Source organism: Aquarana catesbeiana, linkage group LG04 (genome assembly GCF_042186555.1).
Source record: "Aquarana catesbeiana isolate 2022-GZ linkage group LG04, ASM4218655v1, whole genome shotgun sequence".
Lineage (NCBI taxonomy): Eukaryota > Metazoa > Chordata > Amphibia > Anura > Ranidae > Aquarana > Aquarana catesbeiana.
In genome coordinates, this window is record NC_133327.1 from 575,351,798 (window position 1) to 575,495,976 (window position 144,179).

Below are 144,179 nucleotides of genomic sequence, written 5' to 3' on the forward strand. Positions count from 1 at the left end.
CCACATGTGTGAGACTTTTCCACAGCATGGCCACATACAGAGGACCAACATGCAGGGAGCACCGTCAGGTGTTCTAGGGGCATAAGTTTCAAATCTAATTTGACTACCTGTTACACTTTTGTGAGGCACTGTAGTGGCATGGATGAGCATGAATGGGGATGGATGAACCATGGATGGGGATGCCTGAGCATGAATGAGTATGGCCGGGTACGGCTGAATACAGATGGGTACGGCTGAGTATGGCTGGGTATAGATGGGATGGCTGGGTGTGGCTGAGCATGGCTGGGTATAACTGAGTGCGGCTGGGTACGGCTGAGTATGGCTGGCTACGGCTGAGTAAGGATGGGTATGGCTAATTATGGATGGTGGTGGATGGGATGGCTGAGCATGGATGGATGGATGAGTATTGCTGAGGGTGGATGGATGGATGAGTATGCTGAGTATGGATGGCCGAGCATGGATGGATGGATGAGTATGCTGAGTATGGATGGCAGAGCATGGATGGATGGATGAGTATGCTCAATATGGATGGCTGAGCATGGATTGATTGATGAGTATGATGGGTATGCTGAGTATGGATGGCTGAGTATGCTGAGCATGGATGGATAAGTATGCTGAGTATGGATGAGTATGCTCAGTATGGATGGCTGAGCATGGATGGATGAGTATGCTGAGTATGGATGGGTGAGCATGGATGGATGGATGAGTATGCTGCGTATGGAAGAGGATGGATGGATGGGTATGCTGAGCATGGATGGCTGAGTATGGATGGGTGAGCATGGGTGGATGGATGGGTATGCTGAGTAAAGATGGGTATGCTGAGTATTGATGGCTGAGTATGGATGGCTGAGGATGGATGAGTATGCTGAGTATGGATGGGTGAACATGGATGGATGAGTATAGATGAGGATGGATGAGTATGCTGAGTATGGATGGGTATGCTGAGCATGGATGGGTGAGCATGGATGGATGAGTATGCTGAGCATGGATGGGTATGCTGAGTATGAATGGCTGAGCATGGATGGATAGATGAGTATGCTGAGTATGGATGGATGAGTATGGATGGGTGAGCATGGATGGATGGATGAGTATGCTGAGTATGGATGGGTGAGCATGGATGGATAAGTTTGCTGAGCATGGATGGCTGAGTATGGATGGATGGCTGGAATGGGCACATATCAGCGCTGTGGGCACTACATATCCAGCCCACAGCGCTGCTGCCACTGATCCCTCCCCCTCTCCACTCGTACTGTACCGGCCTGTACAGAGAGGGGAGAGAGGAACCGGATGTGACGCCGGTTTGCTTACAAGTGATCGCTCCTTCGACGGAGCGATCACGTGGTAAACGGCCGCTATCAGCGGCCGGACCGGCGGTCATGGATGTTCTCGAGTGCACGAGAGCGGATTCTGGGAGGACGTCATAGTACGCCCTCCCAGAGTTATCCAACCCGCTGCAGCCATCATTCGGCTATAGCCCGGTCGGCAATTGGTTAAACAAAGGTATCACACCTGGGTGGCTAAACCGTGATGTAAAAAGTCTTATTGAAGAGAAAAAAATTGCCTTTAAAAAATCTAAAGAGGAGGGGGCATTGTCAGCGTTCCAACACTACAAGGAATGCAATAAGAAGTGTAAGAACGAAATTAGGGTGGCTAAAAAAAGAATACAAGAGACACATAGCAGAGGAGAGTAAAAAAAAAATCACAATAATTTTTTAAGATATATTAGTAAAATAGCGAGATTAGAGCACATTGCCACAATGATGGAAGGATGGTTACAGGTGACACAGAGAAGGCAACTGTACTGAATGCTTTCTTTCCCTCAGTTTTTACACAGAAAAAGGAGGGGTATACCGACCGCGACTGTATTGTTAGTAACACGTTGGCCGGAGTCAAGAAAAGACTAGATAAGCTTACCACAAATAAATCACCAGGACCAGATGGCTTACACCCGAGAGTCCTCAAGGAACTCAGTTGGGTTATAGCTAGACCATTGTTCCTAATCTTTGCAGACAGCATACTGACCAGCTGATTGGAGAAATGCCAATGTGATACCAATATTCAAAAAAGGGCAGATACATTTTTCTACAGGCCAGTCAGCCTAACATTAATAGTAGATAAATTATTGGAGGGAATGAAAACTACATCCAAGAATTTGCTGAAGAAAACCGTATCATTAGTAGTAATCAGCATTGGTTTACAAAGGGTCGTTCCTGCCAGATCAATCTGTTAACATTCTACAAAGAAGTGAGCTGCCATTTAGATAGGGGGAGGCCTGTGGATGTGGTGTACCTGGATTTTGCAAAAGCATTCGACACAGTTCCCCATAAGTGCTTCATCTACAAGCTGAGGTCTGCAGGCTTGGATCATAAGGTTTGTTCTTGGATAGAAAACTGGTTACAGGGGCGCGTCCAAAGAGTTTTGATAAATAATGTGTACTCAGACTGGTCTGGGGTGGCAAGTGGGGTACCCCAAAGCTCTGTCTTGTGACCAATTCAATTCAATTTATTTATAGATCATGGGATACATAGCTCAATCTCAGTTTTTGCAAATGACACAAAAATAAGCTAGGCTATAACTTCACATCAGGATATAGAAATTATACAGAAAGACCTGAACAAAATAATGGCGTGGGCAACTACATGGCAGATGAGGTTTAATGTGGAGAAATGTAGGGTAATGCACTTGGGGGCTAAAAACATAAATGCAAGCTACTCAGTGTAATGGAAATTTGTAAGTTCTGTATATAATTGTATTCTATTTTGTATGTATTGCACACTGCCCTCACTGTGCACACAGCACTAATAATGTTTTCAGTACATGTTTACATTCTTTCGAGTCCTGATTAGAATTAGCCTGCCTATGTAATGCCCCTTGTTACCATTAACGTACAATTGTAATATTAATGTGATACCTACGTAATCATATGTATAAAAACCTTCAATTGCGTCATAATAAAGCAGAACAGTTATTTAGAAAGATGCTGAGTGTATCTTTTGTGTCTGTTCCCTACTGCAGTAGTTATTATTAATTTGGAACCACTAATCAATATGAGGATAGGAGTTGCCTATCATCAATTTAACCGAGTCAGCATGGCGAGCCAGCCAGGAGGGGTTTCCAGGTGACCGTGAGTATCCGAAACGAGGAGCTTGAGACGATCCGGGAATTTCTGATAATCAGCCGGCTGAGGTAAGCCTTTTGCTTACATTTGAGTTATCAGACTTCCTTGATCGGTAAGGCATTTTTGGGACAAAGGGTACCTATTTTACTCCCCTTAATCGAACTGTATTGATTGGTGGTTATATGTTATGTTGTCCCTGTCTATTGTCCATTGGAGTATTATAGATAAGAAAGGGTAGAATAGTGCTGTTCACAGGTATATGTAGTACATCTGCTAGATAAAGTAGTTTAGAGGCAAGAGGGTATAGGCACACGTAGAGAAGACTGGCCAGTCATTATGGGCATTGAATTAAGTAAGGGAATGAAGGCTAAGAGACCCTCAAAAATGCCCAGCGCAAGAGGAGCGCTATATATGAACCGAAGGTGCGGTTCCGCCTATACTGAGCCCCTAGATTAATGGTTAAAGTGGACAGGGATCCACAATGGGTAACTGGGTTACCAAGGTCCACAGGGACTAAGAATCATGCAGAGTAAACAGCTAGAGAAACAGCTATCTATGTGAGCAGGATGGATCAAGGGTGACATTAACACTAGACAGAAAGGGACATTTTCATGTTAAGTTGTGGGATGAATTTGGGGTCAGGTACTACAGCTAGTAAAATCAGAAACAGAGAAATGAGAATTAAAACAGAATACTTTATATGTTGTCAGAGAGGGAAGATGGGATGAGCACTGTGGATGCCCGTCTGATCATAGAAGCTAGATATAAAGGATATCTGAACAAAATAAGGAAAGCAGAATTTAGGCAGGGAAATATTAATGAGAGTTAAAAGAAAGTGAGAGAATGATATGCATGTGTTGTGTACAAACGGGAAAAATGTAAGCGATTTTAGAGAGATATTGGTGTATGTGTGTGCGAATGCTGGGACCTTTAGTTCTATTGCTTGTGTGTGTCATGTATGCAGATGTGACCCCCTCCTTTGTGCTCTCATAAAAGAATGTGGCTGGGATGAGAGGTCAGTGATAAGCTGGAAGAACACCATGCCAATTCCAGTTTTTTAGACAATACATTTATAACAAAATGTGCCGGGTTAACGAATCTAATGGTAAATAATGTGATCACAATTATTTTTTTAATCTGTTTTACCAGACATGGTAAAATGAAGGTTACACAAATTGAATATCCTTTGATAGTGGAAACAGTGCATTTAAAAAAGGGAAATTAAGTACAATTAAGTAATAATGAGTATTCATTTCTAATATGAGTTTAACAATTTTGTAATTTTACATTTATTCAATAAGCCCTTATTGAGAGAAAATAGATTAAGATGCGGTTGTTATTTGGAATAAAGCTGCCATAATATTTAACAAAGCCACGATGGATGGGATACATAAGGAGTTTTTCTACAAAAATTAAATTTTAAGGTTTTTGATAATAACTTGATGGTGCGGTCCATGATGTGAGAGTAATAATAAATAAAATTTAAATATAACAGACCCATCACATCAAGTCCACACACCCTGTTAGGATAGATGCCACCCGCAGCCAGTTGTTTTATAGTTTTTGATGCTTTCTGGTCCATCATATAGATTGTTGGTCCTTTTGTTTTATTTATTTTTATTTTTGAAATCCAAAGCAGAATGTGTGGATTGTGAAATGATGTGCCCCTTTTCCTTGTAAGTGCCGTGGTATAAGCAGAAGAATATTTTGGATTTATGGACATCTCTGCATGACCGCAGGGTATTGTTATCATGTATTATAATATTTCCAGGAAAAAGTTGTCTTTTGAAACATGAAACTGGAGTTCTTACACAAACAGCGTGATAGAAAACAAGCCATTGTAATATATTTATGCAAGCTGGACCCAGTAATGAAGGCTTCATCCCGATATATCAGAGCTGCAGCTTTTATGCAAAGGTGCTATTAGACAAAGTTAGATATTGTTTTGGTCAAACATTTAATTTTTAATGGTCCGACATTCTGCGCAGCAAATATACAGCTAACTAAATGTTTGTCTGATGAAAGGTTTAAAATATGAGTTTGTTTATGTACAAATCTAACAATAAAAAATGCGTACATTTGAATCCAGCCACCTGGAGACAAAGGAAGACACATGTTAAATTGATGACGTAGGAATCAGCTGCTGTGAGCCCAGTGCGGGACACACTCCATAAAGACCCAGATATTAAATTTTTTGTAGATTTGAGTATGCAGTTTATCACCCAGAAGGATACTCTGTATTCAAAGTCATTGGATCCTTTTTTTCCCAGCTCAGGAAGCAGAGCTCCATGTTTTAGCAAAGCCTGTGAGCTATAAAAAGAGTGTATATTTATATAGATAGTCGAGATATAGAGAGCTTTTGGTTCCATTTGAAGGGCCAGAAGTTTGTTTTTACTTCGGCAGGTAAACCAATCAATCATGCCAAGTTAATTTGATTGGCTGTTTTAAGCCTTCCAGGTTCTTGCTGAGGTAGCCATATTAAAACTCACACATGGAAGCAGACCAAGCGACTCTAAGGATGCTGCATTTACAGTCCTGGACACTTGATGGTTCTGTGCAATTCAGATTCCACCCTAGTTCTGGCCCAGTATAGCTGGGATTAATAATTCAACTTTAAGGACCCCAGAACGAGAAGAACAAACGGTCCACAGGGGGCAACTTCTTATGAAACAGGACTTTGGAAAAGGTGATCATTTATGTCTGCCAGTCACTCTTTTCCCTCCAGCTTGACACATGGACCATGTCATCAGTCACAAGCAGTTATGGCTGCCTTAGTAAATGAGCGTGGGATAGAGCCAGGGTTCTCCACAGTTGTTTTTATAACATACCACTTCTTGTTTTACCTGTTACTAAAGGTGTTACCAAAACCTGAACATCCCTTCCAGAGATTACAAAAAAGATATATCCAGATGCCCAAGTCAGGATCTTACGAGTATGCATTTTGTCTGTATGGACATGTTTAACCAAGTCATCAGTCACTAGGGGGAGAACCTCTGGGGGAATCAAGGGGGGAGAAAGATCTGGGGGACAGACTGAGCAATAGCATGCAATGTCAAGCTGCTACCAAAGCTGGCAGAATATTAGCATGCATAAAAAGGGGATATACTCCAGAGTAAAAACTATAATGCCCTGTACACACGGTCGGACTTTCCGACGGAAAATGTGTGATCGGAGCTTGTTGTCGGAAATTCCGACCGTGTGTGGGCTCCATTAGACTTTTCCCATTGGAATTTCCGACACACAAAGTTTGAGAGCTGGCTATAAAATTTTCCGACAACAAAATCCGTTGTCAGAAAATCCCGATTGTGTGTACACAATTCCGACGCACAAAGTGCCACGCATGCTCAGAATCAAGCAGAAGAGCAGCACTGGCTACTGAATTTCATTTTTCTCGGCTCGTCGTACGTGTTGTACGTCGCCGCGTTCTTGACATTCGGAATTTCCGACCAACTTTGTGTGACCGTGTGTATGCAAGACAAGTTTCCGTCGGAAAAAATCCCATGGATTTTGTTGTCGGAAAATCCTATTGTGTGTACAGGGCATTATCCTGCCACTTTTTAAAACTGGTCCGGCCACATCTGGAGTATTCCGTCCAGTTCTGGTCACCAGTCCTCATAAGGGATGAGCTGGAGACAGTCCAAAGAAGGGCAACGAAATTGATAAGGGGATTGGAGGACCTCAATTATGAGGAATGACTACAAGCACTAAATTTATTCTCGTTGGAGAAGAGACGCTTGAGAGGGGACATGATAGCGATTTACAAATACCTCAATGGTGATCCCAGCGTAGGAAAAAAACGATTCAGTCTCAGGGAGTGTAAGAGGACACGGGGCCACACAATGAGATTGGAGGAGAAGCAGTTTAACCTTAAGCTGCGCAGGGGGGTTTTCACAGTCAGAGGGATAAGGCTGTGGAACTCTCTTCCACAATTGGTGGTGTCAGCGGGGAGTATTTATATTTTTAAAAGACTCTTGGATGCGCATCTTAAAGAACACAACATACAGGGATATGGGAAATAAATATTGACACTGACACATGTACACCTACACAGAACCTTGACAGGTCTATGTCAAGTGCTCCCCACCCAACAACAAAGGTTCTGAAATGGCTAAGGGTGAAGGGCCCACTCTCCTGAATCCAGCCATTGATGGCTAAGGAAGTCTGCCTGTCAGCCAGCATTTTACTCCTAAGAAGTGCAGTGCAGTCAGTACCGGAACATGCTATTCTGCTCAAGTCAGGATCAAGTCCACCTCTCTCTGCGCTGTGCGAATTCTGATGCCTCCTTGATGGTTAATTAGGCCTTGGCGATGTCTGACTGAACCCTCGCCAGGAACCCCACTCAAAGTTGAGAAGTTCAGTGCTGAAGGGACAAGTGAATTATCCTTAGTTACAGAATGGATTGCCCCTGTGACCAGGTTCCGTGGACTCTCAATAACCAAAGGAGCCCTCCATCCAGATATACTCTTTTGTGAGTATATACCAAGTTATTGGAAGAAATAGCTTTCCTGACTCCAGTGCCAGATTGGAAATCCACCACACCAGGGAGAGTTGGGCTCTGGAGGACAGGCATATGGGGGACATAATTCCAGAGATCAGTTCTGCTTGTCCCACACAGCCAGAATGCTGAGTTGCAGCAGCCTGTAGTGTAACTGGGCAGAATGCATGGCTTCAAGAGGCTACCATCAGGCTCTGCTCCCTATTGCAATAGCAAATAGAGAGGTCTACTAGAATGCAGGGTCAATTCTTAAGAGCAGAGGGATCAGATCATCTCCAAGGGAAAAATGACTCAAGTGTGGATTGTTCCAAAATTAGACCCAAGTATTTCCAGGCCATGAGTCACATCCAATGCAGACTTCTGAAAGTGGAGGATCCACCCAAAGCGCTGCAGCGTCTACAATATTCATTGTATGCTGGCAGCAAGTGCCTAAACGGAGCAATCATTTAACAGCAAGACATCCAGGTAGCCCACAATGAGGACACTGTGAGAGTAAAGCAGAGAAAGTATAGGGACCAGCATCTTCATGAGGACCTAAGGAGTTTTGGAGAGGCAGAAAGGCAGAGTGACAAACTGAAAGGTTGCCCACCACAAAACATAAAAAAGGGCTAGTGCTGGGGAAAAATTGGGATGTGCAAATAGGCATGCTTGATGTCCATGGATGGTAGGAAATCCCCTTGTTAAAGAAGGCAATAATCGGCTGGCCTGGCCATCTTAATGCGGAGCTTTGAACCCAGGAAAAATGTTCAGGTCCAGGATAGGATAAATGCTGCCCTTGTCATTCAGAACCCTTAATAGCTTGCAATAGACACCCTGAAATCTCATCAGGAACAGGGACAATGACACACAAGGTAAGCAATTGCTGCAGGAAGAGAGTAAAACTCCAGTATGTACCCGCTAGAGATTACATCCTGGACCTAAAGGCCTGCAATGTCCAGGACCCAAGCGGGTGCAAAGGCCAACTGACCTCCCTCCCACTTGAACAAGTGGGGTTCCTAGTCACTAAGTAGGTCGTCTTGTAGCCAGACTTAGCTGGCTGGGAATTCAAAAGCTTGCAGCGAAACTGGGTGCCAGACTTGGAGGAAGTTTGGGAGGGATAAAAGGAACTCTTCTGAAAGCTGGAGGAGAAGAACTTATGGGCATGTGCCTTCACCTTCCTTTTTGCTACGCAAATGTGTGCTCTTGCTGCTGGTTACCTCCTTGATAAAGGAGTCAAGATGTTCACTGAAAACACATTCCGAAAAAGACTTCCACTCCAGCTCCGAAGACCAGTACTTGAGCCACAAGACCCTACACATCTGATTAGACAAAAGGCCTAGCCTGGATGGAGTTCACAAGACTGTCCATGTAATGTAAATGAAAGAGATAAGTCCATATATGTCTATATATATATAATATACACCATATACTGTATCTCACAAAAGTGAGTACACCCCTCACATTTTTGTAAATATTTTATTATATCTTTTCATGTGACAACACTAAAGAAATGACACTTTGCTACAATGTAAAGTAGTGAGTGTACAGCTTGTATAACTATGTAAATTTGCTGTCCTCTCAAAACAACTCAACACACAGCCATTAATGTTTAAACCGCCTGAAACAAAAGTAAGTACACCCCTAAGTGAAAATGTCCAAATTGGGCCCAAAGTTTCAATATTTAGTGTGGCCACCATTATTTTCCAACACTGCCTTAACCTTCTTGGGCATGGAGTTCACCAGAGCTTCACAGGTTGCCACTGGAGTCCTCTTCCACTCCTCCATGAAGACGTCACGGAGCTGGTGGATGTTAGAGACCTTGCGCTCCTCCACCTTCCGTTTGAGGATGCCCCACAGACGCTCAATAGTGTTTAGGACTGGAGACATGCTTGGCCAGTCCATCACCTTTACCCTCAGCTTCTTTAGCAGGGCAGTGGTCGTCTTGGAGGTGTCTTTGGGGTCGTTATCAGGTTGGAATACTGCCCTGTGGCCCAGTCTTCGAAGGGAGGGGATCATGCTCTGCTTCAGTATGTCACAGTACATGTTGGCATTCATGGTTCCCTCAGTGGACTGTAGCTTCCCAGTGCTGGGAGCACTCATGCAGCCCCAGACCATGACACTCCCACCACCATGCTCGACTGTAGGCAAGACACACTTGTCTTTGTTCTCCTCACCTGGTTGCCACGACACATGATTGACACCATCTGAACCAAATATGTTTAACTTGGTTTCATCAGACCACAGGACATGGTTCCAGTAATCCATGTCCTTTGTCTGCTTGTCTTCAGCAAACTGTTTGCGGGTTTACTTGTGCATCATCTTTAGAAGAGGCTTTCAACTGGGACAGCCATGCAGACCAATTTGATGCTGAGTGCGGCATATGGTCTGAGCACTGACAGGCTGACTCCCCCACACACCCCTTCAACCTTTGCAGCAATACTGGCAGCACTCATACGTCTATTTTCCAAAGACAACCTCTGGATATGATGCTGAGCACGTGCACTCAACTTCTTTGGTCGACCGTGGTGAGGCTTGTTTTGTTAAACCACAGTATGGTCTTGGCCACCATGCTGCAGCTCATTTTCAGGCTCTTGGCAATCTTCTTATAGCCTAGGCCAGTGATGGTGAACCTTGGCACCCCAGATGTGTTGGGACTACTATTCCCGTGATGCTCATGCACTCTGCAGTGTAGTTGAGCATCATGAGAAATGTAGTTCCAAAACATCTGGGGTGCCAAGGTGCCATCATTGGCCTAAGCCATCTTTATGTAGAGCAACAATTCTTTTTTTCAGATCCTCAGAGAGTTCTTTGCCATGAGGTGCCATGTTTAACTTCCAGTGACCAGTATGAGAGAGTGAGAGCGATAACACCAAATTTAACACACCTGCTCCCCATTCACACATGAGACCTTGTAACACTAATGAGTCACATGACACCGGGGAGGGAAAATGGCTAATTGGGCCCAATTTGGACATTTTCACTTAGGGGTGTACTCACTTGTGTTGTCAGCGGTTTAGACATTAATGGCTGTATGTTGAGTTATTTTGAGGGGACAGCAAATGTACACTATTATACAAGCTGTACACTCAATAATTTACATTGTAGCAAAGTGTCATTTCTTCAGTGTTGTCACATGAAAAGTTATAATAAAATATTTACAAAAATGTGAGGGGTGTACTCACTTTTGTGAGATACTGTATTTATATAGCATGATCACAAGAACAAAAATGTATATATTGCTGTTTATTTTTATGTTAAAACTTTTTTTCCACCTAGTTATCCTGCTTTCTTGATTTGAACAACAGAATACCTCCCCCACTCTTCTCAGTCATGTAACATAAGAGGGATGTGTTATGTAGTCCAGAGAAGCGATTTTGTACTTGGCCTGAAAAAGAAAATGAATGCAGTCACCGCATCTAAAGGCTGCCCAATTGCAATATATACATTTTTCTTTTTGGGTTTAAATACACTTTTAAGTGGAAACTTCCATTTTGATTTCTGTAGAACAGACAGATTAAATCATCTCTGCAGTGATCTCTGAGTAGGAGGCTGCTATATATAACTTGTTCACATGCAAAGCATCATGATTTATTCAGATTTCCTTATTTTTCTGCACTTTATATAAATAATTAGGACATAAAGGTTGCTAGATATTATCTGCAATGCCATAGCAAATTTGGTAAACGTAAAGGTATAAATCCTCCAACCATATAGTGTCACATCCCTCTCTCTTGTCACATTTTCCATTGTGAGCCTGAGCATCAGATGTGGGTGTCATTCGTCATATGAAACTACTCACGTGCATTACACCATTGTGAGCTGACACAAATGCCAGTTATACACAGTCCTTTTTTGAAGGGGACACTAGAATTTTACTCAGAAGTGGTCAGGGTGTGGGCTGTTATTTAATGGATGAGGTCTGGGAAATTATAAGAATTGCTGTGGACTTCAAGGGTTAGTCCACCTAAAATTGGTACTTTATGTCTTGTTTGCTGTCAGGCTTCTTTCATGTTTTGAATTTTCGCTACAAAAAATTGAAATTAATCTGCTATAGTTGAAAGAGTTCCAAGATCTGTACCAGTCCACCAAAGAGTTTAGGTGTTTCCTTCTATTGCGGCCTGTTCCAACACTTGTATTTTCCATAATAGTATACTATGTATAAATTAAAAATATCTAAGAAGGGGAATGAGTATATCATGTACTTGGCAGTCGAGTCTGAAATGAGGAAGGCCTCTCTTACACCTCTGATTCAGGGCCACGGGTAGGGTGAACTTGAGGCCAGGAGTGCAGAGTGCAGAGCAGGTGTCCATGCCAGGCAGGAGAAGTTGTCAGTAGTCATCAGTGAAACAGACGGGCTGGTAGACAGTTGGTGGGTGGCAACAGTGGGTAGGTTGAGGCATACACTGGTAGCAGACTGTAGAACAGCAGGATGGGAAGCAAGTACTGAAGACCACAAGAAGATTAACAGAGTCAGGCAGGCCAGGTCATACACTGGCAGGACAGATCAGGTACAGAGGAGCAGGCAAGAGCATAGTCAGGGTACAAGCCAGGTCAGGAAACAATCAGTGCAACAGAAGCATATGGAGCAGGCAGAAGCGGTGGTCAAGGACAAGCCGGGGTTGGTGTAGGCGGAGCTCAGAGAATAGTCAGACAAGCCAGGTCAGCAACTGGAATCAGGATCACAGGGTCACAAGATACAGGGGAGGCTGGAGACAAACTGATCCTGAGCACTGACACAGTTTAAATAGGCCATTTGGTTCCAACATCTGTCACAAGTACACGTGAGCATGCCGATGCGCACCAATGTGTGTGTGCATGCACATAAGCATTAGCCAAGTTCCTACATCAATGACTTTCCTGACATTGTATTTTCTTTATGGCTACAGCAGGTGTGCAGACCTAGGAACATACAGTAAGTGCAGTTAAGCTATGAGAGATAAAGTATGTTATCAGATGGTTGGAGGGAGGCTAGAACTTTATTAACCTTTTTTTTTGGCTATCAGTGTCCTCAATGGAGACTCTTGCGCTCTTCTTACTCTTCTTAACACAGTGACAATGCTGTTGCCAAGACAGTGGTAAAAAAATGGGTGTGTGGGTTCTATGTGTCCCATGGAGCTTAAAGTGGTGGAAAGCTTAACCAATGGGCTTGGTATCAAAAATTTTAGATAAATCTTCATTTCTCCTTCGTTCATTGATGGACACAGCGCCTCCTTAATCTTGACCATTGGGTTATATCCCCTCTGCAGGACTAGGACTAGGCAGAACATAAAACTTGGCTACACCCCATGGGCCGTCCTTAGTCAGTATATAACCCCCTCCCTGCTCTAGGTATTCAGTTTTTTTTTTCTGTCTAGTCAGGAGTAACGACCTAGCTCCTTGCTGGGATCTTTTTGGTCCTAGCAATTTTTTTTTTTTTTATTCCTTCCATGCTTCTCCTGGGAGATCTACAATCAACTGCTGGGCTGGGTGATGGGCTGGATAATCTAGATCCATTGGTCTCCCCAGTCCAGCCAGCAAACGTGTGCAGACTTCAGCTATGCGCTAGGTCAGCTGCGACATAGCTTCAACAGACAGAGGCTGGCCCGCGAGTTAAACGTCTCACAGGGTCACATACGACCAGGCTCTGGTCTGAGTTGCAGCGGTGCCTTGGCCGACAGCCCTCACTTTGGTGGCGAGAAGTTCTGTCTGGAGTGTCACCTGCACCATGGATCGGTAAGTACAGTTCCCCCTCTCCCCCCTTTGTGCGGTTGGGGGTGGACGCGGGTACCTTCCAAGGATGGTCGGACCTGCCTGCAGGATCTCTTCTCCCGCCCTAAAGTCCCTTAGTTGAGCTGGGCTTCTCCCCTCCCCCCACAGATTGGGGGAGTCCCAGGGCAGGCAGCAGAGACCTTGGGGAGTCTCCCCTCCCATTCCTCTTCTGTAGGCATCTTGAGCTGGTGTGTGTCCTGCCCTGGTGGTATGGGGGGGTTCAAGGGCAGAGGGAGACTCCTAGGTGCATGCCCTACTGTGTGTGCAGTGTGAGGTATTGTGCAGTTTGGGGGTCCCAGTGCAGAGAGCACAGTGGTGCAGAGTGCACAGCGGAGTCCCCTTAAGTGTTCACTCTGTGTGGTAGAGTACAGTACCTTTGGAGGGGGGGTCCCCTTGCAGAGGGTGCAGCGATGATGAGGGCACAGAGAGGATCCTGGCAGCATGCCTCAGCATATCAAACGGCCGGCAGCCATGTTTGGGAGGTCCGATGACATCGCGACTTCCATTTTCCCTTGGTTTGGCTGGCCACCGGCGGGCGGCCATGTTTGTGTAGCCAATGATGTCACAGCAGCCATTTTCCTTAGTCTAGTGAGACACTGGAGATGGCTGGAACATCGTGGAGATGCTGGGGCTCCTCCTCTTCCTGTCCTGGGATATATGAAGTAGATGGCGTCCATAGTGTTGCTGGGTCCAAATTGCAGTGCTCCTCCGGCTGGTAGGATTGAGTCTTTTTGGGGGTCCCTGTATATCTCTCTCTCTGGTGATAGGTACTCTGAGCATTGGGGGATCCTTTAGTGCCAAAAACCTTTTTGTACTGCTGGGTCTTCTTTTTCTCTATGGAGCCTCAGGGTCACCTCTCCCCCACTGACCCCCACATGGTTGCGCTGACGGCAGTCCTAAAGTCATTGGTATCCTGGGTAGAAGTAGCGTATAGGCAAAGACCCAGGAGGAAGCGTCCCCCGCCTTCTCCTTCTCAGTCTTTCTTATCTGATTCTGAGCCTGATGCTGCCGGGGACACGGCCCGCCCAGGGGAGCTTAATATCACGCCCCCTGACCCGTCCGATAGTGATCCTCCACTGTCACAGCAGCAAGTGAAAAAGCACTGGTGGACGCACTTCTTGCGGTGCGTGAGACTTTAAAAATGTAGGATGGGGCTGATGGGGCCACGGATGTGGCTGTGTCCTTCAGTACGCATAAATCACCTTGCACACCAGTGGTGTTTCCTTATCTGCCTTATTTTGATAGGTTTACCTATAAGGTATGTGATCAACCAAAGTCACCTTTTGTGATCCCCAAACGTTTCTCAGTATACTACCCCTTTTGAGGAATTACTTTTAAAAAAAGTGGACTACCCCACCAGTGGTGGACCCTCCTGTCTCCAGGTTGAATAAAGCAACCATAATCCCAGTAGAGGAATCCCTGCCCTTTAAGGACCCGGCTGACAGGAAAGCGGAGGCTGTGGCATGCAGCATGTTTACTGTGGCTGGTTCGGCAATGCGACCTGTCCTGGCCTCGGCCCTGGTGTCTCAGACTTTAACCGAATGGGCCAAGATTTGCACCAAGGTCTGGGGAATGAATGGTTCCTGCTGCTTATGTTGATCTGGTGGATCAGTTGGTCCGAGGGCTGCAGTTTTTATATGTGATGCATCTTTGGATGTGACTCCCCTGCTGTCCAAACTTTCAGTTTCAGCGGTAGTTATTATACGCGTGCAGTGGCTTAAGAACTGGTCTGCAGACCAAGCCTTTAAGAAAGCTTTTCTAGTCCCGCAGACAAGACCCCTTCAGCATGAAGGTTTGCCCTCACTCATAATTGGGGTGGGGGACATCTTCGCTGGTTTCCAGCTTCGTGGATCTCCTTTGTGAACATCCAGAATACAGTGGATACAAAAAATCTACACACCCCTGTTAAAATATCAGGTTTCTGTGCTGTAAAAAAATGAGACAAAGATAAATCATTTCAGCTTTTTCCACCTTTAATGTGACCTATAAACTGTACAAATCAATTGAAAAACAAACTGAAATCTTTTAGGAAGGGGAAGTAAAAATAAAAAACTAAAATAATGTGGTTGCATAAGTGTGCACACCCTCTTATAAAAGCTTATACCTGGGAATGTAGCTGTGTTCCATAATTAAGCAATCACATTCAAACTCATGTTAAATAGGAGTCAGTACACACCTGCCATCATTTAAAGTGCTTCTTATTAACCCTAAAGTTCATCAGTTCTAGTAGGTCTTTCCTGATATTTTCTTAGTCACTTCCTACAGCAAAAGCCATGGTCCGCAAAGAGCTTCCAAAGCATCAGAGGGATCTCGTTGTTAAAAGGTATTGGTCAGGAGACGGGTACAAAAGAATTCCCAAGGCATTAGATTTACCATGGAACATAGTGAAAGAAAGTCATTATCAAGTGGAGAAAATATGGCACAACAGTGACATTACCAAGAACTGGACGTCCTGCCAAAATTAATGAAAAGACGAGAAGAAAACTGGTCAGGGAGGCTGCCAAGAGGCCTACAGCAACATTAAAGGAGCTGCAGGAATATCTGTCAAGTACTGGCTGTGTGGTACATGTGACAACAATCTCCCGTATTCTTCATAAGTCTGGGCTATGGAGTAGAGTGGCAAGACGGAAGCCTTTTTTTACGAAGAAAAACATTCAAGCCCGGCTAAATTTTTCAATAACACATCTGAAGTATCCCAAAAACATGTGGGAAAATGTGTTATGGTCTGTTGAAACCAAGGTTGAACTTTTTGGCCATAATTCCAAAACATGTTTGGCATAAAAACAACACTGTACATCACCAAAAGAACACCATACTCACCGCGAAGAATGGTGGTGGCAGCATAATACTTTTGGGCCGTTTTTCTTCAGCTGGAACAAGGGCCTTAGTCAAGGTAGAGAGAATTATGAACAATTCCAAATACAGTCAATATTGGCACAAAACCTTCAGGCTTCTGCTAGAAAGCTGAACACGAAGAGGAACTTCATCTTTCAGCATTACAATGACCCATACATCCAAATAAACAAAGGAATGGCTTCACCAGAGGATGATTCAAGTTTTGGAATGGCCCAGACCTGAATCCGATTGAAAATTGGTGGGGTGATCTGAAGAGTTCTGTGCACAGGGGATGCCCTCGCAATCTGACAGATTTGGAGTGTTTTTGCAAAGAAGAGTGGGCAAATGGAAAAAGTTCTGAAATGATTTATCTTTGTTTTTTTACATCACAGAAACCTGAAATTTTAACAGGGGTGTGTAGATTTTTTATATCCACTGTAGTTCCTGAAAAGGTTCAGGTGATGTCCGAACTACCCAAAGTCTCCTCTATCCTCATCCAGGAAATTGAATTACCTGGGTCGGATTCTGGATTTAATACTGACCAAGGTCCTCTTCTTTTCTCCTCAAACTTCTGCTCCTTCAGCAGGTTTAGTTCAACAGGAAATTACTGAGACCCTTGGCAATCTCACGGGTTCCTCTGGTAGACGCTGCAGTCATCCTAGTGCCACTGCAGGGCCAACACCTTCCTCTTCTGCGTGCGTGCGAAGGACCGAGGGCAAAAGTCTTCTGGTCATTCTGGTGGCTGGGAGCTACCTCTCAGAGAGGACCAGTTGTTCCAAGGGCTGATTTACCATCCTGCTTTACAGTTGCTGATTTTAATGGTCTAGCCATTGAAAGCCAGGTACTGAGAGATAGAGCTTTGTCAGGATCAGTGATCCCTACTACGTTGAAGGTGAGGAAGTCGACTTCTAGTAAGATATACCATTGTACGTGGAAAGCATACATTTCTTGGTGTGAGTCGAATGGCGCTCATCCTCGCTCCTGTTCTATAGGTCGGATGTTGGCCTTCCTGCAACGGGGCGTTGAGCAGAGGTTGGCCTTGAGTACCATCAAGGGCCAGGTGCCTGCCTTAGCAATCTTCTTTCAGTGACCCCTAGCTACTCACTCTTTGGTTCATACCTCCATTCAAGGAGTCCGGCATGTGACTCCGCCTGTACGGTCTCTTTAGCCGCCATGGGATTTAAACTTAGTACTATCGGTTCTCCAGAAACCTCCATTTGAGAATATTCGGGAGATTCCCTTACCTACGTTGCCCCAGAAGGTGGCATTCTTGGTGGCTATTACATCTGCCCATAGGGTGTCGGAGTTGGCAGCATTATCCTGTCGCACTCCCTATTTGGTGGCCCACAGAGACAAGGTGGTTCTTCGTCCCTGTTCATTCTTCTTACCTAAAGTGGTCGCGGACTTCCATTTGAATGAGGACATTGTGTTGACTTCCTTGTGTCCCAAGCTGGCTCATCCGGAGGAATTTGCTTTGCATACCTTGGATGTGGTTCATGCGATTCGGGTGTATCTGGCAGCCACGGAATCCTTTTCGTAGGTCAGACTCGCTTTTTGGGGTTACACAAGGACCAAGGAAAGGGCTGGCCGCTTCTTCGGCTACCATCTCCAGATAGATCAGACAGACAGTGACTCAGGACTATTCATTTAAAGTTGGGTTCCTCCTTTCCCAGTCATGGCGCATTCTACTCAGACGCTTAGTACTTCTTGGGCCTTCTGTCATCAAGCGTCAGTATCACAGGTTTGCAAGGCAGTCACTTGGTCGTCGGTGCATACCTTCACTAAATTCAATAAAGTCGATATTTTGGCATCTGCGGATGCATAATTTGGCAGCAAGGTTTTGCAGGCTGCTGTTTAACCACTTCCATACAGGGCATTTTCACCCCCTTCCTGCCCAAGCCAATTTTCAGCTTTCAGCGCTGTCGCACTTTGAATAACAATTGCCCAGTCATACAACACTGTACCCAAATGAAATTTTATCTTTTTTTCCTTACTAATAGAGCTTTTTTTGGTGGTATTTGATCGCCTCTGCGGTTTTTATTTCTTGCGCTATAAACAAAACAAAAGTGACAAGTTGTTTTTGTTAAAACAAATTTTTTCCTCAGTTTAGGCCGATACTTATTCTTTTACATATTTTTGGTAAAAAATATTGCAATAAGCATACATTTATTGGTTTGCGCAAAAGTTATAGCGTCTACAAAATAAGGGGATAGATTTATAGCATTTTTATTTATTTTTTTTTTTACTAGTAATGGCTGCGATCTGCGATTTTTATCATGACTGCGATATTGCGGCAGACACATCGGAAACTTTTGACACATTTTTGGGCCATTCACATTTATACAGCGATCCGTGCTATAAAAATGCATCGTTTACTGTATAAATGTGACTTGCAATGAAGGGGTTAACCAGGAGGGGGCGCTGCAGGGGTTAATTATGTTCCTAGGGAGTGATTGTAACTGTAGGGGGAGGGGACTCACAAGGGGAGGAGACCGATCGGTGTTCCTCTGTACAAGGAACACACCATCGGTCTCCTCCCACCTGACAGGACGTGGATCTGTGTGTTTACACACACAGATCCACGGTCCTGCTCAGTTACCGGGCAATCGCGGGTGCCTGGCAGACATCGCGGCCGCCGGGCACACGCACCGGGACCCGAGTGACACGGCGGGCGCGGGCGCCGCTCGCGGCGGGCACGCACACCCTGGGGGGCCTGGAAGGCCGTCATGTCATATGACGGCGGCCCAGGATAACAGCTGCACCGTCCCGCCGTCATATGACGGTGGGCGGGCAGCAAGTGGTTAAAGAGGGGAGTTCCCTCTTGAGGGGTGTTTTTTTTCTTCAAATTTATTTTTTTGTCAGATGGGGCTTCTGTGACCCGGTTAAGGCTTCTGTGTCCTGGTTAGGGCTCTTGTGTTTAACCTTGGGTTATTTTCCCTACCCCTCATTTTTCGTTGGCACTGCTTTTGGACGTCCCAATGGTCGAGATTAAGGAGGCAGTGTGTCCGTCGATGAACAAAGGAGAAAATGGGATTTTTGTACTCGCAGTAAAATCCATTTCTCAGAGTTCATCGACGGACACAGCACCCACCTCTCTATGGAGTTTTTGATACTTCTATTACTGCTTGCTACTAAACTGAATACCTAGAGCAGGGAGGGGGTTATATACTGACTGAGGATGGCCCATGGGGCGTAGCCAAGTTTTATGTTCTGCCTAGTCCTACTCCTGCAGAGGTGATACAACCTAACAGTCGAGATTAAGGAGGTGCTGCGTCTGTCGGTGAACTTGAAGAAATTGATTTTACGGTACAAAAATCCCATTTTTTCTCTACTCCTTCCCAAACAAAAAAAAGTGGCCCAAACTAGTGTGTTAATGTGTTAAATGGCTCTGGCTTAGTGTGTTAAATGGCTTTGGCAAAGTTGTGAATGTAAAAAAAATTCAAGCTCTTGCAATGAATCCAATCAAACTGTCTGCTAGCGTGCCTCCCTGGTGAGTCGGTACTTTGTATCTTGACAATGACTGAGCATGCTGAACTTTTTGAGCTGGCTGTATGTCATGTCTTCCTTTTTAATGCAATTTCAATAAAATAATCATTTTATGCTGAAAGTGCTGCCACGCTTTTCTTCATTATTCTGCATCTTTTGGCTCTGGACCAAGCCTGGCACCTGGCTTGCTTTATAGCAGTGGAGACCTGATGATTTGCCTGGAGCGGTACAATCCCTTTGTTTCACTAGCGAGTCGGTACTATGTATCTTGGCTTCAAGAAGACCTATCATGATTTTCCATGCATTTTCATTGTGTACACACAGGAAGTTGTTACTGGTGACACTACTGGACAATTCTTTTGTCAATGAAGTCTAGGCTGAAAGAAAGCCTTCACAGCTTGACTAGCTTCACAGGTTGCAAGCCTGCATTGAAAAGTATGGAGACCACCATTGTTAACACATTCACTAAAAATACCCATTTCCAGCCTTTCATTCTAATCCAAAAATCTTTAGTATTTTCTAAGCAGGTTTTTATGCCTCTCTATTCCCCCAAAAGGCTTAACAACTTCCACTTTTTGTCCACACCACAGGCAGCACCAAAGTCAAAATCTCAGGTAAAGGTTGCAGCAAAAACCTTACTGCAACACAGGCTTGAGCACTACATTCATACTGAAGCACATTAATATGAATTGACTAGGTTGAGTAGGTGCATTGCACGGTTTCATAGATGCAGCATTATATAGGCATATAAAGGTGGACCTAGGTGTATGATGATTAGCATCATTTAAAGTAGGTTAGCATAGTGCCATGTAGGTCCTGCCCTGAGAGTCTTCCTTGTCATGGAGGCAGACTTGGACTGCTTTCACACTGAGACGCCTTACAGGCGCTACATCGCTAAAATAGCGCCTGCATAGCGCCTGTAAAAAGCCTCTCCTGTCTCTCCAGTGTGAAAGCCCGAGTGCTTTCACACTGGAGCAGTGCGCTTGCAGGATGGTAAAAAAATGGCCTGCAAGCAGCATCTGTGCAGTGCTGTAGGAGCGGTGTATACATTGCTCCTAAAGCGCCCCTGCCCATTGAAATCAATGGGGCAGCGCCGGCAAAGCGCCACTGCGGGTGGTTTTAACCCTTTTTTGGCTGCTAGCGGGGGGTTAAAGCGCCCCGCTATCGGTCAAATAGCACTGGTAAAATGACGGTATAGCGGCGCTTTACCTCTAATGCCGCCGATGTCTCGGTGTGAAAGCACCCTTATAGTCTGTTGCCCAAACCTAACTTTTGGAGAATCTGTTGTAAAGATTCTTACCTGGAGATTCTACATTTAACAAACACTTCCTGTTACAGGATAACAATGCTAAACCGCTACCTAGCAAAAAAGCAGCAGCATTCCTGTCCTGAGCCCTATTTAATTTGGCAATTGGGCTGCCTATTAGGTCTATCAGATAGACAAACCAATGACCAACTAAAGGAGTTGGCATGACAGGCTGACAACACTGGTAAAAATTGTGAGGCAGTGGCTTAGTGTTGTCTGCCTGCAATGGGAAGTACTGTATATAGTGAGCCACGATGCCAGACATACTAAAATCTAGATTTAGAGTTTACATACACTTTAGGCAACACAGTTAGGCCACCTCCTTGCCTTCAGCGTGAGACTGGATAGTGAAGGAGATGCAGCAGACTGTTATCCTTCTGTTCTCTACTCCTGTCAGCATGTTCCTTGTCAGGACTTGAGAACTGTGGCACACCTCCTTTGCTTCTAGTGTTACCCCTCCCTCTCCATATCGTACTGTATAAGGAAATACAAGAGGCTGATACCAAGTCATATTTAGATGCTTACAACTTGTCTGAAGTTCATCTTTAAAGGAAACCTGAGGGGAAGAAATTAAGTTTGCTTTCCTGGCTTGAAAATTATAGTTGTTTAGCTATTGTGTTGATCCAAATGCTTCCACTGTGAGAGAGTGACCTAGAACAAGTATGCAGACTAATAGTTTTGACTTTACTCCAATTGATTTCGGTATGCTTTTTCTAGGTCAGTGACAGTGTCTCAGAAAGTATTAAGGCCAGAGTAAGCCAGTTAACTAGTATTTTTAGAGGTTAAGCTCTGGAATCCCCTTCATTTACTCAGCGTGTTGCAATAATCAAAAATGGGAGCAGTTTATTCTTCAGATTAATTTATTGGTGTACTAAAAAAGTAATGTATGACAATTCATCATTAATACAATAATAACCAAATTAAAACAAACACAAACTAAAATATATGAAAGCATCTTGTTCTCAAAAAATGAGAAACATATAACCGACCGTTGCTATTAATATACAATATGAATGTGACACAGAAACAGAGCTGAGAACTTTATCAGAATGAACAAAATCATAAATAATTGTCAATGGTATCTATATGAAAACACAAGAGACCTGAGCAGAAGTCTGGGTTTTCTTTACACGAAATATGCTTAACAATTATCATCCATGGCCTTTAAAGACTTCCGTGAAAGCACAATGGCTGAATGAATAAATGCTAAGTCCAAGACCTAGTTGTGGCCCTTAGAATATATGGCAATGGGGTGTGTTGTGTGGCCTATAAAAGACCACATATGTTGGCAGCTCAACTTGGACAGATTGGGGTGGAGACTTTCTCAGGGTTTATTTATATTAGAATGGAACTGATGCTTTTCTACCAAAGACCTGATGTAGCTCAGATCAATGCAAGTTATCCTGGGTTCATGTCATGAAATTAAAGGTAACCTTTCACAATGAAAATATTGAAACTCCACAGTTCTGATTTAAAGTCAAAATCTAAACCCAAGAACCAAAACATTAATGACTGCAGTGTGCCTACTCTGATCTGTGTTAACTGGCTTTTGTTCACTTCAAGACGGTTTCCCATACAAGTCTATGTGAATGCAAAACCCACTTGAAGCAGGTCGCATGCAGGTCAGGAAGAAGTAAACTGTAGGTCGAATGTACTGGTCAACGAATTCTGAATGATCTCAAAAGCTATTCAAACTTTTGTCAAACTGATGCCATTGACTCGGGCCATGATACTGTTGGAACAATCATTTTTGATGGAGTGCTAAAGCACCAGCAATCTAAGCAAGCATGAGATGCACTAACCCACCTGCCTGCACTGTAGACATATAACAGTAAGATCCCTTTCACACTAGTAGACCGATCGGGTCCGCCTGTCAGTTTTTCAGACCCGATCAGACCCTCCAGTCTCTTCTATGGAGCAGCAGGTGTCAACAGAAATGTATCCATTGACACTTGCCGACATGTGATCCGATCTGCTAAAAACAGATGGATGGGGGTCCATTCCCCATCCATCTGGTAGATTGGATTGGATGGCAATCCATTTACATCTGACCACCCATAGAGGAGAGCAGGCAGTATCTGTGTCCGCTCTGCATAAGCAGCGCAGGCACTGAGCAGCCATCCACTTGCTCAGACAGATTCCCCGCTGAGCAGGTGGACTCCAAGGGAACCTATCCCATGTGGAAGAGTCCAAGAGGCTGTTATTTTCTTTTAATCCTTGCTAATTATATGCCAACCACTGTAGTCTCCTGTCTGTTCACATATGCCTTCACATGTACTGGTGTAAGGACTACTGGGCTCTCTTCTGCCTACCAAATGCTGCCATTTTAACCAAACAGCTACAGTGTAAAAATGTAGAGATGGAAAACAAAGGAAAATCTAGTTATCTCAAAAAACAAAAAAAAAACACAATAATGAACACATATCCAAGTCTAACACATTTACATTCATTACCATTAAAGAAGAATCATAAACCAAAATCAAGAGACAATTAACGGACATCAACAATTTTTCTGTCACTTAGAGCTGACATGACTGTTGTACAGTAGACAATTTAGATGACAAATGAGTAGTTAGACCCCAATAGCATCGCTAATAAAATTTTGTGTATAACTATATCTGATCCATTTTAATTGGGATGTTACAACAAGTCTTCCCTATCTAATATAAAGAAAAGGAATTTGAACACAGGTCACTTTATAGAAACTTTTCCAGTTTGGAAAGCATTACATGTAAGACCCCATTTATCAGGGACACTGGCAATACATGCATATTGCTTAGCAAGTATAATGTAATCCACTCAGTGGTACAACAAGAGAATTCACTTGAAACAGCAAATGTTACTTTCCATGCTAAAGTATAAATATATTACAGAATCCGATGCAATAACAGTTCACAACAGTACATTCCAATCATGGCAGACGTAGTTTTGGTTATATGATATAAAAGAAGGTAACAAGCTCCATGGGACAATTTACCAAAATTGCTATTTTAGTTATGAATTGATACTGGTGAAGGAATTGTCCTCTGGGTTTTAATAACTCTTCTGTACTCCAGCAGCCAGATCTTCCTGATCCCCAGCTCCACCTCACTTGTCCTGATGCTTTTTCTGTCTTATAAAATAAGGGAACGTAGTACCCTACTGCTTTGACCTTGGTAGGTGGGTGGAGATGAGAACTCTTTTCAAGAAATCTCTCGAATTATAGCTCCCAAGGTATACATTGAAAAAGTGAGCATAGTACCCTACTGCAATGATCTTGGTAGGTTGATGGAGATTTCAGAAATCTTTCCGCTATAGTTCCCAAGGTGTATATAGAGAACACGAGCATGATACCTTACTGCAATGATCTTGGTAGGTTGATGGAGATTTCAGAAATCTTTCCACTATAGTTCCCAAGGTATATATAGAAAAAATTAGCATGGTACCCTACTGCAATGATCTTGGTAGGTTGATGGAGATTTCAGAAATCTCTCCACTATAGTTCCCAAGGTGTACAGTATATAGAAAACATGAGAATGGTACCCTATTGCAATGATCTTGGTAGGTTGGTGGAGATGGAAACTCATTTTCAGAAATCTCACCACTATAGATCCCAAGCGACATATACAGTATGTATTAGGCTTAAAAGCAATAAATACATTAGCAAGAGTTTAGAAGCTTGTTTTATCTCACCAAATCTCTAAAACTATATTAGTGTTTCAAAGTTGAAACCATTTCAGAAACATGGACTCAACATTCAAAAGTAAGTTAAATCAGTTAGACAGGTTGAACAACAAATTCAGGATCTTTTTTTTGAATGACTAAACACTATAGAATACTTCCTGAAACCTCATTCTACACACACCAGGCACTGCTATTGCAGGGGTACAAGTAAACTACCATCAAGAGCTTACTGCTGGCTTCCTGTTCCCTAATGCAGGTATAATGTCCCTGATCTACCTCTGCCTGACAATTTTTTCCCACAATATCCTTAATATTTCCAAGTTTAGACTATGGAGTTTATTTACTAAAACTGGAGAGTGCATAATCTTGTACAGTTGTGCATGGTAGGCAATCAGCTTCTAACCTCAGCTTGTTCAATTAAGCTTTGCCATAAAAAACTGGAAGCCGATTGGTTTCTGTGCAGAGCTGCACCAGATTTTGAACTCTCTAGATTTAGTAAATCAACCTCTTTGTTTAAATTCTTGTTGAAATGTCTCTGATCACAGGTATAACAGCTTCTAATCATACAGACATGCAAAGTGCTACTGACAGTGAACTGTACTCTTCTTTTCTCCCCTGCCACTCTTTTCAGTCCCCAGAAGTAGGGAAAGGCAGCTTTTTATAAGCTCCGATTTGCTCCAGCCAGTGGTGTGGACTTTTCCTGTCCCCTTGTCACAGCCCTAGGCCACATGCTCCTCCATACCTGGCAATACTGGGCATTTTCTTTGCTCCCATTGGCTTAAAGGGCAAACTGCAGGTTGGCTTTAAAACCAATACCAGTGCACTATGCACAGTCACTGCTAAGTGCTATCCGGTCAACTGTGCCAATGTTATACCCAGATGGTGTGCTTTAGATATGACTGCAGTCTCTTGTCACATGATTCGGTGCTCTCCAATATAAAAGCCACAAAAAGGTCCATGAGAGCACTTATGTTCAGGTATAACTTTGGTGGCTGTGTATTGGCTTAGCATGAACTAGTGAATACCAGTATCCATAATCAAGAATTGTGATGTTTTATTGAAAAAAGTCATTCATTAGTATTAGTAACATTAGTATGCCTTCATGGCTTAGAACTGCTTACCTCCACATGCTGTCTCCACAGGGAGACCTGTCACAGCCTTGACGGTTGTTCCTTCCCCAGCACCGTGCATGACATCTCCACAGATTGGCTCTCCATCAGCCCCTGGATGTCCCTGCCCAGTCCAGCTGTCAGATATCAAGGCTGGAGTTTGCTATTGCTGAGACACATCCCGGATCTCTTCATACTGTGGACAAGTAAGCAGTTCTAAGCCAGGAAGGTTGACACTATTGTTTGCAAGCCTTTTAACTTATGGTTATGACTTTTTTCAATAAAACATCACAATTCTTGATTATGGATACTGGTATTCACTAGTTCATACTAAGCCAATATACAGCCACCAAAGATATACCTGGACCTAAGCGCTCTCGTGGAACTTTTTGCTGCTTTTTCAGTTCTTCTCCCCAGGGGTATGTCCTAGCAGCTAAGGTCCACAGGACTGTTACTTTTGTTTTTTCAGTAATTTTTGTCCCTTTCAGCAGGCGCCTGATCTTTTTTGCGGCTAATCTGTGCTCTCCAATATACCTCTCCTGCTTGAGGATTTTATTCACACTGATATTACCCTGTATTGCAACCAAAGCTTTGCTTTCATATAGAGCATGTATTCATATATACTGTACATTGCAGCATCCAACAAGCTGCATTATTTGGATATGCTGCCCTGCGTGTCCTGTTCAAGTCAAAATATAAATGAATGATTGCAGGTGCCAATGAAGAGCACAGTTCTGTATGCATTATGGTGTGAGTGTATCCTCAACATATAAAGGTGAGAAGCAATACAGAAAAGGTGTTAATACGTTAATCACACTAGCCTGTTCTTGGGTTTGAGGACAGTTAAGAGATCATTGATTTAGTTAACAGGGAAGCTATGTAAATTTCAGCATGAAGATTGGAGTCACTCCACTGGTAGGCTGTGCTCTTTCCGTCCAAATAGAATTAGTTCTGGAGGGAACCCTAATGTTTATCCCAGATATGTACCTAGCTGTTAGACAATGCATGTGGGTGTACTGGGCAGAGAAGGGGCACATCGATGAGGCACAGAGCATAACCACCTGCCTTTGAAGTCCATTCCATGGATTGTTTCTATTCCATCCACTTTCAGCTAAATATCAAGTAAATATTAAACGCACAAATAGGGATTTTGTTCCAATCCCTTACACTAAATATCTAATTTTTTTAATGTGTGAGGTGCCCTCCAAACTGAACTACAAAAACTGTCCACTCTATAAAGGTTGTCATTCACAGCACATTGTATAGGGGATGTACAAGGCTTTGGCCCTTTCGGATGGGATGGACTCTGTCATCTCTCCACTGATCCCCGCTGAGCAGGCAGATGACAGGTCTGTGTACGCTCCGCTATGCAGAACAGACACGGACACAGCCCGCTGTTCTTTATGGGGTGGTTAGATGGAAATGGACTGCCTGTCTGTTTCCAATCGACTGTCATCCGATCCGCCTGATAGATGGGGAACAGATCCCCATCTGTCTGTTTTTAGCAGCCTGGATCGGATCTGATGTCCGCTGATATTCACCGCTCCATAGAGAACAATGGGTGGTCTGATCTGGTCTGCCTGAAAAACAGACATGCATACCTGAGACAAAAGAGAAAAAAACAACACTATGTACGACTACGCATACAGACAAGATGGCAGTCGGTCCTTATGAAAGGGTCCAAACAATCTTCATTGTCTATCACATGACAGGGACAAATTCTGTAAATTAATTTATAGCGATACCTCTGCATGCACAGTGGAGGACAATTGGGAAATTTGAAAAATAGCCAATAAAAGATCCTTTCCATGCTGGTGTTCTGATGTTATCTGCTGCTGCACCAACACTTTGTTCAGTTATCACGCACACATATAAGAATTGCAGATATTGATTGAGTTTCATTCCAAGTGCATGAGTATACTCCTAACCTCAGTAATCTAAGCCCATCTTCAACAAAAGTTGTTTACAAGTGATAATTCATACAGCTCATTTAGCCAAGACCTAGATACAATGACACAGTCATTACATTTATTATATTTGCACACTGGCAAATAATATAAAAGGCTCTGAGAAAATGTGTATAAACGTGGCACAAGCAATAAGTATAAGAATTTTGAAAATAAAATATAGGCAGGAAAAACAATAGAAAAAGCTATTAATTGCTGAATATTGCAGCAACTATCTGGGTTACTCTGTCATTCCCTGTATTTACAATGGATTTTACAATAAAAAACAGTTTGGTGTCCTCCTTCAGAGTAAGTGTGATATCATATCATTACAATGCAGTAGAGACAAGAAAAGTCTTATAGAGCTGTGAAGAACTTGTAGTTCTTTAACAACTGGATATAGGATGCTGAAAGCTCCGGTACATGCCACCATTGACAATAAGGCATGTTGATCCTCATTTACCCACATGACCTTATTGTGCTATGCCTCCTGGAGAAACAGGATTTTCTTCTCTCTATGACCACAGCACACATCATTTGTACTGCCCTGCATATTCTTTCCTGCAGTGAAATCCATGTTTTAATTCAGAAAAAGAACCTAATGTAGGAAACGTGGGTATTTATCTAATTTGAATACAGAGAATAGAACTGCTACACAGTAAAGATACAGGGATATGGAGGGAGACATATGACATAGACTATATCTGCCAAATAATCAATAAAAAAATGGCACCCTTTAAATTGTCATTTTAAAATTTTTAAGAAAAGAAATAAAAACAATCCCGATCTAAGAAAAAGGAGGAGCTTTGCGTGCATGGGCAAACTAGGAAGCCCGTATGGGAGAAATAGCCAATCTAGCAAATTTTTCCCTGAATCCACAGTTTCCTGAACAATGGCAGTTCAACTTTGCATCGAACAAGTGCATTATTGATGGATGACCATTCAATTTAATGGTACTATGGATTTGACATGCTTTGTTGTAGATTCTCAAAAAAGCTTTCAAGTTCAGAATCAACGCTTATACACATGGTTTCCATAAGATCAGAACCTTGCTGATTCACCATATTGTCATGTGACGTGCTCTGACTTGTTGAATCAAAATAATTTGTTTGAGGTAAACTGGTCACAGTCATCCCTGGCAACAATTCATTGGTTCTACTTGGTGCCATGTGACCGCCATCTCTTCTAATTATATCTTTGAAGGAAAGAGCATACGAGTTACTTCCAAAAGATGCAGAAGGATAACTGGGTTGGGAGACATCCTGAATACACACGGAATCTGTAGAAGGAGTATTAAACCTGTGTTGATTTAGGGAACTGTTTGTTTGCAGCATGGTATTATACTCCACATGGCTGGTGGAAACTTGCTGAAGTTTTCCTACATGGCCACCCTTCTGTGCTTGGAGAAATGTGGTTGTTGGCATGGTGTTGTAGGAGAAATCCTGAAAATTGTTTGAGATTGATGGTTGGCCTTCCGTCACTGACCAAAAGGTAGGATAATTAGCTGACGCACCTATTTGTATAGGCTGGGTTCTGGTTTCTGTTGATGGAGGCATGGCGAAAGGAAACAGAGAGGCACTTTTCTGTGTCATGGGCTCTACTGAAGGTTGTGCACAACTTTGAACATTAAAGAAAGGTTCTGTAAGATAAAAAGGAGAGTCTCTTCTAATATTCATAGATCACTCAGTGAAGCTATAATGACTGATAGCAGGGTAAAATCAAAATCACAAAGTTATGGGAATTATTTTTACCTGTTTTAATAGTTCGCTGTCTGTCACTGGATCTTGACATGGTTGCCAACAAGCTTTCTGCTTTGTCCATTTGTTGAGGTTTTTGAGACTCTACCAAAGAAACACACCACCAGTTAGTAATGTTACTATTACCATTCCTTACTAGTAAATATTATCAAGGATGACGTTGACAAGACACATTGGAGGTTTTAAGAAAGAGTGTCATAAAGTCTGTGTCACTCTTCTAAACTGAGAAATCTGAGCAGATCCTGTTGCTAATCAACAAAGTAGGAGCTAGCCCCTTTGTTAATCAGGTGCAATCTGCTCCATTATCTATGCTGTGTCTGGTGCATAATGTAGTGAGGAACCTTGCTTTTGCTGGGGCAAACAGCTGGACATATGAGAAGGGAAAGACACCACTATATTTTTCCCATTCCGAAACTTCAGGGTTGTTCGGATGCCTACTGTCCACTAGCATGGCTCTGAAGCACACAACAGAAATTCCTCCCAATGACACCAATGATAGGGCACAATTCCTCCCTCTGACACCAAGACTAGGGCATTGTTTTTTTTCCACTGAAATTGGGACCTTTTCTACTCCCAGTGGCCATAGTTCGGCCCCCTAAAAGTCTCAGGCTGGGTTCACACTATTGTGAATTGGATGCAGATTTCTCCGCATTCAATTCGCATGTCAGGAGATTGTGACCATCTCTCATTAGAGCCGGTTCACACATCTCTGGAGTGGCTCCGGAAGCGAATTGCACAGGAGTCCTGTGTGTCTTCTGGTCCATTTCAGGTCTGAATTCAGCCAAAAATTCAGACTGAAATTGGACCTGAAACAGTGAACAGGGACGCACCGGACCCCTGCTGTGAGCCGTTCCATACGGCAGTGTGAACCCAGCCTTAAAGTGTTACTAAACCCACAACAGTAAAATCTGTCTGTATATGCAGAATAGCATGCTTGTTATACTCACTGTGGAACTTAAAGTGCTTGTTAACCCACTTCTGCTAAATCCTGTAATCCCCTCTGTACCATAATAATAAGTTTCCCTGTGTAATGTAAAAAATCTGCTGATCTGTACCTATATAAGCTCGGCTCCTGGCGCTCAGCTGATTGTCAGCTATCTTCCCTCTCTGGCTCACAGAGCCAGTGGGCAGGGCCGTGCACTCCCCCTGATGTCAGCCGGGGAGGAGGGGGGGAGAGAGGAGAAAGAGAGCCGACAGTCAGCTGAGCGCTGGGAGCCGCGCTTACATAGGTACAGATCGGCAGATTTTTTACATTACATGGACACAGGGACACTTAGGCCCCTTTCACACTGGGGTGTCGGTGCCATCGGCGGTAAAGTGCCGCTATTTTTACCGTTGTTTTTGCGGGGGTTTTCGGCCGCTAGCGGGGCACTTTTAACCCCTGCTAGCGGCCGAAAGAGGGTTAAAATGACCCACAATGCGCCACTGCAGCGGCGCTTTGCCAGCGGTTCAGAAGTAGCGCTCATTCAGTTCCATGGGCAAGAGCGGTGTATACACCACTCCTTCACGGCTCCAAAGATGCTGCTTGCAGGAGTTTTTTTAACGTCCTGCCAGCGCATTGCCTTGGGCTTTCACACTGAGACTGCAGTGGAGCCGTTTTACAGGCGCTATTTTTAGCACCTAAAGCGCCTGAAAAACGTCTCAGTGTGAAAAGGGGTCTTATTATAATCGTACAGAGGGGATTACAGGATTTAGTAGAAGTTATGAGAGGGGGGGCATGCACTGGTACGAGCAGACAAGCAGGGAGGGAAGGGCAGAGGAGGACAGAGGACACACAGGAGAGCAGGGCTGCAGATGACGGAGGCACTTACTCTGACCACGTTGTCAGGGCTCAGCAGCCCTGATAATCGTGGTCAGTTTACAGGGGGTAGGGTATAGCCAGGCAGGATCAGTTAGGTATTTCATGTGATATGGGGGGCCAAATAACACAGCACAAGCACTTTGCTGTATAACATGCTTAAGGGAACAGGATCTTTTTTTTTTTTTTTTGGGGGGGGGTTAACAAACACTTTAAGGGGTTAATCCTCTCTATTGTGTAAAAAGGCTCTTTTATCCTATAGATCCTCCCCCTCCGGCAGGGTTTCTCCGGGCAAGGCCAGATAAGACAGAGTCAGAGTGGTCCCCCTGCACATGCTCAGTTTGGTCTCTATTGCTGGAGAGAACATTGCTGAGCTAGTCAGGTCACATGGTATTGACATCACACAATTGAGCCTGTATACAGATCCTAAATGACAGCCCAGTCCCTCCCTCCTCCTCCATGCCCAGTAACAAAAAAGAACACAGTGGGTGGGATGTTACATCTTAATTCATGGAAGATCCGCCTCTCATAACAGCACATGGACACAGGCTATAGTGGAAATCTCCTCCTACCTGAACTATCAGCACTGGCGTTTATCACGTGACCATGGTATACAGATCAGCCAAAAAGGTATATAGTGGCAGTATTTTAATGTGAAAAGAAGATTTATAAGCTGTGGGCACTGGGGGTGGGGGGAATTAACTATTTTCATATTACTGGGTTTAGTAACACTTTAAGGACAGTAAACTGGCCCTTTTGTTTTGAAAGTGTGGAGACCCCTTGGCTTTTAATTGATTGTCTTTTTTTCAATTTGTGATAAAAGCCAATCAAAAAAAAAAATACATTATAAAGCTAATGCTAATAATATCCTCATTTTGTTTAGATGATGTCTAATAGTTCAAACCATTTACTATTAAAATATACAGTTTATGAAAAGAAAAACAAAGTTATATTGTTACTCACCCCAGAACATACGTAACATCTCTTCGCTTTTTTTAAACTTCTTTGCATATTGGTCTACATAGGTTGTAAAAAAAAAAAAAAAAATGTTACAATTATTTAATATATTCAACATGCTGTAATACAAACTATACTAACTGATTTACCAAATATGTAATACTTTTTTTTTTTATTTCCGCTACTTACACATTACTATGTCCTTTTACAATTCACAACATTCTGACATGGTGACATTAAAGATAACCTGAACTCTAAAAGCTATGCCCATAAATAACAAGCAGAAGGTAAAGGACTAGTCACCGGTATTGGCTGTGGCCTCCCTGCAGCTACCAAGTCATGGTAGAGGCAGGGCTTTGCTTCTTTGTATCAAAATCAACCCCTTGATGAGTGTTAAAGGCCGATTTCACTTTTCCACTTAAATTCCAGCTTGTACCAATATACCATTAATGCGCCTCTTTTGTAGAAAAGAAAAAGCTTCCTATATTCTATATGTCTTAGGACAGGCACACCTCAGCCTCTAGTTTTTTGTTTAAAAAACTCCTCCATTACTTCCTAGTATCCATCGCTTAGTTTGGGAAAACCGTTAAGAAATAGGGAGGAGTTCAGCAGCTGACCTCAGTAACACTACACCTGCCCTCCCCCTTCAGGAGATTGCTCCCACCCACCTCTGTACTCACATACAATCAATGTCAATGAACACCATTCTCACTGAATACACAGCCATCGATTGCAAAATGCCCCATGAGCTACTTTGCCACATGCAGAGCAGCCTATTGAAATCAATGGGCTGCCGTATGCGTGCTGTGGGAAAAACAGGCCAAAAAACGTGTGCTTTCACTACGCTAGGTGTGAATGGGGTCTGAAAGTGAAATTGGTGTGTTTACACAAGAACAATAAGGTTTCCATTCACATCTGGGCATTTCCAAACGCATAGCAAACTGAACAGAAAAGGCATGGTTTGCCGCGCAATTCAGAAACATGCATCATGCTTGCGTTGCCATCAAATGTTAATGGCACCTCAAGCGCGGGTAGCAGTTGTGAATTTGCAGTGCGACAAACACACTAAAAAACGCTCTAAAAACATTCTGGAGCATCTTTGGGGCATTTGTTGCACATAGGGCGGCCCATTAAAGTGAACCTGCTACACGAAGATGTGAATGGGGCCCGGCAGAGTGCTTCTATCCACTCCCTCCTATGTACTTGTATAAAGATGACCATACCACTATGCAATCTGATTGTAAAATCTCTGTACAATTTCCTTTAGATTTACCAAAACTATGGATAAGGATGACACACCTTACCAATCCATTAAATTTGTATAAAATTAGGTAGGGCCTTGCACTACATAGCTGATGGTGGATCTAAAAGAAGATTGTACAGTGTATATACAGTATCTTACAAAAGTGAGTACACCCCTCACATTTTTGTAAATATTTTATTATATCTTTTCATGTGACAACACTGAAGAAATTACACTTTGCTACAATGTAAAGTAGTGAGTGTACAGCTTGTATAACAGTGTAGATTTGCTGTCCCCCCAAAATAACTCAACACACAGCCATTAATGTCTAAACCGCTGGCAACAGTACATCCGTAAGTGAAAATGTCCAAATTGGGCCTAAAGTGTCAATATTTTGTGTGGCCACCATTATTTTCCAGCACTACCCTAACCCTCTTGGGCATGGAGTTCACCAAAGCTTCACAGGTTGCCACTGTAGTCCTCTTTCACTCCTCCATGACAACATCACAGAGCTGGTGGACGTTAGAGACCTTGCTCTCCTCCACCTTCCGTTTGAGGATGCCCAATAAATGCTTAATAGGGTTTAGATCTGGAGACATGCTTGGCCAGTCCATCACCTTTACCCTCAGCTTCTTTAGCAAGGCAGTGGTCTTCTTGGAGGTGTGTTTGGTGTCATTATCATGTTGGAATACTGCTCTGCGGTCCAGTCTCCGAAGGGAAGGGATCATGGTCTGCTTCAGTATGTCACAGTACATGTTGGCATTCATGGTTCCCTCAATGAACTGTAGCTCCTCAGTGCCAGCAGCACTCATGCAGCCCCAGACCATGACACTCCCGCCACCATGTTTGACTGTAGGCAAGACACACTTGTCTTTGTACTCCTCACCTGGTTGCTGCCATACACGCTTGACACCATCCGAACCAAATAAGTTTATCTTGGTCTCATCAGACTATAGGATATAGTTCCAGTAATCCATGTCCTTAGTCTGCTTGTCTTCAGCAAAATGCAGGCTTTCTTGTGCATCATCTTTAGAAGAGGCTTCCTTCTGGGACGGCAGCCCAATTTGATGCAGTGTGCGGCGTATGGTCTGAGCACTGACAGGCTGACCCCCCCACCCCTTTAACCTCTGCAGCCATGCTGGCAGCACTCATACGTCTATTTCCCAAAGACAACCTCTGGATATGATGCTGAGCATATGCACTCAACTTCTTTGGTCGACCAATGGTGAGGCCTGTTCTGAGTGGAACCTGTTCCTGTTAAACCTCTGTATGGTCTTGGCCACCATCCTGCAGCTCAGTTTCAGGGTCTTGGCAATCTTCTTATAGCCTAGGCCATCTTTATGTAGAGCAAACATTATTTTTTTCAGATCCTCAGAGAGTTCCTTGCCATGAGGTGCCATGTTGAACTTCCAGTAACCAGTATGAGAGAGTGAGAGCGATAACACCAAATTTAACACACCTGCTCCCCATTCACACCTGAGACCTTGTAACACTAACAAGTCACATGACATCAGGGAGAGAAAATGGCTAATTGGGCCCAATTTGGACATTTTCACTTGGGAGTGTACCTACTATTGTTGCCAGCAGTTTAAACATTAATGGCTGTGTGTTGAGTTATTTTGAGGGGACAGAAAATTTACACTGTTATACAAGCTGTACACTCACTACTTTACATTGTAGCAAAGTGTCATTTCTTCAGTGTTGTCACATGAAAAGATATAATAAAATAAAATGTTAGGGGTGTACTCACTTTTGTGAGATACTGTATATATTATTGAGGTGGTATTTTAATGAGGGAGGTATGGTCCAGACAGGTAAGCATGCCCTATTCTGTGATACATAAGAAAGTGAATGATGGTATGAAACTTCCTGGATGACATGATCTACATACAGGAAGTGATGGAAGCAGAATGCATTGCTTTAAATTTCAAAAAGAAAGGTGAAAATTCAAAGCTGCCATGGATACGGTAAGTGAGAGATGAGCACATTGGGATGGCTGGGGCAGAAGGGAAATTAGAAAAGGTTTCTATTTAATATGAAAAGTGAAATTCTGCTTGAAAAGGTGAACTTGGCCTTTAATCTATTAACTGGTGGGAGAATATTCAAGAAGTAGCAGGGGAAGTGCGGAAAGTGTAGATCCTTAGAATGAATAAATCAGAAGCAGGTTCAAGCAGATCCTTGCATGGCAGGTCCGGAGGTACAGAGCAAGCAGTACAGTAGTGACATCACCAAATGTCACTCCAAATCTTGTGAGACCAGCAGCCACAGAAAGATACACAGCTATAAAGCTATAGGCATGTAGATGTTCCATATAACATAGCAAATGTTCACTTTTTGAGTTAAGGTTTAGTATATCCATACAAAGCTTGCAATTTGACCTACATGCTCTTCTTAGGAATGGTTCTTCATGGTTACCAGTCTATGCCATGTTCCGTTTGCACCAGACATGGATCTTTGTCATCTTGTGCCATTTTAGTATTTCTGACATGCCTTCAGTCCTTTGTGAACAGTATTTAAAAGGGAAGCCAGTAACTGGTCTTCATAGGCCTTCATTAAAGAGGAAGTAAACTTCCTCTGCAGACAAGTACTTATAGGTAAGCCTGTAATAAGGCTTACCTATAGGTAGTGTAAATATCTCCTAAATGTGTACCGTTTAGGAGATATTTACATTACATTACATGCAGCCAGTGATACCACTGGCGCATGCGCTCTGAAGGAACAGCCACGGGTGCCGTTCCTTCCAATCCCTGTGCTGTGAACAGCAGCTCCCGCGCGCATGTGTGGGAGTAAAGTCATCGCAGCTCCAGCCAATCACAGCGCCAGAGCCCACGAACCCGGAAGAAACTCTGGGGAAAATGTCAGCCATCTCAGCGGTGTGTGGTCGCCGTTCTAAGGTAAGTATTTTACAATTAGCTAGTATGCGATGTATACTAGCTCATTATGCCTTTGTCTTACAGGTTTTTTTTTCTTTTTTTTTTTTTCAAAAGAGTTTACAACTTCTTTAATGGGCTCCTGTTTGGTAGCATTGGTTGCACATTAATAATATCCAATGATCAAAGTGGTTTAATATTAGAAAAGGGACTGGTAAAGGCATTCTGGGACCAGATCTTATGGGAACCCATGCCACAAGCCCTATCTTTCTGACTCCCTACACACCAAAGCTCAGCATTTTGTAGAGAAACTCATAGTGATATAACTATGGAGATGCACATGACTTTTTCAGCCCTATGAGTAACTCCAAGATGTTCCCAGAAGTTGGGAAAATGAGATGCTGGCTTTAGCATAGAATCTAAAAAAGTATATTAATTCTGCTTTAAATTTTTCAGGAGACAAGTTCTCACCTTTTTCACAAGGTATGTATCTGAAATCCATAGGTTCACTGACTTCTTGGTCAGATGGTCTTTTCAGCTGCATTTTCACTGTTGTAACTTCAGTGATAGGAAAGGGGAATGGAGGAGTCCTGAAAACAATGGCTACTTGACGGTGCACATCAGCTTGTCCAAAGATCCCTTTGTTTTCCCAGTTGTCAGTAAAAAAACGGACCTCTATGTCATCTACATAAAACAAAAAAAATATATATTGAGATCCACGACTGCCTAGAAGAAGCATAGTTAGTCAAGTGAAATGGTTGTAGGACATCTTTTTGTATAGCCCTTTTATCATGTTTTAGTTCACAATATAGCTGTGTGTTCCATGGTTTTATCTGGACTCTGTATGGAAGAACCATGCCATCTGTAATTCATTAGTTATGTTCAATAATGGTAAAATTCAATAAAAAGATTGCCAGTTCACAGAAAGCCTAGGGCCAGTGCCCATCTTCAAGGGGAGTGGTGCTGCTTTCTGATATTTAGCTGTTACCTGATAATAATGGCAAAATGATGTAATGGAGAAGTTATAAGGAAAGCTTGCTATACAGAATAAGATCTGGAAATTGGGATAATACATAGGTCAGACCTAAACACTTAATTTAAAGTACTCTAGATGTAAACCCTAGCTGAATGGTTAACTAAAGCATATCATACAAAACTGCCATTTCTTTTTTTAGCAAAGCGGGTGGATTGTTTGCCGCCACCCCCCCCTTCAAACAAAATATATCACCTGCTGCCACTGGGTTAGGGGGAATAGTTCTGTGGTCCTAGCACAATTCCTGCCCTTGGGTGACAACGCTGCTCCTACACAGATACAGTACAGTGGGTACTCAGGGCTTGTTCACACGTGACTACATTTCTAGCGCTTAACAAACACTCCTATAGCCTTAGTATTGGCGTAAGACTCGCGTTAATGAGCTTTAGCATGGGCATTAGACTGGCATTTTACAAGCGTTAATGACGAGTTAAAAATGCTCCCCAAACGCCCTACGGGCAGTTTGTAAGAGTTTGTTGAGCATTAAGGCGCATTAAAACTGCTCCACAAAAGGCATCACAGTTAACAAACCAATCTTAATGCCTCACAACTGCACCGCAACTGCCTGCCAGAGCGTTTGCGAGGCGTTACCATAGACTTGAATGGGAGGCGTTGAAAGGCTTCAAATAAATGCCTATTGACTTGACACAAGGCTTGAATTTTAAAGCAAAGCTAACGCTTCATGTTTTCATAGTTGAACCTTGCTTTGTGCACTGGTCCAAATCATTTGGTGGTGAGGGTGGGGGACTGTGGTGTGGGGTTGTATTTTAGCTGTTGGGCTTGGCCCCTCAGTTCTAGTGAAGGGAACTCTTAAGACGTCAGCATACCAAGACATTTTCATTGGTAACACTTTGGGGATGGTCCCTTCCTGTTCCAACATGACTGCGCACCAGTACACAAAGCAAGGTCCATAAAGACATGGATGAACAAGTTTGGGGTGAAGGAACTTGACTGGCCTGCAAAGAGTCCTGACCTCAACCTAAAGGAACACCTTTGGGATGAATTAGAGTGAAGACTGTGAGCCAGGCCTTCTCATCCAACATCAGTGCCTGACCTCACTAATGCACCTCTGAAAGAATGGTCAAACATTCCCATAGACACACTCCTAAACCTTGTGGACAACCTTCCCAGAAGAGTTGAAGCTGTTATAGCTGCAAACAGTGGGCCAACTTAATATTGAACCCTATGGACTAAGACTGCCATTAAAGTTCATGTGCGTGTAAAGGCAGGTGTACCAATACTTTTGACAATATAGTGCATATACACTGCTACGGCTATTTTCTGTTTTTTTTTTCTTTTGAAATTTTGCACCCTTAAGCATTTTGCGTCCACACTGTGCCACTGCTGGGGCCACAGACAAAAGCTCTACTACCCCTATATTAGAAAATTAAATGTTATCATCAAAAGGTTTTAAATGTCAATTAAATAATAAGAAAAAAGCCAAATTAGGGGGTTTGGGTCTATTTTAGACATAGCTGGGGTTTAACATTTGTTTCTTATAAACACCTAACACAATGGGGTTGATTTACTAAAGGTAAAAAGACTGTGAACTTTGCAGTTGCTCCAGAGCTTAGTAAATGAGTGCATGTGATTGGGTATTCTTTGCAAAGTGAAACTGTAACTCATTTACTAATCTCTGGAGCAACTGCACTTGCAAAGTGCACAGTCTACTTGCCTTTAGTACATCAACCCCAATGCATTTATTGCCTGGAGTAGAAGTAAAATTTGTACCTTTCTGAACTTTGTCACATAGCAGGAATATCTCATCACCTCCAGCTGCACTCCCACAATTTTTATTCACACGACAGATCCGTAGTTCGGCAGTATTGGGAGCTCCTAAAATGATAAAATAGTCAAACTATGAAGAAACACTAAGATTCTACTTATCTTTGGTACCACAAAACATGGAAGGGAAATATATATATATAAACACACACACATACTATGTACACATACACAAAGTCCTTAAAGCAGAACTTAACTTTCTCAATCAACATTGACTATTTTTAAACCTTATGCTTCTAGCATTAAAATAAATGAGAAAGTATACCATTTTATTTTTTTTAACTTTTTTTTTTTTTTTTTTTTTACATTTCTTCAGTTACTTCCTGTTTTCCAGGCCTATGCGAATGTCATACATCTCACGAGTCTTCAGGAGAGGAGGAGGGGTTTTCTCAGCAAACCGTTCTGCCAACATGCCTGAGCTAAGAGCAGATGGACTCCAGGAAGTAAATGTTACATGAATCATCTTCCCTTATATAAGATGACCACAACCAGGAATGCTGAGGGGGGGTAGTTTTTCAAAACAATTTCTCAGCAAAATAAAGCATGGAGACATGGATGGATGAGTGAGTTTGCTTTGAATATTGAAAATAAATTAAAGAGGGAGTCCACCTAAAAAAAAAAAATATTAAAAGCCAGCAGCTACAAATACTGCAGCTGCTGACTTTAAATAAATGGACACTTACCTGTCCTGGAGCCCAGCGATGTCGGCAGCCGAAGCCGATCAATCGCTCGGCTCTCGGCTGCTGCCGCCTCCATTCTCTGTGAGGGAATCAGGAAGTGAAGCGTTGCGGCTACGGGAGGGGGCGTGACTCCCGCGGTAATCTATTCCAGGAAGTGGGTGCAAATACTTGTAGTAGACAGGTATCTGCACCTCCCTCCCCCCTGAAAGGTGCCACTTGTGGCACCGGAGGGGGGGGAGGAATCAGATGAGCGGAAGTTCCACTTTTGGGTGGACCTCCGCTTTAAATAGCAATTTTGGTGCTCAGATGCAGTGTAGTTCTGCTTTTATTATTTTTAAGGGACCGAATATATATCAATACATACATTAATTCTCCAGCCACTGCACTACCGGTTTGGCATTACCAGGGCTGTGCTGGGGACGCCCCACACAGTTGTCCGCCTGCGTTCTAGCAACAAGGGACGGTGTGAGGCACTGGGGATGAACAGCATCTTTGGCGGCTAGAACACTCATGGCCGGGCTAGAAGGCAGATGGCTTGGACCCACAGTGTCAATGCTTGTTATGATGCACACAGCTTTTTGCACCATAACAGCCAATGATGCTGTGCAGTCAAGAGGCTGAACATACACAGGACTGAACATGTACTGAGGATGGATTGTCTGGTATGGACCCTACAACCCTAGTGTTTCCCCCACCAGGCTGCTACTAGTTGTGTGTAAGCAGTGGTCCAATGTGCCCCTCGTAAAGTCTCAGTTAGAGCTGTACAATTAGCAGGGAACATGAGTTTTGCTGATTGCCCAGGTCTATTTGTTATTCAGCTGGGGGTGTGTTGGACCTAAGCACAGTGGCTGACATAGAAAGCACAGGTCCTCCGCCAATGGCTGAGAGCACTGACTGGAGTGTTCTGGTGGGTGGGCTGTCCCCCTGTCAGAACACAGCTGTCAGTTTTTTTTTTTTCGTTCAACCTGCTGGGTTCCAGGTAAAATAATGGAATTAACCACTTGCCGACCAGCCACCGCAGTTGTACTGCGGCAGAATGACACGGCTGGGCGAAACGACGTTATGTTACGTCGCTTCGCCCTGTGGCCACTAGGGGTGCGCGCCCCCCGCTTGCCCCCCGAGCTGATGCGAGTGCCCGGCGGTCACAATCACCGACAGGCTCCCGCGATCGCTGCTGACACACAGACAGAGAACTGGGATCTCCCCTACACAGTCCCCTCCCCCCTTCAGTTAGAACACACACTAGGGAACACAATTAACCCCTTGATCGCCCCCTAGTGTTAACCCCTTCCCTGCCAGTGACATTTTTGCAGTAATCAATGCATTTTTATAGCACTGATCGCTGCATAAATGGCAATGGTCCCAAAAATGTGTCAAAATTGTCCAAAGTGTCTGCCATAATGTCGCAGTCCCGATAAAAATCACAGATCGCCACCATTACTAGTAAAAAAACTATCCCCTATTTTGTAGACGCTATAACTTTTGCGCTAACCAAACAATATACGCTTATTGCGATTTTTTTTTTGCAAAAATATGTAGAAGAATACATATCGGCCTAAACTGAGGAAAAAAATTGTTTTTTTTATATATTATTGGGGGATATTTATTATAGCAAAAAGTAAAAAATATTGCGGTTTTTTTTTCAAAATTGTTGCTCCTTTTTTGTTTATAGCGCAAAAAATAAAAACTGCAGAGGTGATCAAATACCACCAAAAGAAAGCTCTATTTGTGGGGTAAAAAAGGACATCAATTTTGTTTGGGTGCAATGTTGTATGACCGCGCAATTGTCAGTTAAAACGACGCAGTGCCGAATCGCAAAAAGTGCTCTGGTCAGGAAGGGGGTAAAATCTTCCGGGGCTGAAGCGGTTAAACATTCCCACTAAAAGTAAAATCAGTTAATAGCAGGCTTTAAGGAAAGGCAATAAAGGCAAAATATATGGGGATGTAGATACTTTGTCTTTCCTTTAGGACCTCATTAACCTATACGTTATTCATTTTATTGGTAAAATCAGGCAATTAACATCCAATACGTGAATTAAAAGGTGTAGACTGAGGGAGGCACAATTAGCGTAGCTAAGCCAGACCTAACTGGTTCCCACACCTGGTTATAAGGAAGCATGAAACTTACGGTTGTCATAAATTGGGTTGGAGACAACAGGTGTCAGAGCTCTGGTGTATTTCCCTTGTTCATCAGCAAGAAAGACTTGGAAGCACAGTCGTACAACATTGAGGTCATAGTCTTCAATTGTAAGCAGCTGTTCTTCTCGTACTGCAGGGAAACAGAGGTTATGAACATGTGTCATAGATGTACTACAAAAATATAATGTAATTCTTTCCCAATTCAGCTGAAAGGCAAAGAGGGGAGCCACCGCACATACTTTGCAAGGACTCACACACTGTGGTTCCAGGCCAGTTCCTAAGGACTGGTTCTGTTCTGCAGTGGGTCCTAAGATATGAACCTAGCTGCTCGGTAGGGTGCATCATGTGCTAGACCTCCCTTATCCATGAAACCTCTGTCATTGGCCACCACCATTCCCTCACTAGAGCTGGCTGCTCCACCTTCCTGATACTTTATGCTCTTCACCAGCCAGAGGGTTAACGTGAAGATTTACACTTCAGTCCCCAAAAAGTATTCACTGTAGAATTCACTCTCTCTCTTTTCAAAGAGGTACAAAATACAATGAACATTTTAGGCACCTGCCTACAGGGACACCCATGGCTCGAGTTTTGGACAATTCAGTATGAATCTGCCCTAATTCAAGTCATTCATGGCAGCCTTAAATCTTCTTTCTATCTAGTCATAACGCTATACCCAATAACTCTATTCAGTTACCATTTCTGGTAACAACTGAACTCAGTACTCCAGCTTTGCAAGCCAACAACACTGGTTTTCTATTTGCTTACAGTTTAATTGTGTCTGGATCACAGTGTGTAATTCAAAATCTAGGTTAGGTCTGTGATAACATTGGCAAGCCTCTCTAATGCAGTTTTTCATGTGTTTAGCTTTCTGAATATAACATAATTTATACTAGGGCTGCGGAAATGAACGATTAATTCCTCGATAAATCATTAATTTTTTGATCGATCAAAATTTGTTTGATCGGTACTCTCCTCTCTGCCAGCTTCCGGGTCTTCAGGGAGTTCCGTTGGAAATCCGGTGACGTCACGGACATCGACGTCATCGGACTCCTCCTCCCTTCCCCAAGTGCCTCCGTCTGCTAACGAAGGCCTGACAAACCAGAGCTGGTTTGTCAGGACCTGAGGCAGGTATCCTACCTGGAGAAACAGTTGAAGTCACGATCCGTGGCTCTACATTCTGCAGGGAGATCGCTCTAGAGCTCCGGGTGGAGTGTGGACAAGGAGATGAAGGTTCAAGTCCAGGAGGTGGAGGAGAGGTGAGCAAGGTCTAACGTTGTATGGTGCTGAAAATGATTCAGGGATCTTATCCATGCACAGTTATCTTAATGCAGCAAATTTTGACCCTTCAATAATCCCATGGTCATCTTAAAGTGTATCTAAAGGCCAAATAGTTGGATCCTCTTGGTGGGGAAATCAACAAAGAAAAAGGAGGAGATGGCTAAATACTTTAAACAGGAGACAGAATCTTTTTTAGGTTTATTAGTGATGGATGGAAAAAATACCATGGCATCACTAACATGAAAACCGGGTACAAAACTTGTGCGGCGGTGCAGCGGCAGTAAACATTTAGATTCCAGTTACAGTAGCAGAACTGTATTGAAGTTGATTGAAGTTCAATAAAACACAACTACCCAATGAAACTAACTAGTGTCGGGTGATTGTATATAGTGTATACCACATTTACCACTGACTAATGCAGAGTTGCAATGCAAGGAGATCAGCTAAAAGTAGTTGGATCTGTATATGCGTTATAATTAATCGAAATTAGTCGATTAATCGATTAAAAAAAGAAATCGATTAATCGAACACGAAAATTTCATTTCATTTTCAGTAACAGCCCTAATTTATACAATTACCCTCCTCGTAATAAACCATCTTCCAAATAAAATGAATACTTGCCGTGGGGTCCACTACTTCTAATGAAATAGCTCCACCTTCATGGTCTCAGATACCTTCAGGTCTGATAACTTGGCATTTTACATACGCACCCACACACACACACACAGATATAGGCAGGCACAAACATAAATACGCTTTATATAAATACTATATTATCAATGCCCTTAACCATAAGCCAACTGGGCATATTGGTCCTTTATATACCCACAAGTATACAACAAGGCTGGTGGAAAATGTACAGAAGGGAAAACAATACTGAGTCATTCATGACAATAACAGGACTTACTGAAGTCTCTGTGAATAGCACTAGGTGGCAGTTCTCATAGGTAGAACTGAGAAAAGCACCTTTTCCATTGAGGTTTTATAATCATCTATGATTGTACCTCCCACATGGTATCAGGTTTGGAGTTATTTGTGCTGTACCGATATTGGCTACAACTGAAGGTTGATAGAAAATGGGTACTAAAGATTTTAAATATTATAATGCTCATAGTCAGGAGCTGCAATATCAGTTTCAGGTTGGTTTCTGTGCTGCAGTTTTTCAGTTCTCCGTGAGCTAATATATTCCATTCCATGCTCCCACTTCCTAATTTAAGGCTGGAACAGTGATATAACTGGATAATGCAAATTGATGCATACATAAATAAAAGGTAAAATCGGAGTAAGCCAAGCCGATTGTTGTTTAACCCTTTCACCGCCGTAGCCAGTTTTTAGATTTTGCTCACACATAGCATGGAATACATGAACAAATGGTGGTATTGGGACGCCGGCCTTTACACACACATGAACTTTAATGACATCCCAGTCTTAGTCCGTAGGGTTCTAAATTGAGTTGGCCCACCCTTTGCAGCTATAACAGCTTCAACTCTTCTGGGAAGGTTGTCCACAAGGTTTAGGAGTTTGTCTATGGGAATGTTTGACCTTTCTTCCAGAAGCACATTTGTGAGGTCAGGCACTGATGTTGGATGAGAAGGCCTGGCTTGCAGTCTCCACTCTAATTCATTCCAAAGGTGTTCTATCAGGTTGAGGTCAGGACTCTGTGCAGGCCAGTCAAGTTCCTCCACCCCAAACTCGTTCATCCATCCATGTCTTTATGGATATGGATGTCTTTATTGCTTTGTGCACTGGTGCACAGTCATGTTGCAACAGGGAGGGGCCATCCCCAAACTGTTCCCACAAAGTTGGGAGCATGAAATCGTCCAAAATGTCTTGGTGTGTTGACGCCTAAAGATTTCCCTTCACTGGAACTAACGGGTCAAGCCCAACCCCTGAAAAACAACCCCACACCATAATCCCCCCTCCACCAATTGATTTGGACTAGTGGCCTTTCCCCCACTCTCCATTTTGGAGGATCCTATTGTGTTCTTAAAGCTGCCGGCGGGAAGGAGAGGAGGGAAGCTGGCAGCACTGCGGATGTAGAGGGGGCAAACAGGGGGCCTGGGCAGCAGGGGGGAAATGGATGGTGCACAGGGAGGGTAATTGTTGTGGCGGTGGGGGCAATTACTGGAACTGATCGCATGCATGGATCTCTCTACAGCAATTGAAAGCCAATGGGAGGGAGACAAGAAGCCAGCTTTCACCTGAAGCAGAGATAGCCATACATGAGTTTGGTTTTAGTAATTGTCCCCCCGCCGAAGCGATCACCCTCCTTGCCCTCATCCAATTCACCCTGCTACTTGAACCCCCATGCTGGCCCAGGCCCCGTACAGTTAGACCAGTGGTACCCCTTATCCACGGCCCTGCTGGAGGCAGTACACTTTTATACACTTATAGAAACTCAAAGCAACATGTAAAATTTGTCTGATCTACTAATACTTTCCAAGAAACAGTACAACTGAGCTAAAGTCAGAAGGTGCAATCCATATACCTTCCGATACTCGACGGTCAAACCAAAAAAAGTTTTTTCAAAAGTCATTTAGCGGAATCAGCATACGTATTAATAACCCGCACTCCATATGCCACACCCCATCTTTGTTGCCAGCACGTATAGAAAGTTGTGCTGCTTATCAGGTTATTGTACTGAATGACAACCATATGTACAGATACATTTGTATTCTTCTTTTTAGTCTTCAGAATTTTGTCCTGCAGAATAGTATGCCAGGAAACAGCCAGCCTCATGGTGGGTAAACTGATACATAATATTTGAGATAAAACCTAAGAAATTGTTTTAATTAAATACACTGCTCTCTGTGCTTGGATAGTTTGGATCAAATGTGCAAAACATATGCATCTGGATGTAAAAATAGTTCCCATAATCCCAAAATAAAATCACTTGTAGAACCCAAAGTCTGTAGGACCATGGGGTTTCTGAATGCAGATTAGAGGATCAAGCTATGGAGGTTAAGCTGGCCAGACGCTGACAGATTTTTTTATGTTTAGCCTGCAGTGTGGACGGATGAATCTGCAGTGCTGGCTACTGTATTCTGACATCCGGTGTTAGCTGCATGCATTTTCCACCTGGCTCCTTCAATCCTGTATGGGAGGGTACCGACAGGCCCAACCACAAAGTCAATTTAAGACAGTTCCTATTGAATGGGCTGAAAATTGCTCAGTGTATGGTCAGCTATAGTGTGGTTTTCACTTTTCCTTCTCAGTGCTTTAATGGCTTTAATGGCCAAGCTGAATTCTCATTCGGCAAATGCTATTTGCCTGGCTATTATATTGACCCATTTAGCTCAAAACTTTGAGTTAATAATCTAAAACAAGTATGCAGATAAGCTAACATATTTTTCTCAGGGAATGTTTATATTAAAGTGGTTGTAAACCATTTACAACCACTTTAACCTACAGGTAAGCCTAGATTAAGGCTTACCTGTAGGTGCTTGAAATATCTCCCAGACCTGCACGGTCTAGGAGATATTTGCAAATCGTGTAAGAGGATTTCTTCTGCGTATGCGCCGGAGTTAGAAAGGGCACGCTGTGCCGTTTCTAGCTCGAGTCAAGCCGTTAAAGGCGGCTTCCGCACGCATGCATGGGGGTGACGTCACGCGACTCCGGCCAGTCACAGAGCTGAAGTTCGTGGCCCTGGAAGGAAGAGGGGTGAAGAATGGACGCTCGCTACTAGCGAGGAAGACAGGGACATCGCGGGCTTCTCCTGCAGGTAAGTGTCACATAATGGGCAACTATGCGATGCATAGTTGCCCATTATGCTTTACTTTTGCAGGGAAACAAAGAGGAAGTAACACCCATCAGGGTTTACTTCCTCTTTAATACAGCTCAGTTAAAGTGTTACTAAATCCAGGACCCTGCATTTACTATATCTGGTCTCCCACAGTACACAGAACATGGAAATGCAATTATTTTAGTAAATATAAACTGCTAAATACCTTGTCTCATCAGCCATATATTGCAATCTTATGACTCCTATCAGTGTCTGGTTAAAGCTTGTAGGAGGAGTTTTCATTTTACTCTGTCCTATGAGGCTGTAGGACCCCTGAGCCTCTGTCTGGACAGTGCTGATTGGCCCTGTGCTGATCACATGCACCCTCCCAAGAAAAAAAACCTCTCTAGCAATACACACCAAACTGAGCGTGTGCAGAGTGACACCTAAGACTCTGTCTTATCAGGAGATGGATTGGGGACAGTGGAAGAAGGGGCGGATCAAACACAATGAGGAGGATTAACCCTTTAACCCCTTAAGTTCCACAGTGAGTATAACAAGCATGCTTTACTGCATATACAGACTGATTTTACTGTTGTGCGTTTAGTAACAATTTAACAGCTAGAAATATGTGTTACTACCAAGGGGATTTGTTTTCAAACCTGCCATTACTTAAGTACATCATGACACCCTAATATACAAAATCATGCTAACTGAGAGTTCTGGGAACACCTACTCCTTGTTTTGTGATATTGTGAGGAATTCTCAACGCCACCCATCAGTTTCTCGTTAGTCTAAATGTGTAAACTCTTAATTATGCATACCCTTGGTCGTTCAGCAATTATTCATGCCTCTTCCCCTTCCCCAATTCAGTCTATATAAAGCATTGCAGGAAGCTATACATCTCAGAAAGGGATATGTCATTGCTCATCTGGTAGGAATTAACTGGTAAGAATCTACAGCCCCGTCCTGTGAAAGACCTGCTCATTATAGCAATGGGAAAACTATGAAAACATTGATTAACTGCAAATTGTGTTAACTTATTAAGTGTAGCACAGTGGCATTGTTTGCTCATTTTCATTGGGAGCTCACTGAATAATTGAAAGTGTATCTGTGTCTTGGGGAGATTTTCTTTCACTTCCTTTCCCACAGACACAACGGAAAGTGAGAGGAAATCTCTTCAAAGTAAATACAAATCCCCCCTAGACAGTTGTCACCAGAACAACTGTCCCCATTGAAAAGATGTGTTCCTGTTTTGGTGACAACTCATAATTTTGGATTTCCCACTACTTCCACAGAATGGCCACCAGTAGGGATGAGCTTGGGTTTGATCTAAACCTGGAAGAAAAAGGGTCAGTGCTGAGTCAATGAGCTTCATACAAGAGATTCCCCACCCTGAATTCGCAAAGATTGAAATCATTGACTTAAAGCAGAACTTCACCCAAAAGGGGAAGTTCCACTTGTTTGCATCTCCCCCCCTCCACTGCCACATTTGGTACTTTCTTGGGGGGAGCGGGGGGTGGGTACCTAGAAGTTCACCCCCTCCTCCCTCCGCAGCCTTCTCAGACACATCACAAGCCCCAGAAGACTGCTGAACGGCTAACAAAAAGCATTCTTTTGGTGGTATTTGATCATTACTGTGTTTTTTATTTTTTGCTAAACAAACGAAAAAAGACCGAAAATTTTGAAAATGTGTTTTTATTTTTTTCATAGTTTGTTATAACATTTTGCAAACAGGTAATTTTTCTCCTACACTGATGTGCACTGATAGTCACTGATGGGCACTGATAGGCTGCACTGATGGGCTGGGCAATCACAGAGCGCACCGCCCACATGTCGCGGGGGTACGCAGAAGCGTGATGACAGGAGAATGTCAATAGATGCTCTCCCGACAAATTAAGCTAGGGTCGTAGCTGTTATTCGGCTACAGCGTGGGTGGCAACAGGTTGAGATGTCAGTGCCTGGACACGACTCCAATTGAAGAATCAGCTGGGGTGAGGATCCCTGGACAGATAAATGTCCTTATTTCAAAAATCAGCAGCTCCATTTGTAGCTGCTGACTTTTCATTTTTTGGGGGGAGACTGGAGCTCCTCTTTAATATGTCCATATGGCCATATTAGGTTAATGACATTGACCTGATATGATCATGTACGCATATTAGGTCAATGATGATACAAGCATCCCTGCCCCTTTGCATACGTCAGCTGCAGGGTAGGGAATCTTCCGGCCACAGCACACTGACCGGGCAATTCAGACCAACTTAGGTTTGCACTGGACCCCAAGCTCATCACTAGCCACCAGGATTATTACAGAGGATAAATCTACATAGCAGGGACATAGAGAGCAATAAAAATGTGAGCAGTGTTCTGACCATTTCTTATGCTGTTGAAAACTAAAAAAGACATTTTGGCTATACGTAAACTTTAATTTGTTGACTACAGTTGCTTTTTAAAAAGCTTCCCAGGTGTTTGGCGTAGGGGGGTTATTTACGAAAGGCAAATCCACTTTGCACTTTAAGTGCACTTGAAATTGCACTTGGAAGTGCAGTCACTCTAAATCTAAGGGGTAGATCTGAAATTAGGGGAAGCTCTGCTGATTTTATCATCCAATCATGTGCAATCTAAAATGCTGTTTTTTACATTCCTTGCATGTCCCCCTCGGATCTACAGCGACTTTACTTCCACGTGCACTTTCAGTGCACTTTCATGTGCACTTGCAGTGCAAAGTGGATTTGCCTTTAGTAAATAACCCCCCCTGTGTATAAATCTCGTATATGACATTGTACTTTGTGAAACTTGATCATACATATCTTTGCTTTTATATTTCCGACCAATTTGCTTAAAAAGAGCATGATTCTATTTATATACATTCAACTCCTCTACTTTTACACAAAAGCCACTTGAACCTTTGTAGCCTAATAACTTAAAGCCGTAGGTGTATTTGAACAGAATAGTTTCAGTTAGTTGTTTACCTCGGAGTAATTCAGTACCACTGCAGCAAGAGTAGATACTGTGGTTTGCAACAAAGGTAATCTTACCACAGTGTTATGTGTAGGCATTACGCTGTAGGTTGGTGCGGCCCACTAAATGTTCCTCCTTCAGAACTGCTGGCCCCAACAACTACTGTAGTATTTCAAATTCGATTCTATATGTAAGCCAATAAGGTTAAAGAGCTTATGTTATAATAATTTCCTGTGCACCCACAAATGCATTGAGAAGCATTGCTCACACTTGTGTGTGGCGTGGTGGTAAGTGTGTTGGAGTTGGAGAAAAGGAAATATGGCTTATTATAAAGCAATACATTTCCACTTCTGCATCTTAAAAAATGAATTATGCATTAACATTACTGCACTGTTTTAATAATAATAATAATACATAATATTAGAACAGTGTGCAAACTGCAGTAACCCCAAGCAGCTAATCAGAATATACTGTATATTGCACACAGTGGTGGAACAACTAGAGTCTCAAAGGTCACACTTGTGACCAGCCCCTGGTGTTCCGCCACTGTGGGGGGCCCCAAGATGGCAGGAAGGTGGCCCACTGAACAACATGTGAAAGGGTCCTGCTGTGGGAACGTAATAAAGAACCCCGTGTTGGGAGTAAAGGGCCTCAGGACCAAAAGAAAGGGCCCCAGGGCCAACTGAAAGTGTCCCTAAAGGTTCTAGTTATGCCTCTGATTTCACAAAAAGATACACCAAATGCCACTCCACACTGGATGCCCATACACAGTCTAGTCTTTGCAAGTAGAATCTCCAGTTTCAAGATCTCTTGCAGAGATCAGCAAGGACTGGTTCATATAGTGCAGCCCTTCTAAACCAGGGGTCTGTTGAAACCTTTGGGTTTCCATGAGAGGTCACTAGGAGTTGTGCAAGAGATGATGATATTTAGGGGACCAGTTCAGATTGATCTCCCTACTGGCAGTGCCTGCATAGTTTGGACAACAATGTCACTTGGCAGGACTAACGGTGCAGGACTAGTGGAGATTCTCCTCTCGTCTCTCGTCAGTAAATACTGACACCAATTATCTTTTTAGCTGTCTGTCCCACTGATCACTAATGGAAAGGATATTTTCCCATGGAAAATATCAATGGAACGGGACATTCTTTTTACTAACTACCAGGGTAAGGGGCATTCTTTCTCCAACTGACCACTAACGTAAGAGAGCACTTCTCTACTGACTATCAATTTATGGGGCCCTTCTTCTACAGATCATCGGTGTAATAGATATTTTTCCTCCAACAGACCACCATTGTAACAGCACTTGTCTCCATCTGATCACCTTTGTTTGTGGAGCCCTTCTTCCACTGACCCTCAAAGTAAGGGGACACCACACTGCTACCATTGGGTAAAACAAAAATTGGATAGACTACAGGGCAGCAGCCTTATAGGAAGAAAAACAATAGAAAAAAACAAAACAACATATAAGGAGGGTAAACCCAACTCTCCCAAGTGGACAGAAACAAAGGTAGAAAATGATGGTGGACAGATCTCTTTGTTGAAGTATCCAAGACATATAAGAAATCAGGGGCTGACTCCACCTATGTGCAAATCTATCACTCTAGTCCCTTGACTTCTGAATGTTCTGAATGGGAGAGGAAAGTACATTTATATCCCGTAAAAAAGTGTTTTGTACGAAACTCACTGTCAACCACTGAAAGGAAAATCAAATAAATAAGATCATGAACATCTGAAAATAGATACCCTTGTAACACAGTTGTAGTGAAACAGGAAGTTTCAAGTTTAAAAAGAAAGGTACGGAAGTATTTCAAGCCTGCAATCAATTGAAATTACTTTGCATTTCTACAGAAATTAACATTCCATTAATACTAGCAAATATAAACTGTGCAGGTGGTAGAAATTCAGCGTAAAACTGCATGGGAGAACACGTGCCCAGATCATGTGGCGGAAGAACCATACTGGAAATGGTTTATAAGTGAAATGGCACATTAGACAGACAATATTTTTCTAAATGTATACTATTTCCTTTAGTAAATCAACTACAATAAGAAAAATTGTTCATCAGAGCATTTAATAGCACTGTGGATTTGTCAACGATTTCAAATTTAAGATGCACTACAATGAGTGTTTTTTCCAGAATGAAAACCACATTCACAGCAAGGGCTCATTTCCACACTTAGCTGTAAAGGCAGCAGCCAGGGACGTACACATACTGCAGCCGTTGTGCATTGCTTCGCAGGTGCAATAGGAATTATAACCCCTGTCGTGCTTGGTGGGAACTACTGCCTGCCAAACATGACCCATTCAAATGAATAGGCCCATGCTGCAACTGCCCTGCAACCTTGCACAATTGTACACACTTGCAGTGTGGTAGTCTGGTATTATGGGGTTATAACAGGCTGTGAGGAATCGATGCAATGCAAACAAATTTCTACTGGTGTATGACCAACTTTACACCTTGTGTGGCAGCAGGAAGATTCTCAAAGCGATGACCAAGACATTTTATTAGGGCTGTGCCATCAAGCTGAAAAAAAGATGGGCTTTAAAAATCTCATGGTCAACTTGTATAGAAAACTTCCAGCCATGTTAATAACCCGGTCACACTTCTCATGTTATCCTGCATAACATGGCACCCTTCTAGTTAGGTTGCTAAGATGTTAGGAAAATCTAGTTTTTGGCTCCTCTGTAATCAGAGGAGCAGCTGTAGATTGCTTTTGACTGTTCTGGATATCAAAGGCTGCAGGTTTGATTGCTGTCCCCTGATTTCTAGAGGCTTCTGAAACATAGGAGGTTGGGCAAGGCAAATGGGCAACCTGAATATTTATTGTGCTTCAGCCAATTCCTGTGAAGGTGGGCCCAGTAGGTGGCTGGAGATCACATAAATAGACTGAGGCCTGGAGCAGCCAGGTTATTTCCTGCTGGAGAAATCGCCAATTGAAAGGGCTTTGCCCCTCTGAGCAGTCTGCTGGAGTTCGCTTCATTTTTACTGAGTTCCCAACTGTTGCATAGCTGAGGGCCCTACTTCTAAACTCTTTCTTTGATGCTAATAAAAGGAATTTCACCTAACGATCTGGTCTGGAGAGCTCACTAAAGAGTACCCGGAAGAAGTTGGAAAGGGTCTGACTGTCATGTCACATTGTGTGCATTAACCTCTCCCTCGCTGAAGAGTGTCCAGTGGATACTGGAAAGAGGGATCCGGTGATCTTGTGACAGTGTGAGTACTGACCTGAGCTCAGAGTCCTAGCGACTGTGTGCTGTTTCATTTGTGCTGAAGAAACTTCTAAAAAGGGACTAATTTCTGTCATCTGCATTTGCTCTTGCACAGAGACTGTGCAGGGAGGTTTAGCAAAGTGGGGGGGGGGTCCTCCTGCAAATCTTTAGTATATCAGGAGCATCCCATGTCACCCTACACCCCATCAAGTTGTTTCACAAAAGAATCCTAAAAAGACATCCCCTAGACCAGTGATGGCGAACCTTGACAGCCCAAATGCTTTGGAACTACATTTCCCATGATGCTCAACTACACTGCAGAGTGCATGAGAATCATGGGAAATTTAGTTCCAAAACATCTGGGGTGCCAAGGTTTGCCATCACTGCCCTAGACCGATTACTGAGCCAGAGTGAGTGGACTGTTGTTTTGTGCCTGGCTGCCCCGGCACTAATCTAGGGACCAATTTATTTACAGCAGCTCTCACGGGAGTAGCGCTACACAGCTATATCTCACTCACTGAAAATCAACAGTGTTGGGATACACAACCCCAAAAAAGAAAAAGACTAAAACAAGCCCAGTACATCATGGAAAGTGTTCACTTGTTTCTGCTTAATGTCTTTGGTGTAGTGGTTAATCATATATCAGTCATTCTTAGTACACTTACAAATCTGCACTTTCACTTCCTTTTAGACATAAACAGTGGTTAACAAACACCCATTACACTGTCTTTTTTAGTGGAAATATGTTTCCTTGCAAAAAAAAAAACACTTATTTTACTGAGAATCTAAATTGTGTACCTGCACTAAAAACCAATGTCATCACTTCCTATCCTGCAAGCAGTGGCCACATCCACGGGGATGTGGCCACTGCTAGTGAAATCTGTCTAGATACAAAGGAGTCAAATGCTTTAGTTGATGCTTCTAAATCATCCTTTCTCAACCAGGGTTCCTCAAGGCTTCCTCCAGAAGCTGCTAGGGGTTCCTTGAGCAATAAAGATTTGTGATTTCAAGATAAGTAGCCATTGACACCTGTTATCTTTTTAGTTATCTGTAAGGAAGGATGGACCATCAGTGTAATAGGGTCCTTCTCTCACTGACCATCCCAATGACCACCAGTGTAATGTGGTCCTTCTCTCGCTGACGCTCTCACTGGCCACCAGTGTAATGGGAGGCCCTTCTCTCCCAATGCCTCTAGAGTAATGAGACACTTGTCTGACTGACTCTCCCATTGGTTGGCATCGTAAGAAAAATATTTGCCAAATACCCCCAGATTCTTGTGTTTATTTTTATATCTCCTTTCTTTTTCTATAACTCAACTGCTTGAGCTGTGAACTATAGATATAGTATTTATTAGCAGGAGCTCCCTGATACCTGGAAATTATTAAAAAGGTTCCTCTAAATAAAAATAACATTTTGTATCGGCCTTGGAAGTCAAAATTCTAAATCATCAGACTCTGGTTAAGGTAAGATGTATAAACTTCGTAGAGTATGGGAGCCATGAGTCTCGGCTTATCTCCCATGCAATTTTGATCAGCGACTTTTGGAATTGTAACAACAGTCTCTACATTTCCTGAGGACCTCGACCAGCCACTAACCTCCCTGGTAGGTTCTTTTTGCCCCCTTATTTTTGATCCTTTACTTTCTTACTTTTTTTTCCCTCTCTGCTTTCTCTCACCATTTCATTTACTGGTTAAAGCCTATTGAGTACACTGCACATGTGATCCATGTTGCACCATATGCTCCGCAAGCACTATGTTTACTGTTAACATGTCAACACTGGTTCACAGCTAACTTGCTATTATGTCTCTCTATACTGTTACTCACTATCTCTTCTTCTTACACATATGCCAGATGAATAACAATATTTGCCTCGCTCATTCCTTTACCTCTGTACTTATTTTTTGAATAAAATAACTAAATAAAAATCATTTGATCTTGAATTGTAGAATAGAATAAAAGCGTACACACAGGACTCAGTCTAAAATGTCTGTATTATATTCAACAATAAATGTATAATGGTGCTTTAAACAGTGAAATCTACTTGGATGATATATATGACCGGAGAGCCCAATACCAGCTTCAGTGTAGAAAGAAGCACTCTGCACCACCATGATCAAGTCAAGCAGCTTACCAGATAGTGTGGACCCTCAAATTATAGAGCGGTCAAAGGAGGCTTTAATGAGGGTAATTCCAGAGCTCCTAATCACTCCAATGAAGAGAGAGATGGTAACTTCTATTCAGATCATCAAAGGCTTCATCTACAGTGCTTTGAAAAAGTATTCATACTCCTTGAAATTTTCCACATTTTGTCATGTTACAACCAAAAACGTAAATGTATTTTATTGGCATTTTATGTGATAGACCAACACAAAGTGGCACATAATTGTGATGTGGAAGGAAAATGATAAATGGTTTTCAATTTTTTTTACAAATAAATATCTGAGAAGTTTGGCGTGCATTTTTATTCAGTCCCCTTTACTCTGATACCCCTAACTAAAATCTAGTGGAGCCAATTGCCTTCAGAAGTCACCTAATTAGTAAATAGAGTCCACCTGTGTGTAATTTAATCTAAATATAAATACAGCTATTGTGTGAAGCCCTCAGAGGTTTGTTAGAGAACCTTAGTGAACAAACAGCATCATGAAGGTCAAGGAACACACCGGACAGGTCAAGGATAAAGTTGTGGAGAGGTTTACAGCAGGGTTAGGATATAAAAAAAAAGATCCCAAGCTTTGAACATCTCATGGAGCACTGTTCAATCCATCATCTGAAAATGGAAAGAGTATGGCACAACTGCAAGCTTACCAAGACATGGCCGTTCACCTAAACTGACGGGCCGGGCAAGGAGAGCATTAATTAGAGAAGCAGCCAAGAGGCCCATGGTAACTCTGGAGGAGCTGCAGAGATCCACAACTCAGGTGGGAGAATCTGTCCACAGAACAACTATTTAGTCCTGCACTCCACAAATCTGGCCTTTATGGAAGAGTGTTAAGAAGAAAGCCATTGTTGAAAGAAAGCCATAAGAAGTTCCATTTGCAGTTTGCAAGAAGCTACGTGGGGCACAAAGCAAACATGCGGAAGAAGGTGCTTTGGTCAGATAAGACAAAAATTGAGCTTTTTTGCCTAAAAGCAAAACGCTATGTGTGGTGAAAAAAATAACACTGCACATCACCCTAAATGCACCATCCCCACCGTGAAACATGGTGGTGGCTGCATCATGTTGTGGGGATGCTTTTCTTCAGCAAGGACAGGGAAGCTGGTCAGAGTTGATGGGAAGATGGATGGAGAGAAATACAGGGCAGACTTAGAAGAAAACCTGTTAGAGTCTGCAAAAGATTGAGACTGGGGCGGAGGTTCACCTTCCAGCAGGACAACAACCCTAAATATACAGCCAGAGCTACAATGGAATGGTTTATATCAAAGCATATTCATGGGTTAGAATGGCCCAGTCAAAGTCCAGACCTAAATCTAATTAAAAATCTGTGGCAAGACTTGAAAATTGCTGTTCACAGACGCTCTTCATCCAATCTGACAGAGCTTGAGCTTTTTTGCAAAGAAGAATGGGCAAAAATGTCATTCTCTACATGTGAAAAGCTGGTAGAGACATACCCAAAAAGACTTGCAGCTGTAATTGCAGCGAAAGGTGGTTCTACAAAATATTGACTCGGGGGGCTGACTACAAATGCACACCACACTTTTCAGAAATGTATTTGTAAAAAGTTTGAAAACCATTTATAATTTTCCATCCTCTTCACAATTATGTGCCACTTTGTGTTGGTCTATCACATAAAATCCCAATAAAATACATTTACATTTTTGGTTGTAACATGACAAAATGTGGAAAATTTTAAGGGGTATGAATACTTTTTCAAGGCACTGTATCACCCAAATGGCAAGAGCATCCGCACATAAGCACCATACTCAACCTGAAAACAAAGCTTATGCTTGTTAGCACAGCATGCTATGTGATATACAATAGGTCTCTATCGAACAGCTTGTCACATTTTCACCCAGTCAGAAGCACATTTTCCCAGAGTGAAGAATATATGATCCAATCAACCCAGGACCTTAAGGTTCATAAGGTCTGAATATAGAAGTCTCTATCTGATGTCTGTATATCACTCCTGGGTGAAATGAGAAACAGCCATTATTTTGATCTATGCATTTGACAATATTCGAGAAAAACAGTGGGCATTGGAGGACCTGGCTTTGTTCCCCACGGACCTGGCAGACTAGTTGTTACTAGCATCCCATACGTTTATCACACAGTATCTTTTAAAGGATCTAAGGCCCTGATGAGGTGGGGTAACCTGCGAAACGCGTTGACCAATACAATGGATTCAAAGGCTTAAAGAGAGGCTGTTGCATGCGTGAATATGTTTTTAACATATGTATTTTAACTTTTGTGATATTGAATAAAACCTTAAGAATTTTTTATATATTTTGTGAGTTGGTGATTAATATACCCTAGAATGTACATCTAAAGCCCCATTCAGTTTCCTGTTTGTTATACAAGTATATAAGGGGGACAGTACCTTCTAGGGTAGATTCAGTTTAACACTCTGTCCCCACACTCCACATTTTATTGCACAACATAACTGAACCAGAACTTGCAGCAGGCTTGCAGAATGTTTGCAAAGAAAGTTGATCTGGACTCATAAAATGCGGACTTGCTCCAATTGTGCAACAAACTTGTGAAGCACGGCAAGTCTAGCAATAGCTTAGCAAGTCATTTTCAAATTGCAGCACAATTGCTTGCTATCTGGGATTGTTGGTATTTTTTACTGGGCACAGAAAAAGTAAGAGAATCTATTGTTTTCCTTAACTTAGCTCAGTTGTGTACCACCATCCCAGTGAACTAAATGACACCTGTTCCATTAAATTAATCAAATGCCCCACCCACCTAAACTGCCACCATCCATTCAGTAGAATGTCTTTTCAGCAATTCCAACTAGAACACGTTCAGGCCTGGCAACCAGGACCCCGCTTGGGTAAAGCAGCTGGCAAGGTTTGCCGCCAACAGAGCGTTCTATAATTTGCAAAGAATCCCTTTCCTAAAAGCTCTTGTGCAAAGAGAAGCCACTTGTGAAGAACTGTGAGCAGCCACTAGGGAAGCTTGGTACTTGAGAGAAACTGGACCTTATGGGAGGCATATCTGGCTATTCCTTTTGCACTGTTAAGGTTGAAAACCCATAAGCTAAACCTGGGGCACCTATACTTGTAAAACTACCCTTAGAGCCTGGAAATATTTGTATATTCTGGTCTTCTGCATTTGCATGTATATACTCAACATAAAAAAACTGACGCTAGGTCCACTTTAAAGAACAAATCCACTGGTGTTATCTGCACAACCTTAACATTATTCCTGAAGAGGAAGTCATTTCATAATTCAATTTACATGAACTGGGCTGTTAACTGACCAGTGTAGTTATAGTGAGAAGGAAATGGCACTACCAGGGTATTTGTACTTACAGGGCATAAGGTCAAATCCTAATACAGTGTTTTTCAATGGGCTGTAATAGGATGCATGCATAATGTTAACTTGTTGTTTTACATGACATTGAGTGTCAGTTGAATGTCAGAGATGTACAGAGTATACACTGAACATGACAAATACCTATTCTTGACTCCTTTTTACAGCATTGGAATGCATTTCCCTTGGGGAAACCTGTGTTTATAAAGCCAATGGAACCACATCAAAACACGTATAATTTCTTATGTAAAATGCTCTGCAATTTGCGCTCAGGGCTTATTCAGATTTGTGTGCTACAAAAGTGCAGTAAAATGCGTGTTTACTGCACAACTCCACCATGCACAGTAATGTGCACAACACACTGCCATTCATTTTGATTAGCACCCAAATGCACTGCTGCAGTAACAAGTAACAAATCTGCTCTGCCGTGCACCACAACATACACTAAATTACCAAAAGTATTGGGACGCCGGCCTTTACACACACATGAACTTTAATGACATCCCAGTCTTAGTCCGTAAGGTTCAATATTAAGTTGGCCCACCCTTTGCAGTTTTAACAGCTTCAACTCTTCTGGGAAGGCTGTCCTCAAGGTTTAGGAGTGTGTCTATGGGAATGTTTGACCATTCTTCCAGAAGCGCATTTGTGAGTTCAGGTACTGATGTTGGATGAGAAGGCCTGGCTCACAGTCCCCGCTCTAATTCATCCCAAAGGTGTTCTATCAGGTTGAGGACAGAACCTTGCTTTTTGCACTGGTCCAAATAATTTGGTGGAGGGGGATTATGGTGCGGGGTTGTTTTTCAGGGGTTGGGCTTGGCCCCTTAGTTCCAGTGAAGGAAACTCTTAAGGCGCCAGCATACCAAGACATTTTGGACAATTTAATGCTCCCAACTTTGTAAGAACAGTTTTGGAATGGCTCCTTCCTGTTCCAACATGACTGTGCACAGTGAACAAACAAGGTCCATAAGGACGTGGATTAACGAGTTTGGGGCGGAGGAACTTAACTGGCCTGCAGTCCTGACCTCAACCCAACAGAACACCTTTGGGATGAAGTAGAGTGAAGACTGGGAGGCCAGGCCCTCTCGCCAAACATCAGTGCCTAACCTCACAAATGCGCTTCTGGAAGAATGGACAAACATTCCCATAGTCACACTCCTAAACCTTGTGGACAGCCTTCCCAGAAGAGTTGAAGCTGTTATAGCTGCAAAGGGTGGGAACTCAATATTGAACCCTACAGACTAAGACTGGGATTCCATTAAAGTTCATGTGTAAAGGCAGGCATCCCAATACTTTTAGTAATATAGTCTATGTACCATGGGAAACGTCATATTCGATAAAAAAAACAAGTTTAGGTAGGATTTTGTGTGCAGCAAAGTGCCCTGCCAAACCATTCAGAATGATTGGGCTGCTTTAACGCCCTTTAGTGCATAGAATGTATGGGGTTAACTCAAGTGTGTTAACACAACACATAATTTGAAGGGGTCTCAAAAGCATGGCAATGCACATTAAACTGCACATTGATTGATGCAGGTTAAATAACGAGCCCTTTAAGGATGTATTATTGACTAAAGAGCTTTAACCTTTATTAATGTCAGGAGAGTATTTTTACACCTTTGCCTACACAATGCCTTCAAAAGATTACCATTGTGATGAGGAAGGCAATGACCGTGTTCATGGTTATTAGTACTCCTACACCACCAACTTAAGGTTCTGACATATTTAAAACAAATTTTGCTAGATAGTTGTCTCTGTGCTCTGTTTTCAAAATAGTATTCTTGTATATGGGTTACAGGCAGGATGTTCCTACGCAGACAGAAACACTTCCACCACGATAACAGTAACTTGTGATTGGCCCTTTAGATTTTCTAAGTAAGACAACTGGTTTATTTTTAGAATTTGTATACAACATATTATCATGACTTGTACAGAGTACAGAGTAAAAGTGTAGCGGAGTGCCCATTTGCTTACCATGCTCAGATGCAAGCATCAGGTCCCTTTGACTCCATGTTCTACAACTCCCTGGGTTCATGGACATGCCTAGGGCGTATAAATTCCTTAGATTTCGTCCCCTAGCAGCTCAAGGAGGCCATACCCGATGAGGCAGAGGTAGCTAGGCAAGTGATCTGCAGCCAGGTGTGAGGCCCTCCTCTGTCAGAACTGGCTTGCAGGCAGCAGGGTCAGAGCCTAATAGTACACAGCTTCTTTGGGAGACCCAGCTATTGTGGGAACCCTCTGCCTGATTGTCACCAGAGTACTCCATATCCAGTGGAGTGGCTCCCCTGTGTCCTTGCACCTTGGATCTCTCTGCCTATGTTACCAGAGCTACTCTGAAATTCAATGAGAGGGATGCTGTTTAAGACGATTATTACAAATAGCTGGGTTCTGAACTGACCAGTAAGCTAGTGTGATGTCTATATACACTAGGGTATATTTTTAAAGCAGCAAATGTGACATAACCAAACATTTACTGCAGGTGAATCTTCCTCATGTATGTGTCTTAAATTACAATGATTGATTCACCTGGAGTGGATGTTTATTGAATGGCACATTGAATGCTTTATAAATATGGCCCTATATGGTCAAAAGTTTATGTACACCTCACCATCACACCTATAAGAGCTTGCTGGACATCCTGTTCGAAAACCGTGGACATTACCATGGGGATGGCCCCCTTAGCAGTTATAATTCAACTTTTCTGGGAAGAATTTTAGTGTGTCTGTGTAAATTTGTAATTTCTGGTAGTGATGTTCAATGAGAAGATTTGGTTCACAATCAGCGATCCAATTCATCCCAAAGATGCTTTTTCAAATGGGCTCTGTGCCAGCCACTCAAGTTCCTCCACATTCATCAAACCATGACTTTATGGACCTGACTCTGTGTACAGGAGCACAGTCATACAGAGAACAGAAAAGGACTTCCCCAAACTGTAGTCACAAGGTTGGAAGCACTCAGTTATCTAAAACGTATTTTTATTTTATATGTAGCAACAGTACCCTACACTAGACACAACTGAACAAATCACCCTACACAAGTTGTACCTGTATAGCTGCAATCTTCTCTCCTCTACAGCCTTCTAAAACACACAGATCAAAGGCTTTTTCTCAGCTACAGAAGGTGGGGGCGGAGATCTGACATCACACACTACACAGTGCTGAGCTGTGTAATCTGAGACCTGAGTAAAAGGAATGGACACCCCCCCCCCCCCTACACAGTCTCATAGGGAAATATGCACAGCTGTCAGTCACCTTCCGTGTGCTGGGGGGGGGGGGGGGATAGTATCATCATAACCTGTCAGAAGTAACTCATGAACATAGTAGGAGGAGGAGAAGTCAGAGGAACCACACTAGGTGCTTCGGATTGAGGCAAGTACACACTATAGAAGGATATTCTTTGGTCATTTCTCATTCTACTGGCTTACAACCACTTTAAAAATATTGGGGGTGTCTAGCAGATTTTGTAAGCTTAAAGTGACACTGTCATGAGAAATGTATGGTGTTTGCCATTGCTGACCTCTCCTTTGTGAATGATAGTACCCTGGCCAGCAACTAAAGCTTCATTTATTTCCAAGTTTCTGACCTTGAACAAATCTAAAGATAAGGAGTTCCAACACTTTTGTGACAATCATTTACAATGTGCCTGTTCCAGGTCTGTGACTTAAAAGTTACATAGTTACATAGTTAGTCTGGTTGAAAAAAAGATAAAAGTCCATCTAGTATTAAAGCTGAAATCTTAGAAAAGCAAATATCTAAGAAGTGTACAAGAAGCATTTGGATCTTGGTGTGCTTTGTGTATTTCTTCCAGATCTGTGCAGTAATCCAGTGTGAGATTTTACCTCTGTGCAGGAGCTTCCTGTAATAAAGACCAGTCACTGCTGCTCTCTCTTCTGGTGTAAATTGACTTGCCTTGTATCCGCCCCCTCTCAGTTTTCTGCAAACAGCTGCAGTTAGTGGAGACTGATGGGCCCCTCCCACAGCACAGTGATGATGTCATTGCTACTTTTATATGGTAAGATCTGGGTTTGCAAAGCAATTTGGTGCACACCAAGTTTATTTACATGCTTTCTTGCTGTTGAGAAATATATTTTAATGAATGTTTCTGTGCCCGGAGTTTAGCCTTAAAGTTAGGCACAACCAGGAAACTAGCATTTTCAAAAGAAGGTAAATAAAGGCAGCCACAGATTTTTCTCCCTTTCAAAAAACTTCAAACTTGTTGAAAGCCTGCTGAAGCCTTTTAGCATCTTGAATAAAGTGACCATTTACAATCTCATTATGTTAACATCCCTATGCCCTCGTTCACACTGAACACGGCTGTGAAATTGTGCAAGTTCATTTGAACTCGCACAAGCCGCATTTCAGTCCGATTTCGGGGGCAACCTGAAAGACATCTGTGCGGGTTCATGCACAGATGTCTATTGAAATCGCTCCCCAAGTCATCAAAACTAGTGCAGGAACCACCGTATTTATCGGCGTATAACAAGCACTTTTTCCCCCTTAAAATAGGGGGAAAATCGTGTGTGCGTTTTATACGCCGATATAGGCTGCCACCGAGGGGAAGGAGGGGACGAGCGCTGGAGAAATAGGGCCGGATCTCCTGTGTACTCGGCTTGGCTCGCAGTCACGCACAGTCCCACTCCCTGGACAGCTCCTAGCATGGACGTTCCAGCATTGGACCGGCGTTATGTCCATCATAGGATCCGGGCCAAGGGGCGGGACTGGGCGTGGAACCGAGTACACAGGAGATCCGGCTCTATTTCGACAGCACTCGTCCCCACCTATCCCTCGATGGTAGCATATATAATGGAAAAGCTGCAATTGGACACTGAGCAATGTTGCAGGTGGGCACTAATTAGACTGCAGGTGGGCACTGATTAGGCTGCAGATGGGCACTGATTAGACTGCAGATGGGCACTGATTAGGCTGCAGATGGGCACTGATTAGTCTGCAGATGGGCACTGATTAGCCTGCAGATGGGCACTGATTAGCCTGCAGATGGGCACTGATTAGGCTGCAGATGGGCACTGATTAGGCTGCAGATGGGCACTGATTAGACTGCAGATGGGCACTGATTAGCCTGCAGATGGGCACTGATTAGCCTGCAGATGGGCACTGATTAGGCTGCAGATGGGCACTGATTAGGCTGCAGATGGGCACTGATTAGACTGCAGATGGGCACTGATTAGCCTGCAGATGGGCACTGATTAGCCTGCAGATGGGCACTGATTAGGCTGCAGATGGGCACTGATTAGCCTGCAGATGGGCACTGATTAGCCTACAGATGGGCACTGATTAGACTGCAGATGGGCACAGATCAGGCTGCAGATGGGAACACATCAGGCTGCAGATGGGCACAGATCAGGCTGCACTGATTCTCACTGACCATTATTTTTCTTCAAAGTGGTTTATTTTTTCCTGAAACCTCCCTCTTAAATTGGGGTGTGTGTTATACCCTGGCGCGTGTTATACACTGATAAATACAGTACTTTTGGAAATCATTGCAGCGCCGCTAAGTCGACGTCACACCGATTGGGACGCTCCTATTGTTGGCAACAGGCTCTGATTTCACTTGTTAAATCACCCTGATGTGAACGTGGGCTAAAGATGAGTTAAAGGTGCTGTAAAGGCTTCGTTAAAAGCTTGTTGCACACACTGCTGTTATACAAGCAATAGAGAGGGCAGATATATGAAAAATGATGTCTTGTCGTTTGTTTTCTCTTGGTTTCATGTACTAAGTAAGTCATTATTATGATTGGCCACATATTGCTATAAAGTATAGGTTATGGTTTATTTTGCTTGTGATTTGTTAAGTATAAAGTAGTACTGCTGGCATTGCACAAGGTTTACAAAATTTGCATTCCACAGGCACACCCAGTCACATCTGTTCCTCCCCAACTACACTGTTATGTCTGGTTGCCACAATAACACTTTGAATTTAAGTGTTTTAAGCTTCCTGTCCTTACCCAAAAGAGAGAGCTTAATACATTATTGAAAAGGATCGATCACACTTTAGCAATGCGTTGCACTGCGTTAGCATGCGTTGCATACTAATGAAAGAATATTTCACTATCTTACCAGTTGCTATACCAAAATCAATCATTTAAATAAAATAAGTGTTTCTCTATGAAGCGGCTCAAAACACTTCTGTCATATCACCAGAAACAAAAATAAATAAATACATACAAAAAATAGTGTAGCACTACTAAAATATCTAACCACACTTATTAAGATCTCATCCATCTTTACATACAATTCAAATACATAAAAAGTGCAATCAACTCCAAAAGTGCAATGTGCTATAAACCATAAAATTAATAAAGTGCACAATCCCTTTAAAATCCCTTCATGTAGCTCTCTAATATATTTAGAATATACAGTATATTATACTTGAAAAACCAAAGAGCTAGTGCAAATTGAACTGTGCCAGAACACACAATTAAAGAGAAATGTGCCCAAATATATTCAATAAATAATCTGTTCTCTTGTGCAAAATCTCGCTGTCAGTGAATCAATCCGTTCCCACTGTGCAACCATCTCTGTGTCCCTTTTCCATGCAATATGTCACCTCCTCACCGCTTTTTTTTAAGGCTGAACCATTGAACGTGGTTGCAGGGTGGTTCCATACACTTAAATGGGTTGCATTTAGCCCACCAAATGTGACGTGCCATTTGATTTTTCCTGAAGCCACAGCATGTATACAGGCCTGAGCGGCTACATGCCCTCAACCGCCTGCTTTACCACCAAGTGGCCGTCCATGTGAAAGAGTCCATTTGCAATGTATAGATCTGAAGAGTTTGCTGGCTTTATGTAATACCACTGGCTGTACCATAATAATAACAAATACTACTGGTTTTACCATAATAACAAATACTACTGGCCCTACCACAATAATAACAAATACTACTGGCCCTACCACAATATTAACACCTACTACTGGCCCTACCACAATAATAACAAATACTACTGGCCCTACCACAATAATAAATACTACTAGTTCTACCATAATAATAACAAATACTACTGGCCCTACCCCAATAATAACAAATACTTCTGGCCCTACCCCAATAATAACAAATACTACTGGCCCTACCCCAATAATAACAAATACTTCTGGCCCTACCCCAATAATAACAAATACTACTGGCCCTACCCCAATAATAACAAATACTACTGGCCCTACCCCAATAATAACAAATACTACTGGCCCTATCCCAATAATAACAAATACTACTGGCCCTATCACAATAGTAACAGTTACTACTGGCCCTACCAGAATAATAACAAATACTACTGGCCCTACCACAATAATAACAGATACTACTGGCCCTACCCAAATAATAACAAATACTACTGTCTCTACCTGAAAGGGACTACAATCTTGGTCCTCCCCAATGGTGTAATAAAACTGCAGTGCCTAACCATACACTTAGCTTTGAGTCAAGTCAGGGCTACAACTGGCTTGGGCCACAGACTAATAGGAAATTCTAAGTCACCTAGTGAGCAAAATACTGGGTATAAATAATCAAAATTTGCCTTCTGATCAAGACTGCTTTAAAGGAAATTTAAACTTGTGGAAAATGTTGTGTCATACATAATGAACGCACAAGCCATTCCATAATTTAGTAGTATTAAAAATGACTTCCCTATTTTAAACTGATGGCAGTTGCCTACAGACAGAGCTAGCCAGAATTGCACTCTCCTTCTCATGTATATGGCTCACTGCCTTTTCCAGAAGTCTGCACAGAGCATGAAGTCCAATTACAAGCATATCTTTGTGAATTTCAAAGACTTGCATGCATGAAGGGAATTTGTGGCTGAAGCTTTTCTTATTACAACACTGAGCCAGATCAAGTGGTTATAGTAAAAACAGTCAGCAGTCAGGATCTAGGCTAAGGCAATATAAGAATAAAAGAGTCTAAGCTTTGGCTGCACAAGAGTTTCCTGGTCCTTACTCTGCATTCTGACGCAGACATCAGCATTACTTGACCTATTTTTCCAATGAAGGTCAATGCATGAAGAAAGCCAGTCACAACTGAAAATAGCAGAGACTATACACAGGACTGCATACCAACTATTATCCCGCGTACACACGGGCGGACTTTTCGACCGGACTGGTCTGATGGACTTCCGACGGACTTGCCTACACACAATCACACCAAAGTCCGATGGATTCGTACATGATGACGTACAACTGGACTAAGATAAGGAAGTTGATAGCCAATAGCTGCCCCAGCGTGGGTTTTTGTCCGTTGGACTAGCATACAGACGAGCGGATTTTTTGACCAGACTCGAGTCCGTCAGAAAGATTTGAAACATGTTTCAAATCTAAAATCCGTCAGATTTTTGACCGAAAAAGTCAGCTGCAGGTCCGATGGAGTCCACACACGGTTGGATTGTCCGCCGGATTCGGTCTGTCGGACAAGTCCGGACAAATGCCTGTGTGTACACGGCATTTCTGTGCTCTACCTTTTCCATTCATTTCAGCGGCCAGAGTAGGCCCTCCCGCTGATGTGAAATTTCAGCTACTGTGCAGGGAATAGGAGTTTCTTAATATTGGCATGGGGAGTTCTCAACTATAGTTTTAAAATAAATCAATAAATACAAACAAATTAACTTAATAATGAAACCTACCTCCAAAGGGGTTTATGTTACGATTTTTTCGGGCATGGATGGCCTCTCTCACTTCTCTTCTCCGAACACACTGAATGCCCAAATTCTGAAAGCTGATAAAGATAGAACAGGTCAGATTGAAATGCTTTTTAAACTCCTTACATTTAAAGGATATGTTCATATTCAGAAAAAGTAACCTTATCCTGTTTGCCCCTTTAAGGTGACCCAATCGATCCCAACCCCCTCTCCAGAGATGGATACTTATCTTGATCTCTGAAAGTGCACTTTAAGTTCAAGAGTCAAGTGGTACAAACCTTAATACTACTCTGGATTCTGTTTAATCCAAAGTCTACTCAAAATTGGAATAAACACTTGTGGGCTGAATCACTCACTATTGTATCAACTTGATAAAGAGATTCCAGCAGAACTCATTTATCTTGTTGGATTTTTTTTTGTTTGTTTTACAGGATGGAGTCACCAGCAAGAGGACTGGGGCAGTCAATGTTAAAGAGAATATCTAGTGCCATATCCCCTGGGTGAAAATGGGGTTCGTCATTGGAATCTCCAAGAGTAATAAAAGCCAGTGGGTGAGCCAGCTCACCCAACATCACCCAATACTGAAATCATTTTTGGTGGGCTAAAGCTGGTCATAGATGGTTCGATTCTCGGCTGGTTCAGCAGGAACCGTCCACGATTCAAACCATGTATGGGCAGGCTGATCATACCCATATTCATCGATTAATCAACTTGGGTACAACCAGCCTGTCTGATTTTACATGCTATTATTGCAAGCGGCTGTTATAGCCTCTAGCAATAATCACTGTGTTCTCCCGGCAGGGACTGCTTCCCCGCCGGTAGAACACAATGACTCGGCGAGAGGCATTCCCCTGTCAACACTGTATGTGGTTGCAGGAAAAAAATTAGCTCTGTCTATGACTGGCGTTATTCCTCTGGTAATGTATAAATGTGTTAGTGCAGATACAGTAAGCATTCAGGTTTTATTTGATACATTTTATTGCAGGCTACAAAAAGAAACAATCAAATCAATACAGAACCTACATTTTTCTCTATATACTATTTTAATGGCAGGGAGTTTTTTCCTTCACTTCCTGTCCCTGAGAAGTTGTCTTCTGAATAGGTGCCCTTCACCTCCTGCTACAGTGACAACTGTAACATTTTGGACTTTTCATCACTTTTTGACCCTCTGACATGGTCACTCCGACAACTAGAGAAGGTAAGGTTGGCCATACATGGATCATTTGGTTTTTCCCATCAGCCAGGTGGGCTGTCGAAAAAAGTGAACAGATTCCCCCATTCACACAAGCATGGTGGATGGAGGAATCCACCCCACTGTGTTATTTTATTCTGACAGTGAGGACTTCTTTGCTGTCAGAATTTACTGATCAGTGCTAAAGTTAATTCCCTGCAGTGCTAATTGAAGGAACGTTTTCCAAGAAGCCATTTCAAGAAAATGTGATCATTAGATCAACTTCTCTGGAACTGGAAGGGCCGTAGACGGATGAAAAATGTGTCCGGTCCCTGCTGAACATCTGAATTTCGATCCATCTATGGCCAGTGAAAGTCTTGTCATTAACACAGACAACAGTAAATACTAGGGATGCACCGATACAAGTACAAGTACCAATACTTTTTATCAGGTACTCGATGATACCAATTATCGAGACCTATTTTTCCGTGTGCCGCGATGCGATTTGAGCCCATACAAAATGAACAGGCTGAAATCTCACTGCAAAGAATTGCATGTGATTTGAACAGGAATGCGGTGTGATTCCTGTCCGAATCACATGCGGTTTCCCGCACCGCTCCTGTATGAACCCAAGCTGAAGTCATTATGACAAGCCTGGGTTCACACAGGTGCGGTGCGGGAAACCACATGTAATTTGGACAGGAATCACACCACATTCCTGTTCAAATCACATGCAATTCTTTGCAGTGCAATTTGTGCCCATTCATTTTGTATGGGCTCCAATCGCACCGCACAAAAAAAGGTATCATTTTAGGTATCGGAAGATTTGCACGAGTACAAGTACTCGTGCAAATGCTTAGTATTGGAATGGATACCGGTATCAGTGCAACCCTAGTAAATACTTAGATTTTCTAACCTAGGAAAATCTAATGATCCTATGATTAATTGTGTATGGGCTAAAATCGCACCGCACGAAAAAGGTATAATTTTAGGTATCAGAGCTTAGTATTGGTGCAAGCATAGTAAATACTTAGATTTCCTAACCTAGGAGCTAGATATAAAAGTTTTGGCTATGCCCTCACTTTTAGCCAACCATTGCCGAGAAGCCCCCGCTATGGTGGCCATACACATATCGTTTTGTGATCGATCTATGTATGAGCAACGGCAAACTCATCATTATTTATCAAACAATACAACCCATATAGTATCAACTGAAAGTATGATCTATCTAAAACAATCTATTACAAATGATCAATTAACTTTTTAACCGTATAACAATTAGTTCCCTGACACACATGAATATATTAATTTGATCAGAATAATCAACAAAATTCTGCCTTGGTTGGTTGATTTGGTAGAGTTAAATGTGATTGAGAGCTCACTGAATCAACCAAATGAAGGGTCTGTGGCTTACAATTTTTATTCAATTCAATCAATTTAGTTGCATCAAATGACAATATTGATCGGTGTGGCCACCTTTAGACAGATGTAACCTTCAAATAAATGAATGATCTGTCATAAAAGTACTAAATGTGAAAAGAATATTTTACTCTATGTAGCCAACAGATGAGATGATTTCAACACGCTGTAAGTAAAATGAAAATGGATTGTGCAATCTTTTGCAAGACAGGCAGTGTTACTGGCAGGAAATGTCATTGCAAGGCAGCAGACACACTCACCATAGCACTCTCCGATCAGCTCCAAACTCTGTTTCATAATACCCTTCTCTGCAGTCCTTGCCCACCAGATCATGTGGATGTGGTCTGTACGGCTCGTTTTTTGTTACCAAAGTGACTCTTACTTTTCCTTTAACGCTATAACCTAAATTCTGCAACTGAAATGATGACAGAGGAAAGCATTATCATACTGTTTAGGAATTGAGAACACCAGTCCTATTACATTGTACATAGTTACTTAGAAGGTAAAGTTGGAAAGAGACACCAGACCATTCAGTCTGGATGTTTGTGTTTCAGTTTGTTTTCTTATGCTGCGTACACACGAGCGGACTTTTCGACCGGACTGGTCCGACTGACCAAGTCCGGCGAACAATTCAACCGTGTGTGGGCTTCATCGGACCTGCAGCAGACTTTTTCGGTCGAAAATCTGACGGACTTTAGATTTGGAACATGTTTCAAATCTTTACGTCAGAACTCCGCCGGACCCAGTTCCTATTGAAAAGTCCGCTCATCTGTATGCTAGTCCGAGGGATGAAAACCGACGCTAGGGCAGCTTTTGGCTACTGGCTATCAACTTCGTTATTTTAGTCCAGTCGTACGTCATCACGTACGAATCCGTCGGCCTTTGGTGTGATCGTGTGTAGGCAAGTCCTTTTGTTCAGAAAGTCCGTCGGAAGTCCGCCGAAGGTCCGTCGTACAGACCGTCGGACCAGTCCGGTCGAAAAGTCCACTCGTGTGTACGCGGCATAAGAGTATTCATATCCCTGTATGTTGTGCTCATTGAGGAAGGCATCAAGAAATATTTTAAATCCGTCAATGCTCCCAGCTGATACCACTATTTTGGTGAAGGGAATACCACATTTTTGCTGCTCTGACTGTAAGAAACCCTCTCCACAATTTTACTTTATTCCTCCTGTCCGATCTTGAAGCAGAGCTAAACTTACCTTACTTCAACGGTCATTTTTTGCTGGGTACCAGTCTTTGGTTGACTTCATTGACCGGCGCAGGATGACATCACTTGCACATACACAGGAGTTAGTCATCACGGTACACAGGGACCATGCTAGCAATGTTTGAGCAACATTGCGGAGAAGACAGTGAGCAGGCAGGTAAGTGTATTTTATTGCAAACAAGACATTGCATGTCTCTTCTGCAATAAAGAGGCTTCCTGCTCGCAGTTTATGACAGCTTGCTCTCATCATGGTACTAGGATTAAAAAAAGTTGTTACTGGCTGTCGGGGCACCATTTGGAATAGATGTGAGCATGTGCTGAGAAGAAGAGAGCGGAATAAAAATGAGCATATGCTGAGGAAAAGACTTGGCATAGTTGCAATACTAAACATGGCTATGCTCATTTGCACAGAAATGCGGGTGTGCGCACTGGCCACATTCATGCACACCTGCTGCCAGGACTGGTGCCAAATGCCCTATATAAGGGCAGCAGCTGCACTTAGAGATTGCTGGTTGATCTTCAGTTACGAGTACTCCTTGTTCATGTGTATCCTGTATTCCTTAGACCTCCTCTTACTGACCCGGCTTATTTCTGGACCCTCCTGCTGCCTAATTCCTGGTTTGACCCAGGCCAAATGGTGATGGCCTGTCACCTGACTACTCTTCTGCCTGCTCCGTTGGATTCCTTTGTATGACCTTGGCTATTGTTCCTGACCACGCTCCTGCCCATTCTCTAGCTTGGCTTGACCGGTATGACCTCAGCTTCCATCCTGACTATAATTCCTCCATCCGGTCCTGCCAGTGTGACTATGCCACCACCTTGGATGCCATATTGCTTGTGGACACTGACTTTGTCCCCCTGCATCGTCAAGAGCAACAGAGAACCTGCCATCAGTCCTAACAGACAAGCTGGCAACTATCCGGAGAACTCTGCTGCCAGAAACTACCAGTTACATAAAAGGCACCCGTGCTTCTTTGAGCCTTGCACTCCCTGTTCTCAGCTTCAGGTGCAAGGGAAACCCTGTCATCAAGTCAGCCTCCAACCAGCTACGTCACACTGGCTTAACAGTCAGCATTGATTTATTTGTAGAAAACGACCATGTCCCCTCTTAAGCACCTCATCTTCAAAGTGGAACTTTAGCTAAAAAAAAAGTGGGTGAACAGGCAGAAATGCAGAAGAGACAAGCTTTGTCTCTTCTGCATTAAAGTTACTTACCTGCCTGTCCACCCCTGTAGAGGGAGCTGTGCATGCTCAGCTCATTGTAGAAATTTGACAACGTCAAAGCTGACTGAGGTCACCCCACCCAGCCAATGAAAGCGGCTGGCGTTCGAGACCCGGAAGCCGGTCGGCCGAAGATGTCAGCAGCCAGTTGGTAGCTCTGGGATGCCTCATCACTGGATACAAGGTGAGTATAATTCAGCTTTAATGTAAATACGTTTAATTTATTTAATCATTCCTCAGAGCTGAGGTGCTCCAGCACCCGTATTCATTTTGTTGCTTTTCGCTGGACTATTTCTAGTTTTAGTACATCCATTCTGTTGATTGGTGACCAAAACTGAACAGCATACTCAAGTAAGAACATAGTAACAACCATGTTAAAGCAAATCCCTAGCTCAAAATGAGTTCATATATTTTATTTAGTAACTTCCTTTGTTTAAAAATGTGCCAAAGATTGCTGTATTATTTGGGTATGGTTTATAGCTTCAGATTTTTAACCTAAAGCAAAGTCAGGGTGCATAAAAGGTTAATTTTAAAAGTTTTATTTTTATTTTTTTCTTTAAAAGGCTCCAGCGCCAGCCCAATACCCCCCTTCTCTGACTTCCTGCCTATACTGATTCTATCATGAGGCTGCTGTAAACTCCTACATCCATTTTGTGTGTATAGGCAATGTCATACAAACAAACCAGAAATATTTAAAAGTTGGTACAGTATGAGACAAGGCGAAAAAGAAACATAAAAAAGAGAAAAGCGTAAACAAAACATCATTAAAAAATGCAGCATGTCTTAAACTACTCCAAGAGCATTCCAGCAAATGCAAAAAAGTGTGTTCAGCTGAATACCATTCCCTGCGGTTTGTTCTATAAAACGGAACATGAGCTATAATACTGGCCTGATATATTGCTAACCCATGCTGTTTTCTCTAGGGAAGAGCAGCACTGGATCTTTCATCTGGAGAGCTTTTTTGTGGGTACCTGAAATGACTTGCTATGGGTTGATCATTTTTTATATAGGCAGAAAATAGGGATATATTTATAAAGCAGTGAATGTGACATTTGTCAACATTCATGGGCGACCAATCACTCATTGCCATTTAAAACACATGCATGGAAGATTCACCTGCAGTAATTGTTTGGTAAATGCCATATTCACTGCTTTATAAATATGCCTTTGCCTTGCTTCAGCTCACCAAATCTATAGAAGAGAAGTGTGGGGATTTTTTTTTTTTTAATCATACTTACCTAGGTGAATGCAGGATTGGTCCGATGCTGCATCTGTCCCCTGCCAGCTCTAAGGCTGAGAATGAGTAATCAAACACTGCTGTATCGCTCAGTTCTCAGTGCTCCCTGAGCAGAGAGCTGCTGACTGTTAGTCACCGGCTCTCTGCTCTGCACCCCCCCCCCCATGCACTCACTAAAGCACTGGGCTGTTGAGGGGGTGGGAGTGGCCGGCTCAGGCTCTCAGTGGTTTGCTGAGAGCCTGTGCCAGTCCAGGCATGTGGGCGGATTTCAATTTTCAATCATATGGTTGCAATCTTTCCCAAGCCTGGATGGCTCTAAGATGTCAACCGATGGCGGACATCAGCCTGCTCTCTTCTGAAAACGGGTCACAGGAGTGCAAAACAATTGGCGCTCCTGTGAGCTTTGGTTGTACTTCTCCTTTAAGGAATTGGTAGGCTGCAATTTAATACATTTTTTTGTTTTTAGTGTTTAATACCACTTTAACATCAAACCTCGCTTACCCCGTTTTATAAACGAAAATGCTTTGGCTGTATTTCTCCTTTAACAAACACAAAAAAACAGTCTGTTATATTGTATTATCAGGGGTGTGCAGCCCAGAGTTTCCTGATCCCTACTCTGCTGTCTCTCCCCCCATATCGGCCTCCTACCAGACTGTTTTGTCTATTCTTTTTTTTTAACCCTTTTATAGACTTTCAATAATAATATTATTTTAGGCAAAAGCAATGATGTGCAGTATCCCATAGCTCCATACAGAAGTCAGATCAATGAACAGTGATTTCTGATTGGTCGCTGAGTCTCTGTACTTTGCATGAGGCCTTTTGACCTTAATAAATAAGAAAATGACTTAAACAAAAGTATAAGGGATGTGTGGTATACAGCCCGCTGAATATTTGAAACAAAATAGTAAAAGTTGACATATAGACTATAAAGGGGAACTAGAATTAAGCTGAACAGCCCACTCTACATGGTTGGCTTCCTACAGATGGCTTCCTGTGAGAAATAGAGTGGGGGAAACATTTGAGCTATTCACCTTAATAGGCTGTATTAGACTGCATTTTTTTCCAACCTACATTTAATACTATAAGTGTGTGTGCTGTGGTTGGATCTCAATCCTAACACCTCCTTCATTTGTGAAAACAGAAAATTAGTGGGGCTGCTTGTCCCACCTGGGAGTATAACAGACACCCTATGTTACATTATAAATTAAACATTAAGAAAGGTGGATTACTGTCTTCCTCCTCCTGTTGTAGGAGGGGAGCAAAGCAAAGATGAGTGTCAGTAGGTGAGGGGTTTTTCCTTGCAAGAGAACCCTAACTTTGTCCATTTATTCTCTTTCAGTCAATTTTACAGGAAAATGTTTCTAAATCATGAATCTTTCTTCATAAAACAACCAAGATACATAAAGGCAAGCAGTCTCCTCGCAGAACTGATAGTGTCACGGCCTGGAGTCAGGATCGGAGGCCAGTAGCTATATCAGTGGAGCAGCACCCACCAACAAGCGGGACAGATATACACACAGGTCACCCTGGCTGATGACACAGGTTCACCTGAGGTACGGGGTCTAAATACTAACCAGTATTCATCAGAGCTCCTGATGGTGGAGAGGGGCTTTTCTGCGTGCCAGGATAGTACCAGGTCACAGTCCTCAGGATCACCCCCACCAGGAGATGAGCAAGCCAGGATCCATTAGCAGATATAGCAGGTGTGGATTAAGCAGGAGCAAAGTCGAGGAACAAGCCAAAGATCGGTAACTAATATTTGCAGGTTGGGATCAAGCAGAAGTGTAGTCGAGAAACAAGCCAAAAGTTGGTAATGAATAGTTGCAGGTTGGGATTAAGCAGAAGCATAATCGAGGAACAAGCCAAAGGTCGGTAATGAATGGTAGAGAAGATACGTATGGCAGCAGGAGAGACATAAGCGAGATATTGGCTGGAGAGAGCACAAAAATCTAGCCAACAGGAAGTACAGAGACTTGTCTTAAATCAGGAAGTTCATGGGAGGAGCAAAGAATTCAAGGTTCAAGACAAACAAGATTCAAGGCAGGATCATTCAAGGAATTGTCTAGGGAACTGCCCAGCATTCTGGGTGGCTCAGCAAGTAGAGTCATTGCTAGATACAACAGAGGTCTCAGGTTCAGATCCAGGACCTGACAGATAGTTTAGTTTGTGGTAGATGTTTTAGGGTTAAACCACCTGACAATAAAATGAGCCCTTAACTTCTGAACTCTCCCTGAAAACCTAACTGCAGCATATAATGAAAACAATAATGACTTGGCCACCAAAAGACCCTATGTACCCTTGATGACTGATCCACAATCGCTCTGATCACATTGTGGATTACCAAACATTTCCAAGGCAATCACAAGAACTTTTTGATGTTTTTTTTTTTCATAATGATATACAATCCAAGTCCTATTCTGTTTGCCTAAGAAAGTCCATTACTGATATTATTACCTGGATGGATGGGTAGGAGCGGTTATTTTCTGTGCTGCGTTCACCAAGGATGCTACCAGCTGATCGTCCTTCACATTTATATCGGAATCTCATCCCCCTTTGCCGGGGTTGTTCAAATATTTCTATGGAGGGTTCATGTCCCCCTGAAATAACAAAAAAAAAAACACAATAGTAAATACATCATAGTATAAACAGATATGAAAGCAACTCATATAAGTAGGTGATTATATTCTATTACTTCAGACACTATACATTTGTTCATCATTGTATCATTACTGTATATTATTTCCAACTTCCTTCCTATCTCATGATGAGATCTGTATAATTGTGCAGCAGTAACTAACCCCACAACATATAGTATCTGTTAATGTTCTGATTTTAGCACGGTTGCAAAGATCTTGGTCTGGACTGCTTAAAGTATATGTAAACCCTCACCTTGTAAAACAACCCATTCAGTTTAAAATAGAAATGAAGGGCAAAACATCGGTGTATAAATATAAAAAAATGACCTTTTTTCCCTTTTTTATAAGTGATCACATTCCCTCTGTTCTCAGATGCATTAGAGCTGGGGGAGGAGAAGCTGCAGCACACTAAGCTTCCCAGTGAATGGCTGTTCGGAGGGGGGGGGGGTGTCAGGACAAGTATGATCATTGGAGGAGAGCAGGGTGAGCTCCCAGCATAGCTAGAGAACTGACCACACTGTACTCTCCTGCTTAGTGTGGTCAGTTTTTAATAGGAAAGCAGAGGGACTGGCAGGAACACCAGGGATTTCACACAAAGGAAGCAAAACAAAGAGAACAAGATACATTTTCATACAAGTACATTTTACAGCAGGAACATATAAGGAATATGAAATGTTGGGTTTACAAATGCTTTAAACAGTTCACTGATTGCTTGCACTTGAATTACTCTTTCAGGCAACCCTTTCCATGTGGTTGTTTATCAAATTGATGTTTTCCAGTCTGTCTCTCCATTTATGCCCTTTTTCCCCTGATCTGAGCATTCAGAAGAAGGGGCCAAGCTTTCAATCATGTGATACAAGGCAAAGACCTGCTATGTCAGCAGATCGAGGCGTGGTCAGTAAGCAAACCAGGGCCGTATCCAGGGGCATATAACCCCTTCTCCAGGAAAATATTACTGACTCCAAGTCTCACATTCAGAATCAGCAGCAGTGGCACCGAGACCCTCTTGTTGTTGCAGCGCCGCTGACCTGACCTCTAATGCCCGCCGCACTGGTTGCTATCGCCTCCATTTAGCAACCAGTGACGTCACATCCGAGGAGGAGAGCGAGGCCCCAGTATTCAGAGCGGAGAAAGATTTAACATCTTCCTCCTCCACGCCTAGTGAATGTTGGCTCCACCCACCTCCTTCCTCAATCTTCTCCAGCGCGGCATGAGGGAAGGGAACTGTGCCAGCCAACCTGCCAGGATTAGAGCATAGCATGTCTGAAGAGCTGCCCGTCGACCTGAACGCTGCACCTGTATGAGGTGAGGGTGAGGCAGATCGCGGATGAATTAAAACATATAAGCATTATTAGCATATTCTTTAGCATATTCTCATTATTTTGAAATCTAAACAAGGTTAGTACTGTATGATACGTTAAATACAGTTCTGTAGTCAACACCTTATTTTCTGGCAGTGCCCCTCCCGAGACAAGATTCTGTATCTGCTCCTGGCCCAGATCAAGCCTGTCTCATCTAGGGGTGCAGTAAAAAAGTCATGGCACCCTTTAAAGGCATGCAAACTCCCAAGACACTTCAGTCCTGCATTGTATTTATTGGGCTAAAGGGCACGGATATCATTGCATTGGATGATGATGTCTCTCACTTGTTGGCACCACACGGGGAAGTTCCCCATTTACATCAGCATTCCCCCTTCACATCAGATTCCAACCAGCACTTCAGAGTTAGCCCCTTTACATCACTCGCCCCCCATTACATCCCCTCCTTCAAATCAGAGTCTCACCCATTGCATCAGAGTCCCCCTTCCTATTGAAGTCTACCCATCATAACAGAGTCCCCCCATCACAACAGAGTCCCCCACATTGCAATATGCTCCCCCCATTTCCTCATCACAACGGAGTAGCCCCCTTCACAAATAGCAATGAATGATGCTGTACATCCTCCTGGAACCGCCCCTCAACACTATGGAAACAAATGATGCAGTGCGATGAATAGGGGCAGGGTACTGAGCAGCCATGCCAATGTCTGTGAGGGGGCAAATCTCACCCCAGCCCCCCCCCCCAGATCTGGCCCTGATGTAAACTGTTAAATTTTTGGTAGAAAGTCAAGGTTTCAACATAACAAATAACAGATATTGTTGCTTTACCCAAAAAATAATGAGCTGTATGGAAAAGCTGAAGGCCAGCACTGTAGGAAGGTAATATTATGTTTGCCTGATTGGTGAATGAAATGCTTTTCTTTAAAGGAAAAGGGAAACATATTCTACTTACCTAAAAGTGAATTCTGAATCATTATATGATGACCTATAAGAAAGAAAAAAGATTTGATTAGGTAGGGAATGGTGACCACTGGTATACAAGGATATAAATACAAGGGTATAAATACATCCATAGCTAACCATGGAACTGCTTTGGGCCCCAATGCAGGGTGCCCAGCACACCGTGTCTGGCTACACAGATATTTAAGAAGATGTAAATATAGTTTTGCACATAAAGAAGTTAGAGGTTCTTTATTGATAGAGGGAGTTAGAGAGGCAGTGGGTCCCTTATTGGTTTTGCTATGGGAATCTCATCATACTTGATTAAAGTCCTACCTGTGAGTCAAAGTCCTCAAAACAGGCAAAACAAGCAATGGGTGGATTCTAATGGCTTGAACCAGTCAACAACTTCTTATCTTAGGCTTTTCCAACAATAGGATGCCCCAACTAGGCTTTCTAGCTCTACTTCTATCTCAAGAACTTAAACTCAACCTGACGCAGTCTACATTTTGTTGGATAAATTACAAACTCAAGTTTACAGGGGGCTATTTCATTCTGGATGGACCTGAGATTTAAGAAGCTGCGTTTTTGGGTGGACTATCTCAATACAGAACAGTAAAGAACATTGACATTTTTTAAATATTTAGAGAATTTTAGCAGAATGTAACAGAGACATCTTCTTCTGTCAGTAGCAGAAGTAGGGGAACTCAAGGTTAAGATGTAGCAGCTCATTCATAAATTTTTACTTCATGACTAAGTTCTACTGTAGGAGGATATGAGAAAGGCCGTATAAAAACAGGTACAATGAAATACAGATAAAAGTGCTCGCCAGCTATTTTTAGCTCTGTGACATAACAAGCATGGATTAACATGGTAGGTGGGGGGTAAAGCATAATCAAGAACACAACAGAAACCTACCCCACTGATTTTGTTAAATTTTAAGAATAATTACTTTTTTAATTTAACTTTTTTCAACTGAAGTGCTCAAGCACGGTTGAGAAAAATGTAAAGGAATCATTTAAGTACTCTGCGCCTGAACTGGCAACATACTAAGAGGAAATCTCTTTTAGTGTATACCGTATACTGTTTATTGGTCCCCTATGCCTCTAACCCAGGGGTGTCCAACTCCATACCTCGAGGTCAGAGTCTGCACACATTTGTAGTATCTCTCTAACAGATAGAAGTAAATAAAGTAAATTAAAGTTTATACCACGATCCAGCCTGTACGTGGCCCTTGAGGATTGGCGTTTGACACACCTCCTCCAATCATCATGTACATATTAAAGACTTAAAAGAATGGGACTTGTGGGTGGCAACATCTCCTCACTGCATCACAACTGCATGTGTCTGAACAAGGAAAAAAGTGCAACTCTATTTTGTAAGGTGTGCCTTGTAATAGCAATACCAGACAGTAGGCCTGCTCCAGACCAGTGGTTCTCAATCCTGTCCTCAAGTACCCCCAACAGGTCATGTTTGCAGGTTTTTTCTTTATCTTGCACAGTTGCTTTAGATAAAAGTCAATGGCTTGGTATTTTGGATTGCAGGAAAGAAAGTCGCTGCATCTATAACCATCCTAAGGTCATTGCTGGTATGGCTAACACTTGTAGACAATCAGTTTTTTGGTACTGCATTCAAACATTTGAAAAATGTATACACACACTAACAGAAGTTATACTAATAGCTTTTAAATTCACAATGTAGGTGGGGAATCGTTTGGCTGACGGGTTGAGATAATAAAGTTAAGCTGTACATTATGCACTATTAGTGCAAGGGCCTGCCTGATTGCATACAAATTGAAAGTGGTTAGGTTTGACTTCATATTATATGGTTTTGGTAAATCTAAAGGAAAAATGTACAAGACAATTGTATAATGTATGGCCAGCCTTAGCTGTATAACCAAAACTGTGGCCGGAATCAAAGCACACAAAATGTGGATGGAAAGGCCAGCTCACATCACTCACATCAACAGCAACAGCAAAGTAAAAAAAAGGTTAACAAAGCCACGTTTGATGCTAGAGTAATGCACAGCATTGTCATAGCAAACATAGAACAAGGAACAAACTTCCCTCAGGTTTATTAACTCCTTTTAAAACCACACTTGCACTCCACTTTGCACGTTCACACTACTCATTCTCATGCGATTCCATGCAGTAAGCACCAGTCCACTCCAAAAATGTCCACAGCTTTCTCCAGCAATCCCTTCTTACGTACGTACAGTAAATGGTTTGTGAAAAGGCAGGTAAGCACGGGGGGGGGGGGGGGGGGCGTATACATAGCAGCATTGGCAAGCACACCAAATGGCACCAGTATTTGTAAAAGAAACAATTGCTTTCAGAAAGAACCACCAGTTGGAGGATACATCAACAATGGTGGATTCAGGTGGAAGTTCTTCTTTAAGTACTGATCATTCCTGAACCCACACAGGCCCCCATCTTACCCCTGTAAGTTGAAAACTGTAAATGGTGTGGTTTACAAACAAACCTAATACAGTGCCAGCGGTCATAGGACTTTGCCTTCTTGTTTCCAATAGACATGAAATGATCATTGATGATTATTTGGTGCTTTTGTTGACATGAGGCAATACTGTATCATATGGAGTGGATACCCCTAATGACCCCAATATGATCTTAATGTTTACCTACCTGCAATAAAGCTGCTAAGACAAGTCCTATTTGAGGCATATTTTTTTCATCCTTAATATACAGGTATGGATAAGTACAGTAAGTATGTGTTAAAATGTTTTGTTATTAAGCAAACTTGGATCAGTTCCAGTATACTCTTTTGTATTCTTACGGGAATCAAAGTACAAAGAATGTAGTCAAACTAGCACTGGCACATTTCACAATATCACAAAGCAGGCAATGTATAACCTGTTTCACTGCATGAAATGTGTATTTCTTAATGCTGACATAGCTCTCTGCTTCCCAGAGATGATCATTGATGACCATTCTGAGCCATTCCTAAAACTAGTCAAGATAAGAATCCTATCTCATAGACAACATGAGATAAGAGTCCTACCAACCTTCCTGAGCCCCTCAACTGTCAACTCCCGCTACTCTATGATAGTGAAGGGGGAGGCTTACTATACAGTACAGAGTGCAGGGGTTGTACAAGAGCACACAACTAGGAAAACAACCTCAGAAGAAATTATTTTAGTTGAACTCTCAGCACTCTCAGAAAAGTGGAGAAGTCTGAAGGTGTGGAGCATATTGTAGATGCAAAATAATATAAAGAAATACAATTTTAGTTCCTTTAAAAGTGGAAGTTTACCCTATAATTACTCTATGAACATGAAACAGTCATATAACACATGGACCTTGGGCTTAAGTCTACACACTACTACTTGCAGCAAAGGCAAAGCAAAGGGTGAGAGCAAAGGCAAAAAGAGGAAATGTGACTATGGGGGGAAAGTGAAAGTCACAAAATCCAGATTAGCATTGATAGCGTGGATTTCTTTTTTCAAAAAATGAATTACATGCCAAAGGAATTTGCACTTATACAAAGAAAATATTGTAGTAATGTACCAGTATAGATACAGAGAGCATACAGTTGACTTGGACTGATTACAAGTTTTTTCCTAATTATATTATTCTGTTAACATGAAACATACATTTTTTAGTAGACAGGATATCAGTTAAAGACTTCACTTAATTTTTATTTTGTCCAGGTTTATATTCAGTATAATTGCTAGCAAACATGTGGTCGTTCCAGGGAAAGCAAGGTTGGGGTTGTAGGAACGCTAGGGTTTGGGGGTTGCAGACGTGGTGTCGATAGCATTAAAAGAAAAAAAGGTCTGTGTAGCAAAATATTGCTCCCCCAATGATCTCCTCATCCTACTGCAATCATATTTTTGTACATTATTACACATTAATAATAGCCTTTAAAGCTGTCTTAAAACCCCAAAATAGTGGAAACGATTAAGGCTGGATTCACACTGTTGCGGTACCATTTCTGCATGCCGTGCATTAACATGTGTTGTGACGAGGTAGCCTATTCATTTAAATTATCTGCCTAATGCATCACACAATGTACGGTAGTGTGTAAGTGCACATTGTGGTGTGCTATGGTACAAGTGCATTAGCAAGGTTCATTGGGGTGCCATTAAGAATAAATGGCACCGCAGCACACTAATATGCATAATGTGGGTTGCAGTATCACATGCAGTAAGTGTCTTCAGCAACCAGCACTTTTGGGAGTGTTGGTTGGTTGACCATTCTTCCAGAAGCGCATTTGTGAGGTCAGGCACTGATGTCAGGCCTGACAAAAAGGCCTGGCTCGCAGTCTCCGCTCTAATTCATCCCAAAGGTGTTCTATCGAGTTGAGGTGCAGGCCAGTCAAGTTCCTCCACTCTAAACTTGCTCATCCATGTCTTTATGGACCTTGCTTTGTGCACTGGTGCCCAGTCAAGTTGGAACAGGAAGGGGCCATCCCCAAACTGTTTCCACAAAGTTGGGAGCATGAAATTGTCTAAAATGTCTTGGTATGCTGACGCCTTAAGAATTCCCTTCACTGGAACTGAAAGCCAAACCTCTGAAAAACAATCTCACACCATAATCCCCCCTCCACCAAATGATTTGGACCAGTGCACAAAGCAAGTTCTATAAAGACATGGATGAGCGAGTTTGGGGTGGAGGAATTTGACTCGCCTGCAAAGAGTCCTGACCTCAACCCGACATAACACCTTTGGGAAGAATTATAGCGGAGACTGCGAGCCAGGCCTTCTAGTCCAACATCAGTGCCTGACCTCATAACTTGTGGGCAGCCCTCCCAGAAGAGTTGAAGCTGTTATAGCTGCAAAGGGTGGGCCAACTCACGCCATTAAAGTTCATGTATGTGTAAAGGTAGGCGTCACAATATTTTTGGTAATATAGTGTATATGAATCCTACATCAGAAAACCATTCTCATGTGACAGTCAAGACTTACAGTCTTCTCATATAAGGAAACAACCAGTAATGCCAAAACAGCTGTGTTGACTTATACAACTTCTATGGATTAGTACCTGTAACTTCAAAGAGGGAGGCTGGGGAATCCCATGAATAAAAAAGAGCTAACAGTTATTTCAGATGACACCTAAAGCTATACCCAACGTCTGTTCAAATATGTTGCTGAAACAAAAGTATACCACACAGTAATAAAAAAATCACACAAAGGCTCTTTGTGTCAATAACATTGGTATGTACTAACTTAAAGGGGTTTTCCACTCATTAGGAGAGGTGGACCAGTAACTCTGACTCTCTCAGCAGCTGCCCTGACGAGGTCCCTTACAAGTCATCTTGAATAGTAAACAGGTTAATGAATTGTCATACACATGCAGTATTTTGTATTATTCATTTATCAGTGACATATTTCATTACCTACTTGCCGCCCGCGCTATAGCTGAAAGACGACTACAGGGCAGGCCTTAATTGCCCGGAAGGCGTCCCATCAGTGCCACCTCTCAGTGCTGCCTCATCAGTGCTACCTATCAGTGCCCATTAGTGCCACCTTATCAGTGCTTAGCAGTGCAGCCTATTAGTGCCGCTTATCAGTGCCCATCAGTGTAGCCTCATCAGCGCATATCAATGAAGGAGCAAAATTACCTGTTTTCAACATTTTAAAAAAACTTTTAGCAAAAAATAAAAAACTCAGCAGTGATTAAATACCCCCAAAAGAAAGCTCTATTTGTGTGAAAAAAATTTATAAAAATTTCATTTGGGTACAATGTTGCATGACCGCGCAATTGTCATTTAAAGTTTGACAGCGCTGAAAGCTGAAAATTGGTCTGGGCAGGAAGGGGGTTTAAGTGCCCGGTAGGCAAGTGGTTAAAGCTTCAAATGGTCACTGCCTACATCCAAGTGTTACTAATCTCCTGCAGCATTTTATACTGACAAAACATGTGAAAATTTACTGATGGAGCAAATCTTTTACTGACAACCTGAAAAATGACAGAACTCCTATTGATTTATTTTAAACACAATATGGACAATCCCCATATCAAGTAATTTGTCTGGTTTACACAAGTCAACACAGTATGACAAATTATCATCCCCTGATATTTACAGACAGTTGTAAAAATCACAGATTTTACTGATGGTTGGCAAACCTGCCTACATCAGTCCTCACTGAATCCTAGTGCTGTTCACATCCCCTTCATTACAGTGTGTGACTGGTTCTAAAGCTGGTCATAGACAACTGGAATCAAGCAAAATTCAAGCCATGGGTGGCACTGTAAGCATTAAATTGAATGAGCCAGATAGAAAATGAACATTGGCACAGCGATTGTATCCTATGCAATTATTTTTCTGTGGCTGAATACAATAGCCGACAGAGGGAATTCCTCCATCCACGTTGTTAGTTTTGGATAGAAAGTTGAAGGTTTAGAACTGTTGTTAGGTTTTTATTGCTATCTGTGTCCCTGCTGGAGAAATTCACCCTCTCAATTTGTCCTGGAGACCACTGTCTCTGGTATGGAAAGTGATGGTAAAAAGTTTTTGAGTTGTCACAGACACAAAAAGGGAAGGGAAATCTTCCAATAGGGACACCTGTCCCGGAGTCTAAGAGGGTATATCTCTTCAGTTTGGAGATACAATATTTAATCTTATTTACAAGTTGCATCTCCTTGAAAGGAAGGGAGATCTCCCCAATGGAACACCATCAGCACTCTTTTCAAAATTAAGGAAAAAAGTTTAAGGCTATAAAGATCCTTTATACCAGCCTTTTTACCACAGAGGAACCCTTGAAATGATTTTCTGGTCTTGGGTAACCCCTGCTCATTAATTAGGGTCAGTGGGATGATGCCCTTCACATTGTTGGCTAGTGGGAAGGATGCCCTGCTTACTGTGGTGGTCAGAATGCATCTCTTACAGACAGCTAAGAAGATCATTGGTGGCACACAGTTGGCTCTGTCAAGTGGTACTGGACCTGGAATTATGCAGGCACCATCAAAAGGTAGGTCATTCAGCCACATCTCAAGGAACCCCTAGCAACCTCTGGAGGAATCCTAGGGTTTCACGGAAATCTGATTGAGAATGGCTGCTTTCAAACACTAGATTTGTGTCCTCATTCACACCATCCTCTCCATAATAACAACTCAAGGTACAACGGACAGGGCCGGTGCTACCACTAGGGAAACTAGGCAGCCGCCTAGGGTGCACTGTTACCTAGGGCGCCCGTCTGCTGGTGTACCTACTCTCCTCTCTCTGCAGCAAGCAACTGAGTCTCAGCATCAGCAGGCAGCCACCACTCCGTACACACATAGTGTCAGAGGCACAGAGGTGGGGGGAGGACTCAGGACTGTTTCTGTGTTCCGACTCCCGAATGAATGGAAGCAAGCAAACATCCCCTGCTGCAGCACTGCGCGCCTCTGATCGATCATTAGTGACCTGTGACTGTTGTCCGTGACATGACCACAGCCAGCCAGCTCTGCCTCTCTGCTCATACGTTATTCCTAATACTGTGTCCCATGGCCCCGCTCCCCCCTGTCGTAGAGGCCGCTCTCCCTCCTTGCCTGTCCTGAACAACTCCAGCAGCGTCACTCAAGTGCTATAGCGCCTGGCGGCAGCTCTCTGAGCTTGGTGACAGGTGGAGCCTGCCTGGAGGAGGCACCGAGGCAGGCAGAGTTTAAAATTGTTCCTCGCACACGCACTGGTAGGGTCATGTCATCGGATGGATGCAGAACAGTCTGCAGAGCCCCAGACCTGGTGAGTGAAATACTGTCACTGTCTGAGATTGCATTATCGCAGATTCGCATGTAAATGTATTTGGTGTATAAAGACTGATCTGTCCATATACGGAGGGGGTGGAGTCAGGGGTGGAGCAGGGGGGTGGCAAAATTAGGTTTTGCCTAGGGTGTCAAAAAACTTTGCACCAGCCCTGACAACGGAGTTCATTCAGCTGGAGATGTGCCTGCACACACTTTACCTGTGCACTAAATGCAACTCATGTTTTACCAAGCTTAATTCAACATGAACCTTATACTAAGAAAAAAAAATGTAAGTACTGTGTTCCCATCATGCCACACATATCAGAGGCTTACGCAAGTTTAATTTAATTACCCATAGTGGAATCATACATACTTGACTTAGTGACCTATGAATTTACCAATACCATTTTTAAAAGGGTATAAAACAGAGATACAAGCGCCCCAGCATAATCTAGTATACTTAATTTTATTATTAAATAAAACAGTAGAATAATGCACTTACAGTACATACCTGTAAATGTAAAAAAAAACACCCATAGTCGGTAGAGGACAACTGGGAGCTAACAGGATCTATCCTTTCACGCCTGTATGTGACTCTCGAAGATCAAAGAGTTATCCTTGTATTAGCTATTTTCACATTTATGGTTATATGAGTGCAATATACTGTTTTTTAATTATTAATAAATGTGATAATTTATTAATAAATATAAATTTGTTTCTGTGTTCTATATGTTTCAGGTTTTGATTTTAACAAGCTATACCACATCAGTCAGTGCTCAGTAGACCACTTAGTCACTCCTAAGTGATAAAAATAGAGAGTCCACCAAAATTAGTAGCAGTAAGAGTACGCTGAATAATTATCCACCCCCTTCCCTTTGAAGGCAGGAGCAGTCTATTTTCTTCACTGCAGATGGTGCTCATCTGTAGCGGCAATGAAGGTGGAGGAGGAAGTCGAGAGGAACTCTGTGGTTTCCATGGTCACAGAGAGGCAATATTCGATTGGATGCTGGTACCCCATGTGACTTTGGAGGCCATCTTGGGGCAGGCAGAGTCTATTTAAGACCCTGGCTCCCGGGTTTGGCACGCATTTCGTGTGTGGCGAGAGTAGGAACAGGTCACCTATCTGTCAGGGACAGTACTTGGCATCAGGGAGAGTTTCCAGACGAGTAGGAAAAGTGCAAGGACACCCCACCCTACCTGGAAGCCTCCCCACGTGAATACGGACCGGCCAGGCCACAATTCGCCCCTCGGGACAGATGCTGTCAGCACACTTGAGACCTTCTGCTACTACTCAGCACTGTTACATTCTGTGAGTGTTCCTGGTCGGGTGCCTTCCCGCTGGGCTTGTTTTGTATTGCTGAACTTCAATTTTCAGTACAGTTTAGTTTTCTGAAACTGGAGTAATTTCTATCGTCGCACCACACTGCACCTACCCACACCTGTAAACCTCAATTATAACAAGAAGACAACAAGACTGAAGATAAATAAATAAATACATTTACCAGGGGTAGGCAACCTCGGCACTCCAGCTGCGGTGAAACTACAAATCCCATCATGCCTCTGCCTCTAGGAGTTATGCCTGTGATTGTCAGGGTCTTGCAATGTCTCATGGGACTTGTAGTTTCAAAACAGCTGGAGGGCCGAGATTGCCAACCCCTCATTTAGCCTGTTGTAGGCAATAAATGCATCATAATGTGAAAAAAGCAAGATTCCCATATTACAAAGTTTGCTGGAAAATCAATAGTGCCTATTAATAATACAGCAATGTGTGGGGAGTTAATTGAGAGCATCAGCTGTAGCACCTCAATAGAACTTCATGCATTTTATATATACACTTTACTACTGTAGTATTTTAAAGCCTTCACAGGTCACTGACTGTCTTTGCTTGTTATGCAACCTTGATTAATGATTTATTTGTTACCTTTTAAAATATAAAGAAATATACATATAAATATAAAGAATATATACATGAATGGGTCATAAAAAAAAAACACTGTCCTTTATATGATCAAACATCAGTCAATGGGAACTGTGAACCACAATGAGTAAAAGTCAAATATAGTATACAATACTGTTGTCTGAACGCTGTTACTAATTAAACAACTTTGACATTTACACGCCATTTGCCTCTAAAAAGTGAAGTCATAAAATTTTTTATCATGTAAACATAAGCACTGGCGTAAGATTACAGTAATAAGACAAAGGTAACACCAGCAAAAAGGTTGCTTACATCTTGTCTGGGATTAACCCTGTTGGAATTGAAGGCAATAAAATAAAATTACCTTAGATTTTTTCTGAGTCATCAGTATAAAGATATTCCTAATGTGCTAGCTAATTATTGATCATGATGAGAGCATCAGAATTAGCTGATGTGCCAGTTGGGGAACTACAGAATGAATGCTTTATGATAATGTTTAAATGTATCCATTCTGACAAGTGACCAATAGGAAGACTGCTAAACAAATGTTCTGATCTCTAAAACTAGCCAGTCTTCTGGATCATTTGTTAGTTGTGGCAAAAGATCCAATAAAGCACTTTAGACCAGCCATTTTCAACCATGGTTTTGTGGGATTCTCCAGCGGTTGCTAGGGGTTCTTTGAGCTGTGGCTGATTGATCTCCCATCTATTGGCACCTGTCTAGTTCCAGAGCCAACACTATTTGGCAGAGCCAATTTAACCACTTACAGACCTCTGCGCGCCCACATACGTCGGCACAATGGCAGCGGTGAGCAAATGGGCATACCTGTATGTATCCCTTTAATTGGCGGGGCTAGCAGGCGCACGCGTACAGCGTGACCGTGCCCGCGGGACTCTGCTGGTCTCCCGGCAATCGCGTCACAGAGCCGCAGAACGGGAAAGTGCCTATGTAAACAAGGCATTTCCCCGTTCTGCCTTGTGTCATGACAGAGATCACTGCTCCCTGTCATCGAGAGCAGTGATCGCTGTCATGTGAGTTGAAGCCAATCCCCCCCACAGTTAGAATCACTCCCTAGGACACACTTAACCCCTTCATCGCCCTCTAGTGGCTAACTTCTTCCCCTGCCAGTGTCATTTACACAGTAATCACTACATTTTTATAGCACTGATCGCTGTATAAATGACAATGGTCCCAAAATAGTGTCAAAAGTGTCCGATGTGTCCACCATAACGTCGCAGTCACGATAAAAATCGCAGATCGCCGCCACTTCTAATAAAAAAAATTTGTAATAAAAATGCCATAAAACTATCCCCTATTTTTTAGACGCTATAACTTTTGTGCTAATCAATCTATATACGCTTATTGCAATTTTTTTACCAAAAATATGTAGAAGAATACATATCGGTCTAAACTGAGATTTTGTAAATTTGCCCACTTACAAAGAATTTAAGGGTCTATAATTTTTATCATAGGTTTATTTTAAATAATAGATACAGAATATCAATCGAAAATCCAGATAAACCCCATGATACAAATGGTATAAATTTGGTTGCCAGTCAGTAAGTAAAATAAGTATTTGATACCCAAGCAAAACATGACTTAGTACTTGGTGGAGAAACCCTTGTTGGCAAGAACAGAGGTAAGACGTTTCTTGTAGATGGTTAGCAGGTTTGCACACATCTCAGGAGGGATTTTGGTCCACTCTTCTTTACAAATCTTCTCTAAATCATTAAGGTGTTTTGGTTGTCACTTGGCAATTCGAAGTTTCAGCTCCCTCATAAATTTTCTATAGGATTAAGGTCTGGACACTGGCTAGGCCACTCCATGATCTTAATGCACTTCTTCTTGAGCCACTCCTTTGTTGCCTTGGAAGTATGTTTTTGGTCATTGTCATGCTGGAAGACCCATCCAGGACCCATCTTCAGTGTTCTGATTGAGAGAAGAAGGTTCTCATCCAAGATTATACAATATATGGCCCCGTCCATTAGCCCCTCAATGTTTTAAAGTCAGCCTGTACCTTTACCAGAGAAACAGCCCCAAAGCATAATGTTTCCACATCCGTACTTGACTGTAGGGATGGTGTTCTTTGGGTTATAGTCAGCATTTTTTTTCCTCCAAACACGGCGAGTCAAGATAATGCCAAAGAGCTTAAATTTGGTGTCATCCGACCACAGCAATTTCTCCCAATCCTTCACTAAATCATTCAGATGTTCATTGGCAAATTTCAGATGGGCCTGTACATGTGCCTTCTTGAGGAGGGGGATCTTGTGGGTGCTGCGGGATTTCAATCTATGGCAGCATATTGTGTTACCAATGGTTTGTTTGGTGACTGTGGTCCCTACTGCCTTGAGATCATTCCCAACTCCTCCCGTGTAGTTCTGGGCTGATCCCTCACTTTTTCTCATGATCATCCTTACTCCATGAGGCAAAATCTTGCATGGAGCTCCAGACTGAGGGCAATTGATGGTTATTTTGTATTTCTTGAATTTTACATGCCTTATACGCACAATGCTCTGGCTCTCTGCCCCCTCCCCCTGGATCACACCACTGCTGCCTTGTACACACAATGCTTTCTGCCCCCCCCACTTTGCACCACACTGCTGCCTTACACAGACTCATCATTGGATCTCACCTCCTTATTCAGCCATGTGCATAAGCTCTGTGCTCCCTCCCACAGTCTGTGATCAGTGCTGCCATTGGAAGTCCCCCCCTTCTTCACCTCCCGCTCTCTGCACTACTCCCTCTGAGTTCACAGGAGCCTGAACTACAGAAGAGGAATCGGGTCAGCGCGCACTGAGAACAACACTGGAAACAACATTGGCCAGAATACATCCACCACAATGTTGATTTATGGCAGAACCCCTGGGGACCACCAAAACATTTTCATGGACCACTGATTGGTGATCGCTGGTATAGAGGATACACTTCCATTTCAAAACAGACTGAGAAATACAATTATGACATGCATTCAGCAGCTACAGTTAACAGCAGAATAAAATATATTGTTTTGTGATAACGGCCCTTTAAATGGTCCGTCCACCCCAGGAGTGGTGTTTTATCTCTGGTTGGATTCTTTTTTTTTTTTTTAATTCTTTATTTATTATTTTGTATAAATATAACAATACAATCCCCATGGGGAAGAGTCATTGGACAAAACCGCTGTAAAATTTATAAACAAAACTCAATATCCCCTCTTACCCCCCAACCCATCTTAACCCTACCAAAACCCCCCCCCGCCCCCCCCCCCGGACCGTGCTAGTTCAATGGAGTATGAATCCAAATACCTTCACTTATGATAAATCTGCAATCTCCTTCAGATAATCCCAAGTCCCTTTGAACTTGGTCCAGGCGGCCCATCTCCCTGCTTGCTCTTCTTCTTTAGGTTCAATTCCTCCCTTGTCTAGCTGTTCGATGTTATATATATCATTGAGACTGATCAACCAATCTCGAGTACAAGGCCTCGAGACATTCATCCAGTTCAAAGATATCTGTCTCTTGGCTTCATCCAACAAAATAGGGACTAGGGAAGACTTATAGTTTTTTACCGAGTCCGAGGTCTTGTGGAGAAGACAGACCCATGGGTCCTCGTCTATTGTTATTCCAGTAATGACTTTTATTAACCTTAGTACTTTTCCCCAGAAGGTTTTTATAACGGGACACTCCCACCAGATATGGGCCATTGTTCCTAAAACTGGGCAGCCTCTCCAGCAGGTGTTTGGTTTAGTCCTGTCCATTTTACTGACCCTATCTGGGGTAGCGTACCATCTCGCTAGGCATTTAAAGTGGCTTTCTGTTCTTCTGGTGTCTGTTGCTACATAGTGGGCCATCTTCAGGATCTTTTCTATCCCCACTTCGCTGCATTGAGACCCCAATTCCAGTTCCCACTTTTTAATATAGGGGGGTGTCTCCAATTCCTCCTCAGTTCCCAAGATCTTATAAATTTGTGTTATTGCCCTTCCTGTCTGTTCCTTTATACAGAGCTGCTCAAAAGGTCTAAGTTCTTCCATACTCCTAAGGGGCTTGGGAAGTTTCTCTATGAAATGGGAGAGCTGAAGAAACCTCCATCTGTTCATTACCCAAAGATTAGATTCTGTACTTAGTTCTGAAAATGTGCGAATTTGCCCCTTGTGTAAAAAGTGTTTCAATTGAACCGTGTCACCCTTTAGCCAGTTTCCTCCTACCTCCCTCCTCCCTGGCTCGAAAAAAATATTATCTTTCATGTGTATCAGTGGTGAGTTATATGACCATTTATTTTTACAGTGTATCCTATCCCAATGTTTAAATGTGTTTTGCGTTAAATGTGATGTGTGAGTGCTCAGTGTTCTAAATTTTGGGGGATTCCAAAGTGCCTGTCCTAAGTTTGTGTTGCTCAAAAAGTGTTCAATGTGAACCCAACGTTTGTCTGTGTCTTTTTTGTTCCATTCCGTGATCCTAGATAGCACTACTGCACTGTAATATCTGTTAAAATCCGGTAAAGCAATTCCCCCTTTTTTCTTCCCCCTGCTAAGAACTGTGTAGGCAATGCGTGGTTTTTTACCCCCCCAAACTGCCCCACTTATTAGCCTCCTAAGGGCCTTCAGAAAATACCCGGGTAGAGGGATGGGCAGCATTTGAAATTTAAACAGGATCTTGGGTGTTAAGCTCATTTTTATCGCATTGACTCGCCCAAACCACGAGAGAGGTCTAGTCTGGAGTCTTCTCGCTTCTCGTCTGGTATCGTCAAGCATAGGTAAAAAATTTTTTACAAATATTCTATTGAAGGAGTTGGCAAGTTTTATCCCCAGATATTCCATCTCCTCTTTCCATGGGAAAGGGAAAACTGCAGCCAAGTGGCTTTCTTCTTGTTTGCTTATGTTTATGTTTAAACATTCGGATTTACTGGAATTAATTTTGAAATTCGAAACTTCTCCATATTTTTTAATAATGTGGAGTAAATTGGGAAGCGTTATTCTAGGGTTGGTAACGAAGAATACAATATCGTCAGCAAAAGCCGCTAGTTTGTGCTCCTCCGTTCCAACCCTTACTCCTCCACAATCCACATTTTTGCGGATGGTAGACAGCAGCGGTTCAAGGGTCAGGACGAACAAGAGAGGGGACAGGGGGCAGCCCTGCCTTGTTCCATTGAGCATCCTGAATGGCTTAGAAGTAGTCCCATTTACTCTCACCGTCCCTGCCGGGTTACTGTATAAAGCCCTGACCCAGGAGATGAACCTCTGGCCAAACCCTAGGGCCTCTAGAGTGTTTAACATGAACCCCCAGTCTACCCTGTCAAAAGCTTTTTCAGCATCGATTGACAGGAATAGAGCTGGGGGTCCACCTTGTTTACATACTTCTGATAGGAGCACCGCCCTAACCCCATTGTCCCTACACTGTCTCCCTTTGACAAATCCTGCCTGGTCCGGGTGCACAAGGTCTGTCATTTTTTCTTTAAGCCTGTTTGCTAAAACTTTTGCGTAGAGTTTGACATCTGCATTCAGAAGGGAGATTGGTCTATAACTAGAACACAACCTGACGTCCTTCCCTTCCTTCTGAATAAGTGTAATTGTAGCTGTCAAGGCCTCTATAGTCAGTTCATCACCTGTTCCAAGGCCATTCCAAAAGTGGCAAAGCCTCGGGACCAGGATATGTTCCATCTTCTTAAGGTAAAGAGAGGTGAAACCATCCGGGCCCGGACTTTTCCCCTTCGGAGACTCCCTTAGTGCTGCCAAGATTTCTTCTTCTACAAAGGGTCTATCCAGCAGTTCCCTATCCTCTGCTGACAGACCCCCTGCCATTGGAAGTCCCCCCCTTCTTCACCTCCCGCTCTCTGCACTACTCCCTCTGAGTTCACAGGAGCCTGAACTACAGAAGAGGAATCGGGTCAGCGCGCACTGAGAACAACACTGGAAACAACATTGGCCAGAATACATCCACCACAATGTTGATTTATGGCAGAACCCCTGGGGACCACCAAAACATTTTCATGGACCACTGATTGGTGATCGCTGGTATAGAGGATACACTTCCATTTCAAAACAGACTGAGAAATACAATTATGACATGCATTCAGCAGCTACAGTTAACAGCAGAATAAAATATATTGTTTTGTGATAACGGCCCTTTAAATGGTCCGTCCACCCCAGGAGTGGTGTTTTATCTCTGGTTGGATTCTGGTGAGACTCACCCACTAACATAATGTATCTCTCAGTGATTGTGGCCAGATTGATCCACCTGGTTCAGACTGCACAGCAATATTGGGCAATAAGGAGTCTCAGTCTTGATGCTGCGTTCTCATCAGTAAAATATATGGAGATCAGAATCCCCTTTACAATGACAGCTGGGCAGATGTGGAAATTACACTGGAGACCTCACCACTACAGCTGAACTGGGATGTCTTTTATGAATACAATAACAATAAAACTAGCAATATTAAGGGTCTTCACTTGTATTAGATGTTTGGAATTACTAGTGTAGTGTACACCATGGACAGGAGGATCATAAATACAAAAAGGCTGCGTGTGGCCCTCAAACTTCCAGGTAAATAGCACTGCACTGCAATCTGAGACTGGTTACACCATACAACCTTTCAATGAGTCCATGGCTGAGTGTTCTGTGTTGACATCGTGGAATTTGTCCACAGTGACTCAGCAACTAAACATTTTTTTTATTTCAGATGTTTTCATACATGCAGGCAGGGAGGGGTGATGGTTCAACTCTCAGTACTGTAGTCTACTCTTGGTTAGAAATATTACATGCCAATGATGCATTGCTCCAGTGCCTGGAGACCCTCTATTCATATAGACAGGTCAAGAAAGTGTTACCTTGGCTAATATGATAGATTAAACATACAGAATCCCCTCTATATGTTGTAAACGTTGCAAAGTAGGAATAAAAAATTTGTTTAAATACACTTTTTATGGTGAAATAAGAATGATTCCAAGCCTACATCAAAAATCTGTTTGTGTATTGAATATTGATGAAAAAATGTAAGTGAGGCTACACAGTGAACTCTCTTAAAATGACTTCTAAATCTTTATGATTTAACCCTAAATATATGACATAGGAGCAGAAAAGGGCCTGCATCTGAGCACCACAAATTAAAAACACTATTTATTTATTAAAATTCAGAGCAAATCCCCCCCCCCCCATGTATCCATGTCTCCATGCTTTATTTTGCTGAGGAATCACTTTGAAAAACACCCCAATAGCATGTCTGGTCGTGGCTATCTTGAGTAAGGGCAGATGATTCATGTAGCATTTACTTCTTAGAATCCATCTGCCCTTAGCTCAGGCATGCAGGCAGGAGGGTGTACTTAGATGAGAAGACCCCTCCTCCTCTCCTGAAGACTCCTGGGATGTATGACCTCATTTGCCTAGGCCTGGAAACCAGGAAGTAGATAAAGAAATTTAAATTAAAAAAAAGTTTAAAACAAGTAAATATAATATACCTGCCTATCAATTTACTAACGCTAGCAGCAAAAGGACTAAAAATAGTCAATGTTGATTTAGAGAGGGAAGTTCCACAAGAGATGGAAAAACATTAGTAACAACAGTTAATAAAAGTGGCCAGCTGAAGTTTACACAGTCCCATTGATACTCTCAAACATCTAATTTGGTAGTTGCCAGCCATGATGAAGGGGGATTGTGTGGCCCCCGTAATATGTTGGCTGTCTTTTGAACTGCATGTTGTAACCAGTTGAATAGTAAAGATTTTGGACTCCTACAGATTTTTTCATTTGGCACCTCTTACTCTTGGATAGAATATTGGGATGATGGAATAGGCATCAAGAAAAACATTTTGTCACAATTTCACGTCATACTCTCAGAATAACATGATATGTGGGTTAGACTTTGTTTTACCTTCTCATTCAGCAACAAGACTTCATACTTCCTCCTTCCACTGTGATGGCAGTTGAACTAAATGCATACACCAACCAGGAAATAACCAAACTTCCTTAGAAAAATTCCCCTTTATAAAGAACACGAGTCCAAAGCTTAGACTAATAACATTACATACTGAATGGGGCAGCAGAAATAAGAATGAATTTCTGAGACATACAGTCACACTATTGGTAAAATGTTGTATCCCAAAATCACCAAACCAGAATCTTCAAGCGCAGTTAGCTGGGATGGGTATGTACTGCTCACTACCACCAGAGGCAGTTTTCCACTGACCACTATCTTAAAGGGGAATAGGGGCAATTTTCAGCCGCCCACTAAAGTAAGGAGTCATTTTCCACCGACGACCAATGTAAGGGGTAGTGGAGACAATTTTCCACCGACCACCAATGTAGGGGTGATGGGGTCAATTTTCAACTGACCATCATTGTAAAGGGTCACTTCTACACTGACCACTAATTTCAAGGGATGCCACCATTTTTACTGTCTGCATTGCATTTCTGTTAATACTATTCATTACATTTCATGATTATTACTGAAAGTAATTTTGTTGTATACCTCAGGTCATGTTAAAAATGATCTGCCCTGGGTGGCAAATTCTCCAGGTACATCACACTTTTTTGTCTTATTTAAAACTTCCTACAACTAGTGTACTGTGACCTGTAGGTATAATCCTTTTTTGGCAGATGTCCCCCAAGACCCACAAAATACTTCAAGGGTTCCTCTGGTGTAAAAAGGTTGAGAAAGGCTTTTGGAAGGATTGTTATTCTGTCACAGAGAGAAGACACCTACCAGGTGCTCGCTTTAGTTTCAGAGTTCCAGGAAGCCCCCCAAAATTATGTAACTATTAACAGGATTGATATTTAACCCATTTCTTGTGTTGACCAAATGCAATAGGTGGCCTCACTGATGAATAGGAATACATGGGTGGGAGCCAAAAAATAACCATAATATTCCATTCATGTTATCCATGTAGTCAATTTTTAGTAATAGAGTACCACAGTTTTGGAGGTGCCTGGGCACTCCAAAGATAAAGTAAGCAGCCACCTCTAGTTTGAAGGTAGTGTCACTGTAATAAGGTAAGGTTCACTTTAATCACCCATTCAAACTAAGTGTAAACACAGCCAGGTGAGGGTATTTTGGTGCTTCAGCTAGAACAGGGGTCTCCAAACTCTCCAAAAAAAGGGTCAGTTTGCTGTCCTTCAGGCTTTAGAGGGGCTGGATTGTGCCCAACGGGAGTAAACAATGTCAGATTTTGGCATTAGGGGGAGAAATAGTTGGTGTTGTTGGAAGGAATTATGCCCCATCGTTGGTGTCAGTAGAAAAAATAGTGCTCAATTGTTTGGATAGTGGCAGGAGTTATGCCCCATTGTTGGTGTCAGTGGCAGGAGTTATACCCCATTGTTGGTGTCAGTGGCAAGAAAAATGCCTCAAGGGCCGAATAAAGGCAAACAAAGAGCTGCATCTGGCCCCAGGGCCGCAGTTTGGAGATCACTGATCTAGAACAAGAGTAAAATCCTGCTTTTTGTCCCATGGCTCCTATTAAAGTCTATTGGACAACAACATTCTGCCCCAAAGAAGCCCATGTACTTTTTCGAGCTTCACACTAGAAACCACACAATGCTCAAGTGTGAATGGCCCATTGAGGATAATGGTGTGAATGGGGGGGGCAATGAATATAAGCATTTCCAAGTTAGCGAGAGGACTCTGAGGCCAGAATTCAATCTGCCCACTTCTATAATATGCAGCTATCACTCACATAAGGCGACTTCTTAAACTTTGCGATCTCAGAATAGCATTACTACAAGAATATATCTGACTGCTATGTGACTCACAAGGTTTTTTTTTTTTTTTGTATCTGTTGGGGAAGTGATCCACTCATTTCTCGTGACAAACAGTGCACCAAGGCAACTTCTCCTTTTTAGTTTTCATTACTTATTTATTTTTTTATTTTTTGGTTTCGGCCAAATGGTAGAAAATACCTTGCGTCAAAAAAGAAATTACATTGCAAAGTATATTTTTGAAATAATTTGAAATATGAAAAAGAAGGTGGTAGGTTGTTTCTATGCTGGCCCAGTGAAACTAGTGCTCACCGCAATCTGCTTGTATAAAACGTAGTCCATTTTAAAATAATTTTTACTGTTAATAATTAATGAAGACATATACAGTATATACAGTATAAGGGTAATTTATAATAAAGTCTATGATGTGACTTTCTTTGACTGTTTTAGTAAAATATTTTTCTTTGAGCCAACAAGCACATAAAATGCAAACAAATAAATACAAAAATTAATGAATAAATTATTACAAAAGGCAAAATTGGCTGCCACACTGTAGTCATACTGTCACAATGTATTCATACAGACACTCATACCACACTCACACTGACACACTGACACCCTGGCTGTCCCACTGCAATCACACAGACTTTCCTCACACTGACCTTCCCACTGCATTCACACTGTCATCACACGGACTGTCACATTGCATTCACACTGACTTTCCTCATGCAAACTATCATCACTCTGCGCTTCCTGTTTTGTCCCTGGGACAGGAAATTAAGTGAAATCTCCCCAATGGGACACAAACAGCTAGAAAAAAAACAGTAGGTGATTTAAGGTATAGCTAAAAGCATTTTTTCTCCTTTTTAGGTTTGGATAGAGTAGTGAGAGGTTAGAGCCACTAATAGGCTTTTATTGCTGTCTGTGCCCCCATTAGAAAGATTCACCCTCTCTAAGGGCTAGTTTACACTTGCTTCAAAACAAGGCTTCAGACACGCTTTGTTAAAGCTCTCTGAATGCCAGTAAAAAGCTCCTGTCACTAAATGCAATGGTTAGCTTACAGTCTAAGCTTTGCTTTGCTTTGCTTCGGCTTCACTTTGAAAATTATACCCCATGTAGCTTTAGTGATGCTTCAAAGCATCTTCAAAGCCTCCATAGAAGTCTATGGCAAAGCTCGCTTAAAGCCCAACTGAAGCCCTACAAAGCCCCATCGAAGCTCCACCAAAGCCTCATCGAAGCTCCATCAAAGCTCCACCAATGCCTCATCGAAGCCCCACCGAAGCCTCATCGAAGCACCAAGCAAAAGCCTCATCGAAGCCCCACAGAAGCCTCATCAAAGCCCCATTGAAGCTCCACCTAAGCCTCATCGAAGCCGCATCGAAGCTCCACTTAAGCCTCATCGAAGCCCCATCAAAGCTCCACCAGCGCCTCATCAGAGCCCCACCAAAGCACCAAACTAAAGCCTCATCGAAGCCCCACCGAAGCCTCATCAAAGCCCCATTGAAGCTCCACCTAAGCCTCATCGAAGCCCCATCAAAGCTCCACCAACGCCTCATCAAAGCCCCACTGAAGCACCAAACTGAAGCCTCATCGAAGCCTCATTAAAGCCCCATTGAAGCTCCACCTAAGCCTCATCGAAGCCTCATCGAAGCTCCACCGAAGCCTCATTGAAGCCCCATCGAAGCTCCACCAAAGCCTCATCGAACCCTCATCGAAGCCCCACCGAAGCCTCATTGAAGCACCAAGCAAAAGCAAGTGTAAACAGGACTGTAAACTAACCATTTTTTTTAGTGACAGGAGCTTTGACTGGCATTCAGAGAGCTTTAACAACGTGTCCAAAGCCATGTTTTGAAGCAAGTGTAAATGGGGATTTCACTCACATAGAAAGATATCCTCTCACTTCATGTTGTGTCTACAGGACAGGAAGTGAAGGGAAGTTTCCCTAATGAGACGCAGATGGCAAAATAAAAAAAAAACAGCAGTGGTTTGAACCTGCCCCTACCCTATCCAAAATGAAGATACATTTTAGGGTTTGACTTTAGGGCTCATTCACTTGGGCGCTCGGGCATTTGTTTTCTTTTTGTAGTAGCGCTGAGCTGCGTGCAGGCGGTCTATACAAAGTGAACTGATACACGCCGGCTGTATAGACCCGCACAGCCAGGCTTGACAGGTACGCAGGAGGGAAAGCGCAGACCAAGATATACAGGTTGTACATCAGACTCCGCGCACCCATCAAACTATGCGGGTGAGTCATTTTGCATCCATTCACTTAGGCTCCATTTACACTTGTTCAACTTGTCATGCAGCTTTGGACATCAAAGTCACATGATAAGTCGTTCCCCATGTTTTCCAATGATAACCATTCATATATGCGTGACTTAAAGCTGCAGCAACTTGCAAGTAGTTCATGCACTACTTTGGTCCAACTTTCATGCAACTTGAGGGCCATAGACTTCAATGTTAACCCTCACAAGTTGCATGAAAGTCATACCTGAATGTTATACAATGCAACAGTTGTCTATTATCACTGGTCAAAGCCAAAGTCGTATCCAAGTTGCACCCACCCAAAGTTGCATCAAAGTTGCACTCCAAAGTCGGTGCAACTTTGGAGTCGTACAAGTGTGAATGGAGCCTTAAAGCAATTTATACTTGCCTTTTCCCCAACGGTCCAGTCCCTTGCCAGCGCCGGCTTCTTCTGTGTGCTGATTTTTTGCCAGCTTTATTGGCCAACGCAGGATGACGTCACTCCTGTGCCTGCGTAGGAAGAGGCCGTCATTCCAGCACACCTGTAGGCTGGCCGCTGTAAGCTGAGCTGCACATGCGCTGCTCAGGGATTCTGCAAACAGAAGAGACATTGCATGCCACTTCTACAAAAAAAAAAAAAAAACTTGCCTGCTCGCAGTGAACAACAGCAGAACTTTAGTTCTGCATTAAAGGTCACCATACACATTACAAACTGACCATTATTTATTTTTAAATGAGGATCTATCTAATCCAGGGGTGCTTAACCTGTGGCCCTCCAGCTGTTGCAAAACTACAAGTGAGGCATTGCAAGGCTGACAGTTACAAGCATGGCTTCCAAAAGCAGAGGCATGATGGGACTTGTAGTTCTGCAACAGCTGAAGGGCCACAGGTTGAGCACCCATAATCTAACTAATCAATTTGTATCCAATTATGGTAGCCATACATGCTTTGATAACTGATTGATTAACTTTCTGATCAAACTCTCCCAATAGGAGTAATTGATCTATAGAAATAATCAATCTACAGTCGACAACCTAATCAATCGATATGCCATACATAGGGAGGTGGATTGATTGTTGGAAAATATGATCAATCGCATTTCTGTTTTCACCATTAAGTCTCATAATCTGACGATCAGATTCGTGATCAGAGCAGTGCTGCCAATCGATGCAGTATGACTGATCATTTTCCACCCTGGCTGATCAACTCCAACCAAACTTGATTGGAAGGGAAGTGATGGCTATATGATTACTTGATGTTTTTGATCGAATGGCACATTGATCAGATTGTATTTTGTATGGTGAGCTTTATATAGGCTGCTTGCAGGCGCTAGTACAAAAAGTAAAACAACGGGCTCTTGACGCTGTGCAGGGCTGAATGAGCCCATAGATATCCTTGAAGTCTACGTGAATAGGAGTACACTGGGCACTTACCTGCCATGCTTTTTGTACAGCGTGATGGGACGGTCTCCCTATGACGGGATAGGTAAGTCGGTGAACAGGTAAGAATTTGAGGGGGTCCTGTAATGGGAATCCTGACCACTTTAGTCCTTAGAGGGATGTGTCCACACTGTAGAAGGAAGGTCTGTCCAGAACCAACCTGGAATAGTCCTAGAGGTACAGGAGTCCTTGTCTGAGCTGTCACTGTGACTTCTCCATAGAGGGAGAGGAAAGTCTAAATGCTCAGCCTTCTTCTTGTAGTGACATAGAGGCAGAGCGGTGCAGGGAGGAGTCCCAGTCTGAGAAACTGGAAAGTCCCTCCACACACACAACTCTGACATCACAGCCTCTCTCCTCCTGTGCTGTGTGGAGAGCTCAGAGCTGTGACACACATATTGACGTCTCTGAGGTAGAGTGGTCACTCGCAGAACACCTCCATGCCCACTCTAATATTCAACTTGAAGTGATTCTTTCAGTGACGTTGTAGAAAGCAACCCTCAGCTGTCCTCCTTAGGGAGGGAGAGCCCCATCTTTGTACCCACAATCCCCCCTCACCCTTCCCACCTGCATCTCATAAGGTAGAATAAAGATCTCTCGCAATCAAAAAAATGCTGCCAATAATTCGGCCAATTTTCAGATCATTTTAATGTCAAAGCAGCTAAACAGAAAAAAGCAGCCTACAACCAACACTTCACATTATTTAAAGGCTAACTCCGCCTTTTGCACCACATTTCACCTGTATTTAAAGTGTAAAGGTCGGTTCACACCAGAACGCGGTGTGGGAAAGGCTCATTCTGTGCACGTTTTCCCACACCATGTTCAAACGCGCTGGCTTTGCAATCTGCTGAGGGTGCCAATGTAATGTTAACAGCGCCCCAAAAGCAGTGCGTTTGCGGCCACCAGATCACATGGTACTGCAGTAACATGCAATTTGGTGCAGGCGCGTTCTTAGGCGCATGCATGTACTGCATGCACTACTTTTTGTGCGTTCCAGTGCCATTTGCGACTCATTAAAATGAATGTGCTGCCAAATCGCACCGCAGGGAAATGCACAGGAATCGCACAGAAATGCGGACCGTGTTTCTGTGCAATTCTAGCATGAACCGGCCCTAAAGCAGGCCATCCATGGGTCCGTTCAACCAGCGGACTGAACAAAAAATAAACTGACCAGGTTCCACCATGCACACATTCAGCCTGGGTTCACACTATTGCGAACACAGACATCGCATGTGATTCGCACCGCATTGCTGTGCCGATCACATGCAATGTCTGTGCAAAGCGAATTCAGCTATACAGTTGTATGGCTGAACTTGCATTGGATTCGTACAAAAAAAAAGGTGCAGGAACTTTTTTTTCCCCGCACAGGAATCGGATCGCATGGGTGTGAACACCCATAGCTAGAGAACTGACTACGGTGTGCCCTCCTGCTTAGTATGGTCAATTTTTAATAGGAATGCAAAGGGACTGTCAGGAATGCCAGGGATTTCACATAAATGAAGCAATACAAAGAGAACAGGTTACTTTTTCATTGTAAGTGGAAACTCCTGCGCTGTCGGGGGGGGGGGGGGGGGGTCTATGCTAGAAGGACACTGCTGCAACACCTAAGTACTGATCCAAGGCAGGACAAATGGGACAAAAGTGGGGGAAGATGGTAGTTGCGCTGTGATGAAGGGGGGGGTAGGGAAGTTACAAAGATGACTAAAGTGGCAAAGTGAACTAAAAAAGCAGAAACGGGCCAATGCATGAATAGATCCTACATGCTAAAAGAACATGGTGGGGATGCAGTGCAGTGCAACGTAGCTGATCAACATGACATGTTGCGGGCAGACAAAGCCTAATATATAAAGGTAATCGTGAAACAGTGACTGCTTGAATATAGCAAAACAAAAATGCATATACCAACACAAATAGGGTGAATAATGACACAATGCAAAAAAAAAAAATATATAATGCAAGAAAAATATATGTGGGCTAGTGCCCCATTAGCAAAAAACGTGCCAGATCCTGGTGAACTACAAGTGACAAATCCCTAGGACAAACATGAATATTAGTTCTATCATCCAGTCCAAAAAGCAAAAACACGTGATGAGAAACACAAAACAAGTCCAATCGTGAAGGGAGGGGGGATCTTCAGTGAGGACACCTCCGTGTTTGCAAGCCGCTTACCTTACAGCTGTAAGGTGTACAGCCTGTGTTGCAAATGACCCGCAGGTGTAGACGTTCCGTGTATACAGGCAGTGACAATGATGAACATGCCAAGCATGTTCGTCATTTAAGTACATGGTACATCAGGCACATATCAGGAATATGAATTGTTGGGGTAACAAATGCCTTAAGCTGGTCATGCATGGATTGAAATTCAGCAGGGACTGGCTGAATTTCAATCCATGTGTGGCCACTGGGGTTGGTATTTTTTTTTTGCTTGATCAGTACCATAGGAAGTAGGCAATCTGTGTATTCTGATGGCGGGGAAGGGGTCACTGCTGTCAGAATACAATGACAAAGCGGGGAGAATTCCCACATCCACCTCAAATGTGTGTATTTGTGTGTACTTGCAGAAAATCTATCTCCGGTGGAAAACAGAAAACTAATGCAGCCACTACATCTGAGGACTGGTGAGCTGAAATACAATATAATTTCATTCTTGGGTTTGGATATCCTTTAATTAACCCTTTTGCTGCCACCAATATATGTTATACCTCGGCAGCAGCGGGGGGGTTTTACAAAGACACCCAGCTTTAAATTGGACAAGCCGACCGTCAGGTGGATTTGATCTAATGACAGTACAGCCACCTAATTGGTTCCAGGGATCCCCAGTAGTGCACCCCCCTGTCATGTTTTTCGGGTGTTCCAAGGGGATTGGGACCAGTGAACATCCGTTCGTTGATCTTCCCTAGCTAGAATGAACACAGGCATAAATTACGTCACTTTTGGGTTTGGCTGTCATTTTTTCCGCTTCCTGTGGCTCGGGAAGAAGCCAATGGAGCATGATCTGTGCATCATTAGCTTCAGTGGAAGGCAGGAGAGAATAGACCTCAGATTTCTTATTAACCACTTCAGCCCCGGAAGGATTTACCTCCTTCCTGACCAGGCCATTTTTTGCGATACGGCACTGTGTTATTTTAACTGACAATTGCGCGGTCGTGCGACTCTGTACCCAAACAAAATGAATGTTCTTTTTTCCCCATAAATAGAGCTTTCTTTTGGTGGTATTTGATCACCTCTGCAAGTTTTAGTTTTTACACTATAAACAAAAAAAGGGCGACAATTTTGACAAAAAAAACAATATTTTTTACTTTCAGCTATAATACGTATCCAAAAAAACACGAACGTAGTGACGTACTAGATGTATTACGAGCCAATAAAGAGGAAGTTCAATTGTCATGCACCAGTCTTTGGGCTCCTTCTGCTAATTTCATGTTAGTAGAAGTTTGGTGAGTGTTGATTCTCACTTTTCATTTCACGCTTTTCAGTTTGTTTCTGAACGGCCGTTGAATTTTCCGCCAACAGCCTGTCATCACACAATTCCCATCGGAAAATCTGATCGTGTGTACGAGGCTTAAATGACACTTTTTGGTGACCAGTGACACCAATACAGTGATCAGTGCTATAAAAATGCACAGATCACTGTATAAATGGCACTGGCAGGGAAGGGGTTTACACTAGTGGTGGTCAAAGGGTTAAGTGTTCCCTAGGGAGGTGCTTTCTAACTGTCAGGGGGATGGGCTCACTGGGAGTAGAGAGAGATCGCTGTTCTTGATCACTAGGAACAGCTGATCTCCCTCTCCCCCTTTGTGTACCGGTACAGCGATTTGCTCAGCGGAGCCAACTTGCCACAGTATAACTGCGGTGGCTCATTGGTGACTGGTTAAAGAGAACCTGTTTTTTCACAGACTTCATTTACTTGATGATGATCGCGGGTGGTGGCCGGCAGACGTCGAGTCCGCCAGACTCACGGGCGAGCTCGTGCGGCCAGTGCAGGAACCGACGTACCGGTACAGCGATTTGCTCAGCGGAGCCAACTTGCCACAGTATAACTGCAGTGGCTCATTGGTGACTGGTTAAAGAGAACCTGTTTTTTCACAGACTTCATTTACTTGATGCAGCCTCATGTCTTTTATATTTTACCAAGAAAAAGGATAATACTAATTGCATTTGTGTGTTTTTTACTGAAAATGTGCACTTGATAAACTGTTGTGCTAATATTGTGTGACATACAAATTTGCAAATACTACCATTTTATTCTCCATAGACTCCGTTTTCAGAATTGATATAATGTTTGGGGGTTTTAACTAATCTTCAGGCCTAAAATGATTTTTTTTATATATGTAAAAAAAGGCTCTGGCAGCAAAAAGGATAGAACCCAACTCCTGGCATAACAAAAAAAAATTACCAGTGGTTGCAGAAGAGGCTGTGTTACTTACCCTTTTTTTTTCACTTCAGAAGGCCCCCCCAGCTGTGAGACCGGTCCCCTGCAGCCACCTCTCTAAGCCGTTCTTGGTTGCCATTGCACCTCCAGATACAAGGGAGCCGGCCAAAGCAGTCAGGTGAGTAATACAGCCTCTTCTTGTACCCCCTAGACTTAATGAGCATTTAGCATTTAACCCTTGAATTATGGGGGGGCCCACTGCAGGGGTATTTATGTGTTGTACACAGAGTTGGGCTTTAAGGACATTCACAGAAACTATTATTGGTAGCTTGTAATAATCTATTTTGGTTGTTTATGTGATTGAAGGCTGGCAGAAAGTTGTGAGAAGATTGACCTTTGTGTCTAAAATACAAAGGAGCATAGTGATTAGGACATAGCACTCGTATACGCGCCTGTGTTTACCGGCACATTGTAAACAATGGGCTGCATTTTAGATCGGTACAAAACCCAAAAACGCTGTACTGAGCTTTTTCAAGCTGCAGTGCGTAAAAAGCCTAAAAATGTAATGGATCACAACTCCAACACACGGACAGAGGACAGTTAACAAATTTCACACAAAAAGATGGTACATCCTTGGAATGTCAACCTTTATCTCTTTAGCCCGCAGACACATCACATGTCCCAAGAGGTTGTGGGCAGGGAAGGGGCTGAACTTCTGTACCGGCTCTTCTAACCAAGCAAAAGTGGGAGCAGGTACCTGGCAGAAATAGGTATCTGCTCCCAGAAAAAAAAAGACTTCCCGGGGGAGGAGGAGGGCCAGTGGAACATCTCTTTTCAGGTGAAGTTTTGCTTTTAAGGGCCCGTTCACACCATATACATCGGGCTGCACTGAGTAGCTTTGCCCATCGCATTCACAACACATAGACAAGACAATTTGTCTTCAGTCCCAGGAGTTCAGTTCATACCACTGTGCTCCACTAAAAAAACATAGGAAATGCAGTACTTTTTTCAGTGCGTTGCAACTCAGTAAACCGCATCGCAACCCGCTGTGGTGAAAAAAGATGAATGAAATTTCACTTTAAAAAAAGTACACAATGCTATGTAAAACTTCTGATGCATTGGCACCATTCCCTTCACAGCACACACCAGCAGCTGCAGTATAAAGCTGTCTGGTTCAGTGCCCTCCTGACCTCCCTGGTGTGTGCCCACCTGACCTCCCTGGTGTGTGCCCACCTGACCTCCCCGGTGTGTGCTCTCCTGACCTCCCTGGTGTGTGCTCTCCTGACCTCCCCGGTGTGTGCTCTCCTGACCTCCCCGGTGTGTACCCTCCTGACCTCTCCGGTGTGTGCTCTCCTGACCTCCCCAGGTGTGTGCTCTCCTGACCTCCCCGGTGTGTGTCCTCCTGACCTCCCTGGTGTGTGCCCTCCTGACCTCCCCGGTGTGTGCCCTCCTGACCTCCCTGGTGTGTGCTCTCCTGACCTCCCCGGTGTGTGCTCTCCTGACCTCCCCGGTGTGTACCCTCCTGACCTCTCCGGTGTGTGCTCTCCTGACCTCCCCAGGTGTGTGCTCTCCTGACCTCCCCGGTGTGTGTCCTCCTGACCTCCCTGGTGTGTGCCCTCCTGACCTCCTCGGTGTGTGCCCTCCTGACCTGCCTGGTGTGTGCCCTCCTGACCTCCCTGGTGTGTGCCCTCCTGAACTCCCTGGTGTGTGCCCTCCCGACCTCCCTGGTGTGTGCCCTCCTGACCTCCCCGGTGTGTGCCCTACTGTCTCCTGTATACTGCCCTACATACTACTGACCTCTGTACACTGCCCTACATACTACTGACCCCTGTACACTGCCCTACATACTACTGATCTCTGTACACTGCCCTATATACTGCTGACCTCTGTACACTGCCCTACATACTACTGACCTCTGTGCTCTGCCCTATATCCTATTGACCCCAAGAGAGGGTATGCTTGTCATTTCCAATGGCGGGGGGGGGGGTGACCATTCTAACCACGAACAAGAAATAGCAGAGAACATCTTTTTTAATGGATTTAAAAGGTCCCTCTAAGTACTGTCCTTGACAGATGGGTGTCCTGTCCCTACGCCAGCCTCTTGCAAAATTTGCAAAATAGACTCTGCCCTCACCAAAAATGGCTGCTGAAGTCACATGGGGAATCAGCATCCAATTTAGATAGCTGTCTACCTGTGATCAAGGAAATTTGCATTGCCGCTGTGGTCGAGCGCCACTTGCAGTGGAGAACATAGACTGCACCTGCCTGTAGGCGGGCTGATGACATCACCCAGCCAATCGGAGGAAACATTGTATTCATTCACAAAATACAAAGCTGTCTCTGAATGTCTGAGTGCCGTTCAGACTGACTCTGTTCTGTTTCGGGTGTGAGAGAGGAAGTCTCTGTCTCACAGCGAGAACTCAGCACTGTGTTCTGTAAGTTATACAGCTCATACAGCACTTAGAGCCAATGCATCTCTTAGTAATGGAAATAGTTTATTTGGAACAGCTTGGTTCAAATTAACAATTTAAAGTGATGGGAAACTTGGAGAACAGCTTTAAAATGTTGTGTACATTTAGTCCCCATATATACCGTAGAATTCCTATTTGCATTTATTTCCTTTAAGCCTGTGTCTACCATTCATCCTGTTTTCTGAATATCCCCCTTTGTAGCCACCCATTCAGATGCATTAAAAGCAGAGCATGTAAGGCATGATTCACATCAATGCATTTTTATGCCTCTACGTTTTTGGAAAGGGTCGGGGACTTTTTTCCCACCGTAAAATGCAGCGTTTTGCATGTAATAGACTCCAATGGACCCGGATCCAAAACGCAAGTACCGTGTTTTTTGCCGCAATTTGCGTTTTTTTTACACTGTATATAGCTGGTTGCTAAGGAGAGGGCCGGGAAGCCTGCCGCCGCGTCCTTAACAACTGATGAGTCATCAGCTGTCAGCGGGCTTCCCCGCTGACAGCTGAATGTAAAAAAAAAATTGTGAAAAAAGACAGAGCGGGGTCCCCCCAAAATCAATACCAGACCCTTATCCAAGCATGCAGCCAGGTAGTTCAGGAAAGGAAGGGGACGAGCGACGCCCCCCCCACCTCCGGAACCATACCAGTCCGCATGCCCTTAACATTGGGGGGTGGGTGCTTTGGGGAAGGGGGGGCTCTTCTTATCAGAATCTGGAAGCCCCCTTTAACAAGGGGGCCCCAAGATCCCAGCCTCCCGCCCATGTGAATGGATATCAGGTACATTGTACCCCTACCCATTCACCAAATAAAAGTAGTGTAGTGTGACAAAAGACAATAGACAGTTTTTGATAAGTCCTATATTAAAAATGTCTTCTTCCCCACTTCTTCCTGCTCCGAGCTTCTCCCACTTCTTCCTACGGTCTTCTCCTTCTCCCGCTTCTTCTTCTGGTCTTCTTCTTTGTCCTGTCTTCTTTGTCCAGTGTTCTTCTTCTTTCCGCCGCCACTCCCTGATGCTGGGTCCCACTGATCTGCCTGCGCCGATGACAAGCATTTCTTAGATAACTATGGGGCGTGACCATCGGATGACGTCCCCCAGAGGCCCCGCCTCCTTGTGCCTTCACTGCCCCGGGCATGATGGGTCCGTGATGTCCTAAGGCGGCGGGGCCTCCGGATGATGTCATCCGATGGCCACTCACCATAGTTATCTAAAAAATGCTTGACATCAGCGTGGACAGATCAGCAGGACACAGCATCAGAAGAGGGTCGTCGGCGGGAGCTGCTGCGGAGGAGGAAGAACACCGGATAAAGAAGACTGGAGAAAGAAGAAGACCGAAAGAAGAAGTGAGAGAAGTCCGGAGGAGGAAGAAGCAGGGAAGAAGAAGACATTTTTAATAAAGGACTGTCTATTTTCTTTTGTCACACTACACACTACTTTTTTTTTGGTGAATGGTTAGGAGTACGATGTACCCTATATCTTTTCACATGGGGGGAGGCCGGGATCTGGGGGCCACCTTGTTGCAGATTCCAATAAGCAGAGCCACCCTGCCCCAAAGCACCCACTTCCCCATGTTGAAGGCATGCAGACTGGTATGGTTCAGGGGGGGTGCTTGCTCGCCCCCTCCCTTTCCTGATCTTCTGGGCTGCATGCTTGGATAAGGGTCTGTATGAATTTTGGGGGGGGGCCATCCATACTAGAATCCATACTAGACCCAAGGGCCCCACACTGTTTTTTTTTCACGATTTGTTTTTAGTCGGCAATTCTTTTTTTTTTTTTCATTCAGCTGTCAGCGGGGAAGCTGACTCATCAGTTGTTAAGGACGTGGCGGCCGGCTTCCCGGCCCCCCTTTAGCAACCAGCTATATACAGTGTAAATAAAAAACTGCAACTCACGGCAAAATCGCGGTATAATCGCGGTAAAAGCGTGTGTCCAAAATACGCGACAAGCACCGCAAAAAGCACTTCAGAAACTCTCAAAAGCAACATGCATAGATGTGAATCAAGTAAATAGGTTAAGAGGGTCTGCGCTTAGGACGTGTATGAAGGTTGCAGCCTCCCCAAATAGCCCCCCTTAGGAGTGCTCTAAATTATAAAAGAAAGAGAATGAGAGGGGTGAGTGGCGCTACCTGTGTGCCAAATAGTGATCTACCAGATCACTCTTTAGTAGCTAAGTAGTTAAAAAACACAGTGATATTGTGATAATAATTACAACAAAACAGTTAACAGAAAAGTGGTAGTATGATAATTATGATAGCTCGCCTACACCAGTAGGTAAATGCTAAAGCCCTCTGAGTGTGGGCACCACTCCTACACAGGAAAACTTATCACGAAAAATGTAATTAACCTTTATAAATTAGTGGATCCCATAATACTTTGTACAAATGATAATGAATCCTCTCCTTATATCAAGGCATATAAAATCCAAACATAAGTTGCATGACAGTAGCGTGATCCTCTGCTTATAACAGTACATATAGTGTCCAAACCTTAAATTCAAAATGTAGACCCAGAAAACAAAAACCAAAAAACAGAAAAAATACAAAAAAATCGCACCAAAATTAAAAATCGCACCAAAATGCAATTTATCACACCGTATACAAAAAACACATAGGTGCATTCATATAGTGTCCAAACCCTGAATTCAAGATGTATGTAAACCCAGAAAGCAAAAAACTTAAAAAGAAATGCAAGAAATCGTACCAAAAAACAGAAAGAGATGCAAAAAAATCACACCAAAATAAAAAAAATCGCACCAAAATGCAATTTATCGCACTGTATATAAAAACCGCATAAGTGCATTTGTCCTAATGAAAGTGACTGTTCGTGCTTAGAAAATTTGTAGCAGGTGACGTTAGTGCTCACAAAATCTTGACAGGTGACTTGCGTGCTCCCCCTCAAGGGTCCCCACTCACCAGCTCCTACTACCCCTACAGGGGTAATACTCATGTAACTCCTTAAGGTTGGCAGGTAACCACTGGTGTCAGCCTCTGCAGTTCCTCGAGCAGCCTTGGGATATCCCAGTTGTAGTAAATGTAAATATTCATAATCCTCATAAAAAAGAGAAATTGGCTCCCATAGTGCAGTATTTCCAAAACATCCGTTTATTAAAAAATTGTAAAAATATATAAAAGCAAACATGCAAAAAATGCAGTTCATGCATTCCCAAAAAATGCAGTTCATGCATTCCCAAAAAATGCAGTTCATGCATTCCCAAAAAATGCAGTTCATGAAGATCTCCAAATCCAGGTAATCGATCTTATGATTGCTCCATTTACCAGAAAAAGTGAGGCCATATCTATTGTCATTCAGACCATTCAAAAATTCCTCAAGCGATTCAGATGTACCGTCCCATAGTATAATAAGGTCATCTATATACCTACGATACAACTTTAATTGGGGAAGCTTCTTTGCATAAACGTACTCCTCCTCCCACATGTTCATGAGGAGGTTAGCTACGCTCAGTGCATAGTGTGCCCCCATAGCTACTCCTTTCGTTTGAACTTAGAAATTATGATCATACAAAAAATAGTTGCACCCCATAGCGAGCTGTAAGCCTTCAAGGATGTAATTGATCTGCTCCTGTCTTATGGCTGTATGTTCATGTAGGGCTTTCTCCACCCCAACAGGCCATCCTTCGGGACTATACTTGTGTATAGGGAATTTACGTCAATAGTGGCTAGCAAGTAACCCTCGGTCCCACTTATCTGTTGGAGATCCCAGATTTTTACAACATTATATGGCCTGCCCTCCTGGTACCCGTAGTCAACCCCTCTTGCTTAAAGGGTCTGGGTAACCAGCTGATTGCAGGTATGCCAGGTAATTGCTGAGCTAGGTTCAATAGGTTACTATCTGTACTTGCTGCCCTCTGGATTAGGCGATTTTATTTTTATATTTCTATATGTATCCTTATTTTTATGTTTAGTTTCATTTCTAGTTTCACTTTTATCCTTTAATCTTACTTTGTGCCACTTTTTATATCTCATGGTCCGAAGGGCCTGAGTAATCAGATGAGTGCAGATATGCTAGATAGGTTTACTGGGTAATATCTGGATTTGCTCTCTTATTAGGTGAATATATCTTTAGCCACTAGGGGGAGCCTGGAGCATTTAGTATATATATCAATGGTATAAACTTACCTTTATATTGTTATATTCACCCTGGTCTCTGTATTAATTTACTTATGTTTATGATTTTTTATGGTGTTATCAAGGGAGAGCGGTTTTAATACTATTCACCTCCACCTGAAACCATATTATATCTGGGCCGCCCCCGGGATGGGCACCTGCTTAACATTGCTTTGTAATGTGTGGGATACCTGTTTCCAGTACTAGCTGGGTGGGTCGGAGTTAACTGGGCGGGGTTTACAGCTGCTCTCCCTTATAAAATATGTGATGTGCAGTGGGAGGACACCGCTGCTGAAGACCCCTAAGACGAAACGCATACGGCGTCACTACGCACATCACGTGACTTCCAGGAAACTGAGTGAGTGGGTGGAACGCAGGTGGAGTGCACGCCGCCCACCCATAGCTCGGTCACCTTATGCTCTGTACCGGCAAGTGCAGCCCCTTATGGGATTAAGAATTACGCTGCATGAACTGCATTTTTTTTCTGTTTGCTTTTATATATTTTTACAATTTTTTAATAAACGGATGTTTTGGAAATGCTACACTATGGGAGCCAATTTCTCTTTTTTTATGAGGATTATGAATATTTACATTTACTACAACTCGGATATCCTAAGGCTGCTCGAGGAACTGCAGAGGCTGACACCAGTGGTTACCTGCCTACCTTAAGGAATTACGTGCGTATTACCCATAGGCGTGCGCACAGGGTGTTCCAGGTGTGCCTGGGCACACCCTAATCACCTCGTGTGGTGCAGATTCCCCCTGTTAAGACCCCTGATATTCCACTAAAGCCTCCTAACGGGGCTCCCAAAAACGTGCAAAAAAAAATTACAAAAAATAAAATTGTAAAAAATAATAACAAAAAAAAACTACTGACACCATCCACTGCCTGACTGACACCATTCTCTGCCCTACTGACACTGTCCACTGATATACTAACACTGTCAGTATATATACACATGCACACACACACAACTTTGGGGTGCACACCCTAATGCAATAAGCTGTGCACACCTATGGTATTACCCCTGTAGGGGTAGTAGGAGCTGGTGAGTGGGGAGCACGCAAGTCACCTGTCAAGATTCTGTGAGCATTAACGTCACCTGCTACAATTTTTCTAAGCACGAACAGTCACTTTCATTGGGATGAATGCACTTATGCGTTTTTTTTTTTATACGGTGAGATAAATTGCATTTTGGTGCGATTTTTTTTTTTTTAACATCTTGGTGCGATTTTTTTCTGTTTTTTTTGGTGCGATTTCTTGCATTTTTTTTTTGCTTTCTGGGTTTACATACATCTTGAATTCAGGGTTTGGACACTATATGAATGCACCTATGTGTTTTTTGTATACGGTGCGATAAATTGCATTTTGGTGCGATTTTTTTTTCTTTAACATTTTGGTGCGATTTTTTTTCTGTTTTTTTTGGTGCGATTTCTTGAAATTTTTTTTGTTTACTGGGTCTACATACATTTTGAATTTAGGGTTTGGACACTATATGTACTGTTATAAGCAGAGGATCACTCTACTGTCAGGCAACTTATGTTTGGATTTTATATGCCTTGATGTAAGGAGAGGATTCATTATCATTTGTACAAAGTATTATGGGATAATTTATAAAGGTTAATTACATTTTTGGTGATACGTTTTTCTGTGTAGGATTGGTGCCCACACTCAGAGGGCTTTAGCATTTACCTACTGGTGTAGGCGAGCTATCATAATTATCACACTACCATTTTTCTGTTAACTGTTTTGTTGTAATTATTATCACAATATCACTGTGTTTTTTAACTACTTAGCCACTAAAGAGTGATCTGGTACATCACTATTTGGCACACAGGTAGCACCACTCACCCCTCTCATCCTCTTTCTTTTATAGATGTGAATCAAGCCTAAGTGATGACAGGCGATGAGCCTAAATGAAAGAACACATCCCCAACATTCCTTTAAACTAGCATGTTTCTCATTGCTGGCCACTGGATGGTGCAGTGCCGATCAGTTGCTTTATTACTGTTCTAGATGTAGATCTGATAGGCTATAATCAAGCAGCTGATGGGAAGACTTCATAGATACAGTAACTTCTATAAACCATTCAGTGGCCAGCCCCCTCATTGGAACATGCATGTCTGAAGGGTGTCTAGATATGCCCCCTCTTCCCCGCTAGCATTTAAAAAAAGCAGGAATTATTAAAAAACAAAAAAAACAGAACCTGCAGCTACAGGGATGGACTGAGGATATCCACACATTTTCAAAGTAAGAAAAACTTTACCAAAACAACCCCATTCTCTCAGATTATAGTAATATTAAGCCTTGAGCACAATAAAATAAACATTCCCCAATAAACTATTTGTTAAAATTCTTACCCCAGCACTTGCAGTTTACATCTTTTAATGTTGCTGGCTCCCGTTCTCTCAGTCCTGCTACCCTGAACTTCCAGTCTTCACAGGAAAGAGTGGATACCTAAACTCCAGGACTCTTTTTTTTCTTGTATTGTGTTATATGCTCTTTTGTGGACTTGCTACCTAAACAAGGTATGACCACCTCACGGGGCATTATTCAGGGGCACTAGAGAACTTTGTTAGGAATATGTTGAAGGTGCCATCAAGTACTGCTCAAATGTTTCATTTAGCTACATCAGTAAAATACTTTTTTTGTTTCTTTGAGTTGCCTGGTTTGAAGTCATTAAAGGGGTGAATTTAAGGTGTATCAAAAGAACAGGGCTTACAACAGGGGACTGGAGAAGTTAGAGAAGATACAGTACAAAAGTCTAATGAGCAGAGAAGCTGTCTTATGGAGGCTATATTGCCATTGCTAAGGACTACCATATTTGTGTCAATTGCTAAAGCAGTCCACAAGCCAGGAAACAAGTGACTTGGCACGGGTAACAGATGCTCTGGTAGTGAAGGAGTGTTATGCTTGGCCCCTTCACTAGCGACCAGTTCCCTACATACTAGGACTGATCTTGCGGCACAGAGTACCTAGGGACCAAGCCTGGAGTCACAGAGAGAGATGTAGTAAGGGTCCTGGGAGGAAAACAAGCATGGAGTTATTGAAAAGTGTGTTTTCTTAATCCATTATTAACATACAGAACATTGTCACTGGGAGTGAGGTGACAAGATTCCTGGGGTGGTGGAGACGGTACATGCTCATCAATACCAGCTTGGAAATGCTGTACACCTAAGGAAAGGTGATCTCTAAACTAAGTTGTGTCCGCAGTGCATTAGTGGCACGTGGAATGTGGCAATGGTTGTTGGTGACAGACAGGCTGGTCTGAGTATTTCAAAAACAACATGAAAGCATGGATCCATCCTGCCTTGCATCAATGGTTCCTGTTGAAGTCCATGTGGACGAAATGCGTCGGGTGAGCCTTACTCTTTCCTACACTTGATTTTATTGTTTTACACGTGATCACGTTTTTATATCGTTTGTTGATTATTGGCTATATCCAATAAAATATGTCATTTGATCTGCACTATTGGCGTCCTATCTATCTTTTTGGGAACCATCCATGCTCTGGAGACTTGTTTGTGGCGAGAATTCCCCCTCGGGCTTCTGAACGGACAGTCGTGACGTGGACCATAGAGGATAGATCCCCCTCGAGATCCGGGATTTCCAGGACCAACCATCGTCCAACCATTGTCCATTAAGGATCTCAGAGCCTGTTTGATTCGGTGTCACCGGCATCCGAATCCACTCCTGCTGGTAAGCGTATTCCATCTATTCACTTCCCATGATCGTACAACTCATGATATACAAGAGAAGATTTCTACATGGGTCCAACATTCATATTTAGCCTATGTTTGGGACTCTCTTGTATCAGATTCATAGCCATACATTGGGACTTTACTATATCCCGTCTAATATTCAATTTTTTGGTATTATGCTTCATGTGTTTCAGCTATGTATATATTGGTAATGGTCACCATGTCTGATGTGCCTTTTACCATTGGTTATCATTTTTAGCGCTGCATTTCACTTTTACTTCTGTTTACAATATTGGTCATATTTTATGTAGCTGCTTTTCACATTGGGTTAGCGCAGTGTTATTTATATTTTCTTTGAGATGGTGGTGGAGGATATTTTCTTGGTATACTTTGGGCCCCTTAGTATCAATTGAGCATCGTGTAAACACCAAGGCCTACCTGAGTATTATTGCTGATCATGTCCATCCCTTTATGACTACAGTGTACCCATCTTCTGATGGCTACTTCCAGTAGGATAATGCACAATGTCACAAAGCTAAAATCATCTCAAACTGGTTTCTTGAACATGACAATAAGGTCTCTGTTCTCCAATGACCTCCACAGTCACCAGATCTCAATCCAATAGAGCACCTTTGGGATGTGGTGGAATGAGAGATTCGAGTCATGGATGTGCAGCCGACAAATCTGCAGCAATTGCGTGATGCTATCATGTCAATATGGACCAAAATCTCTGAGGAATGTTTCCAACACCTTGTTGAATCTATGCCATGAAGAATTAAGGCAGTTCTGAAGCAAAAGGGGGTCCAACCCTGTACTAGCAACGTGGATGTAAAAAAGTGCCCGGTGAGCTTTTATAGGAGGTCGCATGGAATTGCTTTATAAACTACAAAGGCAAATCCACATTTTCTTATAGGGTTCTGCTGTGCTTATGTATCAAAATGTTGCACAGACTAATAACTGTCATCATGTTATACACATAACGTTACACCACTACTTACATAAAAAAAAAAAAAAAAAAAAAAAAAATGTTATATATATATAAATATATATTTAAATATGCTTTGTAGCCTCCCTGATGGTATTCCCGAGTGTGGCTCGGGGTTAAATTTCAGCACCATTAGCGTTAACCCCGAGCCACACTCAGGATTTCATTGCAGGATCCTGGTGCGGTATACTTGCCTTGTCCCCAGGATCCTGCGATGTCCCCCGCGGTGTCTGCGGGCTCTGTCCTCCGCCCTAAGCCTCTCTGTGCCAGGCTCCGTTCCCTGCGAGCGCCGAAACGCATGGGGGCGGAGCCTGGCAGCAAATTCCAAAAAATTAAAAAATCATAACATATACAGTACTGTAATCTTACAGATTACAGTACTGTATGAAATCATTTCACTTCCCTTTTGTCCCCAATGCTTTGTCCAATGCCCTGCATGCAGTTTTATATTATATATACTGTTCTTTCTGCCTGGAAACTGAAGATTGTCCATAGCAACCAAAAAGTGTCCCTTTACGTCAAAAGTGGCTTTAGACCAGCTAGAAAACAGCGACAGTAAATTAGAACACTTGCAGAATTGAGCGATAGTGAGTCGTGGGGAAATTAATTTTATTATTATATTATTATTTTTTAAAATTATTTATATTTATTTATTATATTATAATTTATGATTTTGTGTTTCAAACTTCATCATACCCGGGATATCTACTAGACTCTTGTTTGGACAGATTTAAGTGTGTTATTGTTAAGAATTACAGGCCTACAATATAAAACGCCAAATTTCCATGCAAAATAATTGTACCGCTTTCAGCACCTAAAATCCGACATAATCATACCACCAGGGAGGTTAATATTTATTTTAAGAGAGACAATTTAAGCCACCTGCCAAACATAGGATAGAATTGACATGAATTTGACATATGAAGCATTGCACTTGTCTGCTGAGTTGTATACACGTATTAGGCCTGATTCACACCGATGCATTTTTAGTGCTTTTTGCATTTTGTAGATTTGCACTACAGTCCATTTATCATGGTTTCCTATGGAATACGTTCTGTATTGCAAATCTGCAAAATGCAAAAAGCATGTGAATCAGGCCTTAGAAGCAGTACACTCTTTTTACTCCTCAAATTTCATCTTTAGTTCACCTTTCTTGTTCTTCATTGGTTAGATAAAGGTCAAGAGAAAGCAAAGCCACTTAGTAAGGTGTAACCTGCAGAGACCACGACAAGACATCTTACATCACTGACTGCATATTACACTCAGCTCACGTTTATCCACCCACACGCACGTCTTCTGCACTGAACCAAAAGGTGACAGGGAAGACCTATAGTAGACGTCATCTTTCTGTGCAGAGTATGCTATATGTAGGAACAAGTCTAGCAGAGAAAGACACTAAAAAAACCTATTAAATGAAAGGAAAAGAATAATTAAAGTTTAGGTCTCCTTTTCTGCACACTTCCAACAACCTTCTTCCTTTGTCTCTATGCATTCCTGCATCCCCAGTTTTGCATAAAGCAGACCTTCACCCATAAACCAGATTTCCTCACCCGTTGACTGGTCCCCTTTCCCGTAAACTGAAAAAAAATGTAAAACAATAACATACAGTTTTTCCTTTTTTTATTTAGTCTTTGATTCCTGCATCGTTGTCTGGAGAAGGATGGCGTATCTATCCAGTTTGATGCAGCGGGATATCCTGCACATATGCCAAGGGTCTATAGGAGCTGACAGAGACCTATGGCTTGTCTGTTCATGTGCAAAAGCCTGAGATCCCCCGCACATGTGCAGACATGGTCCCAGTCCTATAGACACTTGCTATCTGTGCATGCAAGGGGAATTTTCTGGAATTTGGGCATGCCCAGATATGGAGAGGATGCCAGGTCCAATAGACCTGGCAAGAGACCCACAGAGTATCTGCGCACACACCGGATGTTGTTCCAAGATGGTTGCATGGGAGCAAAGTTACAAATAGGAAGTATGAGCTGGAAGAAAGACAATGCTGGACTCTATGGGCTAGTAAGTAAAGTGCCTTGAAAAAGTATTCATACCCCTTGACATTTTCCACATTTTGTCATGTTACAACCAGATAGGTAAATGTATTATATTGGGATTTTATGTGATAGACCAACACAAAGCGGCCCATAATTGTGAAGTGGAAGGAAAATGATAAATGATTTTAAAAATTAGTAAAAAATATCTTAAAAGTATAGCGTGTGTTTGTAGTCAGCCCCCTTTACTCTGATACCACTAAACAAAATCTAGTGGAACCAATTATCTTCAGAAGTCACCTAATTATTAGAGTCCACCTGTGTGTAATTTTATCTCAGTATAAATACAGCTGTTCTGTAAAGCCCTCAGAGGTTTGTTAGAGGACCTTAGTGAACAAACAGCATCTTGAAGGCCAAGGAACACACCAGACAAGTCAGGGATAACGTTATGGAGAAGTTTAAAGCAGGGTTAGCTAATAAAAAAAAATATCCCAAGCTTTGAACATCTCACAGAGCACTGTTCAATCCTTCATTCGAAAATGGAAAGACTTTGGGGTCAATTCACTAAGAGTTAAATAACAGCTAATAAAATGCAGTATAATACCGCATGCGGTAACAATTTTGCAAGTGTTCAATTCACTAAGAATTTTGAGTTTAATACCACATGTGGTTCGATTTAGCGGTGATTACCATACTGCATTGAGCTGGTTGCTAAGGAGCGGCCCAGGAAGCCGGCTGCCGCATCCTTAGCAACCGATGACTCATCAGCTGTCACTGGGCTTCCCTGCTGACAGCTGTTCATATATATAAAAAAAAAAAAGCAGACAATTAAAAATGTTGAAAAAAAAAACCAGCCTGGACTCCCCCCCAAATGCATACCAGGTCCTTCGGGTCTGGTATTGGTTTTAAGGAAAAACCCCATGCCAAAATGTTTAAAAAAACCAGTGTGGGGTCCCCCCCAAATTCCTACCGGTCCGTTATCTGAGCATGCACCCTGGCAGGTCAGGAAAGGGGGAGCAAACAAACGCCCCCCCCCGAACCATACCAGGCCACATGCTCTCAATATGGTAGGGTGGGTGCTTTGGGGTGGGGGGCTCTGCCCCCCCCCATCCCAAAGCACCTTTGATGGGGACAAGGGCCTCATCCTCAGAACTGTGGTTGTGGGGCTCTGTGGGCAGGGGGCTTATCGGAATCTGGAAGCCCCCTGTAAGATAGGGACCCAGATCCCGCTCCCCCCTATGTGAATGAGTATCGATACATTGTACCCCTACCCATTTACAAAAAAACACACAGACAATTCCTTTATTAAAAGATAAAAACATAGTGTCCCCAATGCAAATCTATCGTCAGTCATGCCACCAAAGCACCCACGCCCCCATGTTGAGGGCATGTGACGTGGTATGGATCAGGAGGGGGGCACTTCCCTTGTCCCCCCACCCACTTTCCTGACCTGCTGCGCTGCATGCTCGGATAAGTGTCTGGTATCGATTTTGGGGGGACCCCACGCCGTCTAAAAAAAAAGTTGATATGGAGTTCCCCTTTAAATCAATACCAGACCTGAAGGCGAAAGCTTTTTCTAATGCTTTGGTCCGTTTGTGAATTGGACTTAAGAGCTTTTTATGCGGTATTTACCGACACATTATTTTTTTCCGGTATATACCGCATAATCGGTTTTTGTTTTTTTGTGAATTGGACTTAGTTTACCACATGCAATAATGTATGCAAATTAGTAATATGATACCCTTTATCACATGTGGTAAAGCTTTGTGAATTGACCCCCATTGCCAAAAGTATTGGGACGCCTCACATGAATTTTAATGGCATCCCAATCTTAGTTCATATGGTTCAATATTGAGTTGGCCCACCCTTTGCAGCTATAACAGCTTCAACTCTTCTGGGATGGCTGTCCACGAGGTTTAGGAGTGTGTCTATGGGAATGTTTGACCATTCTTCCAGAAGCGCATTTGTTAGGTCAGGTACTGATGTCTGATGAGAAGGTCTGGCTTACAGTTTCCGCTCTAATACATCCAAAAGGTGTTCTATCGGACTGAGGTGAGGACTCTGTGCAGGCCAGTCAAGTTCCTCCACCTCAAACACGCTCATCCATGTCTATTTGACGCCTTAACAGTTCCCTTCACTGGAACTAGGGGACAAGCCCAACCCCTGAAAAACAACCCCATACCATAATCCCCCTCCACCAAATGATCTGGACCAGTGCACAAAACAAGGTCCATAAAGACATGGATGAGCAAGTTTGGGGTGCAGGAACTTGACTGGCCTGCACAGAGTCCTGACCTCAACCTGATAGAACACCTTTCGGATGAATTAGAGTGGAGACTGAGAGCCAGGCCTTCTCATCCACATCAGTGCCTGACCTCACCAATGCTCTTCTAGAAGAATGGTCAAACATTCCCATAGACACACTCCTAAATATTGTGGACAGCCTTCCCAGAAGAGTTGAAACTGTTATAGCTGCAAAGGGTGGGCCAATATCATATTTGAACTGTACAAACAAAGACTGGGATGCCATTAAAGTTCATGTGTGTGTGTGAAGGCAGGTGTCCCAATACTTTTGGCAATACAGAGTACATGAGAAAAGTCAGAATTGTACTTTACTTAGTAGGGTTCATTATATGCTGCTATAAACTGAAAAGGCAGAAAGCAGGATGGACAATGTGGCATTAGTTCCATCTAATTGGGAAGAGGTGTAGATTATTTGCAGTAAGAGGTGTAAACTGCAGAATATTTTACAATATGAAGTAATAATAAATATTTGGGTGTTTGGATCAGCAATTTCATTTTGATCTATCAAATAACTGAAGGACAGTAATATTTCAGTAGTGAAATGAGGTTTATTGGATTAACAGAAAATGCGTAATATGCATCAAAACGAAATTAGACAGGTGCATACATTTGGGCACCCTTGTCATTTTGTTGATTTGAATATATGTAACTACTTAGCACTGATTAATTGGAACACACAATTGGTTTGGTGAGCTCATTGAGCCTTGAACTTCATAGACAGGTGCATCCAATCATGAGAAAAGGTATTTAAGGTGGCCAATTGCAAGTTGTTGTTCTCTTTGACTTTCCTCTGAAGAGTGGCAACATGGGGGCCTCAAAACAACTCTCAAATGACCTGAAATCAAAGGCTGTTCTACATTATGGTTTAGGGGAAGGCTACAAAAAGTTATTGCAGAGATATAAGCTGTCAGTGTCCACTGTGAGGAGATGGAAGACCACAGGCACAGTTCTTATTAAGGCCAGAAGTGGCAGGCCACATAAAATATTGGAGAGGCAAAGGCGAAGAATGGTGAGAACGGTCAAAAACAGCCCACGGACCACCTTCAAAGACCTACAACATCAACTTGCTGCAGATGGTGTCACTGTGCATCCTTCAACAATTCAGCGCAGAGAAGCTGTATGGGAGAGTGATGTGAAAGAAGCCTTTTCTGCACACACGCCACAAACGGAGTCGCTTGAGGTATGCAAACACACATTTGGACAAGCCAGCTTCATTTTGGAATAAGGTGCTGTGGAGTGATGAAACAAAGATTGAGTTATTTGGTCATAACAAGGGGCGTTATGCATGGCAGCAAAAGAACACAGCATTCCAAGAAAAACACTTGCTACCCACAATAAAATTTGGAGGAGGTTCCATCATGCTGTGGGGCTGTGTGACCAGTGCCAGTTCTGGGAATCTGGTTAAAGTTGAGGGTCCCATGGATTCCACTCAATATCAGCAGATTCTTGAGAATAAATGTTGAGGAATCAGTCACAAAGTTGAAGTTACGCCAGGGCTGGATATTTCAACAAGACAACGACCCAAAACACTGCTCAAAATCTACTGGGGCATTTATTCAGAGGAACAAGTACAATGTTCTGGAATGGCCATCCCAGTTCCCAGACCTGAATACCATTGAACATCTGTGGGGTGATTTGAAGCAGGCTGCCCATGCTCGGCAACCATCAAACCTAACTGAACTGGAGATGTTTTGTAAGAAGGAATGGTCCAAAATACATTTATCCGGAATCCAGACACTCATTACAGGTTATAGGAAGCGTCTAGAGGCTGTTATTTCTGCTAAAGGAGGCTCTACTAAATATTGATGTGATTTTTCTTTTGGGGTGCCCAAATTTATGCACCTGTCTAATTTAGTTTTGATGCATATTGCGCATTTTCTGTTAATCCAAAAAAGTTTCACTACTGAGATATTACTGTCCTTCAGTTATTTGGTAGCTCAAAATGAAATTGCTGATCCAAACACCCAAATATTTATAAATGACAATCATAGAAATTGTCAGGGGCTCCTAAACTTTTGCATACAACTGTAATTAGGGGAAAGGTAGGGAGTGAATGGGGGCAACCTGAAATGAATGTCAAAGTACAACCTTACTTCGTCCCAAGTTAGGATTAAACCCATATCAAAAAACTCCTCCAATTTGCTTCCTTTTGGTCTGTTCATTTATACCATTGAAAGCAAACACAGAAATGCATCCGCTCAGGGCTGTACACATGCTACAATAACAATGCTTTGCAGCTACAGCCAAAAATAAACAGCATGTTGCATTTGGCAGGTGGTACCCGTCACCAAACGTGACTCATACAAGTGAATGGGGCCATGCTGCTACTTCCCTGCAACCACCGTGTGCAAAAAAATGAAAAAAAATGTTACTCATGTCAGAAATTCAGAGTTGTCCTGTGTTATTTCAAAGTGCCTAATTAGCCCTCCCAGTTCTAATTTTGGACTGTTGCCTACAGTGGTGGCTGGTGAAGTTTTAGGATGGGGGGTGCCGGACCCTGCCCTTCATTTTTGACCACTCCCACTTCCCATAAGCCCCACCCCTTATATAATCCACCCACTCCGTCCCCTGTATTCCAGTCCCCTGCTTCCAGCACCACAGATACGGTATATACAGTCAAGTCCATAAATATTGGGACACCAACATAATTCTAATCTTTTGGCTCTATACACCACCGCAAAGGATTTGAAATTAAATGAACAAGATTTAACTTTAACTGCTGACTTTCAGCTTTAATTTGAGGGTATTTACATCCAAATCAGGTGAACAATGTAGGAATTACAACAGTTTGTATATGTGCCTCCCACTTTTTAAGGCACCAAAAGTAATGGGACAATTAGCTGCTCAGCTGTTCCATGGCCAGATGTGTGTTACTCCCTCATTTTCTTATTTACAAGGAGCAGATAAAAGGTCCAGAGTTCATTTCAAGTCTGCTATATGCATTTGGAATCTATTGCTGTCAACTCTCAATATGAGATCCAAAAAGCTGTCACAATCAGTGAAGCAAGCCATCATTAGGCTGAAAAAACAAAACAAACCCATCAGAGAGATAGCAAAAACATTAGGTGTGACCCAATCAACTGTTTGGAAAAACCTTAAAAAGAAAGAACGCACTGGTGAGCTCAGCAACACCAAAAGACCCGGAAGACCAGGGAAAACAACTGTGGTGGATGACCGAAGAATTCTTTCCCTGGTGAAGAAAACACCCTTTACAACAGTTGGCCAGATCAAGAACACTCTCCAGGAGGTAGGTGTATGTGTGTCAAAGTCAACAATCAAGAGAAGACTTCACCAGAGTGAATACAGAGGGTTCACCACAAGATGTAAACCATTGGCGAGCCTCAAAAACAGGAAGGCCAGATTAGAGTTTGCCAAACAACATCTAAAAAAGCCTTCACAGTTCTGGAACAACATCCTATGGACAGATGAGACCAAGATCAACTTGTACCAGAGTGATGGGAAGAGAAGAGTATGGAGAAGGAAAGGAACTGCTCATGATCCAAAGCATACCACCTCATCAGTAAAGCATGGTGGTGGTAGTGTCATAGCATGGGCATGTATGGCTGCCAATGGAACTGGTTCTCTTGTATTTATAGATGATGTGACTGCTGACAAAAGCAGCAGGATGAATTCTGAAGTTTTCGGGCAATATTATCTGCTCATATTCAGCAAAATGCTTCAGAACTCATTGGATGGCGCTTCACAGTGCAGATGGACAATGACCCCAAGCATACTGCGAAAGCAACCAAAGAGGTTTTTTTTTTTTTTTAAATGTTTTTTTTTGAGTTTTGCATGTTATACACGAAATACAGCGTTACACCATTGCACTTACAATATTACATTAAAGGTTAATACAGAGTTCTTGGTTAGACAATTTTTAACCTCAAAAGTACTATAAAAAGCAGTGGTCCCACAAGGGTGTATTAACTTCTTTGATATAGATAGAACTGAATAATACGATATCCATTTACAGATAAGATGTATAACTAGAAAAATATAAAATATTTAAGGAAATAACATAAAAGAATAAGAAGGTGGGGGGTAGGGAGTAAGGAGGGGGGGGGGGAGTTTATCTACGGTCCGACCACCATGCGAACATTGTAGGTGTAGTTGGAGTAAAATGGTTTATTTAACATTTTCCAATATCAGTTACCTTTAAACCATGTTGTCCAGATTTTCCAATTTTTATCAAACTTTTCTTTCTGACCATTTTTAATAGCTATCAAGGATTCATACACATAATGGGTCTGAGTGTTTGTGAGAACTTCCGATACATTTGGAGCTCTGTCTGCTTTCCAATGCTTGGCTATTAGTGTTCTAGCTGCTAGAAAAATGTGGGTGATCACAGTTCTAAATTCAGGAGGGAAGGTGTTTCAATACCCACGTTTAAGATTGCTAAGCTTGGTTTGGGACGGGTCAGAATCACGGTGATGCTTGAAACAGACCGGAAGACAGAGTTCCAAAAACTAGTTAAGTGCTTACAGGACCAGAACATATGTAGTAGGTTGCCTATGGAGCCACAATTTCTCCAGCATAGTGGAGAGCTATGATTCCCAAACTTTGAAATCCTAAAAGGTGTAAGGTACCAGCGAAGTGCAATTTTTTGGGAGAGTTCCCAGTGGTTAACACATCTAGAAGCTTTATAAAGTGATCGAAATGCGTATTGCCACTGCGAATTTGTAATGTGCACGTCTAGATCTGTTTCCCATTTCTGGAAAGGCTGGGATTTATTAAAATCTAGTTTATGCTGGAAAATATTATAGAACAAAGAGATACCTTTGTGTGGGGTGGGTTTCGTGGTGAGATATTTCCACGCTTCCCTAGGCAGATATATGTGATGTGATTTGATAGAGCGCAGAAGGTGAGCTATTTGATTATATTTATATTGGTCGGCAGAACTAAGGTTGTATTGGTTCCGAAGTGAAGTGAAGGGGATAAGGGAGTTATTGGAGTATAAGTCAGTGATTAGTTGAATGCCTCTGTCGTGCCAATCTCCAATATTGAGATTTGGGATGGCATGAGAAAGGATTGTTATGGGTATAGGAACGTCCTGTAGTTGGGATAGTGGAGTTGGGACCTTGTAAAGGTCTCTCCACGCTAATAGTGATGCTTGGATAGTGAGTGGAAGATTGTGGAGAGAATGAGGTTTCCAGACGTCTAAAAGTAGAAAACATTTCAGATTATTGGAAGGAGTTAGAGTTTGTTCGATACCGCACCACAAGGTATCAGGTGACGGATCGAACCACTCTGTAAGTTGTGTAAGAGTAGCTGCTCGATAATAGTCCCTAATGTCCACCAATCCCATACCACCAGCCATTCTGTGTTTGACCAGAAGGGCTTTAGAGCATCTTGGTCTTTTAGATTGCCAAATGTATCTAGTAAGTAAGGCGTTTAAGGCTCTGATATGTGTGTTGTGTATTGGGACTGCTAACGTTCGAAATATGTAAAGAATTTGGGGTAGAATCAACATTTTAAATGAGGCAAGACGACCTGTCCAAGTTAGTTCTATATTGGCCAGTCTGTTCGTTTCTTTGGTGAGTTTAGTAATTAAGGATGAGTAGTTGGCTTCTGCTAGGTTATGTGGATTTTTGGTCAGTGTGAGGCCTAGGTAGGTAATACTCGTTTTGCTCCATGTATAGGGAAAGGATGCATGTAGTTGGGATTTTAAGGAGGGGGTTATTCCCAAATCCAGTATGAGTGATTTCGTAAAATTAACTTTGTAATATGAGATTCTGCTAAACTCATTTAGGGTGTTGTGTGCGTGTCTTAATGATATGTTGGGTGAGGAGAGGAATAAAATAATATCGTCCGCAAACAGGTTTATGTTATGTGATTGTCCTTGTATGGAGAAACCTGAGATTTCCGGATGCATTCTAATTCTTTCTGCAAGGGGTTCAATAAGTAGGTTGAAGATTGAGGGGGAGAGAGGGCACCCCTGCCTAGTCCCATTTGATATGGTATAGGTATCAGATAGTAAATTAGAAGTGAAAACTTGTGCGCAGGGGGAAGAGTACAAGGCCAGGACAGCAGATAGGATGGGGCCAGAAAATCCAAATTTTTGTAGTGTATGGCTCATGTAGCCCCAATGTATCCTGTCGAACGCCTTCTCCGCATCCAAAGAGAGGAGCAGAGAAGGCGTCCGACAAGATTGAGCATATTGCATAATATTAATGACCCTTCTTGTAGCATCGGACCTTTGTCTTCCCACCGTGAAACCAGATTGGTCGGGTTTTATAAGGGAAGGGAGGATGGGAAGTAATCTGTGGGTTAATATTTTTGCATAAAGCTTAACATCGGTGTTGAGTAGTGATATTGGTCTGAAGTTGGCCGGAGAGGTGGGCTCTTTACCGGGTTTTGGGATAGTTACCACATATGCTTTAAGCATTTCTGGGGGAAACGAGGCAGAGGACACCGCGGCAGAGTACACCGCCTGTAAGGTTGGAGTTAGTGTGGATTGGAACGACTTATAGTAGCCATTTGGCAGGCCATCTGGACCTGGAGACTTACCCAAAGGAAGTGTGCGTATCCCTTTCTGAATCTCAGACTCCGTTATTGGCGTTAAGGGCCTCGAGTTGTGTTTGGGAGAGAGAAGGAAGATTGATTTGTGACAGGAAAGCCTGGATGCTCTCCTCTGAGGGTTGTGGTGTATCGGGGTCTTTTTTCAAGTTATATAGCGTTGAGTAGTATTCAGCAAACGAGTCTGCAATTTCTTTAGGGTTGTATATTTTGTGTTTACCGATAGGGTGTATCAGAAAAGGAATTTTAGATTTGGTCCTGGCTGTTTTAAGCCTCTGGGCTAAAAATTTGCCTGCACGATTGCCTGATGAGTAGTGGGACAATTTAAGATATTGTATATGTTTGTCATATCTTTCAATTAGAAGGAGTCTGAGATCAGTACGAAGTTGGGATAGTTTTTGGGCATTATGAGAGTTGGGGTTTTGTTTATTCAAAGTCTCCAGGGTTTTGATATCATTAATTAGTGAGTTCAGCTTTTGTGTCCTCTGCCTCTTCTCCCGTGTGTTGGAAGTATGGGGTGTTGCCAGTTACAAAGTGTGTTTCTTGGAGACATAAGATGTCTGCTTGGAGTTTTATTGCTTCCTTCCAAACCGAGGCTCTTTTGGCTGGGTGGTTGAGGCCATTTATGCTGAATGAGACTATTTTAAGCGCCATTTATGTAGTATAGGGGTAGGTGTGTACAATACCTTAGTCCCAGTGGAATAGTCCTTCTTGTTTTGAAGAGTCGGCGGTTGTTGAGATGACTTGGGTTGCGTGGATCCATAGTAGTGAGGATGTTCACTCGGAGGTCAGACCAATAGAGGGAGAGACAGGACAAAGTAGGGGAAAAAATAAAAGTTAATTGTAAAAAAAACAAGTATTGCAGTATGATATTGAAGTCAAACTTGCACCTGAGGGCAAAACAGTTGCCCATATCTCAGGGGGGGAGAAAACTTAGGTACGTACTCCAGACTTTATCAGGAACCTTGATGTGGTGAAGTAGGTTTAGGCTTTATATTTGGGTGCTTTTGTGTTGTTTAGTTTGGTGCTGCTCTTTCTAGACACCGCTTGCCAGTCGTACTGAGTCTTGAGTTTCGCGGGGGGTGAGGGGCCCGCTGAGGAGTGATCTGGTAGTATATCCAATGATCGGAGTAGTTTGAGCCCCTCTTCCACATCTGTGACTACCGTAGTGTTACCGTCGTGGGTAACTGTTAATTTAATGGGGTATCCCCACCGATATGGTATATGGTGATTACGGAGGGCTTTGGTCACCGGCAATAAGGCTTTTCGTTTTTGCATGGTGAATTGTGAGAGATCTGCAAACAGTTGGATATGTGCAAATCTTTCTAGGGGGTTGTTGATTTTTGCGGAAAGCAGACATAATTTGTTCCTTAGTTTGATAAAAATGTACTCGCATCAGCACATTTATGGGTATGTTATCTGGGAGATTTTGGGAGTCTGTGGATGCGATCGATGTAGATTTAATTCTCTGGAATGGTGGGTAAGAAAGTTTTGATTAGATCTTGGGCAATTTGTTGGAGTTGTGGAGGAAGAACAGTTTCAGGGACCCCCCTAATCTTAATGTTGTTCCTTCTTGACCTGTCTTCAAGGTCGGCGACCTTTGACCTAAGCCATGTGATCTCTTCAGACTGGTCATTATGGGCATCAATTAGGGTGTTGTGGGATGCTGCAAAGTCCCCCATTTTATCCTCTATGTGATTAACTCTTCCCCCTAAAGCTCCTAGTTCAGATTTGAAATTGTGTACACACTGCATCATGTCTGTGTGCATGGAGCTGTGGAGGGAGACAAGCATGTCCTTTAGTGTGGTGTCAGATACAGGCTTACCCGTTGTTGGAAATGCTGTGAACGGGTCCACAAGTCCTCCATGGAGTCCAGGTTCATGTTCCCTTGCTGGGTGTCCTCTGCCAGACGAGGTTTTGACTTCGCTGGGCTGCGGGACATAGGTGTGGAGGCTCCGGGAGAGCTGTGCTTTGAGCCTGCTTGTGAGCTCGGGCTGGACATCGCAGACCGCGAGCTGCCTGTGGGGGAAGGAGGATCCTTCATCACGCCGGCGCCATCTTGGAGAGGATCATGGTCTTTCAGTTGAAAGAAATCTGGGAATTTCTTCAGCTGTGTGCTATCCTTTTTCTTGCGAGTCATTTCACGGTTTCGGCAGAGCTTTTAGGCTCGTTTTAGTGTTGAGCAGGGTCACGGTGTCTTCCCCAAAGCTTCGGTTCCTTGAGCTGGAGCGGAGCTGTAGGATTACACGTCCATTCAGCTGCGCGGTAGCCACGCCCCCCCCCCCCAAGAGTTTTTTTTAAGGGAAAGAAGTGGAATGTTATGCAATGGCCAAGTCAATCACCTGACCTGAATCCGATTGAGCATGCATTTCACTTGCTGAAGGGAAAATGCCCCAAGAACAAGCAGGAACTGAAGACAGTTGCAGAAGAGGCCTGGCAGAGCATCACCAGGGATGAAACCCAGCATCTGGTGATGTCTATGCGTTCCAGACTTCAGGCTGTAATTGACTGCAAACGATTTGCAACCAAGTATTAAAAAGCGAAAGTTTGATGGATGATTGTTAATCTGTCCCATTACTTTTGGTCCCTTAAAAAGTGGGAGACACATATACAAACTGTTGTAATTCCTACACCGTTCACCTAATTTGGATGTAAATACCCTCAAATTAAAGCTGAAAGTCTGCAGTTAAAGCACATCTTGTTTGTTTCATTTCAAACCCATTGTGGTGGTGTATAGAGCCAAAAAGATTAGAATTGTGTCGATGTCCCAATATTTATGGACCTGACTGTAGCTCACCACCACAGATACGGTATATTGATTCAGCACCACAGATACAGTATATAGATCAGCACCACAGACACAGGATATAGATCAGCAACACAGATACGGTATATAGATCAGCACCACAGATAGTATATAGATCAGTACCACAGATACGGTATATAGATCAGCACCACAGATAAGCACCACAAACTCTTCCCTAGATAAGTAGGAGGAAGGATGTGCTGTTGCATGGCCAGAGCCAGGCAGAGTCAGACTGAGGACAACTGTCCAAACAGAGGGTGCAAGTGACCTGTGGACAGAGTCTACCACCCCACATTATTTCAGTCTGAGCTAGCAAGGCTATTTAACACTTTGCACTGCATTTGTTATCTGTCTTGTGCGCAGAAAACTGTCCCCAGAGGGCCAGTTACAATCTCTACAGCTGTGGAGAACGTTAGAACCCTATTGAAGTCTATGGGACTCGAACGTTCTAAATCAAAAGTGCTCATTTTAAAGGCTAATTTGCATGGTATTGTCCTAAAAAGTGTTTGGGGACCTGGGTCCTGCCCCAGGGGACATGTATCAATGCAAAAAAAAGTTTTAAAAACGGCCGTTTTTTCGGGAGCAGTGATTTTAATAATGCTTAAAGTCAAACAATAAAAGTGTAATATTCCTTTAAATTTCGTACCTAGGGGGTGTCTATAGTATGCCTGTAAAGGGGCGCATGTTTCCCGTGTTTAGAACAGTCTGACAGCAAAATGACATTTCAAAGGAAAAAAGTCATTAAAAACTACTCGCGGCTATACTGAATTGCCGGCCCGACTATACACATAAAAGTTCATTGATAAAAACGGCATGGGAATTCCCCACAGGGGAACCCCGAACCAAAATTTAAAAAAAAATGACGTGGGGGGGTCCCCCTAAATTCCATACCAGGCCCTTCAGGTCTGGTATGGATATTAAGGGGAACCCCGGCCAAAATTTAAAAAAAAAAATTGGCGTGGGGTCCCCCTCAAAATCTATACCAGACCCTTAAGGTCTGGTATGGATTTTAAGGGGAACCCCGCGCCAAAATGTAAAAAAGAAAAATGGTGTGGGGTACCCCCAAAAATCCATACCAGACCCTTATCCGAGCACGCAACCTGGCAGGCCGCAGGAAAAGAGGGGGGACGAGAGAGGCCCCCCCTCCTGAACCGTACCAGGCCACATGCCCTCAACATTGGGAGGGTGCTTTGGGGGTAGCCCCCCCAAAACACCTTGTCCCCATGTTGATGAGGACAAGGGCCTCATCCCCACAACCCTGACCCGGTGGTTGTGGGGGTCTGCGGGCAGGGGGCTTATCGGAATCTGGAAGCCCCCTTTAACAAGGGGACCCCCAGATCCCGGCCCTCCCCCCTGTGTGAAATGGTAAGGTGGTACAAAAGTACCCCTACCATTTCACAAAAAATTGTCAAAAATGTTAAAAATGACAAGAGACAGTTTTTGACAATTCCTTTATTTAAATGCTTCTTCTTTCTTCTATTTTCTATCTTCTTTCTTCTATCTTCCTTCGGTTTCTTCCTCCATCTTCTTCTTCTTCTGGTTCTTGTTCTTCTGGTTCTTCTTGTTCTTCTGGTTCTTCATCCGGTCTTCTCGTCCGGCATCTTCCTCAGCGGCACCGTCTTCACTTCATCTTCTTTCCTCGGGCTGCTCCGCATCCACGATTGGATGGGAGGCTCCCGCTGTGTGACGCTTCTCCTCTTCTGACAGTTCTTAAATAACGGAGGGTGGGTGACTTCCCTGTGGCATTCCCCGTGACGTCAGAGGGGGGCGGGGTCACCCGCCCTCCGTTATTTAAGAACTGTCAGAAGAGGAGAAGCGTCACACAGCGGGAGCCTCCCATCCAATCGTGGATGCGGAGCGGCCCGAGGAAAGAAGATGAAGTGAAGACGGCGCCGCTGAGGAAGATGCCGGACGAGAAGACCGGATGAAGAACCAGAAGAACAAGAAGAACCAGAAGAACAAGAACCAGAAGATGGAGAAAGAAACCGCAGGAAGATAGAAGATAGAAGAAAGAAGATAGATGAAAGAAGATAGAAAATAGAAGAAAGAAGAAGCATTTAACCACTTAAGGACCAGCCTCGTTTTGGATTTTAGGTGTTTACATGTTTAAAACAGGTTTTTCTGCTAGAAAATTACTTAGAACCCCCAAACATTATATATGGTTTTTCTTCTAACACCCTAGAGAATAAAATGGCGGTCATTGCAATACTTTTTTTTGCACCGTATTTGCGCAGCAGTCTTAAAAGCGCACTTTTTTTGGAAAAAATTCACTTTTTTGAATAAAAAATAAGACAACTGTAAAGTTAGCCCAATTTTTTTTTAATATTGTGAAATATAATGTTACGCCAAGTAAATTGATACCCAACATGTCACGCTTGAAAATTGCGCCCGCTTGTGGAATGGCGTCAAACTTTTACCCTCAAAAATCTCCATAGGCGACGTTTAAAAAATTTTACAGGTTGCATATTTTGCGGTACAGAGGAGGTCTAGGGCTAGAATTATTGCTCTCGCTCTACCGGTCGCTGTGATACCTCACATGTGTGGTTTGACCACCGTTTTCATATGCGGGCGCTACTCGCGTATGCATTCGCTTCTGCGCATGAGCTCGTAGGGACAGGGGGGGTTTTAAAATTTTTTTTATTTTTTATTTTTAATATTTATTTTACAATATTTTATTTATTTTTACACTGTTTTAAAAAAAAAATGGTGTCACTTTTATTCCTATTACAAGGAATGTAAACATCCCTTGTAATAGAAAAAAGCATGGCAGGACCTCTTAAATATGAGATCTGGGGTCAAAAAGACCTCAGATCTCATATTTACACTAAAATGCAATAATAAAAAAAAAAAAGTAATTTAGAAAAATGACATTTGAAAAAATGTGCCTTTAAGAGGCGTGGACGGAAGTGACGTTTTGACGTCGCTTCAGCCCAGCAGTGTCATGGAGATGAGTGAGCGCCATCTTGGCCTCACTCGTCTCCAGACAAACCACGGAGGAGGACGCGGTCGCCTCCGCCGCTACCGACGGCTCCGGTAAGCGGCGGAGGGCACCGGATCGCGGCGGGAGGGGGGGCCCCTCTCCCACCACCGATAAAAGTGATCTTGCGGTGAATCCGCCGCAGGGACCACTTTTATCTGACAGCCGGCCGCCGCACGAAAACGGGTATACCGGGGTTATGGCAGCTAGCTGCTGCCATAACAACGATATCCCTGTTCAAAGTTTGGACGTACATCGTTGTGCGGTGGTTAAATAAAGGAATTGTCAAAAACTGTCTCTTGTCATTTTTAACATTTTTGACATTTTTTTTGTGAAATGGTAGGGGTACTTTTGTACCCCCTTACCATTTCACACGGGGGAGGGCCGGGATCTGGGGGTCCCCTTGTTAAAGGGGGCTTCCAGATTCCGATAAGCCACCTGCCCGTAGACCCCCACAACCACCGGGCAAGGGTTTTGGCGATGAGATCCTTGTCCCCATCAACATGGGGACAAGGTGTTTTGGGGGGCTACCCCCAAAGCACCCTCCCAATGTTGAGGGCATGTGGCCTGGTACGGTTCAGGAGGGGGGGGCGCTCTCTCGTCCCCCCCTCTTTTCCTGCGGCCTGCCAGGTTGCGTGCTTGGATAAGGGTCTGGTATGGATTTTTGGGGGTACCCCACACCATTTTTTTTTTATTTTGGCGTGGGGTTCCCCTTAAAATCCATACCAGACCTGAAGGGTCTGGTATAGATTTTGAGGGGGACCCCACGCCAATTTTTTAAAAATTTTTGGCCGGGGTTCCCCTTAATATCCATACCAGACCTGAAGGGCCTGGTATGGAATTTAGGGGGATCCCCATGTCATTTTTTTTTTAATTTTGGTTCGGGGTTCCCATGCCGTTTCTATCAATGAACTTTTATGTGTATTGTCAGGCCAGCAATTCAGCATAGCCGCGAGTAGTTTTAAATTACTTTTTTCCTTTGAAATGTCATTTTGCTGTCAGACTGTTCTAAACACGGGAAACATGCGCCCCTTTACAGGCATACTATAGACACCCCCCAGGTACGAAATTTAAAGGGATATTACACTTTTATTGTTTGACTTTAAGCATTATTAAAATCACTGCTCCTGAAAAAAACTTTTTTTTGCATTGATCCATGTCCCCTGGGGCAGGACCCGGGTCCCCAAACACTTTTTATGACAATACCATGCTTATAAGCCTTTAAAATTAGCACTTTTGATTTCTCCCATAGACTTTTAAAGGGTGTTCCGCGGCATTCGAATTTGCCGCGAACACCCCAAATTGTTCGCTGTTCGGCGAACTGGCGAACAGCCGATGTTCGAGTCGAACATGAGTTCGACTCGAACTCGAAGCTCATCCCTAGTGGAGAGGGAAGGGGAAAGCCTACTGGCTCAAGCACTACAGACTTTAAAAAATAACCAAACCTTTAGCATAGCTCCCAACTGTCCCTGATTTTGAGGGACTGTCCCTGATTTGGAGCAATGTCCCTCTGTCCCTCTTTCCCCCTCCTTTGTCCTTCATTTTGGTCTGATTTATATAGTTGTATATAAAATGCACTTTTTATCTTTCAAAAAGTGTTTCCCAGTGCTAAAGCTTTCATCTGATTTCTAAATTGCGGCATTTGTACATTTTAAAAGCCAATATAAAGGAATTTGTAGTGATAAAAAAGTCCTTGTGGATTTATTTAACCTTTTTTTTTTTTTTTTTTGGTTAATTCTCCTTTTAAGGGGGTGTGACAGGGGGAGTGTCCTATGCCTACATACGTTTGTTAGTAGGTGAGTAGGTGTCACTCATTCCCATCTGAAAATGTTGGGAGGTATGCCTTTAGTATAACTTTATTCTACTACTGAAAAATAAATTATAAAAACACATTAAAGGATACCAGTCACAAGAAAAATATGAATGCTCCCATCACTGATTTTCCTCCTAAAAATTACAGTTCCATGACAGTAATGCTGACAGTTTTGCTTCATTACCATCAATCACCGACCTGGGACAAGTGAGTAAATACGTACTTCTGCATTCTTCTTTGACTTTCTGAACTGTATACTTGTCCCTGCTCAGTGATCCACAGTACTGAATATATGGGGATCAAAATAACAGCCAGTCAGCAAGCATTTTAAGAAAAAAGATCAGCAACCCCCATGGAGCTTTAATTATTACAAACAGCACTTTGGTCCCTCACCTCTGGTTCACACATGACAAGCTTTAGCAGCAGGTCTGTCCTCACTCTGGTGCAAGCAGACAGGCTCAGACTAAGTCCAGCAGACATTAACCTTCATAGACATACAGTACATGTTGCAGTGCTCCTGTAAGGACTACCATTCTCATAATCCTCCTTGTCTGCATGCAAGTCCTCTCTGCCACCCCCCTCTTGCTCTTTTATCCTCTGATTTGATCAGATTCTGAACTGCCAGGACTTGGAGGGTGGAGGAGAGCAGAGAGTGAATGGAGTTTACACAGATCCCATTCTTGCCACTGATCTGCAGCAAGGAGAGGGGGAGGGGGGCAGCCCACAGCGAGAAGAGAGCTGGCTTCCATCTCTGCAGCCCACTCTCTCTCATACCAGCAGTGCAGTGACAGGGGAGTGGCGGCGAACAGAGGAGGAGGAGTACACACAAATGCAGAGTTCCCTGGCTGTGTGCATTTCCTAGCAGCGGAGGCACAGTAAGGGAACAGAGGATGACAGCCGGTCCGCACTTATCTCACCCACAATCGCTTCCCCTCCTGCTCGGCAGACTCCATATAAGAGTGTGTGTCTCTGGGGTCAGCAGCGCTATGGCCAGCACTTACCTTCAATAGCGTGGCTCCTCTCTGAATCCACTGCACGCGTCCCAAAGTATGTGAACTGTCAGTGCAATGAACGTTCCATATAAAGCATGCTGAATTACATAAATATATAATAAATAAATTACATTTTATATATTTCCTATATTATAGAAGTCTCCTCCACTGCGGGGTGTTGGTGTGTGCGGTCCGGTGTTCCTCGTTGGGGTCCCCCTCTCAGCTCCCGGGCCAGGCTCCATGGCTTACCCCTGGCTTTGTTTTGTCGCACGGTCCCAGTTTTGGCTATCATGTGAGTAACCTTTTTGGCATGGTCCACTATGCCCAAATTCCCCCCTTTTCTGCTGACTTTGTTAGACCCATGAAACTATATTGCTTTTCATACATTTTTCATATAATTTAGATCCATCCGGCTCCTGAGGAGTGGATTGAAGTCCATGAAACGCAGCGTCGGGCCTACCTTTGATGCATCAAACACACATTGACCAATTTTCAGATGTTTTTTACTTCACATGACTTTTATCTTGCTTGGGGGATTAAGATGCATAATTTTACCAACCCATGTCCCATGGTTGTATATACATAGATTTATTGTCTATATGCGATTATTTTATGTCTAATGTATGCAATGCGTTTTTATGCCATGTTGATCATTGGTCCTTAATAAACATACATATGTTTGCACCTCTGTGAGTGTGATTGGGCTGCATCATGCGCACCTCATTTAAAGTCCCAACCTCCCCCCCTCTTTTTCATAGGCATACTGACGAATCCCAGTAGAGTTGGTGTGTGTGCGGGCACACAACTTGCGCCCTGCACACACCCTAAACACGGGCAAATCAGCTTCCCAGCCTGAAATCAGCTGATTGCAGGCTGGGAAGCTTCCCATAGACCGCTGCATGTCCTGCGCCTGGTCACCCTTAAAGTGACAATTTTTTTTTCAAACAGCTTGGGGGGGCAGCGCCCAAGTGCCCCCTATGGACAGGCCGCCACTGGTTGCCTATGTGGGGGAAATGAGGACAGTGGGAGGGTTTCGGTAGTTTATCCAAAGACAACTGGGCAGGGCTGACACCATTCAGTCTGGTGTTAACTGGTATTTTTCTGAGCTCCTTCACTGATGTACTGCACTATTCTTTTCTTCTTACATTTATTTTACCCTGACATACACTTTAGTCCTTCCCCTTTTGGCTGCCAGGGCTCACATCTGTCGTTCAGCTGTAGTTCAATCTACATATTCCAGAATTTTATCAGCTGTAAGAGACTCTGCCATTTGACAGCTAATAGGAACAGGTTAAATTGATTGCATTGCCCTCAGGTGGCAATCAGAACATCTAAATATGGGTGTGCCACATCCTATGTAAACTATAAATGCTAAATGGAGGAATAATAGACTTTGTAGGCACATATAAAAAAATATACAAAATGTAATAATTCACATGAAATACATACATATACAACACAAAATTTATGTTAAAGCTATATGGGACACAGTGTTTGATCCCAGAGGTGGCACTATGAAAATACTTCCTGTGTGCTAATATTGGAAAAAATGCCCACACTGCGATGTAGCGTCCCTCTTGGTGATTCCCTCTGGTGTAGGTGAATGCTGAGAATGTCGTTAAGCACCATATTTTTGGTGCTTTCATATACATACACACACCTGTACTACCTATATAATCTTGTACCTTTTTAGCTATTTCTTCAAATAGAATTACTGAAGCTCCTGAAGAAGCGACAACAGGTCGCGAAACATGTAGAGCGAGTAATTCTTTTTAATCTATGAGGACTGTGGGAATCACCAAGAGGGACAAAATGTGGGCATTTTTTCCAATATTGCCACACAGGAAGTATTTTCGTAGTGCCACCTCTGGGATCAAACACTGTGTCCCATATAGCTTTAACATAAAATTTGTGTTGTATATGTATGTATTTCATGTGAATTATTAAAATGTGTACATTTTTTTTATATATGACTACAAAGTCCATTATTCCTCCATTTAGCATTTATAGCTAATAGGAACAGGGCTTAATAAATTAGCCAGAAGTTGAGTTGCCCATCGTAGCCAATCAAAATCTAGTAGAGGTTTCCAGGGGGCTGAGTGGTTTATAGAAGGCAAATCCCCCCCCCCCCCCCAGAGTGGAATGAACCAAATGAATTAATTAATAATATAACATATTTAGACTTATCGACTTTCTATAGTAAAAAAAAACTTACATTTTAATTGCTGTTTGTTCTACAATAAAAAAAATTGCATGCGTGAGCTCTAAAATGGTAGGAAATCCCCAAGATTTTGTTAGATATGAAGAAGAATAACTATTAGGAGGAGGAAGTTTATACATACAATAGAAAAAAAAACATGAACGACATGGCAGACTAATTTGGCAGACTAAATAAAGGCTTGTAGAGAAAAAGAATACATGGGGTTGTCACTTTCTTATGTTAAAAGGAGTTATACCTTTTGAGAGATTACTGTCTATGAATTAATGTAATTATTCATGTTAATGTTTTAAAGCAGTGTTTCAATTTCATTGTTGTATAAAAATAGGAATACACATTAACCACTTAAGGACTGGAAGGTTTTTGCCCCCTTAATGACCAGGCCATTTCTTGCGATATGGCACTGTGTCGCTTTAACCGACAATTGCGCAGTCGTGCGACACTGTACCTAAAGAAAATTGATGTCCTTTTATTCCTACCAATAGAGCTTTCTTTCAGTGGTATTTGATCACCTCTGCGGTTTTTATTTTTTGCGCTATAAAAAAAAAAGAGCGACAGTTTTGAAAAAAAAAAAAATTTTTTTAAACTTTTTGTTATAATAAATATCCCCCCAAAAAATGTAAAAAAATGAATTTCTTCCTCAGTTTAAGCCAATATGTATTCTGCTACATATATTTGGTAAAAAAATCGCAATAAGCGTATATCGATTGGTTTGCGCAAAAGTTATAGCGTCTACAAAATATGGGATAGATTTATGGCATTATTATTTATTTTTTTACTTGTAATGGCGGTGATCTGTGATTTTTAGCGGGACTGCGACATTTCGCTGGACAGATTGGACACTTTTTTGGGACCATTTGTACAGTGATCAGAGCTAAAAAAAGCCACTGATTACTGTATAAATGACACTGGCAGGGAAGGGGTTAACACTAGGTGGAGATCAAGGGGTTAAGTGTGTTCCCTGGGAGGTGTTGCTAACTGTATGGGGGCTGGGCTGACTGGAGGAGGAGAGAGATCACTGTTCCTAATCACTAGGAACAGATGATCTCTCTCTCCTCCCCTGACAGAACGGGGATCTGTTCCCCTTTCTGCCTGTTTCTGGAGCGATCGCTGGTGGCCGGCGGACATCGAGATTGCTGGACCTGCTGGTTGGCTCCCCCGCTCATGGATGGGCGCACACACCCACAAATCGTTGTGTATGCGCCCGACTTACAATGACTGCGATTCGCGCAGGGGAGCCAACCTGCCACAGTACAACTGTGGCGGGCAGTCTGTAACTAGTTAAGGCAGTATTAAACCCAAAAGCAAACATTTATTATATTGCAATTTACCAATTCTTAGATGTGGTTGCTGCATTTGTTTTCTTTTTTAGGTTTTCTTTATTTTCATCTGGTGATCCAGGCAGTAAGTCTGTTGCAGGGATGAGAAAAACCATTTACCACTGACAGGGTTGCTTACAATGATCAGATTTTATTTATTTATGTGTTCCCAAAATGAACAAAACTGTTTGCTGTAACTGATTATAAAGTGTTAGCTGTAGTTTGGTTTTAATTTGTTAGTTTATTTAAATCTGATCTGAACTGGGGCATCAGTTGAAGGCTCTTTAGTCGAAACGCGTAGGGCGTTCAGCTTTCCACATTGCCACCAATTTTTATCTAGTGATCACCTTTTATTCTGTAAGGTTTTTTATTCAATAAATCCCTTTATTTTTGACCTGCGCCATGTGGAGCCCCTTTTTTCCTTTTTTTCTTTTTTCTCCGTGTCTTTATCCATGATTGGTCCCTTTGAATCTGCCTGGAACCTGAGAGCGTGTGAGAGAGCTGTCCACCTCCACCGTTGACTGTCCTGGCTATCGGTGACCGTGACCCAAGTGACAGCCTCGCCGATCGGAGATCGTAGGGAGAATCTTTGGGGAGAGTTCACGGGAGGCTACTTCCACAAGCTCTGATAGACGTACTGCTATATGGCTGATACGTCCCACTTGATCTGATAAGAGTACCTTACTCTAGATGTTTATGTCATGTTGCCCATGATTGATGTGCCTTCCAGTCTCCAGTCAACATCATGGGTCCAAGCACCCCCTCTGTCTGAGAAGACTCCTTTTATGCATTGACTCCAGTTTTTGACTGCAGTCTGTGGAGTTCAACATACTACTACTGGACATTTTTATATTTAACACATTTTGTTTGGATATTTATACACACCTCACCAGTGTTTATTGTGTAGAACAATATCATTTCTTATTTATTTTTTGTATAGGTTTTGATTCACTCACTTTTTTAGCGCTGCACGTATTCTTTTTAAATGTACATAGATAGTCTATTTGCGAGTACCCTAGCTAAAATCTTAACGTCAGAGGTTATTAGAGAAATAGGACGATAAGAATCTGGTTTTAATGGATCTTTATCTGATTTTAAAATTAATGTAATTATTGTTTCTTGCATTGATTTGGGGAGTTCTTGTGTATTATATGCCTCATTTAACACTTTGAGGAGTTCTGGAAGTAAGATCTGGCCATATTTTTTGTAAATTTCAGATGGTAATCCATCTAGTCCAAGAGCCTTATTATTCTGACTTTGTGATACTGCTTCCTCTAACTCTTTCAGAGTTATAGGACTATCCAAAATTTCTCTCTCTTTTAAATTAAGTTTAGGGATAACAAATTTTTCCAAAAATTGTTTACTTTGATTCATTACATTTACTGTTCTGGATTCATATAATAAAGTGTAGAAATCTACAAATGTACTCTGAATGCTCATTGTGTTATATACTATTGTTCCATTTATATTTTTAATAGCACCTATACCTGAAGGGCCATCTTAATTATGGGCTATCACCGATAAAGCATAATCTACCTGCTCCCCCATTTCATAATTTTTTTGTTTTTGAAAAAATCTACTTTTCTCTGCTTTCAATAAAGATAGAGTTCTATACATTTTTTGGGCTTCCTGCCAAGCTAAGCGTCTATCTTCCATAGGATCCAGTATAAACTCCTGCTCTACCTGGTTCACTTTTTGCATTACTTCTTCCTCTCATTGCCTTGTTGATCTCTTAATTTTAGAAATTTCTTTAATTATCAATCCTCGCAAATAAGCTTTTATAGTATCCCACACTATTAACAATGAGGTTGAATTCTTATTCTCGCAAAACAAATGCTGATAGCAAAAGCTCAATTCTATTCTCCTCTGGAATTAAAGACAGCCACTGTGGATTGACTTTCCAAGGTAGTCTGGGAAATTGCACCCCTGTCCTCAGGGATGAGATTATAGGGGAATGATCTGTGAGGCCCCTTGGGCCGTATTGAATTAAGTCTAGCCACGAGGAAAAGGAACCACTCCCCAAGGCCAGATCAATTCTTGATAACGACCCATAGGTGCTGGAACAACTAATTGACTAGCAAATCCAGTTACATTTCCCCTCCTATTAATCTTATTAATACTCTGTCTATCTTCTTCCTCATTTAATACGTTATTAAAATCTCCAATTAGAAGCGTTGGGGAATCCGACCATTGTGCCATTTTTTTAAACACTATTTTCAATACATTATCTTTATGAGGAGGAATGTACACATTTACCAGTAAAAAACGTTTTCCCTCCAAAGTACACAGAAGCATTAAATAATGACCACCAGGGTCTTAAATGCTCTGTTTACATGCAAATCAGAGCGAAATAGAGATCAGAATACTTACTGTACTCCTTGTGAATACGTAGAATAGGCGGCATGATACTGACACCTGTATCTAGAAGTTCTAAACAGTGTAATATCTTCCCCTCCCAAATGGGTCTCCTGCAAACATACTATTTCTGGTATCGATCTTCTGCAAGCTATTTGGCTGAGAAGGGCAAGACTACTTACTCCTCCACTCCTTATTTCTCCACTCAGGTACAGCGTCTAATTGCTCTCCAAGCTAGCAAAAACCGCAATTATACGATGGATTTAATAACTTATATACTTGCCTTTGTGACCCTATGAAGTCTCGAGTCAACCTCCCAATCAGCGAGTTAGGATGGTAGCAATCACCTGAAGCAGAATGGCCAGGAACAAAATGGGGGTTAGTGTACCAGTAGAATGCCGACTTAGCAGTGTCCTGGAAAAGGTTGACGGTAAGCAACTGAAGCTGATTAATGGCTAAAATAACGGATGGAGTGGGTTGGCCGCTGGTAGGTGGCTGGAGCGGGGTGGCGGCTAGTTGGCGGCTCAGGCAGGTTGACGGACCAACGGAGTGACAAGCTAATAAGCTCTTCAGCCAATGGAGGGGGTCGAGAGGTCAGCCAGGTATCAGCAAGATGACAGGCAAAATTTTAAGCTAATGAGTTAGCTAATGAATTAGCCCTTAGCCCTGATGAATTAGCCCTTCAGGCAATGGAACCGATAGACAGGTTAACGGCTGGTGGAGGGCTAGAGCAGATTAGCGGCTGATTGACGGCTGAAACGGGGTGGCATCTGATTAGCGGCTGGAGCAGAGTGGTGGCCAATTGATGGCTAGAGCGAAATGGTGGCTGATGGACGGCTGGAGCGGGGTGGCGGTTGGTGGATGACTGGAGCAGGCCAGCAGCTGACCGACGGCTAGGGCGAGATGGCGACCAATGAGTGACTGGAGCAGGTTGGCAGCTGGGTGGCGAAATGGCAGCTGGTAAACGACTGAAGTGGGTTTGACTGCTGGCCTGCTCCAGCCGTCAACCAGCTTGAGCAGGCAACTGGTGGCTAGTTGACGGCTATAGCAGGTTAACGGGCCAGCAGGCTATCACGATGACAGGCTGATAAATTAGCCCTTCAGCCCGATGGAGCCAATGAAGCAGCTTGAGAGGCCAGCAGGACATCAGCGGGATGGCGAGGTGACAAAGCTGCGGGATTGATGAACTGGCATGATGGTAAAAGCCCGAGTCAGCCTGGGTCAGCAGTGCAGCAGGATGGCAGAGCCCAAGGCCTGGTTTCAGGAGATATTGGCGTTAAGCACGATGGTCATGGTACATCGTAAGCTTCCTCCCTGCCTATTGTCTAAACCCCCCGCCATCCCTGCCTATTGTCTACACCCCCCTGCCATCCTTGTCTGTGTCTAAACCCCCACCTCCCCTGTCTGCGTCTAAACCCCCCTCCACCACCACCGCATCTGACTGAACCCCCCCACCACCACATCTGCCTCTGTCTGAATCCCCCCACCACCACCGCCGCCGTGGACTAAACCCCCCCACTACTGCTGCCTCAGACTGAACCCCCCCACCACCACCACTAACGCCCCTGTCTGAACCCCCTTCACCACCGTCGCCTCTGTCTGAACCCCCTTCACCACCACCACTGCCACCGCCGCCTCTGTCTGAACCCCACCACCACCACAGCTGCTTTGGACTGAACCCCCCCTCCACCACCGCCACTGATGCATGTAAATCTGTCTGATTAATTTTATTTTTAATTGTCATGATATAAAATAATGGATGTGGGGGCCTTTTGGTGGGCGTGATTTTTTGGGGGGCGGTGGGGGGGGGGTCAGCATTTCATTCTTGGACCCAGGCAGCACAAAGTCTTGGGCCAGCCCTCTGTAACCCTCAAACATTGCATGAAAGTCATACCATGATATTATACAATGCAACTTGTGTGC

General features: G+C 42.9%; 1 protein-coding gene across 1 annotated transcript; it reads right to left on the bottom strand.

Moving 5' to 3' along the window:
* Positions 1 to 21,806: 21,806 nt before the first annotated feature.
* On the bottom strand, positions 21,807 to 101,594 carry REL (REL proto-oncogene, NF-kB subunit). The gene is made up of 11 exons (XM_073628103.1): positions 101,316 to 101,594; positions 78,393 to 78,425; positions 75,941 to 76,083; positions 70,080 to 70,234; positions 67,215 to 67,306; positions 41,937 to 42,077; positions 39,075 to 39,179; positions 36,782 to 36,994; positions 32,204 to 32,257; positions 29,437 to 29,526; positions 21,807 to 29,324 (listed from the first exon to the last, which is right to left on the bottom strand). Exons 1-11 carry the CDS (start codon positions 101,320 to 101,322, stop codon positions 28,642 to 28,644), a joined length of 1,716 nt encoding a protein of 571 aa, XP_073484204.1. The 5' UTR covers positions 101,323 to 101,594; the 3' UTR covers positions 21,807 to 28,641.
* Positions 101,595 to 144,179: the final 42,585 nt, after the last annotated feature.

What these genes read in the sequence shown, in the direction of transcription:
- REL (XM_073628103.1), bottom strand. An exon ending in ATGTGACAAAGTTCAGAAAG is followed by an intron (nt 36,995 to 39,074) that starts GTACAAATTTTA and finishes TGTTTTATGTAG; the next exon opens with ATGACATAGAGGTCCGTTTT. An exon ending in ATACATACCTTGTGAAAAAG is followed by an intron (nt 32,258 to 36,781) that starts GTGAGAACTTGT and finishes CAACCTATGTAG; the next exon opens with ACCAATATGCAAAGAAGTTT.